This window comes from Aythya marila, assembly GCF_965140915.1.
Source record: "Aythya marila genome assembly, chromosome: W".
Classification (NCBI taxonomy): domain Eukaryota; kingdom Metazoa; phylum Chordata; class Aves; order Anseriformes; family Anatidae; genus Aythya; species Aythya marila.
The window spans coordinates 17,250,490-17,371,711 of NC_139081.1; the positions used below are offsets into that span (position 1 = coordinate 17,250,490).

At 45.1% G+C, this 121,222-nt stretch overlaps 1 protein-coding gene across 3 annotated transcripts; it reads left to right on the plus strand.

Annotated features, from left to right (window-relative positions):
- The first annotated feature begins 19,301 nt into the window (after positions 1–19,301).
- LOC309889553 (E3 SUMO-protein ligase PIAS2-like) lies at positions 19,302–63,894 on the plus strand. 3 transcript variants are annotated; one of them, XM_082782405.1, is made up of 14 exons: positions 19,302–19,339; positions 22,764–23,238; positions 33,407–33,491; positions 34,036–34,086; positions 34,212–34,302; positions 51,919–52,053; positions 54,376–54,481; positions 55,083–55,156; positions 56,017–56,177; positions 56,764–56,897; positions 57,346–57,517; positions 60,328–60,474; positions 62,258–62,318; positions 63,708–63,894. In XM_082782405.1, the coding sequence occupies exons 1-14, from the start codon at positions 19,316–19,318 to the stop codon at positions 63,888–63,890; spliced, it is 1,899 nt and encodes a 632-aa protein (XP_082638531.1). In that variant the 5' UTR covers positions 19,302–19,315; the 3' UTR covers positions 63,891–63,894. The 3 variants fall into 3 exon arrangements, 2 of the variants coding, with proteins under 2 accessions (XP_082638531.1, XP_082638530.1); XM_082782404.1 differs by having other exon boundaries at positions 60,328–60,467; positions 62,281–62,318; XR_014319255.1 differs by lacking the exons at positions 62,258–62,318; positions 63,708–63,894 and adding an exon at positions 60,123–60,201 and having other exon boundaries at positions 60,328–60,345.
- The last annotated feature ends 57,328 nt before the right edge of the window (positions 63,895–121,222 follow it).

A 121,222-nucleotide genomic window follows, 5' to 3' on the forward strand; every position in this document is an offset into this window, starting at 1 on the left:
CCTCGCCAGCTTCGTCGCCCTTCTCTGGACCCGCTCAAGCACCTCGATGTCCTTCTTGTAGCGAGGGGCCCAAAACTGAACACAATACTCAAGGTGCGGCCTCACCAAAGGCAGCTGAAACTGCTTCCAATAATCACATTATTTCTGTTGCATGTTTGATGTTTTTCCCTTGTGAATTTAACAGTCCTCTTTCTTTCCAGATGGCTCCATGTGCATGTACAACCCCAAATGCATATCTTGAGTCTGTATAGATGTTTGTTTTCTTTCCTTTTGCTATTTCTAAGGCACAGGTCAGACAAGTTGTGCAGTTTTATATCTGAAGGATGCCTTCTTTTGCCTCCCTCTCCATGAAGCATAGATTTCTCCCCCCTGCGCCGTTGCCCATATGAATCTTGAAAAAGTATCAATACTCACATGCACGTATCTTTTAGTACTAAATTCCGGTACATGCATTACATCCATTTGCCATACCTCAAGTGCCTTAACACCCCGTGGATTAATACCCAAACCTAACCCTGGTCCATGATGACTGTCCTGGTCCACAGCTTTCATCCCGACCAGTGGTGGGTCGCACTGTGTACACTGATGCAGGTGCAGTAAGAAGGCTGTGTGTGTGTGGTATGAGAACGGAAGTTGGGAGAAATACATAATTCCAGGGGAGACAGGGGATTCATTACAAACACTGGCATTGTCTGTAGTTGTTTGGGCTTGTCAATGCTGGATGCATGAGCCGATTAATATCGTCTCAGACTCTCTGTATGTTGTCAATGTGGTAAACCGGATAGAGGATGGCACACTAAGAGAGACAGATTGTTGTCATTATTTCTACAGCTGCGAGATGCCATTCAGGGGAGAACTGCACATTACTGTGTTATCCATATCCGTAGTCGTCAGTTCTCAATTGGGTTAGCAGAACGTAATTCACAAGCAGACAAGTTGGTGAGTATAGTCACAGCGGGGCCTGAGAGTGATTTTGCACATGCGCGAGCATCGCACGGAATCTTCCATCAGAATGCAAAGGGTCTTTGGAGAATGCTTGGATTTACTTGGATAGAGGCGAAAAGAATAGTAAGAGCATGCCCTTCCTGCAGTCATCATGGACCAGGGTTAGGTTTGGGTATTAATCCACGGGGTGTTAAGGCACTTGAGGTATGGCAAATGGATGTAATGCATGTACCGGAATTTAGTACTAAAAGATACGTGCATGTGAGTATTGATACTTTTTCAAGATTCATATGGGCAACGGCGCAGGGGGGAGAAATCTATGCTTCATGGAGAGGGAGGCAAAAGAAGGCATCCTTCAGATATAAAACTGCACAACTTGTCTGACCTGTGCCTTAGAAATAGCAAAAGGAAAGAAAACAAACATCTATACAGACTCAAGATATGCATTTGGGGTTGTACATGCACATGGAGCCATCTGGAAAGAAAGAGGACTGTTAAATTCACAAGGGAAAAACATCAAACATGCAACAGAAATAATGTGATTATTGGAAGCAGTTTCAGCTGCCTTTGGTGAGGCCGCACCTTGAGTATTGTGTTCAGTTTTGGGCCCCTCGCTACAAGAAGGACATCGAGGTGCTTGAGCGGGTCCAGAGAAGGGCGACGAAGCTGGCGAGGGGCCTGGAGAACAAGTCCTACGAGGAGCGGCTGAGGGAGCTGGGCTCGTTCAGCCTGGAGAAGAGGAGGCTCAGGGGCGACCTTATTGCTCTCTACAGATACCTTAAAGGAGGCTGTAGTGAGGTGGGGGTTGGTCTATTCTCCCACGTGCCTGGTGACAGGACGAGGGGGAATGGGCTAAAGTTGCACCAGGGGAGTTTTAGGTTAGATGTTAGGAAGAACTTCTTTACCGAAAGGGTTGTTAGACATTGGAACAAGCTGCCCAGGGAAGTGGTGGAGTCACCATCCCTGGAAGTCTTTAAAAGACGTTTAGATGTAGAGCTTAGGGATATGGTTTAGTGGGGACTGTTAGCGTTAGGTCAGAGGTTGGACTCGATGATCTTGAGGTCTCTTCCAACCTAGAAATTCTTTGAAATTCTGTGAAAAAGGTAGCAATCATGCACATTAAGGCACACCAGAAGGTGAGCTCAGAATTGGAGGAAGGAAATGATCTGGTAGGCAGAGAGGCAAAAGAGGCAGCAAAAGGTGAGGTAGCAACTGAAGGAGCCCTAATCCCAGACAGGCAGATCCCCCTTGAAGGTAAGCCTGTATATAACAAAAAGGACAGAAAATTAATTGAAAGTCAAAAGGGAGAGTATAACCAAGAGGGATGGGTTATTACCAAAGAAGGGAAAGGGAAATTAGTCATCCCCTCTAATTTGCTGTGGTCACTAGTAAGGGAAGAACACCGGAAAACTCATTGGGGAATAAATTCCCTATATAACTATCTGATTGGGAAAATTACGGCTAGGAATTTGTATGCTACTGTCACACAAGTAACCCAACAATGTGACCTCTGCCTCCAGACCAACCCCAAAAATACCCCCAAACCGAAATTGGGCCAACTTGGGAAAGGCCATGGGCCTGGACAACAATGGCAGATTCACTTTTCTGAACTTCCAAGAAAAGGGGGGAGTGAAGCCAGGGATAGAAGAATGGGGGCTTGCTTAATCGCTTTAAAATAGATATTGCTGAGTGTCTTTGCTTACTACTGTGAAAATTAACTGAAACAAGGAGTCTCGGGGCCCCTCACAGAGGATGTTTCCTGACAAAAATGGGGAACCTGTCTCAAAAAACAGCTGAGACCGACCTTGTGATTTGGACAAGAGCCAAGGAGCAGCTGAGTCTGTACAAAGGCAGGGGGTCAGCTAGTGGTGATGAAGAGGAGTTATCGAACTTCATCCCCATGACCCCCCCCCCAGCCACCACCAGAAGGCACTGCGCAGGTGCAGAAGGGAGGAGTTTATGGAAATGACTTCTTGGAGCTAAATTTTAATACAAAGTGGGGATGGGTTATGAATATGTATAGGCATATTGGGAAACTTCATGCATATGTAACTTTTTACTGCATATAACCAAAGCAAGTTGCTGCGTTAAGGCGCGCATGCCTTTGGGAGCTATCCCACACACACCTGGCGCCGAAATAAACCACATACCTACTTTATAACTTATTTGCTTTGAGTTCTTCCACGAATCAACTGGCAATAAACTTCAAAACTGGAAAATGGGTTTCCTGCTGTAAGGGAAACACTGAGACATTTACAGAAAAATAAACATTGAGGTGCAGCTGAGAATACTATTTTCAAAAGCAGCCAGAGATCATTATCTAATCACAATAATCAGTTTCACTGGCAACTGAGTCATTAAACCAAACTACTCATTTATTCCAATTAGAAGCAAAGACTGAGCCAACGAGCATGCAAGCAGCCAAAACAACTGAAGTTGTAGCCAAAACAAGAAGTTGTAGGAACATTGGAAAAAAGGTCTGAAACGCAAAATACGCTTTCCAGTATGAACCAAAAAGCAGCATTTTTTGTGAGACTGACAGGCTCAGAGTGGCGAGTAAGCCACAAAATACCTCGGAACAAATTGAGTACACCAAGCCAGGAGCCTCTTAACGAGCCAAGTCCAGCTTCGCTAGAAGGTATTCTGGTAGACAGTTTTGGAAACGGATAGCAGAGACAATTCTGGCACCCTGGGGCACCAGAAAAAGGAAAGGGTGTCGCAGGACTCCAATACATATCTCCACTCAGCACAGCTGTCAATAAGCTTCTCAGCTTTTACAGCAGGTATTGATGCCCACCATACATGCTAGCTACAGTCACTCAATATCACTACAAGATCCAGTCACATGGGAACTCAATAGTTAACATTACTAAGAGTAATTTTGCAATAGCCATTTGAGGCAGGCTTTCCTTTTTATTTATCAGCTAGTCCAAGACAAACCCCTTAGTTCTAAAGCGCTAAAGCTTTAAACCATAACCACATACAGCTAGTCCTTGACTACATAAACTGGTCCTATACTTGGTCTTGCAATAGTCATTTCTTTGAAGATTTAAACATAAGGACTTTAGTAATTCCAGACTGCTTTTGTTAGTCAAAAGAAGGAATTTGCAGCTTTTAGTCTAATAACGCCTGCTCTCTGCCACACCATTGCACAAGTTCAACTCGGTGAACTAAGCAAGTCCATCAAACATTTCTTTTTCTCTGCATTTCAATACCAGACTAAAGAAGTAATCCACAGGTTAAGAGCTCTTAGATCGTTAAAGCACCTAGCAACACAGGCCAGACTAAAGTGTTATAAATGAAGTCTCAACTCAATCTGAATTTAGTAATATTTATAAAAGAAATATTCATAAAAGGCAAGTAAACAGCGCTGGGTGTGCGGGGAGTCTATGCTCTACCAACACGCACAAACGAACATCGAACCTTCTAAATATACAGAACATCGCTTTTATATACTAAACCCGAGTATGCCTATACATATGTACAATCAGAAAAGGTAACAAACAATCCTTTAAGTCTATTACTATCAATGTCCATGACTGGGGGAGCATAGTTGGCCTGGTTGAAGTGCTCCCATATCTTCCATGACTTATAACAGTCTCCATTTTCCATTCCTTTTCTTGATTACAAACACCGAAGAATTCCAGGGCTAGTCATGGGAAAAATATGTTTCGCTTTAAGTTGTCAAGCAACTCGGTCTTCGGGCCTTATGTATCTTAATCTTCCCGGACTGAAGAAAAACATATCCATCTCCTTTTCAAGGCCAATAAGGCCTGTGTCAAAAAGCAAGTCCAGGTCACCAGGGGGCGTAACAGCAAAAGCCTGCGATGGCTGTAGCAGCAGAGGGGCCGATGGCGTAGCAGTTGGATCAGTAAACGAGCCCGCAGCTCCCTCACTGTCTGGCAAACCACACGTTTCTGACTGTGGTCCCACATGGCTCTTTAAGGCCTCAGAGACTGCTCGCCAGGTGCTGAGCAATCCCACCGCAACCTTGTCGTTTTTAGTTGCAGAGTCCCACACCTTGACCTCAATTTGGTCCCATGTTTCAGGATCATAAACTGTCCGATTGTTAATAAGGAGAATAAGCTGTAAGGTTACCAGGACAGTCTTTGTTTCTAAGGACGTATGATTCCCCATAATGCGCAGCTGCTTACCAGCGAGGGGCAGTTGTGTGCGCAGGTCCGCTTCTCTCAGCTTGAGCTTCTTCGCAGCTCCGGTGCGCCCATTTCCAGTTTCTCTGAGCGGTTTGCTGAGTTTGGCCGAACCTATCTTCATGAGGCAATCAATGTGCCTGTTCCCGTCCTGGTCTCCGTTCTGCTAGCCTCTTCCTTTTCATTCCTTCTTTCTACTTCTTTATTGATGACATAACTTCATCGTGTTGCCTTTTTTTTAATCTTGAGGACAGGCTCCCCTCTTATACCCTTCTCTCCACAGCAGTTCTTTTCAAAAACAACTTTTCATTGGTCAAACAACATTGAATATAACAACAACAACAACCACCCAGAAACTTCTATGCCTTAACGGCTGGAGAACAAGCAACCCGAGACTGCATGGAGTCTCCTGAATCACCCTTCTTTGTTCCCTCTAAACTCTTTACATTCCTGATGGCCTCATCGTTAAGAGTGATGTTATCACCAATCATAGGGCTTGCCGACCCCCATGGCCACACTCCCACATCTCCCCCTTCTTTATTAACATCAACCATCTTCTTGACACGAATTATTACTCCATATATCACACATATATAACTTCACTGTATGTTTTGACATAACAGATACAATATTATGTCCTATCTAAGCTCTGTGTTTGTCAGCAGGGCAACATAAAGTGCAGATACAAAGCACCCACATGAAGATTTCTTTCCAATAAGAAGTATCCAACTCAGAACATCTTGTCTTATAGTTAAAGCCCATATTTTTACAGGCAGCAGAGTAAACAAGGGGCCCTGTAAAGCTCTATATACTCCTGTAGAGCTAACAGGAGAGGGGTATAGGTGTTCAGCATCACTTGATTACAATTTCCCATCTACTTTCCCTAGTGTTAATTTAAAAAGTAAATGGCTATGGGATAGAAAAAAACAATTAATCAATTAATTAAGAAGCCTAAGGCTACCTTCTTGCCAAATTCCCAGGACTCAAGCCCGAACCACCAAAGAAGTGACTCTCTGTTCTACTGCTTTGATAATCAGTCAGGCCCCCCCCCCCCCCCCCCCCCCCCCCCCTACTTAACTGCCTGTTGACAATTACACTGAGGACATTTAAACCTGATGAGCCGATAATATGCCTGGGCAAATTTTGTTCCCTTAGACATCAATGGCAGTTCTTATATTTACATATTTACATATTAACATATGAATAAAAGAATACTTTAACAAAAATGCCCGGGCTTTTATATATACAATATACAATGTACAGTTATTATTCCAGTTAGAATTATTCCTCAGCAGCTGCAAACGCTATGCCAGTTGCCATTAAAGCTTGCTTACCCTCCTCCTGTCCTTTTCTTAAAATCTCGGACATCCCCAGAGTTAATGGGGATGGCCACATATTCCATTCCTGGCTGGGGTCCCCCCATCGCTATTTCTCGTAGAGGATATAATCCCTCCCTTAAAGCAGATTTCTGATTTCTTGCCCTGCTTCTGGTTACCGGCCCCTGTGTTTCATGATCCGATTCCGATTCTCCTGGATTAGCTAATTCAGGGAGTCCATTAAGGACGGGAGCCGTTGGTGCGGGCAGTGGAATATAGGGCGGGGGCGGTGTCCGGACTTCCAAGTCCTTTCTCTTTTTATCCCGCCCTCCTTTTTCTTTTAGAGGATATAGATGCATCCTCGTATCTGAATTTATCCAGAGGTGCACATACTCACTTTCTTCTAGACTAAAGGGTTCCTTTGAGTTTACATAAATATTTAGGCCTGACAAACCCAATCTTCAAAAGACCCAAATACAGGCCAGTAAAGGTGGTCTCCTCGAATCTGTTTACCACCCCAAACTTCAACACAATAATGTATCATTTTTACTTTATTCCTTCCCCGCCTAAAAGGGGAATCCTCCCAATTTTTAATCATTAATCCCGGGGTAACCTAACATCAGACGTTACCCCACCCATGGGACCAGAAGGCTTACTCTTCTTCTGTCCCATCTTCCAGAGTGCCCTCACACGCACACACACACGCTCCCCCTTTTCGTGGCCCAGTCCCTCGCGGGATGTGGGAACCGCACTACCGAGGGGTCCGCTCTCGCTTCGTCCGCAATTGGACGTCTCAGTTGTCACACTCTGGGAAACCCAACCCCAACCGAACGGAACACTGGCCTATACTTACCCACCCCGTGGGTCTTCGTTCGGGCTTCGTGCACAAAGGTTGCCTGGGGTTTACCGGTTTTATTTGCTTGTGTCTAATTTTGGGTTCGTCGGTGAAGGGTTTGAATGAAAGTAGTCCTACCGAAGGCCGCTGAAATCAGCGGGGCGCCCCCTCCAAAGGTCTTTCAATCAGATTGCCTTCATCTGAGTCACAGCACCAAATTGTTATAAATTAGACCACACAATTTACTGGTCTATTGAAATTATTTTATTAATCAAGTAAGCAGACACAAGCAAAACAGCGCTGGGCGGCTGGGGAGTCTCCGCTCCGCAACAGCACGCAACTAACCCCCCTCAGTCCCTTCTTCTTATAGTCTAGCAGTTCCAGTTGTTTGTCTGCTACGTTGCCACATCCTGGTATATTCTGCGGCTGCGCACGCTGTTGCTAGGGGGTCGTGAAGATGAAGGCCGTAGTCTTCCTCCACGAATTGGTCTCCCTTTTCTCCTTATATGGTATTAAGTCCATCTCTCAGGTCATGCCCTGAGGACGTTGTAAAACCTGCTTGGCGACTTAAGCAAGAGGCAGATTGCAATCTCTAACTTAATCAGGGAGCTACCATGGTCCATTGTTTTATCACAATAGGTTACAACATGTATGCAACCTTCCCCCAGTCTCTGCCCTGAATCAAGGCCGAAGGGCAGAAGTTCCCCTTACAATCCCTTTTACAATGAACAAACTTCACTTATTCTATAACAGCTATGGGATAGAAAAAAACAATTAATCAATTAATTAAGAAGCCTAAGGCTACCTTCTTACCAAATTCCCAGGACTCAAGCCCGAACCACCAAAGAAGTGACTCTCTGTTCTACTGCTTTGATAATCAGTCAGGCCCCCCCCCCCCCCCCCCCCCCCATACTTGGGAAACCAAACAAACACCACTGCGAATATACCAAAACTTCTAAACTCTTACTTAGATAATGCTCCCACCTTCCTCCTTGTCACACTCAAAACATTTAAGAACAAAATAGGATTGCAAGATGCACCGCCAGGCCTGTATATTGGGCACCACCAATCAACACTTGGATAAAACAGCACTTCTTTTCGGTCTGTCATGCACTTTGTTCGTCTCCGGCCACTCCCCTCGCAGAGAATATGGAACCACCACGGATCGGAACTCTGCACTCGCTTCTCAGCGATGCTGCGTCTCACTCACACAGCACAATCACGCAATCAGACAGAAAGGCCCCTTGCACTTCTTGCTCATACCACAAGAATATCACTTAAAACAATAACCAAACTTGTTTGTATCGTCTCCGGCCATGTTCCTCTTAGAGTAATTCACTTCACAACAATACTTTGTCTCAAACACACTTACACAAATGCTTTCAACGTGAGATACCCAGGCATCCACAAATAAGACACACAATTATTACCACTCCAATTAATATCCCTTCAGCAGCTGCAAATATTACCCAGATAACCTTGTCACAATTGTGAGAGGCCCGCTTACCCTTCTCCTGCTTCTTATACAGTCATTAGCAGGTCCGTCCTGGCTCCCAAAACAGGGATGAAGCGGTAACCTCGGATTTGCTCGATCTACTCCCAAGATTGCTAGCGACCGCTCTATCGGTCAGCAAATCCCCCTTGATTCTATTGGTCAGCAAATACCCCTTGACCACTCTATCGGTCACCAAATCCCCCTTGACCTCTCTATTGGTCAGCCTGTAGGGTACCGTCCTCCCATATGAGGACTGTGCTGCATGCCAGATGTCTCTGCGTGATTTACCAGCTGCCCCGGCCACGCGTATGACTTACAGGCCCTTCCTGTACTGTAAAACATACCTTTTGTCCACGGCTTCAGGAGGTCTTTGTCTGCTTCCGCGGTGAGCGGCTGAGAGTGGAGGCTCCTCTGAGGAAAATACTCGGGGTGCACCTAGGGGTGTCCACTCCGCAGCTGATCCCACAGCCGAGCAGAGCGTCTCCTGGCTGGCTCACCAAACTGACTTGAGGAAAACAGGCTCCACAGTCAATAAGACTGTAAAGTAGGTATGTTTATTCAGCGCTGGGCAGCACGGGGGGGGGGGGGGGGGTAGTCCCGCCAAAGTCGTGCGCACCTGACGCGGCAACTTGCCTTGGTTCTATGCAGTAAAGAGTTACATATGCATGAAGTTTCACAATACGGCTGTACATATTCATAACCTGTCCCCGCTTCATATTAAAATTAGTTCCAAGGAGTCAATTCCATAAACTCCTCCCATCTACGCTTGCGCAGTGTCTCCTGGTGGTGGTTGTCGGGGGTCGTGGGGATGAAGACTGATGACTCTTCCTCGTCACCGCTAGTTGACCTCTTGTCTTTGCGCAGACTCAGTTGCTCCTTGGCTCTTGTCCGTCTGCAGGACTGATTCAAAGAACGAAGCCGAAATTTCTTAGTGACGAAGTATCCTTTATTGTCAGCACTGGATGCACGGGGGATCCTTCCGCCTAACGTGCATGTTCGAAGTGACAAACTATCTCATATTTATACAGCAAAACAATGAATATTCAATTAATGCCTATACATATTGTCGTGGTTTAACCCGGCCGGCAGCTAAACACCACACAGCCGTTCGCTCACCCTCCCCCCTCCCTTTCTGGGATGGGGGAAAGAAACGGGAAAGTAAAGCCCGTGAGTTGAGATAAAGACAGTTTATTAAGACAGGAAAATAATAATAATAATAATAACAACAATAATAATAACAATAATAATAATAATGACAATGATGATACTACTACTACTACTACTAATGTGCACGAAACAAGTGATGCACAATGCAATTGCTCACCACCCGCTGACCGATGCCCAGCCTAACCCCGAGCAGTCCGGCCCCCCCCTCCCCCGGCTAGCCACCCCTATATATTGTTTAGCATGACGTCAGATGGGATGGAATACCCCTTTGGCTAGTTTGGGTCAGCTGTCCTGGGTCTGTCCCCTCCCAGCTCCTGCTGCACCCCCAGCCTGCCCGCTGGCAGGACAGAGCAAGGAGCTGAGATGTCGTTGGCTTGGTGTAAGCACTGCTCTGCAACAATTAAAACATCAGGGTGTTATCAGCACTCTTCTCATCCTAAGCCAAAACACAGCATTCTACCAGCTACTAGGAAGAAAATTAACTCTGTCCTAACTGAAACCAGGACACATATTCATTACCTAAACCCGCCTACTCTCGCTTCGTATGCTAATTAGCTTATCAGCCCTTGCGCTTGCGCGAAGCCTCCCAAAAATTGCGGGCAGGGGTCTTCGGAACGTGGGCGGTGGTCTTTGGGAGGAAGACCGTAGGTCTTCCTCATGGTGTACTTTTCACCTTTTGCTAAAGAAGGCCGAGTTGGCTGAATCAGTTGTTTTCCAAGCCGCAGGAATGCCGAGTTGGCTCAAGTTTCAGCATAACTAAAGGTCAACAGATAACGAGATGTCATATATTGATTAAGGAGGTATTGGGGAGGTATTGGGGAGGCAAGGACAATCCCCAGACATGGACTGTATATCTCGAAACAAGACACTGGAACTCATGATAAGGAAGCGGCAGACGGACAGAGAAACAAACGTAAGGACTATAAATCTCAAAACTGGACATTGGAATTCATTATAAAGATACAACAAACGGAAGAATTGGCAACAACCAGCTCTCGCAATTAAGAAACATGCCAACTCAGCAGATTCCTGACCAAAGGTGAAAAGTACACTGTGAGGAAGACTCGGGGTCTTCCTCCCAAAGACCCCTGCCCACGTCCCAAAGACCCCTGCCCACAATTCTTGGAAGGCTCTGCGCAGGCGCAAGGTGCCAAAAGACTAATTAGCATGAGAAGCGAGGGAAGGCGGGGATAGGTAATGCATATGTATAGGTGCTTGTAGAATATTGATAGATTGATTGTATAAATTCAAGACTGCTTTCCGCTTTGGGTATGCACGATAGGTGGAGAGATCCCCCGTGCATCCAGCGCTGCAATAAAGAATATACCACTTAAAGGAATTTCGGCTTCGATCTTTGAATCAATCTGGCACCCCAGATGGGACGACCTCTCTGCCGGACCGCAGGACCCGCTGGGGACAGGACTCCCTAGGGTACCCCCGGGATTTCCCGGAGGGACTCCTCAACTCACCGGATCACTGCGGAGGCAGACAAGGACCCCATCATTGTAAGTGAGTATATTCTTTATTCTGGTTTGGTTTTCTGGTAGACCGGTCATCTGGGACTGTCCAGTAAGTCGGAAGGTGACTTCTGCAGGACAGTATTTGGTATATACTTTGTGGTTAGTACCACAAGTATATCTGGGGACCTTGGGGTCCATCTGTATCTGGAACTGTCTGTAAGTCAGAAGGTGATCTTCTGCGAGGCAGTGTTTGGTATATACTTTGTGGTAAGCACCATAAGTATATTTGGGGACCTTAAGGAAAGAGCTCGCTTTAAGGTCCATCTGGAATTGTGTTGTCTATTTCAGTTTTCTGACTCATGGAGTATGGTATTTAACTTTGGTTATTGTTACTGTGATTTTGGCTATTTTTCTGGTGGTAATAGTAGGTTCGTGGCATTGTTATAAGAAAGATATCGTTACGGTGTTACACAGTTCGGTTTTCTGACTTATCGCATGTGGAATTTGACTCTGACTATTGTTATTGTGATTTTGGCAATATTGCTGGTAATAGTAGTTTTGTGACATCGCTACTGAAAGATAATGCGTGCCCGTATTTTTGTGAGTGATACGTTTTGTGATACGCTTTTGCAAGTAACATGTGTATTCTGAAAGTGTAAACTGGAAAATGGGGGGGCAAACAAGCAGTGAAATTTTAAAGAAAAGTGTGTTAGGATGTGTTTTAAGTCACTGGAAGGATATCGGAGGATCTGCCGGTGGAAGCGTGAACAGGAAAACATTGATAAAATATCGTAATCAGTGGTGGCCGCTTTATAAGCTGGAATGTGGAGAAAAGTGGCCCCTAAATGGAACTTTAAACTATAATATTTTGTTACAGTTAATGTTGTTTTTTTTGAGAAGCAGAACAGGATGAAATGTTGTATACTGATGTTTCAGCATCTTGGTGGGAAAAGGTACAGAATTAAGTTGGCCCCTGACTGAGCCTTTGATGTTGGCATTAGAGAAGTACAGGCTGGAGAAAGATAAAGGAAGTGTTAAAAGGGTTGTTGAAAGTGTTAAAGGTGTTTGAAGTTGAATGAGCAGGGAAAGAGGATGTAGGAATGTTAATAGTTCTGCCTCTGCCCGAGGCAGAGATCTTAAAATCATGGGTGTTAGCCCTTTGGGGCAAAGGGACCATGATGGGTCTGAGAGAGTTGTCACAGAAACAGAAAACCAGTTAACTCTTAAAACAACCTGAGTTCATGTGCAAGCTCAGATTGCCGATGGGACCGCTCAGGGAACTGTGGACAATTGCATTCCCCTGACCGACCCCCGCTAAGACCCAAATCATCCTGAAAATTATGAACGGTTAAGTAAATACTAAAACCTGGATGAATTGGGAATTGAGAATATGCTTCCAACAAGGTCTAAAAGAAACCCCTATGGAATTTTTAGACCAACTCTGAAATGTAATGAAAATAAATAAATAAATAAATAAAACAAAACGGTTTGGACCTGGCTTCGGAGGACAAATTGACTAGCCTTTTCCTAGGGTAATCGACCCCTGATTTCAACAGGAATAATGGGGACCTGGGGAATCTACCCTAGCGGATCCTCCGCTGGTTATAATGAAGCTAGGGGAGGAATGGAAGTGAAATTTCTTATTGATATGGGGCAACGTATTCAGTTCTAAATCAAGCATTAATGCCTTCACAGAATTATTATGTTAGGGTAAAAGATGTGTCGTGGTTTAACCCGGCTGGCAGCTAAACACCACGCAGCCGTTCGCTCACCCTCCCCCTCCCTCTCTGGGACGGGGGAGAGAAATGGAAAGTGAAGCCCGTGAGTTGAGATAAAGACAGTTTAATAAGACAGGAAAATAATAATAATAATAATAATAATACAATGATGATAATAGTACTACTACTAATAATGTGTACAAACAAGTGATGCACAATGCAATTGCTCACCACCGGCTGACCGATGCCCAGCCTAACCCCGAGCAGTCCGGCCCCCCCCCCCCGGCTAGCCACCCCTATATATTGTTTAGCATGATGTCAGATGGTATGGAATACCCCTTTGGCTAGTTTGGGTCACCTGTCCTGGGTCTGTCCCCTCCCAGCTCTTACTGCACCCCCAGCCTGCCTGTTGGCAGGACAGAGCAAGAAGCTGAGATGTCCTTGGCTTGGTATAAGCACTGCTCTTTAACAATTAAAACATCGGGGTGTTATCAGCACTCTTCTCATCCTAAGCCAAAACATAGCATTCTACCAGCTACTAGGAAGAAAATTAACTCTGTTCTAACTGAAACCAGGACAAGGTGTAACCGAAAAGGCTTATTTTTGTGAACCTTTGAAGTACAAGTTAGGGAAACAATGGGGCATACACAGATTTTTATCTATGCCTAGCTCCTCATGGGCACTCTTAGGTAGAGATTTATTAGAGCAAGTAGGAGCAGAAATTGTTTTTGAAAAAGGGAAAATGGAATTAAGAATAGGAGAAGAACAACTAACAAATGTGTTAAGCTTGGCACTAATACAAACTGACCCTAAAAGTGAAATACCTTTAGAGATCACAGATCAAGTATGTCCAGGAGTGTGGGCTACTGAAGTCCCTGGAAGAGCTAAAAATGTGACCTTAATAATTATTAAATTAAAGCCAGGACAGAAACCCGTTAAGGTTAAGTAATATCCTTTGAGGATAGAAGATAGGAAAGGAATTAAAGAGATAATTAATAAATTTTTACAGTATGGATTATTGATTGAATGCGAATCAGAATACAATACACCCATATTGCCAATTAAAAAGGCAGATGAAAAAGCTATAGCCTAGTTCAGGATTTGAGGGCCATAAATAAGATCACTGAGGATATACATCCAGTAGTGGCAAACCCTTATACTTTGCTGACTAAATTAAAGAATAGTCAAGTCTGGTTTACCGTACTGGATTTAAAAGATGCCTTCTTCTGCCTAGGCTTAGCCACAGAAAGCCAAAACCTATTCGCCTTTGAATGGGAAAATCCCGATTCAGGCAGAAAGACGCAGCTTACGTGGACATTACTACCTCAAGGATTCAAGAATAGCCCCACTATTTTTGGAAACCAATTAGCAAGGGAACTTGAAACATGGATGCCTCCGGACACTGAAGGTGCTTTGTTACAATATGTAGATGATCTCTTAATAGCTACTGAGACTAAAGGGAGTTGTATTCAATGGACTATAAGTCGTCTTAATTTTCTGGGTTTAAATGGATATCAAGTCTCTTGACAGAAAGTCCAGCTGGCTCAACAAAGTGTGACCTATCTGGGATTTGAAATTTCGGAAGGACAACGAGAACTAGGAACTGAACATAAGGAAGTCATTTGCCAGACTCCAGAACCTCAAATGGTAAAGGAGCTACAAACCTTTTTAGGAATGACAGGTTGGTGTCGCCTTTGGATTTATAATTATGGACTATTGGTAAAGCCTCTATGTGAATTGATAAAGATTAACCAGTCAAAGTTAGTCTGGACTGGAGAAGCACAAAAAGTCTTTAAACAACTTAAACAAGAATTGATGATTTTGAAATATCAAGCAATATTGGTAGAACAGGACAACGTGGAAATTGTGATAACTAATATTGTGAATCTAGCCTCTTTTCTTAGTGATGCTCCAGCACAACCTGTGATTCACGATTGTTTAGAAACTATAGAGACTGTGTATTCCAGCCGACCAGACCTTAAGGAGGAGCCCATGGAAGATGCGGAAGAAACTTGGTTCACGGATGGGAGCAGTTTTGTTATGCAAAGACAACGTAAAGCTGGATATGCTATAACAACTACTCAGCAGGTAATTGAGTCTAAGCCTTTACCCCCTGGAACATCAGCTCAAAAGGCGGAGATAGTCGCACTCACGAGAGCATTGGAACTGGCAGCTGGAAAAAGGGTAAATATTTGGACAGATTCTAAATATGCATTCGGCGTGGTACATGCTCATGGAGCGATTTGGAAGGAACGTGGATTACTGACTGCTCAGGGAAAACAGATAAAACATGCTGAAGAAATTTTAAAATTGTTAGAGGCTGTAAAACAACCAGAAAAGGTAACTATCATGCATTGTCAGGGACACCAAAAGGGGAACACCGATTTTGAAATTGGAAATCGATTGGCAGAGGCTAAGCAGGCAGCTGAAATAACTGAGGTGAAGGCATTGTCTTTGATACCAGACGGTAAAATCCAAACTATATCCAAATTATACAAAAGAAGACTTAAAATTAATTGAAGATTTGAAAGGTAAAATGAAACCAGATGGATGAGTATATTTAAAAGATAACCACATAGTAATACCCTCTAGTTTGACATGGCCCATAGTTCTTACAGAACACAATAAAACGTATTGGGGAGCTGGCACACTGCATAAGAGCCTGCGTCAGACATTAGTGGGACGATATGATAAAACAAGTAACTCAACAATGTAGCATTTGTTTATACAATAACCCCAATACCAAGAATAGAATAAAGTTTGGAATAATCGGTAAAGGAAATTATTCGGGGCAACAGTGGCAAATTGATTTTTCAGAACTCCCTAGAAAAGGGGGATATCATTATTACTGGTTCTGACTGACACGTTTTCAGGAAGGCCTGAAGCCTTTCCCTGTCGAACAAACAAAGCAAGAGAAGTGGTTAAAGTCTTGTTAAATGAAATAATACCATGCTTTGGGATTCTAGTAGCAATGTCTTCTGATAGAGTTTCACATTTTTGTGCACAAGTGGTACAACAGATAAGTAAGATTCTAAAGATAGATTGGCAACTGCATACTCCTTATAGACCACAGGCAAGTGGACAGGTAGAAAAATGAACCATTTAATTAAACAATAAATAGCTAAAATTGGATAAGAAGCTAATTTGTCATGGCCTCAATCCCTCCCTTTAGCATTACTTGGAATTAGAGTTAAACCTAGAATAAAAGGGAATTTGAGTCCCTTCAAAATCTTATATGGAAGGCCATAGCAATTTCTATTTAGTGGAGAGGACCTAACGCAGTTAGGATCAGAATATTTATATGCTTATATAACTGAACTTCAGAAACAATTAAATAAAGTACATAAATTTGTTTTAGGGACCAGGGCTAGAGGGTTGGATCAACCAATCCACCCCTTTAAGCTCGGGAATTATATATATATAAAGACTTTTTCAGGACAACCCCTACAGGAAAAATGGAAGGAAAGTGGATGGGACCATACCAAGTGTTACTGACAACACACACCGCCATTAAGATTAAGAAGCAAGCAGCTTGGATCCACAATTCAAGGGTGAAGAAGGTCCCGGCGAGGATATAGACCACCACTCCAATTGGACCAACAAAATTACGGTTTTCCAGATCCTAATGATTGCAGGGGTGCGGTTCTCGGATTCGGGGTGGGCAACTTGGGATGAGAACTTACACCTGACCTTAATACAAACAATTTCTCAAGTAACTAATAAGACGAACTGTTGGGTATGCATCCATCTGCCACAGCATGGGAATAAGGGTGTATCGTTAATCGGGATTCCCTTGCCTGCAAACTTATCTTGGACTAATTTGTGGGAAAACACATCTTGGGGTCGAAAATATTAAGAAGTTTTGGAACTAGAAGTGAGTAGCTTCGTGCCGTTAGAATCCTATTATGTATGTGTACAAAGGTGTAACCCGCCTAAGGGTATAGGAAAACAGCATTGTATAAATACGGATACTACTTATGTGGGAAATCAGACATCTTGTAATTGAACAATTGATATTAGTACGACTAGCGGTTGGGCAAATTCAACCAGCTGGCCAGTACCAGAAGGAAAAGGGTGGTATTGGCTATGCAATGATACAGCCTGTAAGGTCTTGCCCGAGAATTGGAAGGGAACTGGCACTCTTGGAGCGGTAGTCCCCAATATGACAGTACATGATGTAGTGCCTCGAGCCTACTTGAGAAATCATATCCAGAGAATCAGACGAAAAATTAACAATCCATTGATAGAGAGACACACCGCTTTTCATAGTTTTGTTCGATGGTTTATCCCATGGTTAGGAGTGAGTGAATTGGAAAAGGCAATAGTTAATATTTCTGCAATTATAGAGAAGTTAGAAAACAAAACTCTGGATGCTATAAAGGCTCAACAAGAAGAGATATCTAGTTTATCACAGGTAGTATTACAAAATCGGATGACCCTAGACTTGTTACTGGCCACTCAAGGGGGAGTCTGTACAGTAATAAACACAAGTTGTTGTATGTATGTAGATCAGAGTGGAAGGATCTCTACCGACCTGGAAGAAATATGGAAGCAGACAAGGGTCCTACATGAGATCAGTAAAGATGATCTTTCATGGAGTTTTAGTGAAATATGGAATAAGTTAACCTCCTGGTTGCCCAATTTTCAATGGTTGAAACAAGTGTTCATTGCTCTAATCGCATTAGTAGGGTTAGGAATATTTGTGTGCATGTTGTTTAGATGCCTGCTTTGTTGTGTTACTGTAAATAATGAAAGTATCTGATGCAAAAGAATTTGCATGGGAAAAGAAAAGGGGGGATTGATTAAGGAGGTATTGGGGAGGTATTGGGGAGGCAAGGACAATCCCCAGACATGGACTGTATATCTCGAAACAAGACACTGGAACTCATGATAAGGAAGCGGCAGACGGACAGAGAAACAAACGTAAGGACTATAAATCTCAAAACTGGACATTGGAATTCATTATAAAGATACAACAAACGGAAGAATTGGCAACAACCAGCTCTCGCAATTAAGAAACATGCCAACTCAGCAGATTCCTGACCAAAGGTGAAAAGTACACTGTGAGGAAGACTCGGGGTCTTCCTCCCAAAGACCCCTGCCCACGTCCCAAAGACCCCTGCCCACAATTCTTGGAAGGCTCTGTGCAGGCGCAAGGTGCCAAAAGACTAATTAGCATGAGAAGCGAGGGAAGGCGGGGATAGGTAATGCATATGTATAGGTGCTTGTAGAATATTGATAGATTGATTGTATAAATTCAAGACTGCTTTCCGCTTTGGGTATGCACGATAGGTGGAGAGATCCCCCGTGCATCCAGCGCTGCAATAAAGAATATACCACTTAAAGGAATTTCGGCTTCGATCTTTGAATCAATATCTTGTTCTCATTAAATTTTAACTACAAGATTTATTCTATCCTAAAGTGAGTTTATACAATATCAGGACCAGTTTCTGCCAGTTTCTTAAGATAGGCTCACACTCTTATTAGGAGACTGGCCTTGGTAAGGGGCCCAAGGCTTCTTGCTTTAGTTAATTTGCACAGTGCACCATAGTTAGCAAAGACGCTAAGTAGCATCCTAGTTTAATGCTGTCAGTGCTCTATCTCTACTTGATAAGATTCTCCTCACTCCCTCTCTCATTATCACTGTAACACAAATGATGTGTTTTCAATTAGATGGACAAAACTAGGAAAGCTATAAAATTACTGCTGGAGTCTGATCTTCTCATTTAATACACTTGAACCACGAGTTTATGGGAGCTTTTGGTGAATAATTTGAATTTTAATTCTGCTTAAGTCGTGTGCGAGGCCTTGTAGGATGTGCGTATATTTGCCTGTAGGATGGTGATAATTGAAATGAGGGGCCTAGAGGTTACCTAAAAGACATATTTGTGTACTTAAACTTAATTTTGGAAGAAGCGGCGCCCTTAATTGGGAGGGAAAAAGCAGCGCCCGGGGGTGCGGGATGGCGCCGGGCGCCCTTACAGCGACGCCCCTCAGAGCCCCTAGCCCTGAGGTGGGGCAGGCCCGCAAACTGCCCGGTGTCCCGCGGGCCGCCTGCTCCCCGCCTCCCCGAGGTTGGGGGCCGGCCGGGGGCCTTTAATTTTTATTTGCCTGTTTTCCCCGCCGGAGCCGCCCTTATCCCGTCACGTGACGGGAGCGCGCACTGGGTTCCCGATGGTGGTGGCGGCGGCGCGGCCCGGCGGCGGCGCGAGAAGGCGCGGGTAGAAAATGGCGGATTTTGAGGAGCTGCGGGTGAGGAGGGAGAGGCGCGGTGGGGCCGATATGCTGCCTTGGCCGTGTGGGGTGGGTGGGTGTGTGTGTGTGGGTTTTACTTCGGCCTTTCCCCTTGGGAGGCGAGAACTCGGACCAGGACCAGGGCTGCCTTTGCCTTTCCCGTGAGGAAGTGGGGTTACTTTTTTTTTTGCCTTTATTTTTTTTCCTTCTTTCTTCCTCCCCCTCTCAACGTCTTAGAAAGTCGGGGCGGCTGCCCGTGGCCCGAACCGGGGTGGAAGCCGGCGCCGGGCTCGTCTCCTCCATGAAGCACAAATTGCTGTATTTCCTCGCAGACATGTTGGCTTTAATCTTTTATTTTACAGCTCTTGTGTGACAGGCTTCGGCGGGGGGTGCCCACAAAGGGGTTTAGGTGTGTCCACAGAGAACTGTTTGCGGTGCTTATTTCATTTCTTCCTGCCTTCTTCCCTTGCGTTTCTTGGCCGATCCATTGGTGCCTTTGGTGAGAAGGGAAGCATTGCCCTTGCCTGGCATCCCCACCTGCACAAGTGCTGCCAACTGAATGCCTCAGGGATGCCGAAGCCCTCCCTGCCCCCAGCCTAACTCTGCTGTGCCAGTGAAATGTGGCTGCGGAGTTAGGCATCTGCATAGAGAAAGGTCTGATGGCTGTGCGTTTCCCGCCACTGGTCATAGTCTGACCAGTGGTGGGAAATGTGCTGCAATCACCAGAGAATTTCCTATGCCAGGGCTTCTTCAGCACTAACACTGCTCCGATGTAGGTGAGGAGCTCAGTCACGAACACCTCAGGGAAAGAATTGTGTTCCCCTACTGGAGAAAGCAGCGCTCCTACTGGAGAAAGCAGTGCTCTATCTCAATCTTGGGTTTAAGAAGCATTGCCTTATTTTTTCCTCAGTTGTTCAAAGGTTATTTTTAACTTGTGCTTGTGTGTTTTCTTGCTTAGTGTTCTGACTCACTTGCAGCCTGCTTTTTAAGAGCTCTCAGAGGGTGTAGCTCTGGAGATGGCTAAACCCCTGCTGTTAACTAGCAGAGATTGCTCTCCTTTTTGTAGCTCCTCTTGATGTTTGAGCCAGGGCCATGACTTGCATTTTCTGCTGCACTGTGCTCCTTTATCTAGATATGTGTAAGTATTGATAGATAGTTTGGGAATTGGGTACCTACGTGCCTTTGAGATTGTACGCATCTGAGGTGCTTTCCAAAAGTAACACAGGAAATACGGAGGGGGAAAAGGGAATGGGACTTCAGGCCAACTGCAGAACTCTCCTTTCTTCACTGGAAATAAAGTATCAGAACTTTTTTTTTTTTTTTTTTTTTTAAAGTGCTAGTCTGAACAGATGCCTTCTGACGTTTCCATTCATCTTACTTTGTAACCTGGAGTGCCTCGGAAATGAGTGCGCTAGCCTCTAAATTATGGAGAAGATGATTCTTGAAGTTATTGAGGCACACCTGGGGGACAGTGCAGTCATTGGTCCCAGCCAACATGGGTTCATGAGGGGTAGGTCCTGCTTAACAAATTTGATTTCCTTTTATGATAAGATTACCCGTCTAGTCAATCAAGGGAAACCAGCTGATGTGATCTTTTTGGACTTCAGCAAGGCTTTTGACACGGTTTCCCATAGGATCCTACTGGACAAAATGTCCAGCATACAGCTAAACAAAAACATCATACGATGGGTGAGCAATTGGCTGATGGGTAGGGCTCAAAGTGTTGTGGTTAATGGGGCCACATCTGGCTGGCGGATGATCGCTAGTGGGGTCCCTCAAGGCTCCATTTTAGGGCCAGTCCTCTTTATAAATGATTTGGATGTAGGACTAAAAGTTGTTCTGAGCGAATTTGCCAACGACACCAAACTTGGAGGAGTTGTGGACTCGGATGAGGGTGGAAAGGCCTTGCAGAGGGATCTGGACAGATTGGAGAGCTGGGCGATTGTAGTGGGTTTACGTGGCAAGGTTTTGGTAGCAGGGGGCCATAGGGGTGGTTTCTGTGAGAAGGATCTAGAAGCTGCCCCATGTTTGGTAAGGGCCCCACTGCTGACCAGAGCCGAGCCGAGCCAATAAGCGATGTCGTTTTGCGCCTCTGTGAGAGCAGATTTAAGACAGGGGAAAAAAAAACGCTGCGCCACACAGCAGCTGGGAGAGTGAGAGGAGTGAGGAACAGCCTTGCAGGCGCCAAGGTCAGTGAAGAAGGAGGGGGAGAGGTGCTCCAGGCGCCGGAGCAGAAGTCCCCTGCGGCCTGTGGTGAGGACCATGGTGAAGCAGGCTGTCCCCCTGCAGCCCATGGAGTACCGCGGTGGAGCAGGGTTCCACGCTGCAGCCTGTGGAGGAGACCACGGTGGAGCAGGTGGCCATGCACCGACGGAGGCTGCTGCCTGTGGAAGACCCCTGCCGGAGCAGATTCTGGGCCGGACCTGTAGCCCGTGGAGAGGAGCCCACGCAGGAGCAGGTGACCTGGCAGGAGCTGCTGCCCATAGGGGAGCCAGGTTGGAGCAGTTTGCTCCCGAGGGATGGACCCCGTGGTACGGACCCATATCTGGAGCAGTTCTGGAAGAGCTGCTGCCTGTGGGAAGCCCACGCTGGATCTGTTTGGAAAGGACTGCATCCCATGGGAGGGACCCCATGGCACAGGGATGAGAGTGACTGAGAAGGAGCGGCGGAGACAAAGCATTATAGACTGACCACAACCCCTGTTCCTCTGCACTGCTCGGGGGGAGGAGGTAGAAGAGGGTGGATGCAGGGGACGGTGTTCTTGTTTCCTTTCCTTTGTTTCTCACTTCTCTAGCTTGTTAGTAATAGGAAATAAATCTTACTATCTCCCTATGCTGAGTCTGTTTTGCCCGTCACAATAATTACTGCGCAATCTCCCCGTCCTTATCTCAACCCTTGAGCCCTTTGTGTTGTATTTTCTCTCTCTTTCCCTTTGAGGAGGGGGAGTGAGAGAGCGGCTGTGGTGGAGCTCGGCTGCCCACCCAAGTAAAACCACCACAGTGTCTCAGAATAAACTATGCAGAACTTATTTTATAACGCTTGTTTTATTTCTTAAAATGTACTGGAGAACAGATAACACTGATTTATCTGATTTTTTTATTTTTTATTTTTTCCATGAAGTGAGATATTTTGTATCAGATGATGCTTCTAGTTTCCTGTGGAGTTAGGATAGCATTGCATTGTTTCTTTGGTGTTGAAAGTGGAAACGACTCAACTACAAGTCCTTATAACCAATAACACAACCAAGCTCAACCTTCCTAGACACGTTACTTCTTTGCTTTAAGCTAACTGTACTCTTGTTCTGGGTAAGAGTATGGGTAGTATCTAAGATGACTGGGGAGGAACTGGAACGATGGAAGTTCAGGTCTTCACCATGCCCTTCAGAACAGATGACTTACTATACTATCGGTGCACTTATGCTTCTCTTGATTTCTCTTTCCAGAATATGGTATCAAGTTTTCGTGTGTCTGAACTGCAAGTGTTGTTGGGCTTTGCTGGACGTAATAAAAGTGGACGGAAACATGACCTCCTGATGAGGGCACTGCACTTACTGAAGAGCGGGTGCAGCTCAGCAGTGCAGATAAAAATCCAAGAACTCTATAGGTGTCGGTACCCAAGGACGATTGAAGGACTCTCAGACTTATCAGCTATAAAACCCATCATTTTCAATTTGGACAGTAGTTCCTCTCCTGTGGAGCCTGACCTGGCTGTTGCTGGGATTCACACGCTCTCTTCTACTTCAGTCACGCCTCAGTCTCCTTCCTCCCCTGTCAGCTCCGTGCTTCTCCAGGACGCTAAGGCTCACTTTGAGATGCAGCAGCCGTCCCCTCCAATTCCACCTGTTCATCCTGACGTTCAGCTGAAAAGCCTGCCTTTTTATGATGTGCTAGATGTGCTCATAAAACCTACAAGTCTAGGTAAGTGTTTGATAGTACTGCAGGTTGTTTAATTTGGAGGATAGGTATTGCTTATGACAGCACGAAGTCCAGGCTTACATTTTTATTTTTATTTTTTTTCCAGCTGGGGAAAAGTGGAAATTCCCTTCTCTTCTTAGTGCTGGCACTGCCCTTTCTCTACCTCTTGCCCCCCAAAGGGCCAAGCCCCACTTTAGTAATAATAATAAAAAAAGTATTGTGTTCTGCTGATACCCTAGATTTAAAGATAAACGTGACTCTCTTTTCAATATTAAGTTACTTCTGTCTGAATGATTTGGACCTAAAGTATCTGTTTGATACAAGGGAAGAACACCTGTCAGGCCAGCAGGAGAAAGATTTCAGGGTCAGTAGTTAAGTTCCTGCAGTGTAAGGAGAACAAGTTCACTGTTTAGTTAGCTTGTATTTATCTCGTTGCAACAGAGGCAACAGTTCTGCAGGTTCTGGCATCTTGCATTGAGATGCTTTCTTTGGGCATCAAATGCTGAATTTTGTGCTTGGTTTATTGGTAGCTTCTCAGCCTGCTGGTTGTTGCCATACTGGATGTTAAAATGCAGAGAAGATCTTTGTCTTCCAAACAACTCGAAGTCTGAGTTAGCTTACTCAAATGCCTCATTCTTGAGCCTATTTATTTGGAAATAGGCTTGAAATTTAACTTTTTTTTTTTTTTTTTTAACCTTATAGGGTAGAAAATGTTCTGTGATGATTTAGTAATACTGTTTAGAAACACTGTTAGCATTTTGCAAGCTGTTTGCATCCCGCTAAACTCTTTAGTTTTTTTAAGTGATAAGCATCTTGGGTTGTGACATTTACCTAAGTGAGGCATATGCTAGTCATCCTCCAGTATCTAAAGCAGCAAGCATTACTAGCAAGTGTTCCTTACACTACTTGTAGTCACTTGTGCTTGTGTCATGGCATCCTGTTAGGGAGAGGGTCCCTCTCCCTATTATTGTCTTAATGCATGGATGGGCTTGATATCAATGTGTGCTTTGGGATCGGCTGACTCTATAGCTCATCCCAGCTTCTTCCTCCTCCCTCCTCCTCACGTTCACTCTATACAGTAGCTGAATACATTAATTATATTCCTTTGTTGCAGAAAGAACAGCCAAAAACACGACAGACACCAGTATGGTCAGATCATGCTCTCCCTTTATTACCCGAATAGCCTGACTTTTATAGCAAACTTAACAGGGGCGGATAGTGTCTCACACAAGATTATTGGTCAAAAGCACTCAGACAAACAACTGCAAGAAAACAACCCCACCTGCAAGAAAACAACCCCCTTGCGATTAGCAGTCACGTAGACCTTGTCCTTGAAGCCAGCTGCTGGCAACAATATTTTTCTAAATTCCTCAATCGGGCGATGTGGGAACACTGTCATGGGAACTTCTCGTAGTCGTCCTGGTAGCTTGGTTTGCTCAGCTGCAGCAAGTCATGTCCTCCTTGCTGTTTCAAAAATCCCTCAACATTCCTTAATTATCCTGTATTACAGGACAACTGTTGGCTCGTAGTTAACCAGGCTTGTTGCCAGATGTGTGGTCACCTTCTCCCATCTAATGTGGTGTGTCCTCTGCATTGTATTTCTGTTATGCAGTTACTGGTTTTGGTCAATGATATCTGGAGGTGGCAGTAATATGCTGGAAAACGATCTGTAACAGCTGTTTTCAGTTTTGGAAATGCTTGCTTCTTAAACTGAATGCTTCATCAGGGTGTCAGTGTGTTATAGTTAAAATTGCATGAAAATCCTCTTTCCCTTGAAAACTGTAGGCTCTCTTGGTGTTGCACAGCTCTCATAGAAGTAGGGTTATCTGATTCTCCAATGTCTGTATGTGGGTGAGAGGGACAGAAGGAATGTAACTGAGTACCTGCTTGCCTTAAAATTCTTCCCGCCATGCAATACCTGAGGATGGCAGCAGCTGGAGCTGCAGCTCTACGTGAGGAGTAGGTAAATGAGAAGTGAGGAATGGCTTGCTGCGTAAATAATGAATTAGTGACTTTAGCGTGGGTTCGTGAGCAAATTTGAAAGAAAGACTTATTAAATATTTTCAGATTGATATGGTGTACTGGGTCTGGCTGGAATGTTAACTTTCCCGGCAGCAGCCCATACAGTGCCGTACTCTGTACTTGTAGCTGGAACAGCAGTGTTATCACACCAGTGTTGTGTCTACTGCTGAGCAGCAGTGGCACAGCGTTGGGCCTTTCTCTAACCCTCCTAGGGGGTGGGCAAAAAAAGTGAGGAGAGAAACATCACTAGGGCAGCTGACCTAAACCAATCAAAGGGATATTCCATACCATGTGGTGTCACACTCAGCAATAAAAGGTGGAAACAGGAAGAAGAGGGGAGGGGTGGGCTCTCGTTGAGAAGACGTCGGTCCTCCTCTCGAACACTGGCTGCGTGCGTTGAGGCCCTGCTTCAAGGACGTGGTCAATCATCGCTCATTTGTGGGAAGTAGAGAGTAATTTCTTTCCTCTGCACTTCCATATAGCTTTCATTTATTTTGTTTGTTTGTTTTCCTCCCTTTTTCCCCTTTCCCTTTTATTTTCCCCTTAGTTAAATTGTTTAGTTCATGGTAGTCTTTATTTAATTATTATAATTATTTCCCTTTAATTAAATTATCCTTATCTCAACCCGTGAGTTGTTCTTTGCTTTACTTCTCCCCCTCCTTATCTAAAGGAGGGGGAGTGAGAGAGCGGTTGTGGGGTTTAGCTGCCCAGCACGGTAAAACCACCACAGTCCTTTTTGGCGCCCAACGTGGGGCTCGAAGGGTTGAGATAACAATAGAATTGATTAAACGCATACAACTAACACACTTGCTTGCTAGTAACCATGTTCCTTGCCCTGTTAATAATAATGGCTTTGTTCATATGTCATGCAATTCGTGTCATATTCTCCTTTCTCCTATATATCCGATCCGACCAAGTGCTACAATCTGTGTTCACTTTTTTTAATTCGTTGTGCTGCCAAGCACTGACCTTGGTTTTACTCTGGAATTCAGGCTCTGCGCTGTTATCATTTGGGTCCCATGGAAACTATCTTTCAGAGAATATTCAGAACTACACTGCCTTCCTTTTCTCATCTGGACACGAGTTTATTAATAATATCAGGAATGGTACCTTTCCCTTCTTTCACAGTGGGCTAATTACAACAGTTTGGGAGTATTTTGAAGATCCATCTGTAACCCATGTATTGCTATTTCTAATTCTGAATAACAGGTTTCATTTTCTCTCTAAGATTAGTCGATTGTTTAGAAAACTTATTTGGGAATCTGTCCCGAAACAGTCTCGTGGTGAGTGGCACGGTGTGTGGGATGATGTTAGCAGATACCTGTCACGAGTGTCTCCTCCAATAGTTTTGAACTTCACCCCTGAGCAAGTGCTAAATCCTAAAAACTTGGTAGAATGTTTGAGAGTTGTATGTCCTGATCCTGATAATGCCGGAGAACAACAGCTTGCAGCATTGTGCTGGGTCCTGGTTTATTCCTATCAAACACTGTTTAACATCATCCAGCAACTTGAAGAGAGGGAGGAAGTCTCTGAATCTGATGACCAAGTAACACGTGCTGTGGCTGACCCAGAGGACCAACCAACTATGGTATCAGTCGCCCCCATAGTCAAGTCAAAACAATGGAAACGGAGGTCAGCTCGTTTAGTAAGGGAAGAAGGCTCTCCTAAGAAGGAGGGAGAAGGGGAATTGGCAGGTACCTCTAAAGCAGAGCCATCACAAAAACAGCAGGAAGACGAGACGGAAATCATAAAGGAATCAGAAATCACTCGATCCTTATCCCTGAGTGAGATGCGAGAAATACGAAAGGATTATGGTCGACGCCCAGGTGAACACATCCTCACTTGGCTGCTCCGATGCTGGGATGCTGGGGCCAGTAGCCTACAATTAGAAGGCAATGAAGCCAAGCGCTGGGATCCCTCTCTAGAGAAAGGGTAATCGACAAAGTAATTGGGAGAGGAGCACAGGCCCTCAGCCTCTGGAGACGACTCCTGGCAGCTATCAAAGAAAGATATCCCCATAAGGAAGATATTGTATATCACATAGGCAAGTGGACCACTGTGGATAAAGGTCTCCAACATCTGCGGGAATTAGCTGTGCGGGAGATGATTTATAGTGATTTGGACAATGCCCAGACACCTCAAGACCCCGATGAAGTCCAGTGCACAACATCCATGTGGCGTAAATTTGTGCGGAGTGCACCAGCAGCACATGCCAGTACCCTGGCAGCAATTCACTGGGATGAGGGGATGGGACCAACAATGTATGATGTCTCCTGCCAGCTTCAACAATATGAAGACAATCTCTCTGCTCCGCTACAATCCTGTGTCTCAGCTGTGGAGAAATTGTCTAAAGGACTTGACAAGCTTGTGGAGAAAGTATATTCCCCCTCATCTAGACAGAGTGATACTTCAGCCACTAAGAATCAGCATTCGCCTGCTCAAGAGAGAGAGTACCCAAGACGTACACCACGTGGCACCTTGTGGTTTTATCTGCGTGACCATGGGGAAGATATGAGGAAATGGGATGGTGTACCTACTTCAACCCTAGCTGCTCGGGTACGTGAACTGAAAGGAAATACAGCAGCAAGAAGAGGGGCTCCTAAGAGAAATGCTGCTCCGGTTTCTATTGGGCAGTACCCCAGAGGCAGTAGAAGAGCTGATGTTATTCTTGACCACGATGAAGGGACCTCTACCTCTCATTTGCCAGAATTTGTGCATTTGCAAGAATTAAGTGGCAGACGCTCCAGCCAGGACTAGAGGGGCCCTGCCTCTGGCCAGGTAGAGGAGAGGGATAACCGTATTTATTGGACTGTGTGGATCCGATGGCCTGGAACATCAGAACCACAGGAATACAAAGCTTTAGTGGACACTGGCGCACAATGTACCATAATGCCATCAGGCTACCAAGGGACAGAACTCACCTGTATCTCTGGAGTGACAGGGGGATCCCAACAACTATCTGTACTGGAAGCTGAAGTGAGTCTAACTGGGAATGAGTGGCAAAAGCATCCCATTGTGACTGGCCCAGAGGCTCCGTGCATCCTTGGCATAGACTATCTCAAGAGAGGGTACTTCAAGGATCCAAAAGGATACCGGTGGGCTTTTGGCATAGCTGCTTTGAGCACAGAGAAGATTAGGCAGCTGTCTACCCTGCCTGGCCTTTCAGAAGACCCTTCTGTTGTAGGATTGCTGAAGGTTGAAGAACAACAGGTACCAATTGCTACCACAATGGTGCACCGATGGCAATATCGCACCAACCGAGACTCCCTGATTCCCATCCATGAGTTGGTTCACCGACTGGAGAGTCAGGGAGTAATCAGCAAGACTCGCTCACCCTTTAATAGTCCTATATGGCCAGTACGAAAGTCTAATGGCGAGTGGAGGCTAACAGTGGACTATCGGGGCCTGAATGAAGTCACACCACCACTGAGTGCTGCAGTGCCAGACATGCTAGAACTTCAGTACGAACTAGAGTCAAAGGCAGCCAAGTGGTATGCCACAATTGATATTGCTAATGCATTTTTCTCCATCCCTTTAGCAGCAGCATGCAGGCCGCAGTTTGCTTTCACTTGGAGGGGCATCCAATACACCTGGAATCGGCTGCCCCAGGGGTGGAAACACAGCCCTACCATTTGCCATGGACTGATCCAGTCTGCACTGGAGCAAGGGGGAGCTCCTGAGCACCTTCAGTACATTGACGACATCCTCGTGTGGGGTAACACAGCAGAAGAAGTTTTTGAGAAAGGGAAGAAAATAATCCAAATTCTCCTGAAAGCTGGTTTTGCCATTAAAAAGAGCAAGGTCAAGGGGCCTACACAGGAAATCCAGTTCTTGGGGGTAAAATGGCAGGATGGACGTCGCCATATTCCAATGGATGTGATCAATAAAATAACAGCAATGTCTCCGCCAACTAGCAAAAAGGAAACGCAAGTTTTCCTAGGCCTCGTGGGATTCTGGAGAATGCATGTGCCAGGCTATAGTCAGCTTGTGAGTCCTCTATATCGAGTGACTCGAAAGAGAAACTATTTTGAGTGGGGCCCTGAGCAACAACAGGCATTTGAACAAATCAAACAAGAAATAGCTCGTGCAGTAGCCTTTGGGCCTGTCCGTACTGGACCAGCTGTGCAAAATATACTGTACACTGCAGCTGGGGAGCATGGGCTCACCTGGAGCCTTTGGCAGAAAACCCCAGAAGAAACTCGAGGTCGACCTCTGGGCTTCTGGAGTCGGGGCTATCGAGGATCAGAAGCCAATTACACCCCAACTGAAAAGGAAATACTCACAGCATATGAGGGTGTTCGAGCTGCTTCAGAAGTTGTGGGTACAGAGGCACAGCTCCTCTTGGCACCGCGGCTACCTGTGTTACATTGGATGTTCAAAGAGAAAATTCCCACTACACACCATGCAACTGATGCTACATGGAGTAAGTGGATAGCGTTAATTACACAGCGGGCTCGAATGGGAAAACCCAATCGCCCAGGAATCCTGGAAGAGATTATGGACTGGCCGGAAGGCAGAGATTTCGGAGTGCCAACAGAAGAGGTAACCCGTGCTGAAGAGGCACCACCATACAATGAGTTGCCAGAAGACAAAAAGCAGTATGCGTTGTTTACTGACGGATCCTGCCGTGTGATAGGGAGCCATCGGAAATGGAAAGCTGCTGTGTGGAATCCCATACGACGAGTTGTGGAAGCCATGGAAGGGGAAGGTGAGTCGAGTCAGTATGCAGAAGTAAAAGCCATACAACTAGCCCTAGATATCGCCGAAAGAGAAAATTGGCCAGTATTGTATCTTTATACTGACTCATGGATGGTGGCAAATGCTCTGTGGGGGTGGCTGCAGCAATGGAAAGAGAGCAACTGGCAGCGCAGAGGTAAGCCTATCTGGGCTGCTACCCTGTGGCAAGATATTGCTGCCCGGGTAGAAAACCTGGATGTTAAAGTACGTCATGTAGATGCCCACATGCCCAAGAGTCGCACTACTGAAGAACATCAGAACAACAAAGAAGTGGATCGAGCTTCAAAAATTGAAGTGGCTCAGGTGGACCTAGACTGGGAACGTAAGGGTGAGCTGTTTGTAGCTCGATGGGCCCATGAAACATCAGGACATCTGGGGAGAGATGCCACTTACAGATGGGCTCGTGATCGAGGGGTGGACTTGACCATTGAGGCCATCACACAGGTTACCCATGAGTGTGAGACCTGTGCTGCAATCAAGAAAGCCATGAAGGTAAAATCTCCCTGGAACAGGGGGAGATGGTTAGGGTTTCAATATGGTGAGGCCTGGCAAATTGACTATATCGGACCACTCCCAAAAACTCGCCAAGGCAAACGGTACATACTCACCATGGTAGAAGCAACTACTGGGTGGCTGGAAACATACCCTGTAAACCATGCCACAGCCCGAAACACTATCTTGGGCCTGGAAAGACAAGTATTGTGGCGTCATGGTACACCAGAGAGAATTGAGTCTGACAATGGGAGTCATTTCCGAAACAATCTTGTTACCTCCTGGGCAAAGAGGCATGGTATTGAGTGGGTGTACCACATCCCTTACCACCCACAAGCCTCTGGGAAGGTTGAGAGGTACAATGGACTGTTAAAGACTATGTTACGAGCATTAGGTGCTGGGACGTGGAAACAATGGGACACAAATCTACCAGAAGCCACTTGGCTAGTTAACAATAGGGGGTCTGACAGCCGTGCTGGTCCTGCCGAAACAAAACCCCTACACACTGTGAAAGGAGCTAAGGTTCCCGTAGTGCATATAGGAAGGTGGATGGGGAAGGCAGTGTGGGTTGCTCCTGCCTCGGGAAAAGGCAAACCCACTCGTGGGATTGTCTTCGCCCAAGGACCAGGGTATACCTGGTGGGTCATGCAAAAGAATGGGGATATCAAGTGTGTGCCTCAAGGAGATTTGACATTGAGAGAAAGCTAATCTATAATCTAAGTTATATGTTGTAGGAAGATGCTGTAGGATCAACGACAGGTCAACTTTGCAAGGAGCCGGGCAGTGCAACAAGGACTTGAACTAAGCTGGTGCTGGTGTCCAGACATCCAACTCCGCCTGCCTTGAGTGGCCACTTTGGCAGATGAAGACCTAATCATCAACAGTTCTTATGAACATTTTCCAAGAAAGACCTATGGAATGAAAAGATACATCTGCCTATTAATCCTGTCCTGTTAAATCCTTGTCCTGTTAAAGGACAAGGGATAATGATGAGAATGCTTGTATGCTAAAGTATGGGGATCTGAGTGTGACACAAATGTTATGGAATAAGGGGTGGAAGTTGTACTGGGTCTGGCTGGAATGTTAACTTTCCCGGCAGCAGCCCATACAGTGCCGTACTCTGTACTTGTAGCTGGAACAGCAGTGTTATCACACCAGTGTTGTGTCTACTGCTGAGCAGCGGTGGCACAGCGTTGGGCCTTTCTCTAACCCTCCTAGGGGGTGGGCAAAAAAAGTGAGGAGAGAAACATCACTAGGGCAGCTGACCTAAACCAATCAAAGGGATATTCCATACCATGTGGTGTCACACTCAGCAATAAAAGGTGGAAACAGGAAGAAGAGGGGAGGGGTGGGCTCTCGTTGAGAAGACGTCGGTCCTCCTCTCGAACACCGGCTGCGTGCGTTGAGGCCCTGCTTCAAGGACGTGGTCAATCATCGCTCATTTGTGGGAAGTAGAGAGTAATTTCTTTCCTCTGCACTTCCATATAGCTTTCATTTATTTTGTTTGTTTGTTTTCCTCCCTTTTTCCCCTTTCCCTTTTATTTTCCCCTTAGTTAAATTGTTTAGTTCATGGTAGTCTTTATTTAATTATTATAATTATTTCCCTTTAATTAAATTATCCTTATCTCAACCCGTGAGTTGTTCTTTGCTTTACTTCTCCCCCTCCTTATCTAAAGGAGGGGGAGTGAGAGAGCGGTTGTGGGGTTTAGCTGCCCAGCACGGTAAAACCACCACATATGGGTAGATCATAGTCCAAGTTAATAGATATGAGTGGCTGAGACATGAAATAAATGTGTGTTTAAGAATTCAGAAATCAAACGGGCACATAGCTCAGTGCTAGGAGTGTAGTCTGCTTCATTGCAGTTCTTTGAAAGGCAACTGCATATGTATTCTTTTATGAGGCCATAAGAGCAGCTGTGGATGTGGGGTTTAGCTTTAATCCACCACTTGGTACAGTACAAGTTTCAATTTTAAATGTGTCCCAATATTTTGAAATATAAAATGCTGTCTAACATGTGCATGATACCATGTATTTGAATTGCTTGAGGAACTTGCGTGTGTTTTTATTCCACCTGGATTTGTCCTTTTTGTATGTTTTCCAGGCAGATTTTTCTTCTCTTAATGTTACAGTGTATGTGACAGCCTAGCTCTTCCATTTGGCTGGTTTAATGGTGTTGTTTTTAGGCTTGTTCTTCTTGCTGGATACTTTAAACCATTGGACAAGTCTAGTCTACCTTTATTTCAGGTCAAGTTTTCTAACTGTTCAAGTGAAAAGAACTATGTACATACTATAAATCCTTAATACAAAAATACTATTGCCTGCCATCACTGACAGACAAGTAGGATTCTGATATGCAAGTTATCTTTATTTCTGGCACCCTCCCTCCCTAAAGTTTAGTGCTGACTATTCCCAGATGCAGAGTGCAGCTGGCTTCTTTGGCATTAGGAGTTGTTCCCTACCTTCCTCCCCAACAACTTAGCTACATCTAGCTGTTTCTGCACTGAGTAATTTTCCAGCTGTCCATTAATAGCTCCTGGTGTGCACTTTCCCATTATAGTACCTTAAAATAGTTGTAAACATCTCTCTGGTGGTACTTCCTCCAGGTACCCAGTGTTACATTTTGTTGTTTGTACCTTTCTTCCCCTGAGGATTACAGTGCAGGTTGCCAAACTTCTTTAGTACTGAAATGTAATGTGATATTAGCCATCTGAATATAGCTGAATGAATGATTTGTTCTGTTGCTTTCCTGTTGACAGTGGCTTGCAGTTCAACAACAATTTGTTTGTGTTCTTAAATGACTTGTGTGTTGTTTCAGGAAAAAACTCACTTGCAGGTCCTGTTCTAATCAATTATTTTAATCATAATGGCTAAACCTCCTCTTGTCTCTTTTTTTTTTTTTTTTTTTTTTTTTTCTTCTAGTACAGAGCAGTATTCAGAGGTTCCAAGAGAAGTTTTTTATCTTTGCTTTAACACCTCAGCAGGTCAGAGAAATCTGTATTTCCAGGTAAGAAGTGTTTGGCATAGTGTGGTAACCACTTTTACAGAAGTTCAGGACAAGGGGATTCTTTATTTTTTTGATGCATCCCATAAGCTTGCAGGTGGGGAATGATGATCTGCACGATAGTTATGCTGAATTAATCTGTTCTGGCTTCTTCTGGAATTAGCACAGAATTTTTATGTAGTTGGGGTAAATCTGATGCTATTGAGGAGCTGATAATTATTTGAAACAGTAATTGTTACTATTTAGAGAGGTGGTAGGCTTTTATTCCCTGCATGTTTCCTGGCTGCAAGAATGGAAGGCTGCTTTTATCTTTTGTCCCGGGATTCATGTTTTTACAGGACCTGTGATGTGAACAGAGTCTTTTTGGATAGCAAAAAAAAACCTGTTGTGTCCTGTCTGTTCCCCCCCCCCCCCCCGCATCATAACTTAGTAAAATAAGAGCAAAACTTAGTGATGGGATAGGTGTATTAGTTCTTTCTGCATATGACTGGATTATGAGACCTGCTGTCTAAATAGGTGCTTCTCTTTTCCTTTCTCTTTGTCATAGGGACTTCTTGCCAGGGGGCAGGAGAGATTACACAGTCCAAGTTCAGCTAAGGTACCTGTTTCATGATATTCCCTTTATGTTATATTAGCTAATCAAGAAGTTATGTCTTGATGTTTGTGGGGAGACATGAATGTAGTGACACATGAAAATTATGCCTTCTCTTTTTTGGGATATAGGTTATGCCTGGCAGAGACAAGCTGTCCTCAAGAAGATAATTACCCTAATAGTTTGTGCATTAAAGTAAATGGGAAGCTGTTTCCATTGCCGGTAAGCTTGTGCTTGCACGTATTTGTGGTTTCTTTGACTTGGGGTGTTTGTCTTTCTGTAATGCTAGCTTGCTAAAATAATCCAGCACTTTATTATCTGTGAGGTAGCCGTTACTGCTATCAGCCATGATACAGCTATCGCATGGCTTAATTACATTTTAGCCAATTGTAGTAAGCCTCATCTGTGCAGGCAATACAACAAGAACACGAGAAATCTTCTTTATGGGTCTTAAAATTGAGTTTGACTTGATTGGCAGTAGCCCTCACTGGTTAGTATATCTATTTGTGTACTGGTGCGAGTTCCTACTTGTTGTGAGGAAACATCATCTTGTGGATGTTTGTATACTGTTCTGCACCTCTCTGGTTAGAGCAGTGTTCATTGCAGGGATGATGAGCGGGCATGTTGTAGGGCTCCCAGCAGTTGCTGGAATAGAACAGTGTTAGCAGTCAGGCACTTTGGTTTCTACTGTAAAAATTACTGGGTGGGCAGGGCCACCTTGAGTCTCGAATATATGTGAAAAGGGAGCAGCATTCCTATTTCTGAACAAATCTCTGAAACAGGTATTTCTGTACAACAGAATGGGGGAAACTCTTACCTAATTCATTCTGAAATGCTTCTGGAAGATGGAAAAATAGTTTTTCCAGCAGTATATGTAAAATGTTTGATGGGAATGGAGGTGTGAAATGTTATCCACCTTCTTGGCATGTCAGATATGTTTATCATGTCCTGTTTTTCCCTTGTGCTGCCTCCCCTTCATGTGCAACCATGACTTTCTTGCCTCTCAACCTAAATGACTCTACCTGCTTCTATAACGATTGCACCACTCTTCTGTCTTGAGCATCTAAAAGTGTTTCTTTGAGACATTTCCTGGTCAGTACTTCCTGCAGACACAAGCTGTTCTGTGATAAACTTGAAGGTTTTCCTTTCTTCAAGCAACCCAAAAGAATTGGGTCTGATGTTTATCCTGTGGATATCAATGACTGATTCTTCTCAGTCTTGTTAATATACCTTATACCCGTTACACTGTGTTATGCTATCCATTTTATGTGTAACACGCTACAGTTGTAGCAAAAATTCTCTGTGATTTTTGGATTTAAATCTGAAGCAAAGTGAAAGTCCTGTAGGTTCTTTCTGCACGCTGTAAGATGGCTTGTTGTTCTGTTCAATAGAAACCTTAAGTGAGGAAGTAAATAAAGTGACTTTTGTCTTGGCAACTTTCCTGCCTCAGAGACAACAATTGTCCGCTTCAGTAGTGTTAGGTAACTAATTGGTGATACCAGTCTCTGTTGTCAACTTGTACAATTCTTAAATGAGTACTGTTCTGCCTTTTCCTCGTATAGCAGTTCATGCCTCTGCAGATGTCTGAATTATTCTAGGTTATCTCCTTGGCTGCGATTCTTATCAGAAACTTCAGAGAAGTGCTGCCAGTGTGCCAATACTGCTTTAGGTTGTGCCAGCTCGTGCTACCACAGTGTTTTCTTCTGTTCCTGCAACTGTCTGTGCCTACCTCTTACAGTGTGTCTTCTGACTTGAAAAGAATAAACATGGAGCATTGCATGCTGGTGTCTTGGCAAGTAACGAGGATTTTATATGTAATGTCTACAACAGGTGATTCTCCTGTTGCCTTCTCATGTGAGTGTAGGCAAGACAAAACCCAAAAGTCCGAAGAAGTAACCTGCTTTTCTTCCAAGGAAACCTCTCTAGACCACTGCAGGTCTCTTTCAAAGGACAAAAATGAAATCTGTCAAGGCAGGCTGGAAATGACCACATGGAAGAACAATCAGACTTTCTTTTGATACTTTTTTTTGGTTACAGCAGAGTCCACGTGTTTTGACTGTTATGGTTCTTGGAAGAAGTATGGAAGACTTAGACCCAAATAACTCTGGCACATGCTAGCTGCTAGAATTGGCAGCCTAACTGAGCAGTATTAGGCCATGCTGGTTGTGATAGGCAAGCAGAGCATTCTCTCTTTAAGTCCCAGAAGGCTAGGAACAGAAGACCTTAATGTGTTTTAGGAGTACAAGATTGAGTCTGACCCCTGAGGGTCTTTGCTTTGTGGGAGAAAACATCAAAAGCTTGACTGAATTGAAGCATGTGAGCAGTGGTCAGCCTTCAAAAAGGGAAAAATGGGAGATGTGTAAAAAAGCGAAGAATGCAACTATTTGGGTTTTTCTTGACATCTGCTGCTTCCATATTCTGTGATAAAGCACACGTGGGAAGACTCCTCATAGCTATTGTCACTTATCTGGGGCGAGAACCAGTTTTGGAAGACTTCTTTCAGCAATTGCTGTCCTCTGCTCTGGCCTGGCAGACCTGGGTCCCTGTCCTGTTGCTGCAGGCAGTAGCCCTGTGCAAATGATTAATAAAGGGCAGTACTGAAGTACAGCCATGGGTGGGCTTTCCAGGGAAGAGTATGGACTAGTGGTAGAACTGCTCTGGAAACCTGGTAAATGATAACTATTGAGTCCTCCCTGAATTAAGGGCAGTAGTTATCCAGTGGTTATCCTATGGTATGCTCTTCCAGTAAGCAGAAGAGGCCTCCAGTTCTGAGTTGCATGAGATGACTTCTGTGGCAAGACAAAAGATACAGCAGAATTTCTGCTGGTCTTGCTTACGTGCTAGCTATGAAGGCAAATATTTGGGGGGGGGGGGGGGGGGGGGAAGTGTCTGGAAACTTCAGAAATACTGCCTAAATGCTGTGTGAAGATATTCCTAAAATTCCGCCTTGGAGCTAAGAATTAAATGAAACATCGAGGCTATCATTCCTAATCCTTGAAATAAATTAAAAATGGCAAGACAGTCTGTTTTATACTGGGTTGCCTGATCCACTGTTTGAAGAGGTGGCCTGGGAATATTGGCTGTGCTGCGCTTCTGGTGCAATAAAACTGTGTAGAGACGCTCCTGCTCAGGTTCCTACCGGAGGCTGGAAGTTGTGCTGACTCTACTAGTACAGGAGCTCTCCAGATTGCTTTCCCGTATCATTAGGTGAACATTGAACATGTGCTGTGTGCTCTGTGGGAGAGTTTCTGATGAAGTAGCATACATCAGCAATTGTTGCTTATTTCTAGTTTTTATTTTCAGAACTCTTCTTTCACAGTAACTCTGTTTCTAAGCATTAGACCATGAGATTTTTCTCACAACACACATGTTCCACTAATTTTCTTCAGACAGGACCTTCTGTGAAGCTATTTTATTTGCAATTGCAGTGGCAGGCATCCTGCTAATTAGGAGCGCATTATAGTAAACAAATCATAACCTTTCTCGATGCTCCTCTATATGTACTTTTTTTTTTTTTTCAACCCTTTAATTTCTCCTTTTTTTTTTTTTCCTCCCCTTTCTTATGTTTTGAGAGCTTGTGATCTTTGTTTTACTGTTCCCACACTGCTCATCCTGTTTTTCTCAAGCTTCTACCTCATTTTGGAACAGTGAGACCTTCTACTGTCCACTTATCTACTTAGCATTTCTCCTTGTTATGACTACACAGCTACCTTGGAATACAGAAAATTAGTTCTCTACTGCAAAAACACAACTTAGTTTCTCACAATTCCCCCCCCTCTTCTGTTCTTACTCCTATTGTTGTTTTTGCACCTCTTCACATACCGCACTCTTGAGTTTTTCCAACATTAAGGCGCAATATTCTTCTTCGGATGTCACGAGGGATGATAGATATACAATGCCATTATTATTACAATACCAACAAATAGTTGTTTGTGGTTACCTGAATAGAATTGTCTCAAAGTTAGTTTCTCCCAAATTTTTCTAAGTCCTCAGGAAGTGTCATCTTGAGCTACTCTATGTAGGATGTTGTTTGTTTTTTTTTTCCCAAATATTTTTGAGATCAGTCAAATTCGTCCTATTTGATCTACATATATACAGCAACTAGTATTAATTACAGTGCACGCTCCTCCTTATGAGGTTATTAATACATTTAATACTATTTGATTCTAGAGTACTATTTTTGCAAACTTATCAAACTTACTTTCTAGTTCTTCAGTTATAGCTGAGATATTTACAATAGCGTTTTCTAATTCGCTCACCCCTAACCAAGGTAAAAACCACCTTGCAAAACTGTGAAATGCTAGAGAATTTTACTAGAGGATTATCTGGAGTCCACTTAATTCTGCGTGTGGTCTCAAGGGGCTTTGGCTTTGTGGGTCTTCAATAACAGTTACATTTGGAATTATTGCCCCCAGGGTGCAAGCTCCCTTCCATCCTAGGGGCAGCATCTTCCTGGCTTTATTGCCACATAGCCAGTACCACCCCTTGTCATTCGGGACAGGCCATCCGGTTACAGGATTCTCATGTTGTATCTGGTGTGCATTATGTATATTAGCATTCCTGTGGCTACCATATTCAGTACAGTATGGATGATTCCCTACTTCATGGATATTTCCACACCCAGGGTCAGTGCTATTGCCCCCTGAGTTTTCTATCAATGTATTTACTCATTAATTCATTAAGAGTCCTTTGAAGGAGAAGATAAAGGTCTACAACAGATAGATAGGGCTTTAAACTAGAGTCGAAGGGGGAAGGGGCTAAAACCAGGCGAGCCGGTGAAGACCTAAGGGATGGTATGCTAGAATCAGAGGGGTTGTGTGCCAGTGGGGTCCTTTGGTCAGATCCACAAGGTGCTGAGTGTAAGGAGACGCACCTGAAGTGCTTTTACACAAACGCACGCAGTATGAGGAATAAAATAGATGAGCTAGAAGTCCTGGCCCAGTCCCGCAACTACGACATCATCGGCATAAGCGAAACCTGGTGGGATGAGTCCTGTGACTGGGGTGTTGCGATAGATGGTTACAGGCTCTTCAGGAGGGACAGGCAGGGTAGGCGAGGTGGTGGGGTGGCGATGTATGTGAAGCAGGGGCTGGACTGTGTGGAACTTCAGGTCGGCGATGGCAAAGTTGAGAGCCTCTGGGTAAGGATCAAGGGACGAACGAATAAAGGGGATGTAGTTGTGGGAGTCTATTACAGACCGCCTGGCCAGGATGATAGCACCGATAAATTATTCTTTACAGAACTAAGAGAGGCCTCGAGATTAACTCCCCTTGTCCTTATGGGGGACTTCAACTTGCCGGACGTTAACTGGGAGTGCCACACGGCTGACACGAGCAAGTCCAGGAGGTTCATGAAGCACCTAGATGATAACTTCTTGGTACAGGTGCTAACGGAGCCAACTAGGAAAGGTGCCCTCCTAGACCTGTTGCTAGAAAACAGAGAGGGTCTGGTGGGAGATGTGGTGATTGGTGGCCGCCTCGGTCATAGCGACCATGAAGTGGTTGAGTTCAAAATTTATGGTGACAGAAGGAAAAGTGCCACCAAAACCTCATCCCTAGATATGGGGAAAGCGGACTTCAGGCTGCTCAGGGAACTAGTCAGTAAGGTCCCCTGGGAAACTGCTCTTGAAGGCCTCGATGTCCACCAGTGCTGGTCACTCTTTAAGCGATGCCTCCTAGAAGCACAAGATAAGGCAATTCCAAAATATCGCAAGTCAGGCAGGCGGGGCAGGAGGCCGGCGTGGCTGACCAGGAACATTCTAATGGAGATTAGGCGGAAACAGAGAGTGTTTCGCTACTGGAAGGAGGGCCAGGCGTCATGGAAAGAATACAGGGATGCTGTTCGTGTTTGTAGGGAGAAAGTTCGAGTGGCCAAAGCACAGCTAGAGTTGAAGCTGGCTGTGTCTGTGAGAGAAAATAAAAAGGGTTTTTTTAGATATGTAAATGGAAAAAGGAGAACTAAAGAAAACATAGGGCCGCTCCTTGATAGGGAAGGTCTCCTCACAGACGATGACGTAGGCAAAGCAGAGACGCTTAACGCCTTCTTTGCCTCTGTCTTCAATGCCGATGATGGGCTTTGGGACCCAGGGTGCCCTGAGCTGGAGGACCGGGACGGTGGGGATGACAAACTCCCAACTGACCCTGAACGTGTGCGGGATTTGCTACTCCACCTGGATCCCTACAAGTCCATGGGTCCGGATGGGATTCATCCCCGGGTGCTGAAAGAGCTGGCGGATGTCATCGCGGAACCTCTATCAATTATTTTTCAACGATCCTGGGAATTTGGAGAGGTCCCAGTAGACTGGAAGCTGGCAAATGTTGTGCCAATTTTCAAGAAGGGTCAGAAAGAAGACCCTAGCAATTACAGGCCTGTCAGTCTCACGTCAGTGCCTGGTAAAATCATGGAGAAGTTGGTTCTCGGACTCATTGAGGCGCACCTGGGGGACAAAGCAGTCATTGGTCCCAGCCAGCATGGGTTTGTGAAGGGTAGGTCCTGCCTAACTAACCTGATTTCCTTTTATGATAAGATCACCCGTATGGTGGACCAAGGGAAACCAGCTGATGTGATTTTTTTGGACTTCAGCAAGGCTTTTGACACGGTTTCCCATAGGATCCTACTGGACAAAATGTCCACCATACAGCTAAATAAAAACATCATACGATGGGTGAGCAATTGGCTAACGGGCAGGGCCCAAAGGGTTATGGTAAATGGAGCTGCGTCAGGCTGGCGGGCGGTCACCAGTGGGGTCCCTCAAGGCTCCATTTTAGGGCCGGTACTTTTCAATATTTTTATAAATGATCTGGATGTAGGAATAGAGGGTATTTTGAGCAAGTTTGCTGATGACACCAAACTTGGAGGAGTTGTGGACTCAAATGAGGGCGTAAAGGCCTTGCAGAGGGATCTGGACAGGTTGGAGAGCTGGGCGATCACCAACCGCATGAAGTTCAATAAGAGCAAGTGCCGGGTCCTGCACCTGGGACGGGGAAACCCTGGCTGCATGTACAGACTGGGCGATGAGACGCTGGAGAGCAGCCTAGAAGAGAGGGATCTGGGGGTCGTGATAGACAGCAAGTTGAATATGAGCCAGCAGTGTGCCCTGGCAGCCAGGAGGGCCAATCGTATCCTGGGGTGCATCAAGAACGGCATCGCTAGTAGGTCAAGGGAGGTGATTGTCCCGCTCTACTCTGCGCTGGTGCGGCCTCACCTCGAGTACTGTGTGCAGTTCTGGGCACCACAGTATAAAAAGGACATGAAACTGTTGGAAAGTGTCCAGAGGAGGGCTACGAAGATGGTGAAAGGCCTTGAGGGGAAGACGTACGAGGAACGGCTGAGGTCACTGGGCCTGTTCAGCCTGGAGAAGAGGAGGCTGAGGGGAGACCTCATCGCAGTCTACAACTTCCTCGTAAGGGGTTGTCAAGAGGCAGGAGACCTTTTCTCCATTAACACTAGTGACAGGACCCGCGGGAACGGGGTTAAGCTGAGGCAGGGGAAATTTAGGCTGGACGTCAGGAGGGGGTTCTTCACAGAGAGGGTGGTTGCACACTGGAACAGGCTCCCCAGGGAAGTGGTCACTGCACCGAGCCTGTCTGAATTTAAGAAGAGATTGGACTGTGAACTTAGGCACATGGTCTGAACTTTTGGGTAGACCTGTGCGGTGTCGAGAGTTGGACTTGATGATCCTTAAGGGTCCCTTCCAACTCAGGATATTCTATGATTCTAACAGATAAATTTAACAGTTTTAACCTTAAAAGTCTTTGTTAATGCAGTCTCTCAGGTATCAGGGTTAACTGATGCTTTTACCCAGGTATGAGTCCACCCTTTCTCAGCCGTTCTTACTGTCGTCTCAGTAGTCAGGAGCACTTGGAACAGTCCGTCCCACTCAGGTTGCAGTTTCGATTCTCTCAATGTTCACATCAGAACCCAATCTCCTTCTCGGAATGGATGGATCAGGGCTACCGAGGGTGGGTTTGAGCTAACAGTCCACGGGTCCTGAGAGATGACAAAGAGGACGACAGCCTGAGTATATAGTTCTTAAGAAAAGCATCTTTTGTCTCATTGTCTCAAATTGAGGTAATTCATTCCCTTTGTACAGCAATCCAAATAATATTTCACATGGTGAAACTCCCACATCGTTTCTTGGTGCAGTTTGAATTCAGAGAAGTGCCAAGGGTAAGCGCTTTGTTTGGGGAAGCTGAGTTTCCAGAACTTAGTCAATTGCTTCCTTACTGTCTGGTCCTCTCCACCCTTGCAGAAGAGGAAGGATGCCAAGGAGTGTGAAGTTTCCACTTGATTCCTAGAGTCCACGTTAGCCCTTGCAATATTTCTGACATAAAGTGGTTTCCTCGATCAGAGTCGGTATTTTCAACAATTCCATACCTGGTAGTTATTTGTTCTAGAATTATTTTAGTTACCATGTTCGCAGCAGCAGATACTGAAGGGAAAGCTTCCACCCACCCTGACAAATGATCTACTGAGACTAATAAGCATTTAAATCTACCTACTCTAAGGAGTTCTGTAAAATCTACCTGTACATTTTGGAAGCGTTGAATTCCTGGTTCTCGCCCCCTTTGGGCTGACTGTGCATAATTTTCCTATTTACCTTTTGACATACTACACAACTCCTGCGTACTCGTTCAGCCAGAGCATATATATATATATTCCTACACATACATATTTCCATAGCACAGTGTCACACACTGCTTGAATTCCCCAATGACCCTCTTGATGCAAAACAGTTAATATTTGCCTCGTTAGCACTTTCTTTAGCATTTCTCTCCCTTCAGGGAGTATCTATTTTCCTTTGGAGTTTGTGACTCCTAATTCCTTAAAAACCTCTTTCTCTTAAAACTTTTTAGTTCTTTTTAGTTTTGGGTAGGGGTAGCTCAACAATTCCCTGAATCCCCTCTGGATTTATTCTTCATTCCCCCTCAGACACTAGATGCCCTAAATACTTGACTACTCTTTCTACAAATTTAATTTTAATTTCCAATATTTTCAATCCCTGTTTTCCCAGAAAGCTGAATAGCTTGTTAGTGGCTTCCTTCACAGATGTTTTCTCCTGTCCTGACAATAAAAGATCATCCACATATTGTAACAGTAACACCTCCTCAGGAGGTTGGAATTGCTCCAAAATCTGTTCTAGAACTTGCCCAAGTACATTGGTGGCCCTGTAAAACCCTGAGGTAAAATTGTCCATCTGTATTGCTGCTTCCACCCCCATTTCAGGGTCTTTCCAGTCATTGGTGAATATATCTTTGCTCTCGGGTCTGAGAGTACCCCATTAACAACACCATTATTCCAGTCTAGCGATTTACTATTTGAATGCCCAATGTAATTATCAAATCCTTTCCCAACGAGTTAGTATTGTATGCCTGGGGTGCATACAATAACTGCCCAGTGATCGTTCTATCCCTGGTCTCAGCTTGGTGTCCCCAAAAAGTGGCACTGTTATCCCAGTCCCTTCTACCCCCATCGCAGTTAGGGTTTCATTAGTTAGTTTAATTCCTGATACTTTACAGGCCAGCAATGACCTAGCTGCCCCATTATATTGGGTTCACAGGGTGAGGCTCTGGTAGTGGAGGGGCTGCACTGGTAACACCTGTGAGAAGGATCTATCAGCTGCCCCATGTTAGATAAGGGCCAGTTTCATCTGGCTCCAAAGGGGCCCACTGCTGCCAAGAGCCGAGCCTTGAGCAATGCAGTTTGTGCCTCTGTGAGAGCACATCCAAGAAAAGCAAAAAATAAAAAGCTGCTGCACAACAGCAGCTGGGAGAGCGAGGAGTGAGAAACCTCCCTGCAGACACCAAGGTCAATGTAGAGGAGGGGGAGTGTAGCGCAGAGGTGTTCCAGGTACCAGAGCCCCCCAGGCGGCCCTGGTGGGGAAGGCAGACCCCCGCAGCCCGTGGTGTACCACAGTGGAGCAGATCTCCACACTGCAGCCCGTGGAGAGGAGCCCACGCAGGAGCAGGTGATCGCGGGGGTTGGACCCCAGGGGGTCCCAAGCCAGACCAACCCGCTCCTGACAAATAAACCCCACGGCACAGACCCACACCTGGAGCAGCTCCCAAAGAGCCTGTTTTTCGCTGCCTGTGGAGAAGCCCACGCAGGACCACCCCAGGAAGGTCGGCACCCCACGAGAGGGACCCCAGAACAGAGCAGGGGGGAGAACGATTGTGAAAGGAAAGAGCAGTGGAAACTGTTTGTGAGCAGCACCATGGACTGATGGCAGCCCCCGCTCCTAGCCCCTCTGCACCACTCAGGGCAGGGAAGAGGTGGAAGAGAGTGGATGGGGGAAGGTACCCCCAGCTTGTTTCTCTGTTTCTCACTGCTCCAGCCTGTCAGAAATAGGTAATAAGTTTTATTAATCTTCCTATGCTATGTCTGTTTTGCCCGTAACAATAATTGTGAAGTGATCCCCACTGAGGTACACTTGAGGAGCCCTTGAGGTACACTTTTTCCTTTATCAGGGAACTAGCTTTCTGAGAAGCCCTGACTCCCCTATTCTGAATTTATAATAGCAATCTCTCCTCATTCTTCCACTCCGGATATTCCTGTTTGAAGTGGCCGGCCTGGCCACACTTGAAACATCTTCTCAAAGCCTGTCCCTGCTAGGATTTAGGCTGCAACGCAGGCAGTCTTCCTTGTCTGTCCTTCCTTTGTCTCTCTTCCTCTCCTTTCCATCCTGGGCCCTCTATCTCCCCCTCTGCCTCACTACCCAGTACGCTGTGAATGCCATGTTTCGCTCTCTACTTTTCCTTCTCATTTCCCCTCCTGGCATACACCTTCATACTACCTACACTGTTCACTACATCCTCCCACCTTCTGGAGCTTTTTCTGTATACCTGCCAGGCTTTAATCATAAAATGAACTTTAAAGAGCCCTTGGGCTACCGGGTCCTCAGGATTCATCCCCGAGTACTTTCTCATTCTGAACCTGAGTCTCTCATGTGATTTCTGTGTTGTGGGTTGTTATTATCCCAGTTAGATAAGCAGATATTTCTGCTCTATCAGAATTACTCTCGGTCCAGGGGGTGCTAGGGGGTGTGTGCGTGTTGTGTTGTGTTAGTTCATTCTTGTTCTTGCATAGCTGCCTGCCGAATCATCCCCCCCCCCCCCCCCCCAAACATTCTTCTCCAGTGAATAACATACTGTTGTGGTTTAACCGGGCTGGCAGGTAAACACCATGCAGCCGTTCGCTCACCCTCCCCCCTCCCTCTCTGGGATGGGGGAGAGAAATGGGAAAGTGAAGCCTGTGAGTTGAGATAAAGACAGTTTATTAAGACAGGAAAATAATAATAATTGTTATATCTGTTGTTCAGCATGATGTCAGATGGGATGGAATACCCCTTTGGCCAGTTTGGGTCAGCTGTCCTGGGTCTGTCCCCTCCCAGCTCTTGCTGCACCCCCAGCCTACCCATTGTCAGGACAAAGCAAGAAGTTGAAACATCTTTGGCTTGGTGTAAGCACTGCTCTGCAACAATTAAAACATCGGGGTGTTATCAGCGCACTTCTCATCCTAAGCCAAAACATAGCACCCTACCAGCTACTAGGAGGAAAATTAACTCTGTCCTAACAGAAACCAGGACATCTAGCCACCCCTTATTCCATACCATTTACGTCATGCTCAGGTTACACTCTTTCCTGTACATTCTAATTAATCGCCATTTCCATCTATGGTATATAGCAGTCATACTAGTGATGACATACAGTATTATATGGTAATTAACATGATACAATTCAACTCATGGGCTACTCTCACCCAGTATTAAATCCCCTTGAGGTACACGCCGGACCTCCCCATCCTTTTGCATTACCCACCATGTGCATCCAGGTCCCTGAGCAAAAGTAATTCCACGAATGGGTTTGCCTTTTCCCGAGGCAGGAGTAGCCCAGACTGTCTTCCCCAGCATATTTCTTACATGCACTGCAGGAACTTTATCCCCTTCTACAGTACGTAACAGGTTTGATTGGGCAGGTCCAGCTTGGTTGGCAGATCCCCTAGTATTGACTAACCAGGTGGCCTTTGCCAAATGCGTATCCCAATTTTTGAATGTCCCAGCGCCCATTGCTTTCAATGTAGTCTTTAACAGTCCATTGTATCGTTCAACTTTTCCGGAGGCTGGTGCATGATAGGGGATGTGATACACCCACTCAATACCATGCTCTTTGGCCCAAGTGTCTATAAGGTTGTTTCGGAAATGAGTCCCATTGTCTGACTCTATTCTTTCTGGGGCGCCATGTCGCCATAGGACTTGCTTTTCAAGGCCCAGGATAGTGTTCCGGGCGGTGGCATGGGGCACAGGATATGTTTCCAGCCATCCGGTGGTTGCTTCCACCGTTGTAAGTACGTGGCTCTTGCCATTGCGAGTTTGAGGGAGTGTGATGTAATCAATCTGCCAGGCCTCTCCATATTTATATTTCAGCCATCGTCCTCCATACCAAAGAGGCTTTGACCGTTTGGCTTGCTTGATTGCAGCACATGTTTCACAGTCATGAATAACCTGTGCTATAGCGTCCATGGTCAGGTCCACCCCTCGATCACGAGCCCATCTGTATGTTGCATCTCTACCTTGATGGCCTGAGGTGTCATGGGCCCATCAGGCTATAAATAATTCACCTTTATGCTGCCAATCCAGATCCACCTGAGCCACTTCAATCTTAGCAGCCTGATCCACCTGCTGGTTGTTCTGATGTTCTTCAGTAGCCCAGTTCTTGGGCACATGAGCATCTACGTGGCATACCTTTACAGCCAGGTTCTCTACAAGGGCAGCAGTATCTTGCCACAATGCAGCAGCCCAGATGGGTTTGCCCCTGCGCTGCCAGTTGTTTTGCTTCCATTGCTGTAATCGCCCCCACAGGGCATTTGCTACCATCCATGAATCCGTAGAGAGAGAACTGGCCACTTTTCTCCTTCAGCAATATCTAAAGCCAGCTGAATGACCTTCATTTCTGCAAACTGACTCGAGTCACCTTCTCCCGCAGCAGCTTCTGCAACTCGTGGTGTAGGACTCCATACAGCAGCCTTCCATCTCCGATGCTTTCCCACAATACGACACGACCCATCAGTGAACAGGGCATATTTCTTCTCATTCTCTGGTAACTGGTTGTACAGTGGGGCTTCTTCAGCACGGACCACCTCCTCCTCTGATGATATCCCAAAGTATTTGCCTTCTGGCCAGTCCATAATCACCTCCAAGATTCCTGGGCGACTGGGGTTTCCTATTCGAGCCCGCTGAGTAATCAGTGCAACCCACTTGCTCCAGGTAGCATCAGTTGCATGATGTGTAGAGGGGACCCTTCCTTTGAACATCCAGCCTAGTACCGGCAGTCGGGGTGCCAGGAAGAGCTGCGCTTCAGTACCGACCACCTCCGAAGCAGATCGAACTTCTTCATATGCTGCCAATATCTCTTTTTCGGTTGGAGTGTAGCAGGCCTCAGATCCTCTGTATCCCCGACTCCAAAACCCCAGGGGCCGACCTCGAGTTTCCCCAGGTTCTTTCTGCCAGAGGCTCCAGGTGGGGCCATTCTCCCCGGCTGCGGTGTAGAGCACATTCTTTACATCTGGTCCTGTTCGGACTGGCCTAAGGGCTACTGCATGAACTATTTCCTGCTTGATTTGTTCAAAGGCTTGTCGTTGCTCAGGGCCCCATTCAAACTCATTCTTCTTACGGGTTACTTGGTAGAGCGGGTTTACAATCAGACTGTAATTTGGAATGTGCGTTCTCCGAAACCCCGGGACGCCTAGGAAAGTTTGTGTTTCTTTTTTGCTAGTTGGTGGAGACATAGCTGTTATTTTGTTGATCACATCCATTGGGATTTGACAGCGTCCATCTTGCCATTTTATTCCTAAAAACTGGATCTCTCGTGCAGATCCTTTGACTTTTTTTCATTTTATGGCAAAACCTGCCTTCAGAAGGATTTGGACTATTTTCTTCCCTTTCTCGAAAACTTCCTCTGCTGTGTCACCCCACACAATGATGTCATCGATGTACTGCAGGTGTTCAGGAGCTTCCCCCTGCTCCAGCGCAGACTGGATCAGTCCATGGCAAATGGTAGGGCTGTGTTTCCACCCCTGGGGCAGCCGATTCCAGGTGTACTGGAGACCCCTCCAAGTGAAAGTAAACTGTGGCCTGCACTCTGCTGCTAGAGGGATGGAGAAAAAGTGCATTAGCGATATCAGTTGTGGTGTACCACTTGGCTGCCTTCGATTCCAGTTCGTACTGGAGTTCCAGCATGTCCGGCACTGCAGCACTCAGTGGTGGTGTGACTTCGTTCAGACCCCGATAGTCCACTGTTAGCCTCCACTCACCATTAGACTTTCGCACTGGCCATATGGGACTACTGAAAGGTGAATGAGTCTTGCTGAGCACTCCTTGGCTCTCCAGTTGACGAATTAGCTTATGGATGGGAATCGGGGAGTCTCGGTTGGTGCGATATTGCCGCCAGTGCACAGTTGTGGTAGCGATTGGCACTTGCTGTTCTTCGACCCTCAACAACCCCACAACAGAAGGGTCCTCCGAGAGACCGGGCAAGGTAGACAACTATTTAATGTCCTCTGTCTCTAAGGCAGCTATGCCAAAAGCCCACCGGAACCCTTTTGGGTCCTTGAAACATCCTCTTCTAAGGTGGTCTATGCCAAGGATGCACGGAGCATCCGGGCCAGTCACAATGTGGTGCTTTTCCCACTCATTCCCAGTCAGACTCACTTCAGCCTCTGATACAGTTAACTGCTGAGATCTCCCCGTCACTCCATAAATAGAGATGGGCTCTGGCCCTTTATAGCTTCATGGCATCAGAGTACATCGTGCACCTCCCTCTCTGGGATGGGGGAGAGAAACGGGAAAGTGAAGCCTGTTAGTTGAGATAAAGACAGTTTATTAAGACAGGAAAATAATAATAGCAATAATGATAATAACAATAATGATGATAATCGTACTACTACTAATAACGTGTACGAAACAAGTGATGCGCAATGCAATTGCTCACCACCCGCTGACCGATGCCCAACCTAACCCCGAGCAGCCGGCCCCCCTCCCCCGGCTAGCCACCCCTATATATTGTTTAGCATGACGTCAGATGGGATGGAATACCCCCTTTGGCTAGTTTGGGTCAGCTGTCCTGGGTCTGTCCCCTCCCAGCTCCTGCTGCACCCCCAGCCTGCCCACTGGCAGGACAGAGCGAGAAGCTGAGACGTCCTTGGCTTGGTGTAAGCACTGCTCTGCAACAATTGAAACATCAGCATGTTATCAGCACTCTTCTCATCCTAAGCCAAAACACAGCACCCTACCAGCTACTAGGAGGAAAATTAACTCTGTCCTAACTGAAAGCAGGACACATACTCAGGATTGACATTTCCCCCCCGAGAATACAAATTAGGCCTTTAGAAACGGATTTGGCTGTTTTGCTAGGCCCTCAATTAAAGACTTCATTTCCTTCTTAAAACTCCTAACCTCTCTGCTGGTAAGGGGGGAGTGGCACCGGCCCCGCATCGGCCCTGCCAGCCCACCCCCCCCACCCCCGCTCCTGCCACTCCACGCTTCCAGGCGCGACTTCTCCAGGGACAGCATCGATTGCAGTCCCTGTCTCCCCTCCTGGAGCAGCTGCCACTGCCTCCAGTGCAATATTAGGATTATAGGGAGCATAACTTGATTCCTCATCCAAAAAAGGCGTCTTATTGTTTACATATAAATTCAAAGCCTGAATTTTCATCAGACCCATATTTTGGCCAAAATTCTGAAGTTCCTTTTATTGGCTTTTTAGGCCAGACAATTATACAATTTCAAACCATTTTTTAATTATATATTTTTTAATCTTTTTCCCTAGTTTTTGGATTGCTTTTCCAAATTCTTATTCTCTCCAAACGACTATCCTTAGGCACAGTCCTGGGGTCTCCATCCCCACCCTGCTGACTCTTGGAACCCTTAATCCCCATCTCTTCCTGACGTGCTGCTGTGGACTTTACCACCCGGAGGGTACCACACGCCTTCACCTAGGATTAGGACAGAGGTGAGGTGTATCGCCAAGCACCTCACTTCACCATGCTCGGGGTACTGTACACCTAAGGGCCCAAACCCCCCGAGACTCTCTTTTGCTTCATCCCTCTCCAGCCGAGTGGACTTTGTTCATCCCCTTGCGGGACTACAGAACCTCGCGGATCGGGACTCCACGCTCGCTTTGCACTAAAAGTGCTTCTCATTCACGTTCCATACAAGAGTCTCCCCGAACCCAACCCGAGGCAAGATACGGTAAAATTTCCCTTACCTTAGTCCGTGCACAGCTTCCCGGTCCAGGTTATCAGCAGTAATCCCTGTGCCTGTTCCTGATCGGGGCTGGACTATGTCTCAGCTGTGTCTGTGGTATGTCAGTGCTGGCCTCCCTTCTCCCCAGAGCTTCGCAGATCCTGTCTTCAGATTAACGGTCTCGGTCTTTTGCCGGCCATACCAAGATGACCCACCACCCCCGATGGGACCGCTGAAATCAGTGGGGTGCACCTTCCTGTCTGTGGTGGCAAGAAAGCTTCAGCAGGCGACAAGATCCCGGACGAGCCCCCAAATTATGAGAAAAATCTCAACTAATTTTCTTCAGACAGGACCTTTTGTGAAGCTATTTTATTCACGATTGCAATGGTGGGCGTCCTGTCAATTAGGAGCACATTTTAGTAAACAAATCATAACCTTTTATTCCCTATTACCCGACACCTGATCACCTCCCCTGTTTCCTCATTGGCTGAGTACTACAGGTTCACAAGCTACTCGACGCTCCTCTATACCATATGTGTACAATTCTTCTTTTTTTCAACCCTTTAATTTCTCCTTTCTTATGTTTTGAGAACTTGTGATCTTTGTTTTACTGTTCTCACACTGCTCATCCTGTTTTTCTCAAGCTTCCACCTTATGTTGGAACAGTGAGGCCTTCTACTGTCCACTTATCTACTTACCATTTCTCCTTATTATGATTACACAACTACCTTTGAATACAGAAAATTAGTTCTCTACTGCAAAAACACAACTTAGTTTCTCACAGTGTTAACTCTTCATTAAAAAATGTATTTTTTCAGTGTATTGTTTCTGGAGAGTTTCTAGCGTAGAACAACAGTGTCTTGAACAGGATGAAATCTGGCAGTCAGTTCTTCTGTGCAAGATGCAGGTTCCAGTCTCTTATTGGCATCCTGATGCAAGATGAGATTGAGATGACCGGACTGCAGGATGTCTGCTTGATCTCCAGATTCCGGGTTCCTGTTACAGACTGGCTGCTTTCACAGTGACAGTTGCAGGATGAGATGAATAAGCTGCAGTTGGGCCACGTGCTTCGCATAGCACAAGTATCTTCTGCTTGAAGTGTGCTTGCCTAGAAGCAAAAGGGAGCTGGATGGCTTCTAATTCAGTTGGCAAGCATTATATGCCGTAAAACTACAGAAAGTGGTCCAGATTATTTGCACAGCTTTGAAGAATTTCTTAGTACCTAGTAGATTTTTTCTTCTGCTGACAGCAGCAAAGTCTTTTAGCTCTTAAATATACCTGGTATTCTATGCATAGCTCATCTTCAGGGCCCTCACTGGAGTGTACAAATAACAACCTGTTGCTTATGAAGCTAGGTGTAGCTAATGCAAAGCAGACATCAAGGGGTTGTCGATCTCTTGGGACAAGAATTGAATTTACTGTTTCTTAAATAAGATCAATGAACCATTCTTTAGACATGAAAGACTGAATTAACAGTTTGTGACTTGCTGCCTTTTAAACTAATTTGCTGTTGGTTTTAAACTAATAAATTGTTTAAGCAGGTTTCAGGGTACAGAGGGAAGACTTGGTAATGCTTTTTGTTTTGTCTCTTCTTCCCGTAGGGATATGCTCCACCACCAAAAAGTGGAATTGAACAGAAGCGACCTGGGCGTCCCTTGAATATAACATCTCTAGTTAGGTTATCATCAGCAGTGCCAAACCAGATTTCCATTTCCTGGGCATCTGAAATTGGAAAGGTAAGCTGTATGTTTTGTAGGATGTGGGCAGTAGTCTGAATAACCTTGTCTAGTGTTCCTTCTAACCCACTGCCGGCAAGGCATGCGGTGTTATAAAGTGGCTGTGTTTATTTTTGATGCCAGGAAACAAAGCTAGCTCTAGAAGTACAGTAGCTTACAGTAACACACAAAACTTGCATACAGGTTGCAAAGACTTCCATATAGAGTTCACATAGATGGAGAGTATGGCTTTCTTTGAGAACTTTTTTGGGCAAGTTTGCCATTAGGGGTTGCCTGAAATATGTCAGAAATAGTCTTTTTGTGGTGTAAACACAGAACAGTTCAGACATAAAAGGGGAAGCTACTTTGTGGCCTAATGGTGTAATCATATAAACATGAGGTTATGTAGCCATGTCGTAAAGTTTTTTTCTCATTTTTTTGTGGCAATCTATTGGAGGAAGGCTTTTTAAAGTGACCAGATGTGCTAAGGCCCTGTGAGTGGGAGAGGAGACATGCATTTGCTCTTGATGTTTTTGTATTTTCTAACCAAATGATACCAAATAGTTCTACAAAAGGAATTTTTATTTTGTAGGGAGAACTAGTTCATGGATATTTCCATCTTTTCTTTTGAGATTCCTTATTTTTACATGAAAATGTCTTTTCTCCATTAAAACTGCACTTGTAAATAAAGTAAAACAGGTGGAATTTCCAGCTTGGAAAGCTCCTTGGTGGCAAGTTCCTGGAAAGTGTACAGGGAAGGTGTCAGGCTGCTAGTGCCAACTGCTGCAGAGTGATACATCTTGGTGATGCTGTGCTTGGGCCATAGTGGTGTGCGTCTGTAAGGGTATCTAAGCCACGTGCCCATTGTTAAAAAGGAAGAGTATTCCTGGAAGTTGGGGTAACTTGAGGGGGAGCTGACTTGAGTGCAGATATAGGGAGTATTGGAGACCTGGGGGGGGGGGGAGAGAGAGAAAAGCATCTTCATAATGCAGTTCTTCATGGAGAGCTGCGCTGAGGGGGGGGAAAGTGTGCTGGGTTTCAGTGGCAGGAGATGAAGCAGGTGGTGACAGGTGTGATACCTTTTGCTCTCCGGTCCCTGTAGGTAAATTTCTGGTTTTGAGGAAATGAGAAGTTATTGGTTTAAAAGGAATTGGCCCTTCAAATGGCCAGGTGACTGCTTAGGCCTTAGCTTTTCTAAGTAGAAGAACTTGCATAGCAGGCCTTTGCTATTCATCTTCTAAACGACACTCCATGCTGTCCCCAAGGGTGATACAGTAGGGCTTATACAGTAAGTATACAGTAGGCTGATACAGTAAGGGCTTATTAGCATCTACTTCTCTGATAGAAGAGGGCTTCTGAGGAGAGGAGGTATTTATCCCAGTCATCCTAGAGAGCTTATCAGGCTAGAGTCTGTAATATTAATCCTGTAGGCAATAAACAGTACAAAGCAGTCCATCTTTGCGAGGATAGGGAAAGCAAGACATTTGTCTTAGTGGCTTCCTGTGCATTTTGATAACTTTATCTGTTCATCTAGGTAAGAGCTGTCTCTGGTATTGCTGGTAAAGGAGGAGCAGGGTGGTAGATATTCTTAAAATTCCTGTGCAGTGTCTGGTTGTGTAAGAGCTACAAGAAGGTGGCCGGCAGGGAGTGGAAATGAGGGATTGCAGGTTGTGAGTGTTATGCAGATGAAACCATTATTATTCTGCAGTGGTGAGACTTGCAGATTCTTCTCCTCACTTGTGACCTTGGAGAGGAAATCCTGAACAAAGGAAGCTGGCAAGTGGCATGAATTAGGAAACAGCAGTAAATGCTAGGGAATATGGCCAGCCTGAGAGGAGCGGGTATGATATAATGAGGCTTGGCTTAAAAGCAGCAAGCTCAAGGTACAAAGAAGTTGATGCTGTTGTGTGCCATTTGGAGGTGGTGTTTGCTCCCAAAACAGCATCAATCATTTCTTTATAGCAAGTTTGTCTTTGAGCTCTGCTTTAAGATAGTGTCAGTGGAAAAAGGGAAATGTGTAGGAGACAAACACAAGAAGCTCTTACAGACTGCATGTTTTAAGAAAATGTATTGCCAGTCTAAGTCATCTTTTCAAGAAAAAGCCCAGATTGTCTCTTGGTTGTGGAGAATATTTTTTTGTAGTCAAGTCACAACTGGAGTGAGATAAATTGACTTGGATAGCAGAAGAATTCTGGCAGACTGCTGACTTTCATAGTAATGAAGTCATCTGTCAGTACTTCACAAAGTATTTCCATAACTACCAAACAAAAATTCAGTAACTTTTTGCTGTAGTGGAAGTACAGTGTTAAATCAATACTTCATCTTTAATTACTCTTTTTGTAGAATTACTCCATGTCTGTGTATCTTGTTCGTCAGCTCACTTCAGCTATGCTTTTGCAGAGGTTAAAAATGAAAGGTATCAGAAACCCCGATCATTCCAGAGCACTAAGTAAGTCAAATTTAACTTCCTGTTTTTCCTTACTGAGGGTGGTTGGCAGCTCTTTAAAACTAGAACTGGTAGTACCCAGGAGATTTGCAGCATTTTGAAAAGAAAGTCCATGTCCAGAGTATCAAAGGTTCTTTTTGCTGTTGCTGAGGTATCGTGCGTTGCTTCAGTGTAGGTCCCTAGCTAGGAGGGAGGAGTACTTAGCGATTTCATCTGAAATGTTCTCAAGAGAATTCTGAGAGCACTGCTTAGTGTAGTGGGCAGTGAGGTGCAGATAGATGGCCTAAATATGTGTTTTGTTCACCTGTATGTGCTGCTAATTGTCTTGTCTTTACACCTCACTCCCTGATGTGATGTGATGTCTCCTTGCACGTTGGGTAGAGTTTGCTCTACTAAACATTGTGGCCAGAACTGCATCTGCTGCACATCAAAACAGTCTCACGATGCCTGTGAAGCTATTCTTATATGGTATTTGCTCTGAACTAGCTTCCTTAAATGCTCAGGGCTTCTTAGATAGCTGGAAACAAAGTATATGTACTAGAGAATCAAGATTAGCATTTTAAGTAGTTGTGCCCATCTCTAACTTCTTAATTTATTTTGGTAGTTAAAGAAAAACTAACGGCAGATCCTGATAGTGAGATTGCCACAACCAGTCTGCGGGTTTCTCTGATGTGTCCTGTAAGTAAGGCTGGAAATTACCATATACAGATTTGTGTTTTCATCTTTAGTGCAGAGTTGGTCTGCTTTTAAAACACCCTGCTTCAGAAACTTAACTGGCTTTTGTTATACTGATTCATTAATGCAAATGAGGAGGAGAACCAACTATGGTTTAGACCTGTGAATACTTAAGCTGTAATGCAGTCAGAGTCAAGTTGCTACTTGTGTGTATATTGAGGCCTTTAAAAGTAAAAGGAGCGATTTTGTGCATGGAGGCATTGAGCCTACCTGGGAAGGGTGATAGAATAATTAAAGGGCACAGTGAGAAACAGAACTTCAGACCTCCTGGTCCCGGTGATATTGCTTTTACTGCCAGCTACTATAAAGGAAACAAACAGATCACCTAGTAACAAGGTGGTGCTGCCTTGGGTTTTCTCTTTCCAGGTAGAAACTGACCTTGTGTTTGTGACTGGTCTGTTTAAGTCTTATGCTGAAATGGGTATAATGCCATTCTCAGTCTAACATAACTATAGTTCACAAAATAATCAAACCTTGAGGTATTTGGCAAAAAATGACAAAAGGGGGTGCTTCAGTAGGTCTTCCTATTAAAAATAAAATCCTAGAAATAATGTTGATGCAGGTCCACTTGAAATGTTTCTGACAGTTCTTAACTTAGTCATAAGACTTTGAGGACTGCTGTATTGTTCACTCAGGTACTTTGTATGTGCTTTGGAGTGGATTTGCATGCAGTGACCTAGTGTTGGGCACTCTATAATGAGAAGTGACTGTTACCTTGCTGGTTGCATCTGATTTCATTGTTAGCTATCCAGGTCTACTTTGCTTTCTTTTCTTCTGACATTCTTTAAATGCACCTCCTGCAGCTGGGAAAAATGAGACTGACAATCCCATGCCGGGCTGTTACTTGCACACACCTGCAATGTTTTGATGCTGCTCTTTATCTTCAAATGAATGAGAAGAAGCCTACCTGGATCTGTCCTGTCTGTGACAAGAAGGCAGCTTATGAGAGCCTAATACTAGATGGGTAAGAGACTGGGCTTGCAGAGTACAAAATTACTTCAAATTTTTCATGTTGTACTAATTGTTTTTGTGACCTGAGGTTTAGCCATTTCTATTCTTGTTCTCAGAAGTACATTAGACTGTGAGGAACCATTAGAATCCTTTTGTTTCTATTCCCATGTAACAAACTGTAAGAAATCATCTTGTAACTGCATCATCAAACTCCTGAGCCTCAGCATATCCTCTCTGGAGAAAATCAAATGTGACACCTACAGATGTCTCTCTTTTACATGAACTATCCGTGAGGCTATTAACTCTTAAAATTTAGCTTATAAACTGTGTAAAACTTGATTGAAAGGGTGATTGCTTCTACTGCTGTATGGGAATCTCTAAACTGCGATAATGTTGGAGTAGGACATGGGTAGGTTGGGATCATTCTTTGATTTTGATGTATGGATGTCTGCAAAGGCTGTAACTACAGGTCTTCAGGGAAGACAAATTAGGGGGAGAGTATGTACTGTAGGTCAGTGTTGATTGTAATCAACTTCTTAACTGTCTCATTTTTGCTTAGGAAAAGCCTGGAATCAAAATCACTTAACTTTATTTTTCAGGCTCTTTATGGAAATCCTTAATGAATGTTCAGACGTGGATGAGATTAAATTCCAAGAAGATGGTTCCTGGTGCCCCATGAGGCCTAAAAAAGATGCTGTGAAAGTTTCAAGTCCACAGTGCACCAAAATAGAAAGTGAGTATGTCTTGGATATTGGTTGCAAACAACCAGAAAAGCTTGATGCCTTGAGACTTAATTGTAGCTGGGATAATGGGTATGGATGTTGATGTTTTTTGTGGGATGTGTGCGAAGTAACTTATTTAAACTAAAAAGAAAGGATTGTATCTCTAAAAATGTGCATTTGTGGGTTTTGTCTCTATTCTTTATAATAGCACTTTAAAAAAGTTGCTCTTGTTGTAGGTCCTTAAACTTAAGTGAAGATTAAAGCTTGTGCTCAATAATTCTCACACAGAATATTACTACTAATATTACTAATAAAACTGTTCCTGGGCCATGATGGCCTCTGCAGTGGTCAGGAAGATGAGCTAAAACAGTATTTTGAGATGCTGGTTCTGCTGTAAATTGAAACTGCTGATGTCAATGGCCTTTTTTAAAAAAAGTGGTATATTATTTTCTGGTTTAGGTTCCAGTGTTGTTAGCAAACCATGTTCTGTGACAGTGGCCAACGAGGTAAACAAGAAGAAAGTTGATGTGATTGACTTGACAATTGAAAGCTCTTCTGACGAAGATGATGATCCTCCTGCCAAAAGGAAGTGTATATTTATGTCTGAAGCACAAGGAAGCCCAACCAAAGGGTTTGTCAATTTTAAAGTTAGTTATTTTGTAATGTCTCGGATAAACTGACGTGTAGACATATGGGATCTCTTTGGGATGCAGGTCTACTTCCCCTTCTTTACAGGGGGGATTTCGGGCCCTTGCTTTGCCAGGGGAGGCCCGGGACAGCAGTGTGACCAGGCAGCACCTGCCAGCTCTTGTGAGAGAGACTGACAGGGAGTGGGCGTTGCCAGGGCAACAGCCCCATGCCCTCTGCCTAGAAACTGCCTCTGGGAGGGCAGTGAGCATCACTGCCCACTGCAAGCAGGGAGGGGCAACCAGTGTGTGAGAACCACCCACAGTGCGCTGCAGCGGTGGGTGTGAGAGCTCATGTGGTGGGGCACAGGGATTCTGTCCCTTCTCCCTTTTGAGTTCATCCTATCTACTGGCAGTCTCTGTGACCACAGTTTTTACCATGGTCTCAACCAGGCAGAGAGCTTGCCCCAAAAAGACTGTGCTGACCCAAATGGAGGGGCTGTCCAGAGCTGTCTGGACACATACAGGTCTCTGGCTGCAGGGAGTGCCAGAGCCTGCTGCTGATGGGGGAGGGTGGCAGGTATTCCACCTGTGTGAGGTGTGAGCAGGTGGAAGATCTGGTCAGCATGATGGCAGAGATGAAAGAGCAGGTTGAGAGACTGAGGGCGATCAGGGACTCTGAGCAGGAGATCAACTGGTAGAGTAGCTCCCTGGTGTGCCAGAGGGAGAGGTGCCAGGGATATACCTCACAATTGGTGCTTGACCACCTGCCCTGCTCCTGTTGGACAGAGGAGGGGGACCTGAGGGATGGAGAGGGTCCCTGCTCAGCATCGTGGGTGAACCCCCCCACTTCCCTCGCGTCCCCAGGTCCCCCTAAGCAATAGGTTTGTAGCATTGAACACTGAAGGGGGAGGTAAGTGGGGAGGTGTGGGAAGGTTCCCCAAAGAGGTTACTAAGGACAAGGCAGTAGACTCCATGCATTCAGGCTGCCTCTGCCAGGAAAGAAAGAAGGGTGGTTGTGGTAGGTGACTCCCTTCGCAGAGGAACGGAGGGTCCCATTTACAGACCAGACCCGGACCTGAGCCATAGGGAAGTGTGCTGCCTACCTGGGGCCCGGGTCAGGGACATAACTAGAAAACTCCCAGAGCTGGTTCACCCCACTGATTATTACCTATTACTCATAGTTCAAGCGGACAGTGATTAAATCACTCAGAGAAGCCAGTGAACTATGAAGAGAGATTTCAGGGGTTTAGGGTGAATAGTTCAAGGAGTGGGAGCGCAAGTCATGTTTTGTTCTATTTCTTCTGGGGAGGTGGAGGACATGGAGAGGGCTAGGAAAACACAGGTAATGAATAATTGGCTGAGAGGCTGGTGTTGAGACAGGAACTTTGGGTTCTTTGACAATGGGGCAGTTTACTTGACCCCTGGCTTGTTGTCAATGAATGGAACTCACCTGTCTCAAAAGGGGAAATGAATCCTAGTGCAGGAGCTAGCAGGACTTGTGGAGAGAGCTTTAAACTAACTGTGACAGGGGAAGGGGGTAAAAACAGGGCTCACCAGAGAAGTGCATAGGGGAACAATGCTGAAGCTGGTAATGAGGCAGATGTCTCATCTGAAGTGCATCTATACCAATGCATGCATCACGGACAACAAACAGGAGGAGCTAGAAGTGATTGTGTGAGAGGCTAACTTTGACCTAGTTGCAATAACTGAAACATGGTGGGATCACTCCTACGACTGGAGTACTGTGATGGATGGCTACAAGCTCTTCAGAAGGGATAGACAAGGTAGGAAGGGTGGTGGTGTGGCTCTTTAATATAAAGTGTTTTGATGTTGAAGAGCTTGCGGTTGGGAATGATAAAGTTGAGTGTCTATGGATAAGAATCAGGGGGAAAGCCTGTAGGGGTGACATCTTGGTGGGGGTCTGTTATAAACCACCTAATCAGGATGAAGAGATGGATGAGACATTCTATGAGCAGCTTGCAATAGTTACATGATCGCCAGCACTCATTCTCATGGGAGGCTTCAACTTCCCTGATATAAGCTGGAAGTATAACACTGCGCAGAGGAAGCAGTCCAGAAGGTTTCTAGAGTGTGTGGAAGATAGCTTCCTGACACAGCTGGCTCAAGAGCCTACCAGGGGAGGTGCACTGCTCTGCAACAATTAAAACATCAGGGTGTTATCAGCACTCTTCTCATCCTAAGCCAAACATAGCATTCTACCAGCTACTAGGAAGAAAATTAACTCTGTCCTAACTGAAACCATGACAGTGGGAATAGAGAAAGACTTTAACTGGCTGCATGTTCCTAGGGAGCTGAGCTTAGCTTGGGTTCAGCTGTGAGCAAAGATGGGTTTGATGCTTAACTCTTGTGTTGGTATTCTGTGCTCCAGGGGTTGAATAATGTCAGTTGCATCCTTGGCAAGACAGGTTATCCCTGAGGAACAGTGATGTGGAGAAACTTAGTGCCCTTCTCCTGGCTCAGACTACATGTGCATCCCTCCCAGGGTGCTCTGCAGATACAGAGAGCCACTTCTGATCCCAAACGGACTGTTGTCAATGACTCCAGCACTGTATTTTGTTTTAATACCAACTTGCTCTTATGTCACAGATGCTGTTGAGAGCCAAGATGTGATCATGTTATTATGAAGACTGTTATGAAAGAGGAAATTAGAGTGGAGTACTGTGTAGTGAGTAGCCACACTGTAGTTGTGCTGGAACACAGTGACTGTGTGAAGGAGTGCACAGCTGTGCATAAATTCTCTTCTGTAACTAATGGCCAGGCTGTTTGTAACATCCCATGCTGTTTAAAACAGGGTTCTCATGTATCAGCCATCTACTGTCAGACTGCCCAGCGTGACAACGGTTGATACTGCTGCTATTCCTCCTTCGTTAACAGACTACTCAGTGCCATTCCATCACCCACCAATATCTAGTATTTCCTCGGACTTGCCAGGTAGGTGGTGGCTATTTTTCACGTGCATTCTGACAGCCTTATTAAATCTCTGGGGTGGGTAAAAAAAAGAAATGGAGATCAGTTTTTTTAAATGGGACAAGACTGTATGTAGTATTGCACTGATGTGATGTCTAGACAAGTTTAGTACAAGCTGTCTTCCCAGTGTGAAACTATGCTTCAACAGTGATGTGAAAAACCTTGCTTCTGAGGTACACCCTGACACTGGCGCTCTGAAATGGCAGCCAGAAACACTTCTTGCTGTATTCAGTTAGACTTTATGTAAACGTCCAATTGTTATGTGTGGTAGATGCGAGGGAGAGTAGCTGCTTATTTAAATTCTAGAAATATAATGGCACTGACTCATCCCAGCCCTTAATGTAGAGATTTCTGCTAGCTGATTCTAGTGGTGCTCTGTCTAGACTGTATGAAAAAGGTTAAGGTGAGCTACAATATGTAAGCTGACCTCTATTGACTTTCTTTACCTAGACATACCCTAAATGCCTATGATGTATTCTTCAACACTGCTGCTAAATATCAGACAAAAGGTGGGGATAATGATTGTTTTCTATCCTGGCTCCTTGAAAAGAATTGTGTAGGGGGACTCTGGGGGTTCTCTTTGCTGGCCGTAGTGAACACAGAGCCCAGGAAACAGTGACTTGTGACAAGAGGTGTCACATGGGCCTCCTGTACTTCCCTCACCCACTCTGTTGCCTGTCTTCATTTTTCCCCTGCAACATCTCTGGGGTTTTTCCTCTTTTTTCAGTACCAGTTTGGCAAGGGGATGGATATCCTTCCCCTTGTTTCTCTGTTGCCTTACTGCTCCCTCCCTCCACTTCTCCCTTGGTAAGAAATCCATAGTATTTCCAAATTGGATAGGAGACTAATCTGAGAGAACAGAAGCTTAGAACTGTTTTGTTTATCTTGTACATCTCTATCATTTGAAGTTTGAGAGTATTCATGACCAAAAGCTGTGAATTCTATAAAAGCAGCTGGGCTTAAATCTCCTTCAAAACTTTTCTGTGACTTTCTGTGATGGAGGAAAGGAGAGATGCTGCTGGCCAGAACAGACCTGGAGGGTAATGAGAGAGGGAGGGAGGAAGCTTACCATTTCTTTCTGTTGACATAGCGAACACAAGGCCAAGATTTCAAAACAAAAAAAAGTCTGTGATTTTTCATTGGTTTCATATTTTTAAACATCTTGCCTTAAATACTTATACACTAATGGTGTATAAGATGGACACTAGTTCTCGCTGCTCGTAGAGGATATACCTTGAACTACTTGTAGTTTCCTCTTCATTCCTTTTATCTGTCTAGACACAAAGCGGGGATGATATTAGAAAAGTTTCCTTATTGGCTGCCCATGGGTGGAGGAAGAGACCTGCTGCTTGTTTTTGGACTTGTGCATGTTGTGACTTTACTTCATTCCAGCATCTTTAATGTGATGACACTCTTCATGTCCCAGTTTGGCCAAGTCAGGTACAATATGCAGTGAAACTTGCATTATGAACCAACAGCTCCAACTGGCAACCTCCATCTAAGCAACCACGTTGAACCACCCTGCAATATCGAGTGAATGCATTGCAATATCCAGTGAATACATTGTCATTCTCATTCTTAAAAAGAGACACTTGTACTAGAAAACATGTTTTGCTGCTGCCTGAAGTAATTAAGAGTTGGTGTTACAGTGATATACTTCATTTAGAAACTGTATAGCAATTGCAAAATCTGTTCTACAAAAACAACAAAGTTCCTTAAACTTCTTCTTTATGAAGAGAATAAAGATGCATCAGTTTATTATCCTTCTTCTTTCTAGGTCTGGATTTTCTTTCAATAATCCCAGTTGATTCACAGGTATGTTTTTGAACTGCTGTGGGCTTAACTTCTAAGCCTGTTTTTTTGACATACTGATCAAGTAACTGTCAGGATGTTGTCATCCATATTGTGCTTGCGATCCACTTGCTTAGACCTAACCACAGACCAGGAAAATGCATTTGCCCAACAAGAGGTGGTAAAAAGAAAAGAGGCATTAAGGAAGGATTCAGTTTGACTTCACTGTGATAAATTCAAGCACAGGAAACTACTGATAGTTTATCTTTGCCTTACAGAAGCAGATACTTGCACACATGCTGCTGCCATGAATACAACCATGCATTCATGCTCTTAGTTCACACTGTATCTGCAGGCCAGATTGACTTTTGTAAACATACTTCACTGCTGTTTCTGTTGGTTTTAATATTAGTTGTGGATTGAGTTCTAATGATGGGATCTTCATTAGTTTGGGCACGTTACTGAACGCTTTCACAAGTCCCTCAGTGTGATTACTTGATGCCTCACTTATAATCCAAAGCCAATGGAGTTTATGGAAATTTTGTAGGTCAAAAGTAACCAGTTAGTGCTTTTCCTTCCATGGAAACAAACTTTACACAATTAAGAATGTAAGAATCTAGTTACAGTAAGTATCACAGATGGACTACAGCCTTCAAGGGGGGAATGCTGTCTCCTTAACTAAGATAGTATTCAACCTGGGGCCTTGTAAGAGCAGAGCTGAGGGAGAGAATCACCTCCCTTGATCTGCTGGCCACCTCGAGTTGTAGCCTGGGATATAATTGGCTTTCTGGGCTGCAAGTACACTGCTAGCTCGTATCTAGCTATTCATTCACCAGCACTCCCAAGTCCTTCTCAGCAGGGCTGCTCTCAACCTATTCATCCCCTAGTCTGTGCTGATATTGGGGATCACCCTGACCCATGTGCAGGACCTTGGTCTGCTCCTTAAGCCTGTCAAGGTACCTCTGGATGGCATCCCATCTTTCTAGTGCATCAAATGCACCTTTGAGCTTGGTGTTACCTGTGATTTGCTGAAGGTGCACTCCATCCCACTATGTCATTAATGAAGATACTAAATAGTACTGGTTCAAGTATGGTCTCTTAGGGGATGCTATTCATTACAGGTTTCCAGTTGGATGCTATGGTGGATGCTATAGTGTTTCCTAATGTGCCAGTAAATGCTCAAGCTAGCCTGTTCACAGGAGATATAACAGGGAGGAAGAGGAAGGAAGGGTTTGTGCTACCACCCCTGTTTGCTTACTTACTGTTTTGCAGAGCTCTGGTCTTGCTGTGCATGTGTTAATGAAGTTCTGCTAGTAACCCGTTTTGTGCTTGTTGTAGGGAAGATGTATCTTCAAAGCATACATTTCCCTTGTGCAGTTAGTCTCTTCATTCTTCATTGTTTGTTTCAAACAGTACTGTCCTCCTATGTTTTTGGATAGTCTCACCTCAACCTTAACAAGCAGCTCTCCTGGCAGCATCATCACATCAACCAGTCACCACGAAAGCAGCATGCACGTTAGCTCCTCCAGCAGGAGCAAGACAGGAGTTATAACCAGCAGTGGAGGCAGTGCTCCTGACATCATCTCACTGGACTGAAACAAGAGGCAGCCTTGGAACTCCAGGAGAAATTGCACAGAGCTGCTTGTTGTATCTCTGGAACTTCAGCATCTCAGAAGTTACACTGATATTTATTGAAAGGATTTGCCTTCTGGAAATGGAGTAAACTCATCTACACTAGGAACAGAAGTGATAGACTTTTTTTTTCTTGCTTGTTAAATATCTGGTAGAGAAAAGGCCCCTTCAAAACATACTTTTATGCTTCTGGCTTGTTCTGGGGAAACTGACTTTTTGTTGTTAGATAGAGTCCACAAATGGGTTTTAATTTTGTTGTAAAACACAGCAATAATGTAAAAAACTTTTTTAAATTAAAAAAGGCACTTAACCACTCCAGAACAACAACCTGGACAATGATGCAGAAGTGTATGCATCGGTGAATTTTTAATATTTTCACTGGGGCCTGTAATAAACTTCATTTAAGAAAATGAAGCTTTGTGAAATAGCCATGACTTGTTGTGGTGGTTTTACCGTGCTGGGCAGCTAAACCCCACAACCGCTCTCTCACTCCCCCTCCTTTAGATGAGGAGGGGGAGAAGTAAAGCAAAGAACAACTCACGGGTTGAGATAAGGATAATTTAATTAAAGGGTGTCCTGGTTTCAGTTAGAACAGAATTAATTTTCTTCCACCTATCCATCTATCCACCCCTTATTCCATACCATTTATGTCATGCTCAGGTTACACTCTTTTCCATACATTCTAATTAGTCACCTATAGTAGTCATGGTAGTGGTAACATACAGTATTATATAGCAATTAACATGGTACAATTCAGTTCATGGGCTATTCTCACCCAGTATTAAATCTCCTTGAGGTACACACCGGACCTCTCCGTTCTTTTGCATCACCCACCAAGTGTATCCAGGTCCCTGAGCGAAAACAATTCCACGAATGGGTTTGCCTTTTCCTGAGGCAGGAGTAGCCCAGACTGTTTTACCCAGCATATTTCTTACATGCACTACAGGAACTTTATCCCCTTCTACAGTACGTAACAGGTTTGATTGGGCAGGTCCAGCTCGGTTGGCAGATCCCCTAGTATTGACTAGCCAGGTGGCCTTTGCCAAATGCGTATCCCAGTTTTTGAATGTCCCAGCGCCCATTGCTTTCAATGTAGTCTTTAACAGTCCGTTGTATCGTTCAACTTTTCCGGAGGCTGGTGCATGATGAGGATGTGATACACCCACTCAATACCATGTTCTTTGGCCCAAGTGTCTATAAGGTTGTTTCGGAAATGAGTCCCATTGTCTGACTCTATTCTTTCTGGGGTACCATGTCGCCATAGGACTTGCTTTTCAAGGCCCAGGATAGTGTTCCGGGCGGTGGCATGAGGCACAGGATATGTTTCCAGCCATCCGGTGGTTGCTTCCACCGTTGTAAGTACGTGGCGCTTGCCATTGCGAGTTTGAGGGAGTGTGATGTAATCAATCTGCCAGGCCTCTCCATATTTATATTTCAGCCATCGTCCTCCATACCAAAGAGGCTTTGACCGTTTGGCTTGCTTGATTGCAGCACATGTTTCACAGTCATGAATAACCTGTGCTATAGCGTCCATGGTCAGGTCCACCCCTCGATCACGAGCCCATCTGTATGTTGCATCTCTACCTTGATGGCCTGAGGTGTCATGGGCCCATCGGGCTATAAATAATTCACCTTTATGCTGCTAATCCAGATCCACCTGAGCTACTTCAATCTTAGCAGCCTGATCCACCTGCTGGTTGTTCTGATGTTCTTCAGTAGCCCGATTCTTGGGCACATGAGCATCTACGTGACGTACTTTCACAGCCAGGTTCTCTACCCGAGCAGCAATATCTTGCCACAATGCAGCAGCCCAGATGGGTTTGCCCCTACGCTGCCAGTTGTTTTGCTTCCATTGCTGTAACCATCCCCACAGGGCATTTGCTACCATCCATGAATCAGTGTAGAGATAGAGAACTGGCCATTTTTCTCGTTCAGCAATGTCTAAAGCCAGCTGAATGGTCTTCACTTCTGCAAACTGACTCGATTCACCTTCTCCCTCAGCAGCTTCTGCAACTCGTGGTGTAGGACTCCATATAGCAGCCTTCCATCTCCGATGCTTCCCCACAATACGACAGGACCCATCAGTGAACAGGGCATATTTCTTTTCATTTTCTGGTAACTGGTTGTACAGTGGGGCTTCTTCAGCACGACCCACCTCCTCCTCTGATCATATCCCAAAGTATTTACCTTCTGGCCAGTCCATAATCACTTCCAAGATTCCTGGGCGACTGGGGTTTCCTATTCGAGCCCGCTGAGTAATTAGTGCAACCCACTTGCTCCATGTAGCATCAGTTGCATGATGCGTAGAAGAGACCCTTCCTTTGAACATCCAGCCTAGCACCGGCAATCGGGGTGCTAGGAGGAGCTGCGCTTCAGTACCGACCACCTCTGAAGCACATCGAACTCCTTCATATGCTGCCAATATCTCCTTTTCAGTTGGAGTATAGCGGGTCTCAGACCCTCTGTATCCCCGGCTCCAAAACCCCAGGGGCCGACCTCGAGTTTCCCCAGGTTCTTTCTGCCAGAGGCTCCAGGTGGGGCCTTTCTCCCCGGCTGCAGTGTAGAGCACATTCTTTACATCTGGTCCTGTTCGAACTGGCCCAAGGGCTACTGCATGGAGTATTTCCTGCTTGATTTGTTCAAAGGCTTGTCGTTCTTCAGGGCCCCATTCAAACTCATTCTTCTTACGGGTTACTTGGTAGAGCGGGTTTACAATCAGACTGTAATTTGGAATGTGCGTTCTCCGAAACCCCGGGACGCCTAGGAAAGTTTGTGTTTCTTTTTTGCTAGTTGGTGGAGACATAGCTGTTATTTTGTTGATCACATCCATTGGGATTTGACAGCGTCCATCTTGCCATTTTATTCCTAAAAACTGGATCTCTCATGCAGGTCCTTTGACTTTATTTTGTTTTATGGCAAAACCGGCTTTCAGAAGGATTTGGACTATTTTCTTCCCTTTCTCGAAAACTTCCTCTGCTGTGTCACCCCACACAATAATGTCATCGATGTACTGCAGGTGTTCAGGAGCTTCCCCCTGCTCCAGCGCAGACTGGATCAGTCCATGGCAAATGGTAGGGCTGTGTTTCCACCCCTGGGGCAGTCGATTCCAAGTATATTGGACTCCCCTCCAAGTGAAAGCAAACTGTGGCCTGCACTCTGCTGCTAGAGGGATGGAGAAAAATGCATTAGCGATATCAGTTGTGGTGTACCACTTGGCTGCCTTCGATTCCAGTTCGTACTGAAGTTCCAGCATGTCCGGCACTGCAGCACTCAGTGGTGGCGTCACTTCGTTCAGGCCCCGATAGTCCACTGTTAGTCTCCACTCGCCATTAGACTTTCGCACTGGCCATATGGGACTATTGAAAGGTGAATGAGTCTTGCTGATCACTCCTTGGCTCTCCAATTGACGAATTAGCTTATGGATGGGAATCAGGGAGTCCCAGTTAGTGCGATATTGCCGCCGGTGCACAGTTGTGGTAGTGATTGGCACTTGCTGTTCTTCGACTCTCAACAACCCCACAACAGAGGGGTCCTCTGAGAGACCAGGCAAGGTAGATAATTGTTTAATGTCCTCTGTCTCTAAGGCAGCTATACCAAAAGCCCACCTGAACCCTTTTGGGTCCTTGCAATATCCTCTTCTGAGATAGTCTATGCCAAGGATACATGGAGCATCCGGGCCAGTCACAATGCGGTGCTTTTGCCAGTCATTCCCAGTCAGACTCACTTCAGCCTCCAATACAGTCAACTGCTGAGATCCCCCTGTCACTCCACAAATACAGATGGGCTCTGGTCCTTTATAGCTCGATGGCATTATAGTGCATTGTGCACCGGTGTCTACTAAAGCCTTATACTTCTGTGCGTCTGATGTGCCAGGCCATCGAATCCACACAGTCCAATAAACTCGATTGTCCCTTTCCTCCCCCTGGCTGGAGGCAGGGCCTCCCTAATCCTGGTCGGAATCTTCTTCGTTTCTGTGTTTGAAGGACTGTCTGCTGGAAGTTGGAGCAGCAAACTTTTCAGAGAACCCCTTTTTCCTGATTGTTTTCTTTTGCAACTCACGTACCCGTGCCTCTAGGGTCGCGGTAGATTTTCCATCCCATTTTCTCATGTCCTCTCCATGGTCTCGTAAGTAAAACCACAGGGTAGCACGGGGTGAGTACCCACCATATCGTCTTCCTTGTGTGGATGAACGACTACCCCTGATAGCTGAGACACTGCTCTGTACAGGTGCGGAGGAGAATAATCTCTCTTCAAGTTGGTGAACCTTTTCAGAAAGTTTCTCCACAGTGTTCTCTTTTGGTCGGTGGACACTGGTTGGTTCAGGTGGGGATGAAGATAGATTCTCTTTAAGTTGGTGGAACTCTTCAGAAAGTTTCTCCACAGCTGAGACGCAGGCCTGTAAGGAAGAGGAGAGACTTTCTTCGTACTGCCGGAGTTGTTTAGCCACTTCATCCACTGTGGGTTCCTCATCCTCTTTCCAGGCCATTATTGCCAATGAGCTGGCATATGATGATGGTGCACTCCGTACAAACTTCCGCCACATGGGTCGCGTACACCTGACTTCATCTGGATCTTTGGATGTTTGTCTGAGGTCTGGATCCTCATAAATCACTTCCCGTATGGCTAATTCCCTCAGGTACTGGATTCCCTTCTCCATAGTGGTCCACTTGCCTGGTAGACATAAAAGTTCTTCCTTGAAGGGATACCTTTCCCTCACAGCTGACAGGAGACGCCTCCAGAGGCTGTGAGATTGTGCTCCATCTGCAATTGCTTTGTCAATGCCTGCGTCTCTAGCAAGGGATCCCAGTCGCCTGGCTTCCCTGCCATCTAATTCCACACAATTGGCTTCAGTGTCCCAGCATCGGAGCAGCCAGGTGACAAGCTGCTCACCTATACATCGACCAAAATCTTTTCGCACATCTCATAACTCACGCTCGTTTAGGCTTCGGGTAGTTACTGTTGATTTTTCGGCATCCTCATCTTCCTCCTCCTGAACCCTTGATGGCCCAGCGTCGTCGTCGTCTCCGTCGTCTCTATACCTAGATTTGGCAGAAGATTCTCTGCGTTCTAAACAACCTGAATCTCTATACCATTTTTTCACCTTCTCTACAGGGGCAGCTTGCACTGCTACAGCTCGTTTCTCTGACCTTGTTACAGGGTCTGCCACAGAGGTTGGAATACCCTCTGCAGGGTCAACTTGCACTGCTACAGCTCGTTTCTCTGACCCAGCCACAGGAGCTGGAGCGGCTGCAGGAGCTGGAGCAGCTGCAGGAACCGGAGCTGGAGCAGCTGCAGGAGCTGGAACTGGTGCGGCTGCAGGAGCTTGAACTGGAGCAGCTGCAGGAACCGGAGCTGGAGCGGCTGCAGGAGCTGGAACTGGAGCGGCTGCAGGAACCGGAGCTGGAGCGGCTGCAGGAGCCGGAGCTGGAGCGGCTGCAGGAGCTGGAACTGGAGCAGCTGCAGGAGCTGGGACTGGAGCAGCTTCAGGAGCTGGGACTGGAGCGGCTGCAGGAACTGGGACTGGAGCGGCTGCAGGAGCTGGGACTGGAGCGGCTGCAGGAGTTGGGACTGGAGCGGCTGCAGGAGCTGGGACTGGAGCGGCTTCAGGAGTTGGGACTGGAGCGGCTGCAGGAACTGGGACTGGAGCGGCTGCAGGAACTGGGACTGGAGCGGCTTCAGGAACTGGGACTGGAGCATCTGCAGAAGCTGGGACTGGAGCGGCCGCAGAGTCCACCGTAGGGGTCACAATGGCCGTTGGATCTGTCACGGGACTTGGAGTGGCCGCAGGGTCTGTCACTAAGTTGATAGCAGTATCCATGGCAGCTCGATAGGCATGAGCCAGGCCCCAGCATGTTACAATGATTTGTGTTACTTTGGAACTTCCCGAATCGCGACACCTTTTTTTCAAGCATTCTGCCAGTTTTTGAGGATTTTGCAGTTGTTCAGGGGTGAATTTCCAAAACACTGGGGGTGCCAACTGCTCTAGATGCCTGCCCATATCCTCCCATACTCCCTGGCACCCACAACTATACTGCCTCCGGGCAGATCTCTGGATGAGCTTCCTAAGTAGTTGTTTAACTTTAAGCAGAACCTGAAGCGCATTCAGGAGGCAGAACAACAGGACTATGCTGGTCTGAGTATCCCAAGGATATTCAATATCTTGGAGAGCTATTGTAATAAACTCGGAGGATAAGAGGGTGGTGAAGGAGGAAGGGAGAGTGATCAAGGAGGATAAGGGGGTGGTGAAGGAGAAAGGGAGAGTGATCAAGTAAGAAAAATTATCTTCCCCTTTCCCCTCCACAGATTGACTCCCTAATGAAAAAAGGCAACAGATATAATTGCTAATAGTTTCCAAAATACAGTTTCCAAAGTATAGAATCGAAGATGTTACTGAGTACAAATACCAGGTTAGAGTCATGGCCAGATATTTCATCATCTCATAAGCCACTGATACAACACACAGTACCATAATGGTCTGAAACCAGGGCCCGGAGAGGATAAACAACATGACAGAGAGCACATACGGAAAATAATGTGCTATAATACTCAATTTGGAAAACAGGCGCAGCACATTGAGATTAAAGCAATCAGCATTATGACAAGTGACTATTAAGCAGGTCTAATACTTATACCAATTTTAGTTTAACTCACTCTGGTCAGATCTGCCGTTATCTCAACCTTTTGAGCCCCACGTTGGGCGCCAAAAAGACTGTCGTGGTTTAACCCGGCCGGCAGCTAAACACCACGCAGCCGTTCGCTCACCCTCCCCCCTCCCTCTCTGGGACGGGGGAGAGAAATGGAAAGTGAAGCCCGTGAGTTGAGATAAAGACAGTTTAATAAGACAGGAAAATAATAATAATAATAATAATAATTATAATTATAATTATAATTATAATTATAATAATAATAATACAATGATGATAATAGTACTACTACTAATAATATGTACAAACAAGTGATGCACAATGCAATTACTCACCACCCGCTGACCGATGCCCAGCTTAACCCCGAGCAGTCCGGCCCCCTCCCCCCGGCTAGCCACCCCAATATATTGTTTAGCATGACGTCAGATGGTATGGAATACCTCTTTGGCTAGTTTGGGTCACGTGTCCTGGGTCTGTCCCCTCCCAGCTCTTACTGCACCCCCAGCCTGCCTGTTGGCAGGACAGAGCAAAAGTCTGAGGTGTCCTTGGCTTGGTATAAGCACTGCTCTGCAACAATTAAAACATCGGGGTGTTATCAGCACTCTTCTCATCCTAAGCCAAAACACAGCATTCCACCAGCTACTAGGAAGAAAATTAATTCTGTTCTAACTGAAACCAGGACAAAGGGAAATAATTATAATAATTAAATAAAGACTACCATGAACTAAACAATTTAACTAAGGGGAAATAAAAGGGAAAGGGGAAAAAGGGAGGAAAACAAACAAAATAAATGAAAGCTATATGGAAGTGCAGAGGAAAGAAATTACTCTGTACTTCCCACAAATGAGCGATGATTGACCACGTCCTTGAAGCAAGGCCTCAACGCACGCAGCCGGTGTTCGAGAGGAGGACCGACGTCTTCTCAATGAGAGCCCACCCCTCCCCTCTTCTTCCTGTTTCCACCTTTTATTGCTGAGTGTGACACCACATGGTATGGAATATCCCTTTGATTGGTTTAGGTCAGCTGCCCTAGTGATGTTTCTCTCCTCACTTTTTTTGCCCACCCCCTAGGAGGGTTAGAGAAAGGCCCAATGCTGTGCCACTGCTGCTCAGCAGTAGACACAACACTGGTGTGATAACACTGCTGTTCCAGCTACAAGTACAGAGTACGGTACTGTATGGGCTGCTGCCGGGAAAGTTAACATTCCAGCCAGACCCAGTACACTTGTGTTTTATGTTTTCTGCTCCCCGCTTTTCCCTTACTGGGGAAAGTAGGGAAAGCCTCTGTAACTGTATGTTTTTTTCCTTGATTTCATGTTGTTCACAACTGTAACACACTCCAAACTGTGACTTCTTCCTCTTTAATGTGTTTTGAGCTGGGGGAGGGAACAAACTATCTATGGAAGCCTTGCATTATACACATTATACAATCTCTGTGTGCTGCCATGTCAGAAGTGGGACACCTTCCCATCACCACCAGAACCCCCAAAGTATGCAGTTGAACCATAGTTGAGTTTCTGGTTTGGTAACGTTAAGAGGTGATAGAAAGAAAACCTTTCAACTTCTTAAATCCTTGGTGCCCTTCTGTGCCATTACCAGTGAGGTACATGCTTTCTATGGTACCTGTATGGAGTCTGTAGTGATTACTTTCTCCCTAGTGGAAGTGTTTTCTAGGACGGCTTTGCCACTTCAGTAACTGCTTGGGCATGCTGCAGTCTGACTTGCCACAGTGGAATCATGGCTTTTGGGAAGAGAAAAAGCTGTAGATGCACACTGCTCCCACCAAACTGGAACTGTTTAGGGTTTAATAATGCTTTGTCCTACAGTAGAAAAGACATGATTAAAAGGCCATGTAATCAACTAGGAATAATTTCCTCCTCCTTTTTTACTCCGAATCAGCTGCTTTGTTCAGTATATGCGGTGTCTCCCTGCATGTTTCTAAGGGTAATTTTGGCAGTACTGTATTGGAAGAGATTACAGACCAGGAAAATCAAGTAATTTCCATAGAGCTGGAATAATGATATTGTCTGTATATGTTGACATAGCAACTTTTCCATGCATTGTTTCTGAGTAACTGTATTTGAGATTACTCTTTTGCCTAGTTATCAGTGTTCATTTTGCCCTGATTTTGTTCTGTATTTTTGTATTTCTTTAGTCAGATGTCTGGTGCTTTTTGCCTTCTATTACTGTTACAGTATTTGAACTAAGTATATGGATAAGAAATATTGAAGCAGGATGTATTGTATCTCTTGTTTGTCCTGTAATTCCATCTGTAATGCTGCATTGCTATTCTTCATTGCCTTTTCATTACCTTTCACATCAATCTTCAATTCACCTGTTGGTCTTATTGCATCCATTTTCTTCTCCTTTCCTTATCTGTTAAATTTTTGTACCTGTTAAGGATCAGGTTTTAGCATGATTTATTTCCAATAAAGCCATGCGACTCATGACATTTTTTCCTAATGCCCTGCAGCTGATCAGTGCTCTCTGCATCACAACTGCACAGTAACTTGAACTAGAAATAGAGGGGGGGAGAGGTTTGAAAGCCATTGTGAATAAACTGTTTAAAACTTACCTGTTACTGAACATGCTGTTTGTACTATTAATTTGCAAACTGACTGGCTGAAGTGAGGTAAGCATCTGTGGTGGTTTTACTCGGGTGGGCAGCTGAGTTCCACCACGACCGCTCTCTCACTCCCCCTCCTCAAAGGGAAAGAGAGAGAAAATATGACACAAAGAGCTCAAGGATTGAGATAAGGATGACTTAATTAAAGGGAAAAGGGAGAGGGAAGAAAAAACAAAACAAAAAAAAGGCTGTGCAGAAGCACAGGGAGAGAGGGGAAAAAGAGTTATTCTCTTATTTCCTTGTTTGTGTTTTTTGTTTGTTTGTTTGTTTAAACAGAAATATGCACCTAAAATAATTTTCTATCAATTTTAACAGCTGTAAACATGTATATGTCTTTACAGCAGATGCTTCAGACAACATTAGTTTGGCACTGCTCCCTTATCTAAGCCAGCATTATTTTGATAACGGTCACTTAGGGGCTTTGTAAATTTTATATATTGTTTTCTGCTCCATAATTTTTCACCATTATTATAGCAATTTAAAGGGGCAGGCAGGTCCAGCCTATCCAGATCCTCCTGCAGCGCCTTCCTACCCTCGAGCAGATCAACACACACACCTAACTTGGTGTCGTCTGCAAACTTACTGAGGGTGCACTTGATCCCCTCATCCAGATCATCGATAAAGCTATTAAAGAGAACTGGCCCTAATACTGAGCCCTGGGAGACTCCACTAGTGACCAGCCTCCAACTGGATTTAACTCCATTTACCACAACTCTTTGGGCCCAGATATCCAGGCAGTTTTTAACCCAACGAAGCGTACGCCAGTCCAAGCCACAAGCATCCGGTTTCTTCAGGAGAATGCTGTGGGAAACGGTGTCAAAAGCCTTGCTGAAGTCAAGGTAGACCACATCCACAGCCTTTCCCTCATCCACCCAGCGCATCACTTTGTCATAGAAGGAGATCAGGTTCATCAAGCAGGACCTGCCTTTCATAAACCCATGCTGACTGGGCCTGATCGCCTGCTTGCCCTGCAAGTGCTGCGTGATGACTCTCAAGATAATTTGCTCCATGAGCTTCCCTGGCACCGAAGTCAGAATGACAGGCCTATAGTTTCCCGTGTCTACCTTCCAGCCCTTCTTGTAGATGGGCATCACGTTTGCTAGCCGCCAGTCGACTGGGACCTCCCCTGATAGCCAGGACTGCTGATAAATGATGGCTTGGCCAGCTCTTCTGCAGTTCTCTCAATACCCTTGGGTGGATCCCATCCGGCCCCATCGACTTGTGCACATCCAAGTGCCGTAGCAGGTCGCCAACCATTTCCTCGTGGATTGTGAGGGCCACATTCTGCTCCCCATCCCCTTCCACTAGCTCAGGGGACTGGGTATCCAGAGAAGAAATCACTATAAATCATCTCCAGCACAGCTAATTCCCACAGGTGCTGGAGACCTTTCTCCATGGTGGTCCACTTGCCTACTTGATGTACAATATCTTCCTTGTGGGGATACCTGTCTTTCACAGCTGCCAGAAGTCGCTTCCAGAGGCTGAGAACCTGTGCCTCTCTCCCAATTACTCTGTCAATGAGCCTTTCTCTAGAGAGGGATCCCAGCTGCTTGGCTTCATTGCCTTCTAGTTGTTGGCTATTGGCCCCAATGTCCCAGCATCAAAGCAGCCAGGTGAGGATGTGCTCACCTGGGTGTCAACTGAAATCCTTTCATATTTCTCACAACTCACTCAGGGATAGGGATTGTGTGGTTTCTGATTCATTTATGATTTCAGTCTCTTCTCCCTGATGTTGTTGGGATGATGCTGCTTTAGAGCTGCCTGCCTTTTCCTCTTCTCCCTCCTTCTTAGGAGAGGCTTCTTCCCTTACTAAATGAGCTGGCTTCCGTTTCCATTATTTTGTCTTGACTATAGGGGCAACTGATACCATGGATGGTTGGTCCTCTGGGATGGTCACAGTGTGTGTTATCTCGTCATCGAATTCAAAGATGTCCCCATCCCCTTGAGGGTTCTGGGCAGTGTTAATTACCATTTGATAGGCATGAGCCAGACCCCAGCAGAGTGCAGCAAGCTGGTGGAGTTCTCTAGTATTGCCAGGGTCAGGGCATACGTCTTTCAAACATTATACCATTTTTTTTGTATTTCGCACTTGTTCAGGGGTGAAGTGAAAAACCATTGGAGGAGAAAACTGTGACAGGTACCTGCCTATATCCTTATACACACCTTGCCACTCACAACTACTTTGTCTTGGGGCAGATTCTTGGATGATATTCTTAATGAATTGTTTGACCTTAGGGAGGAAAAGCAAAACATTTTGCAGGACTAGTAATAGGAGGATGACAGTTGACCAAGGTTATTCAAGATACTCAAAGGCTGCTGTAAGTAGCCCACAGGGAGAGAAGAAGGTACCATTCCCAATATTATTCACAAATTGACTTCTAGAGGAGAAAAAGAAGCAGTGTAATTCTTAATATTTCCAAAAAGATAATCTCCAGGAGACCGGAATAATAACAATGCAGGACCTGAGGACCAGACTAAACTCAAGGCCAGTGTGTTACAGCACAGTGTGATAAAGAAACCAAACACAGATTTTAGCACGTTCTCTGATCAGATATAGAGGAGAAAATAGAACATAGGACGGATTACATACGACATAGTCACACAGAAAAATATTAACAGCAAGCTGAACATTGTGACTAGGAAGTGTGTTAGTTGTAAATATTGTAATCAATTCTACTGTTATCTCAACCCTTGTGCCCCACATTGGGTGCCAAAAAGGACTGTGGTGGTTCTCATTGGGTGGGCAGTCGAGTTCCACCACAGCCGCTCTCTCACTCCCCCTCCTCAAAGGGAAAGAGAGAGAAAATACGACACAAAGAGCTCAAGGATTGAGATAAGGATGACTTAATTAAAGGGAAAAGGGAGAGGGAAAAAAAAAAAAAAGGCCACGCAGAAGCACAGAGAGAGAGGGGGAAAAAAAAGTTTCTACTTCCCATCAACGAGCGATGTTCGACCATGTCCTGGGAAGCAGGGCCTCAATATGTGTAACAGTTGTTTGGGAGGGCAGGCCCTTCCACCATGGGATCCCCCCTTTTTATTGCTGAGTGTGACATCATATGGCATGGAATATCCCTTTGGTTGGTTTAGGTCAGCTGCCCTGGCGATGTCCCCTCCCCATCACTTGCCCACCCCCAGCCTGTTGGCTCTTGGGGGCTTGGAGGGAGTCCTGATGTGCTGCCAGTATTATGCAACAATAGACACAACACTGGAGTGCAGAGCACAGCACTGTATGGGCTGCTGCAGGGAAAGTTAACTCCATCCCAGACAGCCCAGCACAGCATCTTACACATAATTCAGAAAAGTTAATCCAAGAGTGCTATTAAAAGTGCTATTTTTAGGACATATGCTCTAAAACAGTGGTGGTATTAATAAAATACAGTTAGAATATTTTTAAGCAAGTGAATGTGCCCAGTTAGTAGTTACTTATAGCTATGTATCAGGGCTGTGATCTCTAGCCAGTCAGGGCAAGACTTCTGCATCTGCCTTTAGTTTTAAATAAACTTTCTAGACCTACAACAGTTATATCAAATGCAAACTTAAGGGATGTGAGTTCTACCCATCTAGGAGAGAACTAAACTGTTAGGACAGCGTGAGGCAAGCGTTAATGTGAACAGTGTAGTTTTCCTACCATGTTGATTTAAGCACAGTAATTACCAAGCTTTAGTAATACCTAAATCCTTTAATTTACTTGTTTGTGGATGATATGCATCAATGATCTGAAGTAGTGTGGTACAGCCATGTGACCTATTTGATTATTTTATTCCACCAGACAACAAAGCCTTTCTTTAAGTAGTGGTGTGTGCAAAGGAGACTGGGAGTTCCAACTTAATGGCACAGGCCTTGATTCCAGGTGTGCTTCTTGTGCTAAGCACACCTGTCCATTGTATCTAGATGAATTTTTGCTTTACTCTTCTTTAAAAAGTTCTATGTGGAAGTTAAAATGCATCTGACTATTTATCCAAGTAGTTTGGACAGGAGTAAATCTCGTAGAAAAGGTTCTTGGCAGGGCTTTGCCCAACAATACAGCACTGACCACGTGAGGTTTTGTACCTGTCCAGCAGCAAGAACTCCAGCATTTCTCCTTGTAAATCTGCTTTTAAGTCTAGGCTCTGGATGCTAGAAAGTTTACCTGTAACTGCAAGCCTTTCGCTATCAGTCTTCAACAACACAGAGGATTCAAATTTGGAAATGAGTGAATGCGTCTTCTGTCTGAGAGGACAAAAACTGACCATTCAACAAGAATTTCTGCAAGAGCAACAATGAAGGGAGCTCCTTCCTAGGTTAGAAAACGATTGCGGATTAGGCAAACTGGAAAGAACACCATTAGAAAGAACAACTTTTTGTGTATGTATTTTTGCAACAGGCAGCAATGGTCACAGAAAACATACAGGCAACAACAATCCCATAAACCAAATTAACACATAATTTTTATTTTTTCAGTAGGTGATTATGCCACAATCACAATATGTTAAGACTGTCTGTGTATCCAATGTAACATTCTAAAAACTTTCCATTTTCTTCCTCAGTTTTATGAGGAAGTGTTCTCAGGACAAAACTGGGCAGCATATCACACAACATGAAACAGATGTGATTACAACTTATCTAGGAAGTTAGCTAGAGGTAGAATGCCTTTTGCATTTACACATTTCAGCAACAACTTGCCAAGGATGAGAATTTGCATCATAGGCATATCCAGGCAAAATCTGCCAGTGATCAAAGACGCATTGTGGAAAAGCCACCAGTGTTGGATCTCAAGTCAGCAGTAAAACCTAATGCATAGGGGGGAAAAAAATGAAGAAAAAAAAAGGATGATTCAGCAACAGAAAAATAATGGTTTATTGTGAATTTCTGCATAGAAAGGAAACTGCTACTTTCCAAGCCATTCTTTCAAGCAGGTAAAAATGAAGCCAGCTCCACAAAGCTGCAGAAGGACCAATAAACTAACATTAAAATAGCATGTAAAAGTCAATTTAGATAATAGAATATATAAGTATATGGGAAAATTATGTTTAACATGTAATGAGGCCTGCACTGATCACTGCCACTCAGTGTGAAATCCTAGCATCACAGTTAGCATTACAAAAGCATTCAGTGTTCAGAAAGAAGCAGGCAAAAATAAATCAAATTCTAGAACCCGTTAGGAAAGGCACAGAGAACAAAAACATCACAGCTAGTGCAAGCCTGCACCTTAATTACTGTGTGCAGTTGTGGTTCCTTTATTACTAACGCAGTTACTGCAGAACTAGGAAAAGGTTTAGAGAGGGGGAATACAGATGACCAAAGCCCTGAACTGGCTTCCATGCAAAGACATAAGCTAGGATTCTTTAGAATGGAAAGAGTAGCAATGTAGCAGGAAGGATACCATAGAGGGCTAAAAATTAAACTACATTGACACAATGGGTGAAGATCAATTGCTCATGTTCATTTCTGACACGAAGCATTAGTTGATGCTAGCAGCCAAATTCAAGAGACATAAAAGGAGTCAGTTCTTCACAGGAGTATAGATCTGTGGAACTCCTTGCTGCTGCTGTGGATGCCGATGTTTTACATTGAGGGGGAGACTGAACAAATTCACATGAGCAATCACAGACATATTTCTAATATTGAACTTCTTGTCCATGATCGCTTGGATCTGGTCTACTGTGAAATTCACCTGGGTGGGGAAGGAAAAAACAAACTAGTTTCTTTTTAAAGCAAGTCTACGTGACATTTAAACTCTTACTACTTGATTTTAAATTATCGATCTAAAGAAGAAACTAAGTTGTTCATAACATTAAGTATTACAAATAGTTCACATTTTTGACATGTTTTTGTAAGTGCAAAGAGTGGAGGTACACCTTAAAATATAGCTCAGACTTAGCATCATGTCAACTGACACAAAAAGGGAGAATCACCTGGTAGAGACAGAACAGCTCATCTCTGCCAAGTGCTACAGGAGCGGTGGCACACCCAGCTGCAAGCTGCAGCTCAGGAGAGTTCCCACAAACAGCTTTCTCCTCTTCTCCCAGCATTGCCCCTCTCTTTGACAAGTCTTCCTCTGAGACTTCTCCGCACCTCCTGAGGCTTTTGGTGGCTTTGACAAGGGCCTGGCTTTTCTGCTTCTGCAGCCAACACACCAGAAATTGATACTTCACCTCCGCCAAAAACCTCTTCAAAGACTTAATTGGTGAAATGCAAGATTTTCAGAGCCCCTCTCACAAATATTATCCCAGAAAGAATTTTTCTTATTTCCATAATGACTCTGTCTGTTGCTAAGAGCTATTCCCCTCCTTTGATTTGCAGAAGAAAATACCTGACCCTGGTAATTATGTGTTAAACACGTGACACAGCAAAGGAAGATGCGATTTTACTAATTTAGGCTTGTCTCATTCTGTACTGAGACACCTGTAGGTCACAGCAGTGCAGTTAATGGGGTTATTCTTGAAAATCCTTTTAATGCACAAAGTGCCACATAGGGGAAAAAAAAAAAAAAGGAAAAAGATGGGGAATAATAACCATACAAAAATCACACACCACACCATTAGTTTATACTAGTTACTCTAATGGGGAAAAATACACCAGAAGGAACATTTTAAAAGATGGAGTTGTAATTAACACAGAAATAAATGCACACATTTTTTTTTATCACTACATCAACAAATGTTTCTAATGCAGTCTGGGTCTTAATGAGTGCATCTGAACACCTGGAACCCATTTTCATGCAAGGATAAAATATTAGTTAAAAATCCAACCCAGCTCAACTCAAAATATAATTACATGTAGAAGACAAAGCAGGGTTTTTGTATACATACAGATACATTTCTGATCTGCATCTTTATTACTCCATATCCTAACTTTGGGCTGTACGGAAGGGAGGTTACACTGTGCAGCCCTTGCAGCGAGGGGAGACGTGGTAGAGAGTCTCTGGGTGAGGATTAAAGGTCCGACAGCAACCACGATGTTGTTGTGGGTGTCTGCTACTGACTGCTCACCCAGAATGATGGCATGTTCTTTGGCAATGGGGGAAGTCTCAGGGTTAGCCGCCCTTGTCCTTATGGGAGACTTCAAATTCACATAACATAAACTGGGAATATCATACTGCTGAGCCAAGTAGGGCTGGGAAATTTCTAAAGCATGTTCCTAAAGAATATTTTTCTTTTAATATTTTTTGGTATTCATTTAACAAATCATTCATTTTTTTGTTAATCATTCATTTAACATTTTCCCTGTTTTGATATTGTGCTGTGTTAAAAAGAAAAAAAAATCACTACTCTGTGAGAATTTAGTGCTACAGCTGTGCTACATACAATCACCTCATAATGTATAAGAACACTTAAGTGTTGAGAAATATACCTACCATCTCTTTGTGTTTGCTAAGTACCCACTTAACTGATAAATGCCTAACTAGTATAAATATTTATTTTACTTTTATATTACTTTAGATATTACTTTTAACTGAAGCCTGCATTTTTTCATTGCCTGCAAGTTTCCAACACACAGGCTAAATTTAGGTCTTCTTTTGGGGCAGGGAGCAGAGAAAACCATAATAGTTTTCTTCCTTATGTTTTACGCATGCAGTCCTCCTACAAATGTCCATTTACATTAATGTAAACTTCATGCACATTTTTCTCCCACTTGACTGAATGTTCTCCTACAGGCTGTTCATATAGTCTGCGATAGGATGGTATTGGAGTTGTAAAATCCCTGATCTGTGCCTAAAAATAACAAAGCCTTACCCTCCAGTTGGGATAATCATATCCCCTTTTGTAAAAGTAGAAGAAGATATATGGAGTGACCATTATAAAAAACATGGATGTGAAATGTCAGTTTTATGGGTTTAGTTGCTTGGTGGTTTAAGAAGTCATTAAGACAGTGGTATTGCTTGGGCTTGAGATGAAAACAACTTTAAGTCATGGTGAAGGAAAGGAGAGCCCAGAAGCGCAGTGAGAGAGGAGCAAGGCCAGACAGTACTGGAGAGGAAGGTGGGAGGCGAGGCAAAGAGAAGGGAAATCTACATCCAACTTTAAGGGACTGGAAGAACCACAGGCCCTAAAGCTCTGTGTTATACCACAACAGGCAACATCATCAATCAAGGGGGTTTAGAGGCAGGCCTCAGTAAGAGGCCTCAAAAGTTTCTGCTGACAAGTCTCTGGGCAAGACAACCCCAAAAACACACTAAAATTTTTATCTCAAGCTTTCCATCCTTTTACTCAACTACAAATGCATTCAGGACTGCATTCCTTCCCAGCAACTGAAGTTATTACTGCCTTAGTACTTTTTGCCAGGACTACAACAACACAACACACCTAAATATGAGGCTTTCAGCATGGACAAAGCTACATTTTACAGAACTCTACAAAACCACTCCTTATCTTGCTCCTGCAAGCACCAGTCCTTTCCTTCCCAGTGGCTTCCACACACTGGAGAATTATCTCCAGGTTGTATTCTTATCCTCGGAGTGTTCAGGGACGTGGGCTCAGGATACTGAAGTCTTACCTAAAGCTCTAGGAGTATGGCTGTTGCTAGCAATGACATATGCAGCAGAACAGTAAAGCTCATTTGTAACAGAGGATGGGATTCTACCTCTTCTGGGACCTACTTGGGATTACCTCGTGGGCTAGATTGCTAGAAGACAAGGGTGCTTGTGAGAGCTGGGCTACATTTAAACAGCACTTCTTCCAAGCTCAGGATTGGTGCATCCTGAAGAGTAAGAAATCAGGGAAGGGGGGCAGGAGACCTGCATGGATGAGCACGGAGCTCATCGACAAGATCAAAAGGAAGAAGAAGGTCTATGAAATGTGGAAAAAGGGCCTGTCCTCTTTGGAGGAGTATAGGTGTGTTGTCAGGGCCTGCAGGGACATGATGAGGAAGGCTAAAGTCCACCTGGAGAAGCTGGCAAAGGAGATAAATGATAAGAAGATTTTTTTTTTTAAGTATGTAAATAGTAAAAGGAAGACTAGGGATAATGTGGGTCCCCTGATGAACGAGGGGGTTGTCCTGGTAACAGGGGATGCTGAGAAGGCGGAGATACTGAATGCCTTCTTTGCTTCGGTCGTTGCTTCAAAGAGTCCTCCCCGGGACTCCTGGACCCTGGAGGGAGGAGAGAGAGTCTGGGAAGTGGACAGCTCCCCTCTGATTGACGAGGGAGTGGTTTGGGAGCATCTGAGTGGGATCAACACACACAAATCCATGGGCCCCAATGGGATGCATCCACGTGTGCTGAGGGAGCTGGCAGAGCTGATTGCCGAACCGCTCTCTATCATCTTTGAAAGGTCTTGGAGAACAGAAGAGGTGCCTGAAGACTAGAGGATAGCCAATGTCACTCCAGTCTTCAAAAAGGGCAAGAAGGAGGGTCCAAGAAACTACAGGCAAGTCAGTCTCACCTCTGTCCCTGGAAAGGTGTTGGAGCAGCTTGTTCTGGAGGCCATCTCCAAGTGATTGGAAGAAGACTATGAGGAGTAGTCAGCATGGATTCACCAAGGGGAAGTCATGCTCGACCAACCTCGTTGCCTTCTATGATGGCATCACCAGCTGGGTAGATGGGGGGAGAGCGGTGGATGTCATCTACCTTGACTTCAGCAAGGCTTTTGATACTGTCTCCCATGACATCCTTCTAGCAAAGCTGAGAAAGTGTGGGATAGAGGAGTGGACAGTAAGGTGGGTTGAGAACTGGCTGACTGGCCGAGCTCAGAGGGTGGTGATCGGAGTAGCAGAGTCCAGCTGGAGGCCTGTGACTAGCAGTGTTCCCCAGGGGTCAGTGCTGGGTCCGGTCTTGTTCAACATCTTCATCGACGACCTTGATGAGGGAATAGTGTCTGCCCTCAGCAAGTACACTGATGACACAAAGCTGGGAGGAGTGGCTGACATGCCAGAAGGCTGTGCTGCCATTCAGTGAGACCTGGACAGGCTGGAGAGATGGGCAGATAGAAACCAAATGAGGTTTAATAAGAGGAAGTGTAGAGTCCTGCACCTGGGAAGGAACAACCGCATGTATCAGTACAGGCTGGGGGACGACCTGCTGGAGAGGAGCTCCGAGAAGAAGGACCTGGGGGTCCTGGTGGACGACAGGTTGACCATGAGCCAGCAGTGTGCCCTCGTGGCCAAGAGGGCCAATGGGATCCTGGTGTGCATTAAAAGGAGTGTGGCCAGCAGGTCGAAGGAGGTGATCCTCCCCCTCTACTCTGCCCTGGTCAGACCTCACCTGGAGTACTGTGTCCAGTTCTGGGCTCCCTGGTACAAGAAAGACAGGGATCTCCTGGAAAGAGTCCAGCAGAGGGCCACAAAGATGATACAGGGCCTGGAGCATCTTCCCTATGAAGAAAGGCTGAGAGACCTGGGTCTGTTCAGCCTTGAGAAGAGAAGACTGAGAGGGGATCTCCTCAATGTTTACAAATATCTTACATATGGGATACAGAGGGATTTGGCCAACCTCTTTTCAGTGGTCTGTGGGGACAGGACAAGAGGCAGTGGCCACAAAATGGATCACAGGAAGTTCTGCACCAACATGTGAAAGAGCTTCTTCATGGTGAGAGTGACAGAGGGAGCACTGGAACAGGCTGCCCAGGGTGGTTGTGGAGTCTCCTTCTCTGGAGATATTCAAGGCCCTTCTGGATGCGTACTTGGGCAACCTGCTCTAGGGAACCTGCTTTGGCAGGGGGGTTGGACTCGATGATCTCTTGAGGTCCCTTCCAACCCCTACAATCCTGTTATTCTGTGGTTCTGTGATTTTCTTGTCTACCACACCATAGAAGTTATCATAACTTCTACAGAAACCTAAAGTTATTAAAAGTCTCACTTCTCCCTATTTAGGACACATACACAATACAGTAAAAATTTTTTAAAAAAGAGAAAAAGAAATAATCATGAACCAAACATTATAAAGTCTTTTCAGTGTCAGTCATTGCTTGCTGGAAAACAATAATTTCTCCTTTAAAATTACCCCAAATCTTTTTTCTTTGCATTTGGCCTCTAACTGATTTGGACAACTATTTAATTTACTGACTAATCAGGCTTGCAGAGACTAATTACTATTGAAACTGATAATAGGATTTACTTACACAAAATCTACAGTTTTTACCAATTGTTATATTTCAGTTTTCTTCTAGGTCATTGATGAAATCATTAAGTAGCATTACAGGATAGCAAACTTGTTCTATGTGGTCACTCCCTTTACCTAATTAATTCATCAACAATTAGTGAAGTTGGAAGGCACTTGAAGATGATTTCAGTAAACTAAAAGCTAGTAAGGATCCAGAATGCTGCGACTATCTAAATTGCCAGGATACTGCAAAAATTCTGACTATTACAGACATCTTTACAGACAGAGATTCTCTTCTAAAGACATTCAAAAATAATTAAGAGATTTATTTCCTGATATGATCATGGCTGTACCCCTCAGTTTTGCTGGGATTATGCAATCATTCTTCAGTGCTTTACTCACTATGTTCTACATAAATACATCTGTGTTTTTGTCTAGAAGGAACTTCAGGCCAATATTATTTTGCCTTCTCAACTCCTGCTGAAACACAGCCTTTCAAAAAACAGAGAAAAATCATTACCAGTGCTCTCCCAAAACAGTCAGTATCAACACTGATCATTTAGATTAAGTTCATACTGACAGCCAAGCACACCTTTATTATCTTTTGGTTAATCTATTGGCCTAAATAAGTATTTTTAAGAGCATAACACTACTGGCTCACTTTCAATTCACTTTGCTGCATCACAGCAGCTGTTCTTGTTAATACAGCTGAGTAAACCATTGTTAAGTTTCTGCTAATTAGCTTGTTAATAAAATATATTAAAAAAGATAAAGAGCTCAGTTCAAGCATTAATATTGTCTTCCTAGGCTTTCTGGCAGAAACTTCAGGAATATGTATTAGTAAATAAATACGTTTACCACTTCATTTACCTAAATGCTATCGCAGAATTTACCATTTACGTTGTTCTGTAATGGAAAGAGGTGTTGGCATCACAACAATTTTTCTCACAAAGACAATTGAAAGCACAAAGCCAGATTAAAAATTAATAGCCATTTTAATTTTAAATCTGTTTTTCATTGAGGAACTGCTACAGAGCTTCTTATCTGTTGTGCGAGGGAGCAACCAGATCAAAGCTATCTTGCTATACAATGCTGCAGAGGAGTTAAGGTCTGCGAGCAACACCATGCAAAAACGAAGGAGAAGGTGGTGGTATTTACAGTAAGGAGAAACATCGCTGGTTTATTACAAACAGAACATCAATTTGGCAAAAACCCTCAAGCTTTGTGGCCACTACAGCCAGCCACAAGGACCTTCTCCTGGCAGGTACTGCGTGCCATTTAGGCAACCTACACTGCAGCGCTGCTCATGTCTGGCTAGCAGCACCCCCAGGGCACAGCCTCATCGCAGCATAGCCTCAGGTCAGAAATACATCTTCTAAAAGCTAAGAAAAATAAAATGCCTGTTGAAGCTGACTAGGTAACTATACTGTCCGTTTCAGCACAAGATTGTGACAATTGTACAGCAAAAGGTTACAGGAACAAAACCGAGTATCCAACAGCGTTAATCACCAGGAAATGCGAAGCCATGCAAGCATCTGCTCGTCACAGAGACAGGCTGGTAAATTCTCATTCACTAGGATAAAAAGAGCTCCAAAACAGGTGAAACATTACCAAAACTGCTTTTATTTAAAATAACTGGGCAGGTTCGCCAAGGGGAAAAAAGACAAACAATTAGCCAGCCCCACCTTGCAGCCTGTCTCTCCTGACCCAGTTCAGGTCAGGCCATCCTTCCCCACGGTTAGTGCATGGTACTGTAAGAAAGAGTGTTTTTGTGTTTTTGCAAAGAAACATTACATTGTTCAGGAGGAAGGAATGTGGTACCAAGATATGCTTTCAGCGATAAGAAAGCTTACCAGACAACCTTGTAAAATGCAGAAAACAAAAGGAAGAGAGACAAAGGAATGGCAGGCAAGGAAAGCTACCTGTGTTGCAGCCTGAATCCTAGCAGGGAAGGATTTTGAGAAGATGTTTTAAGTGTGGCCAGGCCAGCCACTTCAAATAGGAATATCTGAAGTGGAAGAAGAAGGAGAGATTGCTGTTATAAATTCAGAATAGGGGAGTTGGGGCTTCTCAGAAAGCTAGTCCCACTGAAAGCCCCTGATAAATGAAAAAGGGCTCAAGGGTTGAGATAAGGATTACTCTACAATTATCGTTGCGGACAAAACAGACCTATTTTGGCAGGGTGGTTGGACCTGATCTCCTGAGGTCCCTTCCAACCCCTACAGTTCTGTGATTCTGTGAATCTGTGACTTAGCATAGGAAAATTAATAAAATTTATTACCTCTTGCTGATGGGCTGGAGTGATGAGAAACACAGAAATAAGCTGGGGGCACCTTCCCCCATCCACTCTCTTCCACCTCTTCCCTGCCCTGAGTGGCATGGGGGGGGGTCAGGAGTGGTGCAGTCGGCCTGTGGTGCTGCGTTTCCACCACTCCTTCACAGTCACTCTCTCCCCTGCTCAGGTGTAGGGACCCTCCTGCGGGGTGACAACCTTCCTGGGCTGGTCCTGTGTGGGTTTCTCCACAGGCAGCAGTCTTGGGGAGCTGCTCCAGGTGTGGGTCTGTGCTGTGGGATCTATTTGTCAGGAGAGTGTTAGTCCGGCCTGGGACTCCCTGGGGACCCCTCCCCAATCACCTGCTCCTGCATGGGCTCCTCGCCACAGGCTGCAGCGTGGAGATCTGCTCCACTGCAGTACACACAGGCTGCGGGGAGGGGGGGAGGAGGGACAGCCTGCTTCACCGGGGCCTCTCCACAGGCTGCAGGGGGGGCTTCGGCTCCGGCACCTGGAGCACCTCCTCCCACTCCTTCTGCACTGACCTTGGTATCTGCAGGGAGGTTTTTCACTCCTCACTCTCCCAGCTCCTGTTGTGCAGCAGTTGTTTTTTTTTTTTTTCTTGAATGTGCTCTTACAGAGGTACAAACTGCATTGCTCATGGCTTGGCTCTTGGCAGCGGTGGGCCCCTTTGGAGCCAGCTGAAACTGGTCTTTAACTGCCACAGGGTGTCACGTTAAGGGGTGTAGCTGATTAACCTTTACGGGCCTGGTTGGATTCAGGGTACTGAACCAATCGGATACACCAATAACGCGTTAACCGTCTGGGGTCCGGTCAGATAATCACCAATAGCGCATTAACCATTAGGGGTCTGGTTGGATTCAGAACACTGAACTATCACGGTCACGGATTCACCAATAACGTATAACCACCCTTACCCTAGTTGCACATAATGAGAGCTATGACAATGCAATCAAGTGTGATTTATTACAGCAACAGGTACACAGGTTCTTTGGATTGCCGGCGATAGTGACTGTCTGCAAAAGCAAGCTAGCATGCATGAAATACACAGGTGTTGCAGGTGTTACAGGTGCGCAGCCTAGAAATTAACACGTTAAAAGGATCAAAGACTTTAGAAAGATTTATAACCAAGTGTTCAAATCTTACCCAAAGGCATCCCAATGGGGGGGGGGGGGGGGGGGGGAAGAGAGGCTCAGCCTGTCGACTGGTCCCAAGAGTCGGGGGTCCTAAGGATGTTGTATTCCCTCAGGATGGTATCTCCCCCAACAGTGGTATCTTCCCTAACATCCCCTCTCTCTTAGGCCAATTTATATCATTTTCTATCTTTTAGGTGGAGCTTGAGTGACTCTAGTCAAGCATATCTTAGTTATGATTGGTGAAAAGTTCTCCCGTCTCCATTTAAAGTAATAGGCTCCGAGAAATTCAGAGTGCATGCTCGGTGAGGGGTGGTCGCACCTTGGAGGCGGGTAGCTTTTGGGATGGAGGTGTGTTTTGGTATTGTAATGATATTATAATGAGCAAAAAGTACACTAGGGTACAGCATCTGTCAAAACATGACAGGTCCTTGACTCAGGGTGGCAAAAAGTACAGCTTATCGGTCTCAGTGTACACAAGAACAATAGAGTCCCCACCTGGTTACAGAGCCTATCCGTGGTGTCTCCACTCCACTCTACACTCTGTACTGTTCCTTAGGGCTAGCACACCGAGTTTCCCCAGCACGATAGCATCTAAGGTTGGCAGCCTAGGGAACCCTCAGTTAATGCAGCTATGCCCTACCCTGAAAGCCTCTTCAATGCTGTACATTTTCTTTAAAATGTGAATGTTAGTTTTATTTCCCTAGTTACCTCAGGCAATTACACCACACAGGGCAACTGCTAGATTCCTCTCACAGGGGCTACCACTGAAGCCTCCACGCTACCAGAACCTTGCTACGTGAACCCAATATAATGGGGCAGCTAGGTCATTGCTGGCCTGTAAAGTATCAGGAATTAAATTAACTAATGAAACCCTAACTGTGATGGGGGTTGAAGGGGCTGGGATAACGGTGCTACTTTTGGGGGAACACCAAGCTGAGACTAGGGATAGAACAATCACTGGGCAGTTATTGTATGTACCCGAGGCAGGGACTAACTTGTTGGGAAGGGATTTGATGATGAAATCGGGCATTCAAATAGTAAATAGTAAATTGTAACACCCTCTCACTTGCAGTGGGATTGCTCGGCACCTGGCGAGCAGTCTCTGAGGCCTTAAAGAGCCATGTGGGACCACAATCAGAAACGTGTGGTTTGCCAGACAGTGAGGGAGCTGCGGGCTCATTTACTGATCCGACTGCTATGCCATCGGCCCCTCTGCTGCTACAACCATCGCAGGCTTTTGCTGTTACACCCCCTGGTGACCTGGACTTGCTTTTTGACCCAGGCCCTATTGGCCTTGAAAAGGAGATGGATATGTTTTTCTTCGATCTAGGAAGATTAGGATACATAAGGCCTGAAGACCGAGTTGCTTAACAACTTAAAGCGAGACATATTGTTCCCACGACTAGCCCTGGAATTCTCCGGTGTTTGTAATCAAGAAAAGGCATGGAAAATGGAGACTGTTAAGTCATGGAACTTAAAGGATTGTTTGTTACCTTTTCCGATTGTACATATGTATAGGCGTACTCGAGTTTAGTACCTTTTCTGATTGTACATATGTATAGGTGTACTTGGGTTTAGTATGTAAAAGCAATGTTCTATATATTTAGAATGTTTGATGTTCGTGTGTGCCTGTTGGTAGAGCGTAGACTCCCTGCACACCCAGCGCTGTTTACTTGCCTTTCATACCTTTTATAAATATTCCTTTTATAAATATTACTAAATTCAGATTGAGTTGAGACTTCATTTATAACACCCAGAACTTCCTGCCTCAGTTTCTTTGCACAATAGGTAGCGGAAGATATAGTACATGCCCCTTGCCTGTCTTATTTACTAAAATTCTTCTGTCTACCTTTCACATGCTCATTAGCCTATCTTATCTGCTAAAATTCTTTCGGCCTCCTCTCAGTCCCCCCTTTTCGAGAGGATTAGTAAATTCTTTTACTATTTTAATAGTGTTTCTTTCGTCCCACATTCTCTCAAAGTATTCGTTGGACTCCAATTTTCATCTTTGTTGAGGGATTTTTCTCATCCGTTTGCAGTGCTTGATCAGTGGCAAAAAGAAAAAGGGGAGAGTAAGGGGCGACAAAGACAGAAACAGTATCAGGAGGATGCCACTGACACTAACAGCACTGGTAATAGGAATAGCATAAGTGAAACAGGAGATAGCAAGAGTGGAATGATAGGACAGGATTTTCGAGTCCTGGAGTGGATTTTCCTACCGATTCAGCCAAAAACGAGTGTTCAGACACAGGTGGAAGCTATCGCAGAGTTAGTACGTAAGGGTCACTCTCAGAGTATTGAGATCAGTGGGCAGGAACCAGGAGATATTAGCCTGCTGATGACTCAGGTTCATTTGGAATGGTGTTTACAGCAATCCATACCACTACAAGAAGCTGTGTTAGGTTACCCGGGATTGGTACATTCCCGAACTCCAAAGGGGCCTCTCTGGCAAGTTATAAGATCGTATAAATGGCAGGTAGTACCACGGCTTTCAGCCCGACCAGTGGTGGGTTGCACTGTGTACACTGATGCAGGTGCAGTAAGTAAGAAGGCTGTGTATGTGTTGTACGAGAATGGAAGTTGGGAGAAATACATAATTCCAGGGGAGACAGGGGATTCATTACAAACATTGGCATTGTCTGCAGTTGTTTGGGCTTGTGGGAATAGAAATGTTGTTTTTGCAGAGTTACATTGTTTAGAAGGAGGGAATGTGGTATTGAGATATGCTTACAGTGATAAGAAAGCTTAGCAGGCGACCTTGTAAAATGCAGACAACCAGACTCCTTAGGACAATTAGGTGAAAATCACGGTGTCAAGTCAAGTCAGATAAGTGAAGAAACATTACCACTTCAAGCAGTAAAAATGTCAAAAGAAATTTGAAATTTAACAGGCCGGCAACTGAAGGCCATGCATTGTCTGTGAAGCATCAGATAGATTGTGAACCGGGATTACCCATTCATTGGGGAAACAGGGGAGGGTTCTGTCATCAAAAAGTATATAAACTGTGTTTTGGAACCAGTAGGTGTGCTCTCCTGCTTGTGGGGCGCCGAATAAATTACTACTTCACTGAGATCCTCCCCTGAGCCTAAGTTATTAGTGACAGAGTGTTTCTCACAAGACTAATTAACACAGGGAAAGAAGCTCCCTTAACCAACAAAAAATTCAAGCCTCACTTATTCGTTCCCTAGCTTTATTTCAACCAGTGGAACTACTAGGGTAGATGCCCCAAGGTCCCTGTCATTCCTGACTGTTGCAAGTTTATCCTGCAGCCTAAGTCAATTTCTTTCTGACATCAGGGGCTGATTGCCCTAGAAAGAGGCTAGCCAATCGCCTCTGTTTGTATACTGAAGCCAGGTCCAAATTTTTGTTTGTTTGCTTTTTTGTTTGTGTGGTGGTGCTATATATGGAGTGGTAATTCGTGTCGAGAAGATGGTTGGTATTAATAAAGAAGGGGGAGATTTGAGAGTGTGGCCATGGGGGTCGGAAAGCCTCGTGGTTAATGATAACATTAGACACTTAATGAGGGAACAAAGAAGGGTGATTCAGGAGACTCCATGCAGTCTCGGGTTGCTTGTTCTCCAGCCATTAAGGCATGGAAGTTTCTGGGTGTTTGCTGTTACTGTTATTTGCAAAGTTCTTTGACCAATGAAAAGTTGTTTTTGAAAAGGACTGCTGTGGGGAGAAGGGTATAAGAGGGGAGCCTGTCCTCAAGATTAAAAAAAAAAAAAAGGCAACACGATGAAGTTATGTCATCAATAAAGAAGTAGAAAGAAGGAATGAAAAGGAACAGGCAAGCAGGACGGAGACCAGGACGGGAACAGGCACATTGATTGCCTCATGAAGATAGGTTCGGCCAAACTCAGCAAATCGTTCAAAGAAGCTTGTACAGAAAGTCGCTGGAAATAGGCACACTAGAGCTGGAAAGAAGCTCAATCTGAGAGAAGCGGACCCGCGCACACAGCTGTCCCTCGCTGGTAAGCAGTTGCGCGTTATGGGGAATCATACATCCTTAGAAACAAAGACTGTCCTGGTAACCTTACAGCTCATTCTCCTTATTAACAATCAGACCATTTATGATCCTGAAATATGGGACCAAACTGAGGTGAAGGTGTGGGACTCTGCAACTAAAAACGACAAGGTTGCAGTGGGATTGCTCGGCACCTGGTGAGCAGTCTCTGAGGCCTTAAAGAGCCATGTGGGACCACAGTCAGAAACGTGTGGTTTGCCAGACAGTGAGGGAGCTGCGGGCTTGTCCACTGATCCAACTGCTATGCCATCGGCCTCTCTGCTGCTACAGCCATCGCAGGCTTTTGCTGTTACGCCCCCTGCTGACCTGAACGTGCCTTTTGACCCAGGCCTCATTGGCCTTGAAAAGGAGATGGATATGCTTTTCTTCGATCTGGGAAGAACGGGATACATAACGCCTGAAGACCGAGTTGCTTGACAACTTAAAGTGAGACATATTGTTCAAAAGGAATGGAAAATGGAGACTTGTTAGTAATCAAGAAAAGGAATGGAAAATGGAGACTGTTAAGTCAAGGAACTTAAAGGATTGTTTGTTAGCTTTTCTGATTGTACATATGTATAGGTGTACTTGAGTTTAGTATGTAAAACTATGTTCTATATATTTAGAATGCTTGATGTTCATGTGTGCCTGTTGGTAGAGCGTAGACTCCCCGCACACCCAGCGCTGTATACTTGCCTTTTATAAATATTCCTTTTATAAATATTACTAAATTCAGATTGAGTTGAGACTTCATTTATAACAGTGTTGTTTTTTTTGTTTTTCTTCATTACATTTCAAAGTTGGTCCAAAAATTCCATAGGGGTTTCTTTTGGACCTTGTTGGAACAGATTCTCAATTCCCAATTTAACCAGATTTTAGTGTTTAATTTCCGGGGTGATTAGGGTCTCAGTGGGGGGTCGGTCGGGGGAATGCAATCGTTGACAGTTCCGTGAGTGGTCCCATTGGCAATCTGAGCTCACACACGAACTCAAGTTGTTTTAAGAGTTGGCTGTTCCATGACAACTCTCTCAGACCCATCAAATTGACCCTGAAAGCAGGCCCAACCCCTTGATTGAAGGCGTTTCCCACACCCTCACAAAGGATACAAAGGATAAGAAATGCTATACTTCCTGGTAATGTTTTTACAGGGGCAATTGAGCCATGGACAAGAATGGAGGAATAACTTTTTCATTCTGGAGGAGGAAGTGGCCAAGGCCTTTAACCTTAGTAACTGCTGGGTTTGTGGAGGACCAGGGGGAACTGAAAGTTGGCCCTGGATAGCTGGCCCGGTCAAACCCAAGTGGTGGGTTACTAATCTGGGTGAAGTTCATGTTATAAATGACTATAAATCCGTCAATATGGGGATTTAAAAAGATATTGACGCCTAAATAAATTCGCTCCCCCCCTTCTTACCAAATTCCCAGGGCTCAAGCCTAAACCACCAAAGGAATGACTCTCTCCGTTCTACCACTTTGATAATCAGTCAGCCCCCTCCCCCTCTCCAGTACTTGGGAAACTGACCAAACACCAAAGCAAATACACCAACACTTCTAAACTGTTAGTTACTTAGATAATGCTCCCGCCTTTTTCTTGTCACACTCAAAGCATTTAAGAGCAAAAAGAGGATCACAAGATACTCCACCAGGCCCATATATTGGGCACCACCAATCAAAACTTGGATAAAACAGTGCTTCTTTTCGGTCTGTCACGCACTTCGTTCGTCTCCGGCCGCTCCCCTCACAGAGAATACGGAACTGTGGATCAGAACTCTGCACTCGCTTCGCAGCAATGCTGCATCTCACTCACACAGCACAATCATGCAATCACACAAAGAGGCCTCTAGCACATCTCATTCATACCACAAGAATATAATTTAGAATGATAACCAACCAAACAAGTATTGTCTCTGTCTGTGTTCTTTGTGGAGTGACTCATTCCACTTTGTTTCAAACCCTTACACTTACACAAATACTTTCAACACAAAATACCTGGACATTTAAGAATAAGACATACAATTATTAACACTCCAGCAGCTGAAAACATACCATTTGTCCGCAGCTTCAGGAGGTCTTTGTCTGCTCCTGCGGTGAGTGGCTGAGAGTGGATTCCCCTCTGAGCAAAACACTCAGGGTGCACTTAGGGGCGTCCGCTCCGCAGCCGATCCCACAGCTGAGCAGAGTGTCTCCTGCCTGGCTCGCCAAAATGACTTACAGAAAGCTGACTCCACAATCAGTAAGATTGCAAAGTAGGTATGTTTACTCAGTTCTGGGTGGCACGGGAGGGGTAGTCCCACCAAAGTCGTGCACGCCTAACGTGGCAGCTTGCTTTGGTTATCTCTAGTAAAGAGTTACATATACATGGTTTCCCAGTACACCTATACATATGCATAACCTCTCCCTTTGTGAACAGTCCTCCTTATCTCAGACCCCTTGGTTAAAGTCCGAACCAGGTTTGGAGGTTGTTTTGATCTGGTTCTCGGTGTTCAAGGGGCTCCTGTTATCTGGATGTCTAAGCACAGCACATCACAAATGTAACACATATGCATTCTTAATCAATTGCTCTCTAATTTCTAATTCCAATGTTCCAGCTACAGCATACTTTCTCTCTTCCGGATCCACAGGTATTCTACTATTAACATTAATGTTCAAAGCCTGACAGACCCAGTCCTCCGTGGACCCAAATATCGGCCAAAATACAAGGGGTCTTAAGGGTTCTTTTGATCATTCTATCATATAATAATGGACCATTTTTAATTTACTCTTTCATTTTCTGGGGCCCCTATTGTTCCAATTTCTAATCATTATTCCTAATGGACTTTCTGGTGGTATGTCTGGTAATTTGCTCCCTTTCTTCTGGTCCTTGGTCTTCAATTCTGTCTGACCCACCTAGGAATTTTACTATGGCAATTCCCACAGCCCTTGGTTACCTTAATAAGAGTGTCTTGAAGGGGGTTTAGGACCTATCATCCACCCATGAATCCTATAGGAATCGCTTCAGTCCTTCACTGGCCAAGTCCCTCGTGGGAGATTGGAACAGAGGTTAGAAGACCTCCACACTTGCTTCAGAACTAAGTTCCATCTCAGTCACATCTTACACACACAGGCAACCGAATCCTACCCAACTGAATGGTATATGCCTTAAATACTTACGACTCCGTCGTCTTCGTTCGGATCTTCGCACGCAGAATTACGGGCAAAATACAGTGCTGCAGTCGGCAAGGGAGCTCATAAAAAAAATCAAAATCTTTGCTTACCTTTATTCAGGTTCAAGATGGCATTAGTCCTTACCTGACTCAAACAGGAGCCACCAAATGTTGAGGCGCCTCTCCTAGATCAAATCAGAATTCAGGAACCAAAGCCATCCCGGACGAGCCCCCATTTGTAATAAATGGCTCAGTCTTCAAAATAGGACTATAATCAAAGTTTACAATTTATTAAAGGAATAGAGGTAAGCAAACAGTGCTGGGTGCGCCGGGAGTCTCTGCTCCACCAAGAAGCACACCAGTTACATCAAGCAGCTGATTTTTATGCTCCTAGGCTGATACATATTCATTACTACTTCTAAAAAAACCAAGGTTGTTATAATTAGTTTCCGGAATCCAAACCCTCCTACTGGAGCATGCGTATCAGTCTCCAGTGGTCCCTCTGGGGGTCTCTCGTGCTGAAGGCTCATAGTCTTCCTCCCAGGCTTTGTCCTTCTGTCGTTCTTCAGCTTCCCCCCCTCTCCTTATTTAGTATTCTCTGGGCCAGATGTCAGAAAGTTGTGTCTCATGCAATAGTCAGCAGTTATCTCAAAAAACTCCCCCCTATTCTCTTATCTCCCAGACCCGAGTCTCAAGGTTTACCCTTCAAACCCTCTATCGACGCGAACTACTAGACCATTCTTTTGCAAGATACAAGAACTATATACACTAACCATTCTGTTTCTCTTGGACTTGTGGTTATTTATACAAAGGGATGTAAGACAGAAGGTCACATTTCATTATGAGGCCCTAGCATTGTTCCATATTGACACGAATCAGATTAACATATTTCAGAGTTCATAAAGGGACACAATTTTGGAAAGAGGAAGGAGGCCTGTGGCAATTGCACTCGTCAGATCGGGGTATATACTGTTTAAACAGAACAGGAACGGTAGCGGTAGGAAAAAGCATTTGTAATTGGACTCTGTCTCCCGGATATGATTATACTGATCCTGAATGTAGACCTATAAATTGTACAGCATATAGTGGGAAATGGAATGCCACACATGTCCAGCTGAGAAACGGGACTTGGCTGAAATGCTCATATAAGGAATTTTTTGGATCTGGATGTGAAACCATGGCAAGAGCACAAGCAGGGGGACAATTTGACAGTCAGATATTGAGCTGTCAGCATGATAACACCACTAGGGAACAGCATGTGGTAAGGGTCTACCGCTGGAGATGGCAAGATGAGAATGGGAGATGAGTGTTCTTTAAACATTTCTGGTCAGCTCGTAATATGACAGGCTGCCAAAGAGAACTTGATTGTAATTGTAAGTGGGAATCCAATGTGGGAGCTTGGAGGTGTGCATATACGAGTACAAATGGGGCAGACATTGTAACAGGACCACTCAGTAACAAGAACAATCTGTATTTTCATGCTTCAAAGAATAAAGAAGGATGGGATGGTCCTTTTCCAAAGGGGACGTGGGCCTTAAAGGGACATTATTGGGTGTGTGGCAAACATGCCTACAAGAGGCTACCCGAAAACTGGTCGGGAATATGCTGTGTGGGGTATATAAGACCCTTGTTCTTTTTATTGTCACAAATACAAGGAAATCATTTAGGAATAAGATTATATGATGATCTGAATAGAGTAAAACGATCTATTGATGCTTCCTTAGCCAGGAGTAGTGCCCAAAAATGGAGAGAGAACGTATGGCCTCCTGAAAGAATCATACAGCATTATGGATCAGCAACCTGGAATCCGAATGAGGTAGTATCGGGGGCCCGAGAACCTATTTATAATTTGAATCGAATAATTAGGTTGCAAGCTGTCCTCGAAATTGTAACCAATCAAACAGCAACGGCTTTGGATCTTTTGGCTGATCAATCCACCCAGACGAGGAATGCTATCTTTCAACATAGAATGGTTTTAGACTATTTACTAGCAGAAGAAGGGGGAGTGTGTGGAAAACTGAATGATTCTAATTGTTGTTTACAAACTGATGATAATGGAAAAATGGTTAAACAGATAACAAAGGAAATTAGAAAATTAGCCCACGTCCCAGTACAAACTTGGAAGGGTATGGATTGGGATATGTTTTCATGCCTGCCTGGTGCACCATGGGTTAAAAGGATGTTATTTTTATTTTTATATGGTGTAATGATGTTATTATTCATACCTTGTATGATACCTTGCATTACATTATTGATACGCTGAATAATAAATAGTACCCAATTTGTGATGACTTTGGTAGAGAAGAAAGGTGATGTGTCAATAGTGATGCTTAAGAAATGGATCCCCCAAGAAATGACTGATGAAATCCAGTTGTTACTGGCAAAAGTTGAAGAAGCTTAGGGATATGGTTTAGTGGGGACTGTTAGTGTTAGGTCAGAGGTTGGACTTGATGATCTTGAGGTCTCTTCCAACCTAGAAATTCTATGATTCTGTGATTCTGTGAAGAGACACGAATCGAGAATATTAAAAAGAAGATGAGGGATTGTAAGGAATGTTTCAGCAATTTGTGTCAATTTGTTTGAAGAGTAAACCTTGAGTCTCCAGGGATAAGAGAACAAAGGGGTTTCAGAATAACTGCTAACTATTGTGACTATAGCATGGGACGCTGTGCAAGTCTCTGACATCCAGCCAAGATGGACAAAGGAGAAGGACAAGGACAAAGCCTGTGAGGAAAACTACGAGCCTTCAGCACGAGAGACCCCCAGAGGGACCACCGGAGACTGATACGCATGCACCAGAGGGAGGGTGCAGATTCCAGGAACTAATTATGATAACCCTGCCTTTTCCAAACGTGGTGATAAATATGTATTAGCCTAGGAGCATAAAAAACAGCCGCCTGATGTAACGTGTGTGTGTGTTGGAGGAGCCCAGACTCCCCGCGCACCCAGTGCTGTTTACTTGCCTTTTATTAACCCCATAAATAAACCTTATAAAGCTAAATTGACTCAGAATTTATAACAGGCACCACCAATCAAAACTTGGATAAAACAGCACTTTTTTCGGTCTGTCAAGCGCTTCGTTCATCTCCGGCCGCTCCCCTCGCAGAGAATACGGAACCACGGATCGGAACTCCACACTCGCTTCGCAGTGATGCTGCGTCTCACTCATACAGCACAATCACGCAATCACACAGAGAGGTCCCTAGCACATCTCATTCATACCACAAGAGTATGTAATTTAGAATGATAACCAACCAAACAAGTATTGTCTCTGGAGTGACTCATTCCACAATACTTTGTTTCAAACCCTTACACTTACACAAATGCTTTCAACATGAGATACCCAGGCATCCACAAATAAGACATACAATTATTATCACTCCAATTAATATCCCTCCAGCAGCTGCAAATATTACCCAGATGACCTGGTCACAATTGTGAGAGGCCCACTTACCCTTCTCCTGCTTCTTATACAGTCATTAGCAGGTCTGTCCTGGCTCCCAAAACTGGTATGCAGTGGTAACCTCGGATTTGCTCGATCTACTCCCAAGATCACTAGTGAACGCTCTATCGGTCAGCAAATCCCCCTTGATTCTATTGGTCAGCAAATACCCCTTGACCACTCTATTGGTCAGCCTGTAGGGTACCCTCCTCCCATATGGGGACTATGCTGCATGCCAGACGTCTCTGCATGATTTACCAGCTTCCCTGGCCATGCATATGACTTACAGGCCCTTCCTGTACTATAAAACATACCTTTTGTGCGCAGCTTCAGGAGGTCTTTGCTCCCGCGGTGAGCAGCTGAGAGTGGAGGCTCCTCTGAGGAAAATACTCGGGGTGCACCTAGGGGCGTCCACTCCACAGTTGAGCAGAGCGTCTCCTGGCTGGCTCACCAAACTGACTTGAGGAAAACAGACTCCACAATCAATAAGACTGTAAAGTAGGTATGTTTATTCAGTGCTGGGCAGCACAGGGGGTAGTCCCGCCAAAGTCATGCGCGCCTGACGTGGCAACTTGCCTTGGTTCTATGAAGTAAAGAGTTACATATGCATGAAGTTTCATAATATGCCTATACATATTCATAACCTGTCCCCGCTTCATATTAAAATTAGTTCCAAGGAGTCGATTCCATAAACTCCTCCCATCTGCGCTTGCGCAGTGTCTCCTGGTGGTGGTTGTCGGGGGTCGTGGGGATGAAGATTGATGACTCTTCCTCGTCACCGCTAGTTGACCTCTTGTCTTTGCGCAGACTCAGTTGCTTCTTGGCTCTTGTCCATCTGCAGGACCAGTTTCTGCCAGTTTCTTAAGATAGGCTCACACTCTTATTAGGAGGCTGACCTTGGTAAGGGGCCCAAGGCTTCTTGCTTTAGTTAATTTACACAATGCACCATAGTTAGCAAAGACACTAAGTAGCAGCCTAGTTTAATACTGTCAGTGCTCTATCTCTACTTGATAAGATTCTCCTAACTCCCTCTCTCAGTCCCCTCTTTTCTAAAAACTTAGTAAATTCTTTCACTATTTCTAGGTTCAATACAGTGTTTCTCTATCACTCTTTCAAAGTATGGTAGACTCCAGTTTCTGTCTGAGTTGGTTCTTTTTCCACTCGCTGTAGGAGTTTTTAGTTTAAGACCATTCCCCCTTGTCCTATCATTACCAAGTAAAGAGTCCTCATCCATCTTTCTTATAAGACCCCTTTAAGTATTGAAAGGTCGCAATGAGGTCACCCTGGAGCCTTCTCTTCTCCAGGCTGAACAGCTCCAGCTCTCAGCCTTCCTTCCTAGGAGAGGAGCTCCAGCCCTCTGATCATCTTTGTAGCCTTCCTCTGGACTCGATCTAACAACCACACATCTTTCTTGTGCTGGCACCCTGTGTGTGCCACTGTGCACAAATCCAACAAAAGGTGGTTGCTTGGAGGGGTTTGGGGACTGAGGTGTAAGTTATGTCAACCTCTTCAGATAGCAGGTGATATATTTACCTGTGAATGGGAGTCTCCACGTCAGTCTCTTTCTGAGCCTGGATGCCAACCACTGAGGAAGGTGCCCTGAGGTGGGTACTGCAATGGTGTTAACATGCAGAAGGATGGCAGGACTTGGGCTGGGCAGACAGGGGAAAAGGGGGATGGTTTGCAAACTCACCAGCAGGGATTTGGTGAGCCCTGGTGCCTGGGCTGTTTTTGACTACTAAATGCCGAAACGTTTGTATGAATGGGACCTGGAATTCGAGAATTCTTCCTCCTCAGCTGGATCACTGAGTTCGGGTTGGTCTGATTTATAGCTGATTTCTCCATTGATTTCTCCGTTCTGCCAAACGGCAGAATGGATCGTGAAGATCAGGAAGAATTTCATAGTTTGTATACAGAAGTGGAGAGAGGCATTTGTGTTCTGCAGAGGGGCAGAAGTTTGGAGCCTGCTTTGTTTAAGCCCTTCAGTAACTGAGGAACAACCTGGAAATGGTGAGAGAAGTGGATTTTTATATTCTTGTTTTAAGATTCCTGACTTATTTTTTGTGGAGAGAACCTAGATACATAATTTCTGGTTTCTGAATTCCAGTATTGCAGTTCCATATCTAAAAATCAGGCAGCTACATCTTTAATTTGTATCATTAAATGACTGGAATTTCTGGTTCTCCAGTCCTGTACTTACCTATAGGGCATTTTTTTTTCCATTAATATGTGTTGTAGAATGGAGATTATTGTTTCCTACCAATTTTGGGAAAAGTGTTTCAAAAAATAAACTCCTATTATGAACATAGTCCAGCAGAATAATTTCAGTCCAACTCCAGTTATTTAATGATACTGAGTATATTGTATGGACATTTGCTTAGTTAAATATTTTATTCGCTTGAGCCGGATTCAGTTGTTGCACTGATACAAACCAGCCTTTCCCTTGCCTCAGTCCATTGCTTTTCTCTCAGGTCAGTGTGTTCTGACATACCCTTTAGCAGCAGGATTTTCTGGTCTGGCTAAAATGGGCAACTGGGGGCAAAGAAGAGAGGCAGAGGAATAGGCACGTCCCTCACAGGTACATGCAGCCTATACCTTGAGCTTCACCTTCTAACTAGAAACAAGAGCCGTACCTGAGATGCTGCCCCACCTGGGAGGGTGGTGGTGGGGAGGAGCGCATTGGAGGTGCAAACATGTGGAAGCAGTGCTTTGGCTTTGCCAGAGTTGTGCTTCTTGCTCATTTCATGTCTCGTCTGTACTGGTAAATGCTCGCCTCTGGATTTGGGAGAGAGAAGGAGCAATGTGCACGGCTGGGAAGGGAGAGGGATACTGGCCCAAATGGAAGAAGGATGTGCTATTTGTTTCACACAGATGTGAGATTTCACGAGAGAAGTTTTGTAATGATGTGTTTATGCCATTAAATTCTGTGGCTATTCACAGGCACTCGGTGTAGTCGTAAAATCACAGAAATTTGTTTTGTGAGGCATGGTTTTAATTACCACGTATTTTCTATGTTTGTCCTGTAAATCACTTTCAAAAAGCAATATTATTGCAAACTGTATTGTAATTTAGTGAATTCCTACAAATGAGTAGGAGAATTAATGCTTATTAATTAATTTGTAAACTCAACATACTAATTTTGTGTTGTTTAATAACTCACCATACCACATGCCATTCATTTTAATGTATTTTTCATAAATACATTTTGCTTCAAATTAGTGAGGTCTTGGCAATGTAAAACCTGGCTTCAGCAGTGGTTTTCATAGAGGAGGGAGGTAATAGTGCTTGGCGAAAGGCATTTGTGGAAAGTCCTTAACACTGGAGCATGAATTTGTGAACAACAGCATGTAACTACTGCAAAAGAAGGAGGAACTGGAAGATTTTCAGTGCAGCAGACCCAAATTTTAACATCTTTAGATTTTAAATGTAATACCTCTCAAATGCATCATAGTATTATTACTAGGACAGCTATAACTTTCGTTGTGAGCTAGCTGTATGTTTTTAATTATGAAAGCTATTTGTAATCCCTGTTGAGAAACTTTGCCAGCTCAATTGTTTGCAGCAGCCTTGTATAATTTGTAAGAGAGAACAGCCTAAAGAAGCATCTTTTCTTTCTGCTGGGAAATTCTATTCAATGGCAGCCAACTTATACATTGTTTAAAACTCACAGTTTCCCTTCTGTTGTGGTTTAACGCGGCCGGCAGATAAACACCACACAGCCGTTCGCTCACCCTCCCCCCTCCCTCTCTGGGATGGGGGAGAGAAATAGGAAAGTGAAGCCTGTGAGTTGAGATAAAGACAGTTTATTAAGACAAGAAAATAATACCAATAATAATAATACCAATGATGATAATAGTATTAATAATAATAATGTGTATGAAACAAGTGATGCACAATGCAATTGCTCACCACCCGCTGACCCGATGTCCAGCCTAACCCCAAGCAGCCAGCCCCCCCACCCCAGCTACCCACCCCTATTGTTCAGCACGAGGACAGATGGGATAGAATACCCCTTCAGACAGTTTGGGTCACCTGTCCTGGGTCTGTCCCCTCCCAGTTCTTGCTGCACCCCCAGCCTGCCCGCTGGCAGGACAGAGCGAGAAGCTGAAAAGTCCTTGGCTTGGTGTAAGCACTGCTCTGCAACAATTAAAACATCACCATGTTATCAGCATTCTTCTCATCCTCATACAAAACATAGCACCCTACCAGCTATTAGGAGGTCCACCCCTCGATCACGAGCCCACCTGTATGTTGCATCTCTACCTTGATGGCCTGAGGTGTCATGGGCCCATCGGGCTATAAATAATTCACCTTTATGTTGCCAGTCCAGGTCCACCTGAGCCACTTCAACCTTAGCAGCCTGATCCACCTGCTGGTTGGTTTGATGTTCTTCATTAGCCCGATTCTTGGGCACATGAGCATCTACGTAGCGTACCTTTACAGCCAGGTTCTCTATCCGAGCAGCAATATCTTACCACAATGCAGCAGCCCAGATGGGTTTTCCCCTGCGCTGCCAGTTGTTTTGCTTCCGTTGCTGTAATCATCCCCACAGGGCATTTGCTACCATCCATGAATCAGTGTAGAGATAGAGAACTGGCCATTTTTCTCGTTCAGAAACATCTAAAGCCAGCTGAATGGCCTTCACTTCTGCAAACTGACTCGATTCACCTTCTCCATCAGCAGCTTCTGCAACTCGTGGTGTAGGACTCCATACAGCAGCCTTCCATCTCCGATGCTTCCCCACAATACGACAGGACCCATCAGTGAACAGGGCATATTTCTTCTCATTCTCTGGTAACTGGTTGTACAGTGGGGCTTCTTCAGCACGGACCACCTCCTCCTCTGATGATATCCCAAAGTATTTGCCTTCAGGCCAGTCCATAATCACCTCCAAGATTCCTGGGCGACTGGGGTTTCCTATTCGAGCCCGCTGAGTAATCAGTGCAACCCACTTGCTCCAGGTAGCATCAGTTGCATGATGCGTAGAAGAGACCCTTCCTTTGAACATCCAGCCTAGTACCAGCAATCGGGGTGCTAGGAGGAGCTGCACTTCAGTACCGACCACCTCCGAAGCAGATCGAACTCCTTCATATGCTGCCAATATCTCCTTTTTGGTTGGAGTGTAGCGGGCCTCAGATCCTCTATATCCCCGACTCCAAAACCCCAGGGGCCGACCTCGAGTTTCCCCAGGTTCTTTCTGCCAGAGGCTCCAGGTGGGGCCATTCTCCCCGGCTGCGGTGTAGAGCACATTCTTTACATCTGGTCCTGTTCGAACTGGCCCAAGGGCTACTGCATGAACTATTTCCTGCTTGATTTGTTCAAAGGCTTGTTGTTGCTCAGGGCCCCATTCAAACTCATTCTTCTTACGGGTTACTTGGTAGAGCGGGTTTACAATCAGACTGTAATTTGGGATGTGCATTCTCCAAAACCCCACAACACCTAGGAAAGTCTGTGTTTCTTTTTTGCTAGTTGGTGGAGACATAGCTGTTATTTTGTTGATCACATTGTGGTGTAATTTCCTGAAGTAACTAGGGAAATAAAACTAACATTCACATTTTAAAGAAAATGTACAGCATTGAAGAGGCTTTCAGGGTAGGGCATAGCTGCATTAACTGAGGGTTCCCTAGGCTGCCAACCTTAGATGCTATCGTGCTGGGGAAACTCGGTGTGCTAGCCCTAAGGAACAGTACAGAGTGTAGAGTGGAGTGGAGACACCACGGATAGGCTCTGTAACCAGGTGGGGACTCTATTGTTCTTGTGTACACTGAGACCGATAAGCTGTACTTTTTCCCACCCTGAGTCAAGGACCTGTCATGTTTTGACAGATGCTGTACCCTAGTGTACTTTTTGCTCATTATAATATCATTACAATACCAAAACACACCTCCATCCCAAAAGCTACCCGCCTCCAAGGTGCGACCACCCCTCACCGAGCATGCACTCTGAATTTCTCGGAGCTTATTACTTTAAACGGAGACGGGAGAACTTTTCACCAATCATAACTAAGATATGCTTGACTAGAGTCACTCAAGCTCCACCTAAAAGATAGAAAATAATATAAATTGGCCTAAGAGAGAGGGGATGTTAGGGAAGATACCACTGTCAGGGGAGATACCATCCTGAGGGAATACAACATCCTTAGGACCTCCTGACTCCTGGGACCAGTCGACAGGCTGAGCCTCTCTTCCCCCCCCATTGGGACTCCTTTGGGTGAGATCTGAATACTTGCTTATATCCTTTTAACGTGTTAATTTCTAGGCTGCGCACCTGTAACACCTGCAACACCTGTGTATTTCATGCATGCTAGCTTGCTTTTGCAGACAGTCACTATTGCCGGCAATCCAAAAGAACCTGATTATCTGTTGCTGTAATATACCATACTTGATTGCATTGTGATAGCTCTCATTAAATGCAACTAGGGTAAGGGTGGTTATCCGTGATAGTTCAGTGTTCTGAATCCAACCAGACCCCCAGACGGTTAACACGTTGTTGGTGAATGTCTGAACAGACCCCCAGATGGTTAATGCGTTTTTGGTGAATGTTCGAGAGGGTTATGTTGGTGAGGGAATGTTGGTGAATGCTGGAGAGGGTTAGTTGGTGAGGGAATGTTGGTTATGTTGGTGAGGGAATGTTGGTGAATGCTGGAGAGGGTTAGTCATCTGTTAAATAAAGTACAGCCTTGCGCTCCAGTCAAGCAGATTTGTAGATTGCTGCACAGTGCAGAACCTGAAAGCTGGGATAGTGATTTCTGGTCTGACAGTGATGATGGTGTTGAAGAGATTTCTGATTCTGAACCTCAATTGATTTCCTTGAGACCTTTGGTTAAGACTGAGACTGCTGTTGATGATAATGATGAAATCCACACTACTGTGTGAACGATTCCGTGGTCACCGGCAGAATTGGTTAAAATACAGCAGAAGTTCTCAAGGCGGTCAGGGGAATCGGAAGTTGAGTATGTGTGTCAAGTTTCTCTTAAAGGAGGAGATCGAATGATGTTGAGTGCGGAAGAGGCAGGAAGCTTTTTGAAACCTGGAATATTTTTAACCACCACACCAGGAGCTGACCCGGCTGTAGCAGTACAGAAAGCAGCCTGCATTCAGGCAATATACATGTATGAAAGAGATGAATTAACGAAATCCCTAATGTTAGCTCCTATTGACCCAGTTCGATTAACCCCTCTCATCTGTGGACTCCCTGATTGTCTTCTTAAGATGTTTGTAGCAAATACCCAGGATCACATGCTAGCTGCTTGTAGGGATGATGATAGTGATTGTAGGCAAAATCTGAACTCCCCTGTTCCCACTTGGAGTGAATTGGTACAAGACATAGATAAGTACAGACGCCAAATGGGCTGGATAAGTTCTTCCAGTATTAAATCCCAAGACCACTCTCGGCGAGTCCACCAAATCCACACTCAAAATCCCAGATACCCCAAATTCAAAGAGAGGTTCAAACCTAATAGGGAATGGAGTGAGTTGTGGTGTCAGCAAAAAAACTCCTATCCCCAGGGAGGACAGTGAGTCACCCTGCTCGGTGGGTATTAGCAATGCAATGGCTCTCTAATGAACACTCTGACCCTATCATTACCATTCCCATTGGACCCCGAAAAATATTGGTAAATTTTCTTATTGATACCAGGACCCAAATGTCAGTAATTACACATGAGACAGCACAGACCCTGAGCATAACACCTGGTCAACACAGGGTTAAATTCATGGGAATCAATGGTGTGGAAAAACAATGCCCCACTGCAAAAATTTCACTCTGGCTGCCAGGGGAACAAAAATTAACCAGGGTAGAAGTATTAGTTGGTGCTGCATATATTAATATTTTAGGATTTGACATACTGCATGGTCATATGTGGGAACTCCCTGATGGAACTTTGTGGAGTTTTGCGACACATCAAAGGGGTTCAGGCACCGTGAGATTGAGCCTGTTACAAACATCCATACCCTTATTCCCCGCTAAAATCATTAATGTTCAACAATATCTGTTGTCAGCAGCAGCACTTATGGGGATTGACGGGGTGGTAACAGAATTGGAAGAAAGAGGCATTATTAAAAGGACCTATTCACCTTATAATTCACCAGTGTGGCCGGTGAAGAAACCAACCAGGCAATGGCATTTTACAGTGGATTACAGACAGTTGAATGCTAACACTACACCTTTGACTGCCACAGTTCCAAACATGGCAGAGATAGTGAAAGCCCTCTGTGTATCTAACAGTAGTAATAGCGCTAACTACTCCCAAATATTTCTATGCATGGGAAATCAAAGATTGCTATTTCACCCTCTTTCTAACCCTGCCGGTTGAATACAACCGAGCATATTTTATTTTCTTTTGTGTTCACAGGAACCCTGAGCAAACTGTATATGGACAGCTGGAAGATGACATATCAACAGTTTGGATTAATAATGCTATGCTTTACCCTGACCTTGATGCAATTACAGACCTTAAAGGAAACTTAGCTACTGTGGCTGTGCATGGAGCTGAGGTGTTTCACCATGGCATTTAACCATGTATTGTCACAGTATAGCACAGTCACTGGAACATCTCAAAACAGAAAGGACCTAAATCTCTCTACTTTAGTTCTACATGGAAACAAAATATTTTCAAAAGATGAATGGAGTTGGAACGATTCTTTAAGAATGGCTGAACTTCAAGCCATGTCTGGACAGACAATACAAATTGGTTGCCCAATAACTAACCGATCCACTTAAAATCGGCCGACTGAAATTAAGACAGTTTCCAAAATAACTGAACCAAATTTTGATTGCTGGTACAATTTTACTTTCACCAAACCTATAATTATGTACTGTCTTTGGGGTTACAGAGGCACAGAATTACTAAGAAGCCTCTGCCCCCTCAGATACTTGAAAACGAACCTACTCAGCCTCCCATTGGTCTAACTCCTTCCATCTTCAACACAGGTCCTTACATAATTCAACAACAAATTCTCTTTGACCCTAGTTGGTCCCTAAAAAGGGCCACGGGATGCAACTGGGTTATTGGGAACAGGATTAGGTATATTAAATAACATTGATGCTGAGGTCCTAGTGAGTAGAATAACTGCTACTACAGATGACCTAAGGAAACTGGAACAACCAATAAAATCATCCTTATTGGCTTTAGGAGCAAATCAATGGCTTCTATCAAATGTTTTGCCGCATTGGGAACAAATTGAGGAAAATGATCATCAATTAATTGTAAATGTCCTTGGAAAAACCCAAGGCAATACCTCCCTTGCCTTGAGCTGCATCCAAGCGCAGTTATGGATACAATCTGTAGGAACAGCTATTATTAGAGAGGGAGAAGGAAGAACTTTGCCCACTGAAATTCGAAAATTGATTTGGGATAATGCTTCAGAATTTGAAAAAGAGTTTCATGCATGGTGCCAATTAGTCAACTTTAACCATTATTCAGAAAATGATAAAATTGTTGCCTTTATACTTAATGCCACCGTATACAATGTATATCCAATCATTGCATTAGGACTCAGTCATAATGGAACTATGCTCCTTAGGATAAAGCATAAAGTATGGGCCCATCAAAAGGTAAGAAAGTGGCAAACAATTGATGTAAATGCATGTATCGTGTAACGGTTAATCAGCTACACCCCTTAATGCGACACACATCCATTGGGATTTGATGGCGTCCATCTTGCCATTTTATTCCTAAAAACTGGATCTCTCGTGAAGGTCCTTTGACTTCATTTTGTTTTATGGCAAAACCGGCCTTCAGAAGGATTTGGACTATTTTCTTTCTTTTCTCAAAAACTTCCTCTGCTGTGTCACCCCACACAATGATGTCATCGATGTACTGCAGGTGTTCAGGAGCTTCCCCCTGCTCCAGCGCAGACTGGATCAGTCCATGGCAAATGGTAGGGCTGTGTTTCCACCCCTGGGGCAGCCGATTCCAGGTGTACTGGAGACCCCTCCAAGTGAAAGCAAACTGTGGCCTGCACTCTGCTGCTAGAGGGATGGAGAAAAATGCATTAGCGATATCAATTGTGGTGTACCACTTGGCTCCCTTCGATTCCAGTTCGTACTGGAGTTCCAGCATGTCCGGCACTGCAGCACTCAGTGGTGGTGTGACTTCGTTCAGGCCCCGATAGTCCACCGTTAGCCTCCACTCACCATTAGACTTTCGCACTGGCCATATGGGACTATTGAAAGGTGAATGAGTGTTGCTGATCACTCCTTGGCTCTCCAATTGACGAATTAGCTTATGGATGGGAATCGGGCAGTCTCGGTTGGTGCGATATTGCCGCCGGTGCACAGTTGTGCTAGCGATTGGCACTTGCTGTTCTTCGACCCTCAGCAACCCCACAACAGAAGGGTCCTCCAAGAGGCCAGGTGTACTGGGTCTGGCTGGAATGTTAACTTTCCCTGCAGCAGCCCATACAGTGCTGTGCTCTGCACTTGTAGCTGGAACAGCAGTGGTATCACACCAGTGTTGTGTCTGCTGCTGAGCAGTGCTGGCACAGCATCGGGACTCTCTCTAACCCTCCTAGGGGGTGAGAAAAAAGTGAGAAGAGAAACATCACCAGGGCAGCTGACCTAAACCAACCAAAGGGATATTCCATACCATATGATGTCACAGCAATAAAAGGTGGAAACAGGAAGAAGAGGGGAGGGGTGGGCTTTCGTTGTGAAAACGTCGGTCCTCCTCCTGAACATGGGCTACGTGCATTGAGGCCCTGCTTCAAGGACATGGTCAAGCATTACTCATTTGTGGGAAGTAGAGAGTAATTTCGTTCTTCTGCACTTCCATATAGCCTTCATTTGTTTTATTTGTTTGTTTTCCTCCTTTTTTTTTTTTTCCCTTTCCCCCTCTCTTTTCCCCTTTCCTTTTTTTATTCCCTTTAGTTAAGTTGTTTAGTTCATAATAATCTTTAAATATTATTATTATTATTATTTCCCTTTAATTAAATTATCCTTATCTCAACCCGTGAGTTGTTCTTTGCTTTACTTCTTCTCCTCCTCATCTAAGGAGGGGAAGTGAGAGAGCGGTTGTGGTGTTCAGCTGCCCGGCACGGTAAAACCACCACAGTCCTTTTTGGCGCCCAACGTGGGGCTCAAAGGGTTGAGATAACAAGAGAATTGATTAAAACGTGTACAACTAACACACTTACTTGCTAGTCACCATGTTCAGTGTCCTGTTAATAATGGCTTGTTTGATCATATGTCATACAATCCGTGTCATGGTCTCCTTTCTCCTATATATCCGATCTGACAAAGTGCTACAATCTGTGTTCATTTTTTTGAATTCGCTGTGCTGCCAAGCACTGGCCTTGAGTTTAATCTGGCATTCAGGCTCTGCACTGTTATCATTTGGGTCCCATGGAAACTATCTTTTAGAGAATTTTCAGAACTACACTGCCTTCCTTTCCTCATCTGGATGTCAGTTTATGAATAATGTCAGGAATGGTACCTCTTCCTTCTTTTACAGTGGGCTAATTACAACAGTTTGGGAGTATTTTGAACATCCATGTGTAACTCATGTATTGCTATTTCTAATTCTGAATAACGGGTTTCCTCTTCTCTCTAAGATTAGTCGATTGTTTAGAAAACTTACCTGGGAATCTGTCTTGAAACAGTCTTGTGGCAAGTGGCAAGGTGTGTGGGATGATGTTGGCAGGTACCTGTCACGGGTGTCTCCTCCAATAGTTTTGAACTTCACCCCTGAGCAAGTGCAAAATCCTAAAAACCTGGTAGAATGTTTGAGAGCTGTATGTCCTGACCCTGATAATGCCAGAGAACAACAGCTTGCAGCATTGTGCTGGGTCCTGGTTTATTCCTATCAAACACTATTTAACATCATCCAGCACCTTGAAGAGAGGGAGGAAGTTTCTGAGTCTGATGACCAGATAACACATGCTGTGGCTGACCCAGAGGACCAACCAACTATGGTATCAGTCGCCCCCATAGTCAAGTCAAAACAATGGAAACTGAAGTCATCTTTTTTAGTAAGGGAAGAAGCCTCTCCTAAGAAGGAGGGAGAAGGGGAAATGACAGGCACCTCTAAAGCAGAGCCATCACAAAAACAGCAGGAAGAAGAGACGGAAATCATAAAGGAATCAGAAACCACTCGATCCCTATCCCTGAGTAAGTTGCGAGAAATACGAAAGGATTACGGTCGACACATCCTCATCTTTGATGCTGGAATGCTGGGGCCATTAGCCAACAATTAGAAAGCAATGAAACCAAGCAGCTGGGATCCCTCTCTACAGAAAGGCTCGTTGACAGAGTAATTGGGAGAGAGGCACAAGTTCTCAGCCTCTGGAAGCGACTCCTGGCAGCTGTGAAAGAAAGATATCCCCATAAGGAAGATATTGTATATCAAGTAGGCAAATGGGCCACTATGGATAAAGGTCTCCAGCATCTACGGGAATTAGCTGTGCGGGAGATGATTTATAGTGATTTGGACAATGCCCAGACACCTCAAGACCCCGATGAAGTCCAGTGCACAACATCCATGTGGCATAAATTTGTGCGGAGTGCACCATCAATTAATGCCTGTACACTGGCAGTAATTAACTGGGATGAGGGGATGGGACCAACAGTGTATAATCTGTCCTGCCACCTTCAAAAATATGAAGACAATCTCTCTGCTCCGCTACAATCCTGTGTCTCAGCTGTGGAGAAACTGTCTGAAAGACTTGACCACCTCATAGAACGAGCATATTCCCCCTCATCTAGACGGCGTGATACTTCAGCCACTAAGAATCAGCATTCGCCTGCTCAAGAGAGAGAGTACCCAAGATGCACACCATGTGGCAACTTGTGGTTTTATCTGCGTGACCATGGGGAGGATATGAGGAAATGGGATGGTGTACCTACTTCAACCCTAGCTGCTCGGGTATGTGAACTGAAAGGAAATACAGCAGCAAGAAGACGGGCTCCTAAGAAAAACGCTGTTCCAGTTTCTATTGGGCAGTTCCCCAGAGGCAGTAGAAGAGCTGATGTTATTCTTGACCCTGATGAATGGACCTCTTCTTCTCATTTGGAAGAATTAAGTGGCAGACGCTCCAACCAGGACTAGAGGGTCCATGCCTCTGGCCAAGTAGAGGAGAGGGATAACCGGATTTATTGGACTGTGTGGATCCGATGGCCTGGCACATCGGAACCACAAGAATACAAAGCTCTAGTGGACACTGGCGCACAATGTACCTTAATGCCATCAGGCTACCAAGGGACAGAACTCATCTCTATCTCTGGAGTGACAGGGGGATCCCAACAACTAACTGTACTGGAAGCTGAAGTGTGTCTAACTAGGAATGAGTAGCAAAAGCATCCCATTGTGACTGGCCCAGAGGCTCCGTGTATCCTTGGCATAGACTACCTCAAGAGAGAGCACTTCAAGGATCCAAAAGGATACCAGTGGACTTTTAGCATAGCTGCTTTGAGCACAGAGAAGATTAGGCAGCTGTCTACCCTGCCTGGCCTTTCAGAAGACCCTTCCATTGTAGGATTGCTGAAGGTTGAAGAACAACAGGTACCAATTGCTACCACAACGGTGCACCGACGGCAATATCGCACCAACCGAGACTCCCTGATTCCCATCCATGAGTTGGTTCACCATCTGGAGAGTCAAGGAGTGATCAGAAAGACTCGCTCACCCTTTAATAGTCCTATATGGCCAGTACGAAAGTCTAAATGCGAGTGGAGGCTAACAGTGGACTATCGAGGCCTGAATGAAGTCACACCACCATTGAGTGCTGCAGTGCCAGACATGCTGGAACCCCAGTACGAACTAGAGTCAAAGGCAGCCAAGTGGTATGCCACAATTGATATCGCTAATGCATTTTTCTCCATCCCTTTAGCAGCAGCATGCAGGCTGCAGTTTGCTTTCACTTGGAAGGGCATCCAATACACCTGGAATCGACTGCCCCAGGGGTGGAAACACAGCTCTACCATTTGCCACGGACTGATCCAGTCTGCACTGGAGCAAGGGGGAGCTCCTGAGCACCTCCTGAGCACCATTGATGACATCCTTGTGTGGGGCAACACAGCAGAAGTTTTTGAGAAAGGGAAGAAAGTAATCCAAATTCTCCTGAAAGCTGGTTTTGCCATTAAACAGAATAAGGTCAAGGGGCCTGCACAGGAAATCCAGTTCTTGGGGGTAAAATGGCAGGATGGACGTCACCATATTCCAATGTATGTGATCAATAAAATAACGGCAATGTCTCCGCCAACTAGCAAAAAAGAAACACAGACTTTCCTAGGCCTTGTGGGATTCTGGAGAATGCATGTTCCAGGCTATAGTCAGCTTGTGAGTCCTCTATATCGAGTGACTCGAAAGAGAAACTATTTCGAGTGGGGCCCCAAGCAACAACAGGCCTTTGAACAAATCAAACAAGAAATAGCTCGTGCAGTAGCCCTTGGGCCTGTCCGTACCGGACCAGCTGTGCAAAACATACTTTACACTGCAGCTGGGGAGCATGGGCTCACCTGGAGCCTTTGGCAGAAAACCCCAGAAGAATATTGAGGTCGACCTCTGGGTTTCTGGAGCCGGGGCTATCGAGGATCAGAAGCCAATTACACCCCAAATGAAAAAGAGATACTCACAGCATATGAGGGTGTTCAAGCTACTTCAGAAGTTGTGGGTACAGAAGCACAGCTCCTCTTGGCATCGTGGCTACCTGTGTTACATTGGATGTTCAAAGAGAAAATTCCCACTACACACCATGCGACTGATGCTATGTGGAGTAAGTGGATAGCGTTAATTACACAGCAGGCTTGAATGGGAAAACCTAATCGCCCAGGAATCCTGGAAGAGATTATGGACTGGCCGGAAGGCAGAGATTTCGGGGTGCCAATGGAAGAGGTAACCCGTGCTGAAGAGGCACCACCATACAATGAGTTGCCAGAAGACAGAAAGCAGTATGCGTTGTTTACTGATGGATCCTGCCATGTGGTAGGAAGCCATTGGAAATGGAAAGCTGCTGTGTGGAGTCCCACAAGACGAGTTGTGGAGGCCATGGAAGGGGAAGGTGAGTCAAGTCAGTATGCAGAAGTGAAAGCCATACAACTAGCCCTAGAGATTGCCGAAAGAGAAAAAATGGCCAGCATTGTATTTTTACACTGACTCATGGCTGGTGGCAAATGCTCTGTGGGGGTGGCTGCAGCAATGGAAAGAGAGCAACTGGCAGCGCAGAGGTAAACCTATCAGGGCTGCTAACCTGTGGCAAGATATTGCTGCTTGGGTAGAAAACCTGGATCTAAAAGTATGTCATATAGATGCCCACATGCCCAAGAGTCATGCTACTGAAGAACATCAGAACAACGTAGTGGATCGAGCTTCGAAAATTGAAGTATCTCAGGTGGACCTAGACTGGGAACGTAAGGGTGAGCTGTTTGTAGCTCGATGGACCCATGAAACATCAGGACATCTGGAAGGGGCGCCACATACAGATGGGCTTGTGATCAAGGGGTGGACTTGACCACTGAGGCCATCACACAGGTTACCCATGAATGTGAGACCTGTGCTGCAATCAAGAAAGCCATGAAGGTAAAATCTCCCTGGAACAGGGGGAGATGGCTAGGGTTTCAATATGGTGAGGCCTGGAAAATTGACTATATTGGACCACTCCCACAAACACACCAAGGCAAATGGTACATACTCACCATGGTAGAAGCAACTACTGGGTGACTGGAAACATACCCTGTAAACCATGCCACAGCCCGAAACACTATCTTGGGCCTGGAAAGACAAGTATTATGGCGTCATGGTACACCAGAGAGAATCGAGTCTGACAATGGGAGTAATTTCCGAAACAATCTTGTCACCTTCTGGGCCAAGAGGCATGGTATTGAGTGGGTGTATCACATCCCTTATCACCCACAAGCCTCTGGGAAGGTTGAGAGGTCCAATGGACTGTTAAAGACTATGTTACGAGCATTGGGTGCTGGGACATGGAAACAATGGGACATAAATCTACCAGAAGCCACTTGGCTAGTTAACAATAGGGGGTCTGACAGCCATGCTGGTCCTGCCGAAACAAAACCCCTACACACTGTGAAAGGAGCTAAAGTCCCTATAGTGCATGTAGGAAGGTGGATGGGGAAGGCAGTGTGGGTTGCTCCTGCCTCGGGAAAAGGCAAACCCACTTGTGGGATTGTCTTCGCCCAAGGACCAGGGTATACCTGGTGGGTCATGCAAAAGAATGGGGATATCATGTGCGTGCCTCAAGGAGATTTGACCTTGAGAGAAAACTAATCTGTAATCCAAGTTATATGTTGTAGGAAGATGCTGCAGGATCAACGACAGGTCAACTTTGCAAAGAGCCGGGCAGTGCAACAAGGAATTGAGCTAAGCTGGTGCTGGCGTCCAGACATCCAACTCCACCTGCCCTGAGCAGCCACTTTGGCAGATGAAGACCTAATCATCAACAGTTCTTATGAACATTTTCCAAGAAAGACCTAAGGAATTAAAGATATACCTGCCTATTAATCCTGTCCTGTTAAATCCTTGTCCTGTTAAAGGACAAGGAATAATGATGAGAATACTTGTATGCTAAAGTATGGAGGATCTGAGTGTGACACAAATGTTATGGAATAAGGGGTGGAGGTTGTACTGGGTCTGGCTGGAATGTTAACTTTCCCTGCAGCAGCCCATACAGTGCTGTGCTCTGCACTTGTAGCTGGAACAGCAGTGGTATCACACCAGTGTTGTGTCTGCTGCTGAGCAGTGCTGGCACAGCATCGGGACTCTCTCTAACCCTCCTAGGGGGTGAGAAAAAAGTGAGAAGAGAAACATCACCAGGGCAGCTGACCTAAACCAACCAAAGGGATATTCCATACCATATGATGTCACAGCAATAAAAGGTGGAAACAGGAAGAAGAGGGGAGGGGTGGGCTTTCGTTGTGAAAACGTCGGTCCTCCTCCTGAACATGGGCTACGTGCATTGAGGCCCTGCTTCAAGGACATGGTCAAGCATTACTCATTTGTGGGAAGTAGAGAGTAATTTCGTTCTTCTGCACTTCCATATAGCCTTCATTTGTTTTATTTGTTTGTTTTCCTCCTTTTTTTTTTTTTCCCTTTCCCCCTCTCTTTTCCCCTTTCCTTTTTTTATTCCCTTTAGTTAAGTTGTTTAGTTCATAATAATCTTTAAATATTATTATTATTATTATTTCCCTTTAATTAAATTATCCTTATCTCAACCCGTGAGTTGTTCTTTGCTTTACTTCTTCTCCTCCTCATCTAAGGAGGGGAAGTGAGAGAGCGGTTGTGGTGTTCAGCTGCCCGGCACGGTAAAACCACCACAGTCCTTTTTGGCGCCCAACGTGGGGCTCAAAGGGTTGAGATAACAAGAGAATTGATTAAAACGTGTACAACTAACACACTTACTTGCTAGTCACCATGTTCAGTGTCCTGTTAATAATGGCTTGTTTGATCATATGTCATACAATCCGTGTCATGGTCTCCTTTCTCCTATATATCCGATCTGACAAAGTGCTACAATCTGTGTTCATTTTTTTGAATTCGCTGTGCTGCCAAGCACTGGCCTTGAGTTTAATCTGGCATTCAGGCTCTGCACTGTTATCATTTGGGTCCCATGGAAACTATCTTTTAGAGAATTTTCAGAACTACACTGCCTTCCTTTCCTCATCTGGATGTCAGTTTATGAATAATGTCAGGAATGGTACCTCTTCCTTCTTTTACAGTGGGCTAATTACAACAGTTTGGGAGTATTTTGAACATCCATGTGTAACTCATGTATTGCTATTTCTAATTCTGAATAACGGGTTTCCTCTTCTCTCTAAGATTAGTCGATTGTTTAGAAAACTTACCTGGGAATCTGTCTTGAAACAGTCTTGTGGCAAGTGGCAAGGTGTGTGGGATGATGTTGGCAGGTACCTGTCACGGGTGTCTCCTCCAATAGTTTTGAACTTCACCCCTGAGCAAGTGCAAAATCCTAAAAACCTGGTAGAATGTTTGAGAGCTGTATGTCCTGACCCTGATAATGCCAGAGAACAACAGCTTGCAGCATTGTGCTGGGTCCTGGTTTATTCCTATCAAACACTATTTAACATCATCCAGCACCTTGAAGAGAGGGAGGAAGTTTCTGAGTCTGATGACCAGATAACACATGCTGTGGCTGACCCAGAGGACCAACCAACTATGGTATCAGTCGCCCCCATAGTCAAGTCAAAACAATGGAAACTGAAGTCATCTTTTTTAGTAAGGGAAGAAGCCTCTCCTAAGAAGGAGGGAGAAGGGGAAATGACAGGCACCTCTAAAGCAGAGCCATCACAAAAACAGCAGGAAGAAGAGACGGAAATCATAAAGGAATCAGAAACCACTCGATCCCTATCCCTGAGTAAGTTGCGAGAAATACGAAAGGATTACGGTCGACACATCCTCATCTTTGATGCTGGAATGCTGGGGCCATTAGCCAACAATTAGAAAGCAATGAAACCAAGCAGCTGGGATCCCTCTCTACAGAAAGGCTCGTTGACAGAGTAATTGGGAGAGAGGCACAAGTTCTCAGCCTCTGGAAGCGACTCCTGGCAGCTGTGAAAGAAAGATATCCCCATAAGGAAGATATTGTATATCAAGTAGGCAAATGGGCCACTATGGATAAAGGTCTCCAGCATCTACGGGAATTAGCTGTGCGGGAGATGATTTATAGTGATTTGGACAATGCCCAGACACCTCAAGACCCCGATGAAGTCCAGTGCACAACATCCATGTGGCATAAATTTGTGCGGAGTGCACCATCAATTAATGCCTGTACACTGGCAGTAATTAACTGGGATGAGGGGATGGGACCAACAGTGTATAATCTGTCCTGCCACCTTCAAAAATATGAAGACAATCTCTCTGCTCCGCTACAATCCTGTGTCTCAGCTGTGGAGAAACTGTCTGAAAGACTTGACCACCTCATAGAACGAGCATATTCCCCCTCATCTAGACGGCGTGATACTTCAGCCACTAAGAATCAGCATTCGCCTGCTCAAGAGAGAGAGTACCCAAGATGCACACCATGTGGCAACTTGTGGTTTTATCTGCGTGACCATGGGGAGGATATGAGGAAATGGGATGGTGTACCTACTTCAACCCTAGCTGCTCGGGTATGTGAACTGAAAGGAAATACAGCAGCAAGAAGACGGGCTCCTAAGAAAAACGCTGTTCCAGTTTCTATTGGGCAGTTCCCCAGAGGCAGTAGAAGAGCTGATGTTATTCTTGACCCTGATGAATGGACCTCTTCTTCTCATTTGGAAGAATTAAGTGGCAGACGCTCCAACCAGGACTAGAGGGTCCATGCCTCTGGCCAAGTAGAGGAGAGGGATAACCGGATTTATTGGACTGTGTGGATCCGATGGCCTGGCACATCGGAACCACAAGAATACAAAGCTCTAGTGGACACTGGCGCACAATGTACCTTAATGCCATCAGGCTACCAAGGGACAGAACTCATCTCTATCTCTGGAGTGACAGGGGGATCCCAACAACTAACTGTACTGGAAGCTGAAGTGTGTCTAACTAGGAATGAGTAGCAAAAGCATCCCATTGTGACTGGCCCAGAGGCTCCGTGTATCCTTGGCATAGACTACCTCAAGAGAGAGCACTTCAAGGATCCAAAAGGATACCAGTGGACTTTTAGCATAGCTGCTTTGAGCACAGAGAAGATTAGGCAGCTGTCTACCCTGCCTGGCCTTTCAGAAGACCCTTCCATTGTAGGATTGCTGAAGGTTGAAGAACAACAGGTACCAATTGCTACCACAACGGTGCACCGACGGCAATATCGCACCAACCGAGACTCCCTGATTCCCATCCATGAGTTGGTTCACCATCTGGAGAGTCAAGGAGTGATCAGAAAGACTCGCTCACCCTTTAATAGTCCTATATGGCCAGTACGAAAGTCTAAATGCGAGTGGAGGCTAACAGTGGACTATCGAGGCCTGAATGAAGTCACACCACCATTGAGTGCTGCAGTGCCAGACATGCTGGAACCCCAGTACGAACTAGAGTCAAAGGCAGCCAAGTGGTATGCCACAATTGATATCGCTAATGCATTTTTCTCCATCCCTTTAGCAGCAGCATGCAGGCTGCAGTTTGCTTTCACTTGGAAGGGCATCCAATACACCTGGAATCGACTGCCCCAGGGGTGGAAACACAGCTCTACCATTTGCCACGGACTGATCCAGTCTGCACTGGAGCAAGGGGGAGCTCCTGAGCACCTCCTGAGCACCATTGATGACATCCTTGTGTGGGGCAACACAGCAGAAGTTTTTGAGAAAGGGAAGAAAGTAATCCAAATTCTCCTGAAAGCTGGTTTTGCCATTAAACAGAATAAGGTCAAGGGGCCTGCACAGGAAATCCAGTTCTTGGGGGTAAAATGGCAGGATGGACGTCACCATATTCCAATGTATGTGATCAATAAAATAACGGCAATGTCTCCGCCAACTAGCAAAAAAGAAACACAGACTTTCCTAGGCCTTGTGGGATTCTGGAGAATGCATGTTCCAGGCTATAGTCAGCTTGTGAGTCCTCTATATCGAGTGACTCGAAAGAGAAACTATTTCGAGTGGGGCCCCAAGCAACAACAGGCCTTTGAACAAATCAAACAAGAAATAGCTCGTGCAGTAGCCCTTGGGCCTGTCCGTACCGGACCAGCTGTGCAAAACATACTTTACACTGCAGCTGGGGAGCATGGGCTCACCTGGAGCCTTTGGCAGAAAACCCCAGAAGAATATTGAGGTCGACCTCTGGGTTTCTGGAGCCGGGGCTATCGAGGATCAGAAGCCAATTACACCCCAAATGAAAAAGAGATACTCACAGCATATGAGGGTGTTCAAGCTACTTCAGAAGTTGTGGGTACAGAAGCACAGCTCCTCTTGGCATCGTGGCTACCTGTGTTACATTGGATGTTCAAAGAGAAAATTCCCACTACACACCATGCGACTGATGCTATGTGGAGTAAGTGGATAGCGTTAATTACACAGCAGGCTTGAATGGGAAAACCTAATCGCCCAGGAATCCTGGAAGAGATTATGGACTGGCCGGAAGGCAGAGATTTCGGGGTGCCAATGGAAGAGGTAACCCGTGCTGAAGAGGCACCACCATACAATGAGTTGCCAGAAGACAGAAAGCAGTATGCGTTGTTTACTGATGGATCCTGCCATGTGGTAGGAAGCCATTGGAAATGGAAAGCTGCTGTGTGGAGTCCCACAAGACGAGTTGTGGAGGCCATGGAAGGGGAAGGTGAGTCAAGTCAGTATGCAGAAGTGAAAGCCATACAACTAGCCCTAGAGATTGCCGAAAGAGAAAAAATGGCCAGCATTGTATTTTTACACTGACTCATGGCTGGTGGCAAATGCTCTGTGGGGGTGGCTGCAGCAATGGAAAGAGAGCAACTGGCAGCGCAGAGGTAAACCTATCAGGGCTGCTAACCTGTGGCAAGATATTGCTGCTTGGGTAGAAAACCTGGATCTAAAAGTATGTCATATAGATGCCCACATGCCCAAGAGTCATGCTACTGAAGAACATCAGAACAACGTAGTGGATCGAGCTTCGAAAATTGAAGTATCTCAGGTGGACCTAGACTGGGAACGTAAGGGTGAGCTGTTTGTAGCTCGATGGACCCATGAAACATCAGGACATCTGGAAGGGGCGCCACATACAGATGGGCTTGTGATCAAGGGGTGGACTTGACCACTGAGGCCATCACACAGGTTACCCATGAATGTGAGACCTGTGCTGCAATCAAGAAAGCCATGAAGGTAAAATCTCCCTGGAACAGGGGGAGATGGCTAGGGTTTCAATATGGTGAGGCCTGGAAAATTGACTATATTGGACCACTCCCACAAACACACCAAGGCAAATGGTACATACTCACCATGGTAGAAGCAACTACTGGGTGACTGGAAACATACCCTGTAAACCATGCCACAGCCCGAAACACTATCTTGGGCCTGGAAAGACAAGTATTATGGCGTCATGGTACACCAGAGAGAATCGAGTCTGACAATGGGAGTAATTTCCGAAACAATCTTGTCACCTTCTGGGCCAAGAGGCATGGTATTGAGTGGGTGTATCACATCCCTTATCACCCACAAGCCTCTGGGAAGGTTGAGAGGTCCAATGGACTGTTAAAGACTATGTTACGAGCATTGGGTGCTGGGACATGGAAACAATGGGACATAAATCTACCAGAAGCCACTTGGCTAGTTAACAATAGGGGGTCTGACAGCCATGCTGGTCCTGCCGAAACAAAACCCCTACACACTGTGAAAGGAGCTAAAGTCCCTATAGTGCATGTAGGAAGGTGGATGGGGAAGGCAGTGTGGGTTGCTCCTGCCTCGGGAAAAGGCAAACCCACTTGTGGGATTGTCTTCGCCCAAGGACCAGGGTATACCTGGTGGGTCATGCAAAAGAATGGGGATATCATGTGCGTGCCTCAAGGAGATTTGACCTTGAGAGAAAACTAATCTGTAATCCAAGTTATATGTTGTAGGAAGATGCTGCAGGATCAACGACAGGTCAACTTTGCAAAGAGCCGGGCAGTGCAACAAGGAATTGAGCTAAGCTGGTGCTGGCGTCCAGACATCCAACTCCACCTGCCCTGAGCAGCCACTTTGGCAGATGAAGACCTAATCATCAACAGTTCTTATGAACATTTTCCAAGAAAGACCTAAGGAATTAAAGATATACCTGCCTATTAATCCTGTCCTGTTAAATCCTTGTCCTGTTAAAGGACAAGGAATAATGATGAGAATACTTGTATGCTAAAGTATGGAGGATCTGAGTGTGACACAAATGTTATGGAATAAGGGGTGGAGGTTGTACTGGGTCTGGCTGGAATGTTAACTTTCCCTGCAGCAGCCCATACAGTGCTGTGCTCTGCACTTGTAGCTGGAACAGCAGTGGTATCACACCAGTGTTGTGTCTGCTGCTGAGCAGTGCTGGCACAGCATCGGGACTCTCTCTAACCCTCCTAGGGGGTGAGAAAAAAGTGAGAAGAGAAACATCACCAGGGCA

Bases quoted from the DNA above. Each gene is read 5' to 3' on its own strand.
- LOC309889553 (XM_082782405.1), top strand. From the start codon at position 19,316: ATGGCGGATTTTGAGGAGCTGCGG. The intron at 55,157-56,016 runs GTAAGTAAGGCT...CACCTCCTGCAG, and splicing joins GGGTTTCTCTGATGTGTCCT to CTGGGAAAAATGAGACTGAC. The intron at 57,518-60,327 runs GTTTGTCAATTT...TGTTTAAAACAG, and splicing joins CAAGGAAGCCCAACCAAAGG to GGTTCTCATGTATCAGCCAT.